Consider the following 144,179-nt stretch of genomic DNA (forward strand, 5'->3'; position numbering starts at 1 on the left):
TGATAGGTACTGTCAGCTCAGCCATGGAGCTTACTACTCATCGGGAAGCTTGGAATGGCAATGAGGAAGAAATCGGAAGAGGGGCTAGTGAGTACAGAAGGGCTGCCCAAAAGAAAGATTCTAAGTTAACAAGCAATTGTCAAGCAGGAGGAACATATCAAGTCTGTGCAAATATTCCATGATGCCAAGGCCAGACAGCCATAGATCCGTCATAAATTCCAAACCGTATGTAGCAATGTCCAATTACAATGTCCTGTTGTCTGAGTGGATTGACACATTTACAGTGCCAAGATATATGCATGTTCTCTTCAAGAATGCATAGAAACATCGTTTTTGACAGCAGGTAAAAACGTCTAGTCTTCTCGTTTTTCCTGATGTAAGAACTCAAACCTTAAACAGTCCTTTGTCTCATCTTCGATTCAGAAGCCATATGTCTATCCCATAAATGTTTAAATTCCCTCACTGTATCAGGCTCCATCAGTAAGGCTGTTATCTGCCGGTTATCTACCATCCATCACAGGTAATACTGGGTTTTGTGTCCAGCGTGTGCAAATAATGTTTTGGTTGCAGCCAAACAAATACAAGTGGGACATGAAAGATTGTGATTGGAGAAATAGCAGATTTTTAATTATTTTTTAGGCAGAATGTTCTTTCTTAGAAGGTGAGTCCAGCTTCAACTTTTAAAAAATATATATTTTTTTTAATACAGGCCCCTGTTTACCTATAGACTCAAAGATCACAATAAAACATGGCTCCTATGAGCCTGTTAGGCAGCCCCATTTAATAGGGGTCTAAAAACATTGTTCTTGGGTGTAAGCATACCTCTTGGCTTTGCATGCATGCACACACGCTCAAAACACACTTCCAATGCTGGGGCCAATCAAGGTCCTGCCTCCCTGCTACAGTAACCTGCATAGTGAAGCTACTGCTGTAGTTGATGGTGGCGCACTGGCAGATTAGTAATGAGTGCACTGGGGCCCCCAGTGCTTTGGGGCTTCTAGGAACATGCCTAGTGTGTCTAATGCACAATCCACCACAGTTTACTACCACTCTTAATGCCATCTGGTTTCTGCTTCCCAAACCTCTTTCCATGGCCAACTGGCTCACTGTTTGCATAGCTTGTCACACTCCAACTGTGTCTTCAGGGTATCCTTCCTATTGTGTCTGCTTCCTCTCCATTTCTCATCGCAATCTACAAAGTTTTGTACTTCCTCTCTTGGCAAAAAAAAAAACACATTATATGGCTCCCTCTAACACAAACCCTCCTCTTGACAATTCCATTCTGATATTATGGTCACTTTTATTTTCAGTTGTATATGTATTATGCGACTCAATGTCATTTTTTGAGGTACAATAGGGGCACCACTGGTCTTGTGCTGCACGACCAGCCAACTTGTCCATCTTTAATGACTTGTATGTTAATGATAATTATCTTGAATGCTAAGAATACTAAGTACAAAAGATATATATATATATATATATATATATATATATATACCCACATAATTTAGCATTGAGTCCTGGATCCATAGCGTTTACAATCTGAAGTTTGTCTTCAAATTGCATAATGGCGATGACATTCTGGTTAAAGTGGTTAACCAACCATTGGCACAGACACCGCTTGGCACCGCTTTTCTATTATATTGGCATCGCCATAACTGGTGTGCTTCCCAAAACCCCGAGATTCCATATTTGCAAAACACATCTGTCTCCAATAGTTTTGCCGTCTTTCCCCTGGACCTGGCACATTTTGGATTCCAGTTCCTTTCACGAAATGTTGACGCAGATGTGGAGGCTGCAGAGTTTTTGCCCTTCCCTTTTCATAAACAGATTGCTGATTTAGTGGAAGAAGCATTAATTTCTGGGACAGCGCCACCATTTCTTTGCGTTACTCAGGCTAATTTAATTCAGGAGATTATGACACTGATGTGAGAGGTTTATGCCATTTCCTGTTCAGCACTGACTCACAAAAATATCATTAATTCTGTACAAGGAGCAGGAAGCCGCTGTTACAATGCTTTAATTCTCCTTTATATGGTATAATGAACAGCCATACATACGGTGAACGCGTACCGTGCTGACATTCTAGATCCGTACAGAACACAAGGACACTGAACGCGTTTTTTATTGTGCTTGCTACGCTATGAGTCTGGATCTTCTTGTACCAGAGGTTTAGGATTTCTGGCACAACATTATAGGAATGAAGATCCTCTGGAAACTTGTGTGCTCAGTCAGCACATACTTTATGCAAATGACGGAAAGAACTTAACTTGTAAAGTTCTAATACCCCTCTGTTTATTTTATCATTGAACTTTCCCATGCACGCCCTAATTGCACCAAATTATGGCAGATGTATTAAAATGTCATATAGCATTTAGTGACTGCCTCTCCTTAAAGCACCAATGCCCAGTGGAAATATTTATTCCAAAACATTCGCTTGTTTTACCCAAAACATTCCTGAAGTCAACATAGAGATCTTTTTTTTTTGTTTTTTTTTTTTTTAAATTAATTGCAAGGTTCACCTGCGCTGCATCGGTGACATAATATTATTATTATCGTTATGATTATTATTGCTATTATTATTTGTTTTTATATAGCGCCAACAGGTTCCACAGTCTTGTATATTGCAAACAGAAACAGGGGGTTATGCTCCGGAGGACCCCCAGAGTTTGAAAAAATATATATGTGAGACATATTAGCTTTGTCACCCCAAAAAAAGCTTAATCCAAAGAAGTTGTCCTGAATATGTAGATCTTCTTCTCTGTAGGCCCTGAGAAAGTGTAACCATCACTATTCGGCTAAAACAGGCCGGTAACGTTCACTCTGAAAATTTCCATTACAATAAATTTGGACCAGTGATGTGTTTATGGCCGGCAGCGTCCTAAGCCTGACGCATGGCAATGTCCCCAGCACCTACCACTGCAGTGCCGTCCTATGATATGGTATCCATACTTGGGAACTCCCAAGCTCCAGCTCCTCACAGCCCTCCTTCTTCTGGTAGCCCGATGATGTCTTTGGCCAGGGCTGATATCATTGGTGGGTGGGGCTGACTTCAATGGTGGCCGGGGCAGATGATGTCCGTGGGGGGGGGGGCATTGATGGCTAGCCCAACATCTTTATTTTTCTATAGCCTTATTTCTATCTAGGTGGAAGGTGGGAAACAACCATTGGCAGGGAGCGGGGTTTATGTCTAATTGCTGCTCCCGCGGACCAGAGACTTAAGGCTGTGACCTGGAGAAGAGGAAGACAGAGAGTATGATGATGATGATGTCCTGTGCTCTTCGACAAGGACATGTGGTTCTGGGTACGTCATGTTACAGAGGCTGTGCCGTCATAATGTAAAAGGGAAAACTGGGGAGATCAGAGATCTCCTTTGTAACCAACCCATTGATCAGTTCTGCACCAAGGGAGCTGCTGCCCCCATTATCGCTGGAACCTTCTAGCTAGGCCTAGGTCAGAACACATCACTGGGCTGATCTAGCAAAAGCAGATTAAGATATTTATAACTAAACTATTATCTTCTGCTTGTTAGGACAACATGGTCACTTGAAACGTTTTAGTTTTCTCACCTTAAAACCCAAATGTACCTGCTGGTTGGAAAGCTCCCTTGGTTACCAGGGTGATAAGCCACATATTTACATTTTTAGACATAACACCAGATGTAATAATGACATTTTACCCCATACAAGGTGCCACTGTGATATTTTGATGACAGAATTTCAGTTATAAATTAGCTGTGGTTTGGGAATTCTCCTATTAGTGCCGCTACAGCCAGCGTATACAACATGTTTCTTGTTAAGTTATTAGAAATAATTTCCAGTATCGCTGTTTTAACATCAGAACATGAAGTATGACACACTTTCGCCAGATCTCCATAAATATATTTAATGATATAAAGCGGGGTTTTGCTATAATGTCAGTTTCTCCGCAAGTGCTGTCCTCCAAGGAGACATATATCATATAACTAGCTTTATTGACACACTGTTATTTTTTTTATTTTCTTTTAGCCTGGTATTTTCCATTTCCTAATGACCAAATGTCCATATGACATATACTTGCCTTGTTTGAGTCTAGAATTTTCCATGTCCGTAATCAGTGTCCTGTCATCAGATCTCTGGCTGTCCTTGCGTTCCATACACTGACTCTGCCTTTAGAACTTATATAGTGTCTTCTACATAGAACATTAGAAGACTACCAGAAACCTCTCAAGCTTCCATTAAGTTAATACTTCCGTAGTATAGAAGAGTACCTGAGAAAACTGTAAATTAAAGACCCTTTAAAATGTTTACTGTAGTTCGCTAGGGTCCCAAAGCCTTAGAAATGGCTTTGTAACTCTTTCTAGGCTGATAGATGTCAATGACCTCTCATCTGTTCTTGAATATCTTTAGATTGTGGCTTCATTTGCTGCTTTTTGAGACCTTTTTTTAGCCTACTTTGTAAGACAGGTTCCATTTAATTGAGGTTTAGATTCTACCGGGCTAACAGTAATCATGCCTGGGTGTGTCTAGTTAAGTTGAACCCAATTATCAATTACATTTGGTTAATTGGTTGAGTTAGTAACTAAGGGGGGGCAATTGCTTTTCCACATATGGCCACATAGGGTTGGATAGCTTTTTCCTTCAATACATCATCATGGATCATGATTTAAAAATTGCATTTTGTGTTTACGCTGGTTATTTTTGATGATCTAAAACATTTAAGTGTGGCAAATATGCAAAAATAGAAGAAATTAGGAACGAAGCAAATACATTTTTTCGGTATTTGTCTTCCTTATAGTTTATTTGTTTAATCAGAGAAAACACACTAACATTTTCCTCCAAGTATTGGTACAAGTAGGGGGTACAAGATATTGAACAGCCGCCCAGCAGGTTAATACATCAGGCAGGCCCGGACTGGCCATCGGGCACACCGGGCATTTGCCCGGTGGGCCGGGCCACGGCAGGGCCGCATTGATTTAGGGGCTGATGGAGCTGCAGCTCCAGGCCCCTACCCTACCTACCGGGTCCGCCACTCTAAGGGGCCGGGAAGTCCCCACCAAGGCCGGCCTTACGGGTCTGCGGCCGCACAGGGTATAAATTAAAACATCGGGGTTTTTTTTTACTTTATTTAACATCCTCCATGTTAAATAAAGTTTTTTTTAACTTTATTTAACATGGAGGATGTTAAATAAAGTTGAAAAAAAACCCGATGTTTTAATTTAAACCCTGTGCGGCCGCAGACCCCTAAGGCCGGCCCTGGTGGGGGCTTCCCGGCCCCTTAGAGCAGGACCGGCCTTTGGGGTGTGCGACCGCACAGGGCGCCACACTCCAGGGGTCGGGGGGCGGTCCGCACCGGGTGCCGCTCATCAGGGGGTGCCAACTTGCGGCACCCGGCACCCCTCCAGAGACGGACAGTAATGTCCGCCGCTGGAGGAGCAGGATCGCAAGGGAGCGGTATCGGAGGTCTTTAACAGACCTCCGGTTCCCTTGAGTGATTTTAAGCCGGGTTCAACCCGGCTTAAAATCACTCAAGGGAGCCGGAGGTCTGTTAAAGACCTCCGATACCGTTCCCTTGTGATCTGCACGGCAACAGCTGCTGTGTGCCGGGATCTGACAACAAACCCCGGCGCACAGCAGCTGTTGCCCTCTGAACCGGAAGAAGACAGAAGAACTGAAGAAGAGGAGCGAAGAGGAGGAAAAGGAGCTGTAAGGAGAAAAGAGGAAAGGTAGGAAAATATTCAGTGAGTGAATTAGTATATATGTGTGGATTGGTATATATGTGTGGATTGGTGTATGTATGGATTGGTATATATGTGTGGATTGGTATATATGTGTGGATTGGTATACGTGTGGATTGGCATACGTGTGGATTGGTATATATGTGTGGATTGGTGTATGTGTGGATTGGTATATATGTGTGAATTGGTATACGTGTGGATTGGTATACGTGTGGATTGGTATGTGTGTGGATTGGTATGTGTGTGGATTGGTATATATGTGTGGATTGGTGTATGTGTGGATTGGTATACGTGTGGATTGGTGTATGTGTGGATTGGTATACGTGTGGATTGGTATACGTGTGGATTGGCATACGTGTGGATTGGCATACGTGTGGATTGGTATACGTGTGGATTGGTATATGTGTGTGGATTGGTATACGTGTGGATTGGTATATATGTGTGGATTGGTATAGGTGTGGATTGGTATATATGTGTGGATTGGTATATGTGTGTGGATTGGTATACGTGTGGATTGGTATATATGTGTGGATTGGTATATATGTGTGGATTGGTAAGTGTGTGAGAGTGATGGGTGTTATGCTGTACCATTTCCAATGTCTTTTTCATGATCTAATTATGCTCTAAAAGTACATCATAACTCCCATCACTCTATACTGTTCCATACAGTGGCAGAGCTGGGAGGCAGAGGCCTTGCACCCCCACCGCAGGACTCCTGAAAGGTAAGTGAACTTCAAAGAGGGAGAGGGTAGATAGTTAGGAGGGGGTAGATAGGCAAAAGGGCGTGAGACGGGGGAAAGAGGATAGATAGGGAGAAGGGAGTGAGAAGGGGTAGATAGGGGAGAAGGGAATGAGAAGGGGTAGATGGGGCAGAAGGGAGTGAGAAGGGGTAGATAGGGCAATCATACTCCTATCATGCCAAGTCTGCGAGTACATCCTGGAATCTGGGTATGCCTGGGCATGATAGGAATGTGATTGCTGTTAACAATCATATATATATACATATAATATTGTTTTTTAATAGTTTTGTCCTATTTTGGTGTGTTACTTACTTTAAATAAAAGTGTTAGATTTTTTTATGGTGTGGGGAGGTCATATTCGGTTTCGGACAGGTAAATGCTGCATTTTCGGTTTCAGTCCAGAATTCGTTTCGGTGCATCCCTACTACTAAGCCAGACAATGAAGTGGTAGGCCTACACCACATCAATGTTTGGCGTAGTATATAGTGATTGGTGTTATGCTGCACTATTGTCAATGTCTGGCTCAATGTATAGTGATAGGGATTACGCTGTACCACTGTCAATGTGTGCCTCAGTATATAGTGATAGGTGTTATGCTGTACCATAGTGAAAAGGGGGAACATAGTGAGAAGGGGCAGATAAGATGATGAGAGGGGGTAGTGTGAATGCGTATGAGAATGAATGAATAAATGTGTGGATGAATTGTGTGAATGCGTATGACAATTAATGAATTCATGTGTGGATGAATTGCTTGAATGATTTGTGAGACTGCATTAATGAATGTGTTAATGATTTGTGTGAATGATTAAATGCAAAGATGGTACATGAAGGGTGGGCTTTAACAATAAATAAATAAATAAATAAATATGGGCTGCTCAGGCTTAAATGCCCGGGCCTATTTTTTGTCCCAGTCCGGGCCTGACATCAGGGGGGTTATGCATTACGGGATAGGCATACGGTTATCCTGAATCTAAGACGAGGCCAAGGATTGATTAAGGTTTCCATCTTTATGGCAAGAAGATTGGTCGAATTGGTTCTTATCATTTGTCAAAATCCATGTTTCCATGTGAAAGTTACTGCTTTGAAAGTATTTAATGTATCTGTATCTTAATGGTTCAGGCCCATTGGCAAACTAAAATTTTTAAAACTGTGATTATATGGTCTCTGGTTTCAAGCTGATCTAAACAACCTTTTGCACTCAATTATTCATTCACTTATACTGACAAGATCATTCAAATATACTGTGCTAAAGGCAAATAGGAATGTCCACTAAAGGACTAATTTCTATAACCTTATCCCTAATTACTAATTTAATATATAACCATTCAACCTAGGAGACCTTATTTTTTCCCAAATACCTTAATATCCATAATTACTATACATTTTATTTATAGAGCACTAGCATATTTCACTGCGCTACTGCAATAGGGGGGAGTAAAAATTAACTTAACTGACATTAGAAATATAACACACGTTATGGTAGAGAACGAGAAGAGAAGCATGCTCTTGCCATCTCGCAATCTATTAGGAGTTTGGGGTGAAAAGAGACAATAGGAGAGGGACTGCTTGGATGAGGATGATTGTCGTGGATAGGGGTAGGCTTGGGTAAAGAACTGAAAACAGCTGAAGAAAGACAGAAAGTCGTGAGCAGATAGAAGACGGTGGTTTAGGAGGGTATTTGGTGATAAGTAATGCCAGATTAAGGAGCTTGGAATAAAATGGAATAAAACATGAATAAAACATAATGTAAACAAAAAAAATAATAAAAAAACAGTTTATAGCAGGTTCCTCATGAAATCACACAGGTTATAAGAATGCATATGTAGGGGGTGCAGTGTTGGTAAGGGCTCTGTTGGTAAGGGTCCGGAGTTTTATTTTGGAGGGTATGATGAGGAGCCGGTGGAAGGATTGTCACAGTGGGGCGGCTGATGAAGAGACAGAGGAGAAGAGGATGGATGTATACTAGAGATTTCAACCAGTCAAGTAGTGCACCTCACAGCAATCCCAACGCACCTCCCCTATCAGATCTTATTGGCGATCTTACTCAATATGTATCAAGTGTTCATCTTACCTGTGAGTTGCAGTTAGGAAGAGTAACAACATAATTCTTCTCCAAGTTATCTATGTTCTGCATCCCCTCTGCACAGAAGCTATGGGATATGTAGGCATTCTAGTACAGGAGCCCACCGGCCATAAGTATATCATGTGCATGGAGATGTCTTTGGCCGAACGTGTCTCTTCCATTGAAAATAGCTAGGGTTTGGGGAAAGGGGCAACTGCATTTAGGGGATTTTACAGAATCGTTTCCTGGAACTGCAAAGAGAAACAAATCTGGAATATGTTAAGTAAATCAAAATTAATCTGCCACGGTAAGGCAAGAAATGGTAGTTAGTTTTGAACACGGCTCCTTCGGTTTTACGCACTTTGACCACTAAACTACTCCTCACATTTCCCATAACCGTGAACAGAAGCAAGTTTGTATCATTCATCCTTGGATTGCAACAAATGTTTCTGTGATTCTTTTGGAGTTTGAAAGGCTGGAGGACAGAGATTTCATCTCTTTTTTTCGTTTATTCTTCCTTTCGTATCCTTTCCACGTCTAAAAATAACTTAGCCTTAAGTCTCTGTCGCAAGCAGGATCATTTCCAGTCATGTCGGCGTGGGCAAGTCTTATAAAAACCAAACATCTACTGATCTGGTTCCCGTACAATCGTCACAAAGATCTGGAACGCATATGGGTGTCGTAGACGTAGCTGACACACAAAGACGCAGCTGAAGGCTAATTAACTACTTGGCTACCATTAATATCGGAAGTATTTTAAAGTTTTTTTTGGAGGGGGGCAGATAGATCCAGGAAACACATTAACCAATACCCGTCCCAGTACACCACAACAGAGTAATTTACATATATATACTTACAATATACACATATATATATATATATACTTAATTCTGAGGCTATGAATTAAAAGTGATGCAGTCACCATAGCAACCGACTAAATGTTCCTGCAGAAAATGCTTACCACGTATGCACTAGGATTGATCTTTACTCATCACTATCCATGATAAACTCGACCAGATCATTCTAATAAAGGATAACCGCATCCAGAGCAATTGTGACAAATGGACAAAGCTGCAATCAACAGCGTCGCCATAGTGTCGGGTTTAGCGGTTTATACGCAGTAAAAAAAAAATGTCATTTTTCTAAAACGGTTCCACCCAATAAAAGTCGGAGCAACAGTTTCCCCATCAAAGCTGAGTCACACCATGTGAGAATGCCGTCGTTGTTTGCATGGATGGCGTCTCTAATCGCTCCAGGAGACATAACATTTCTGTGGTTCCAGCGATGGCAAAACTTCAGCAAAAGAGTCATTTTCTTGTGTGCTTCAGATTGTTTATCGTTGATAAGCGTGTGTCCCATCTAAATCATCAGGGTTACAGACAGCAATGAAAAGGTGTTGCAACATACAAGAAATGGGTATGGGCCGTATGATGCTACTTCGCCTCCATACGATTTGCGTATATATATATTTAAGGTTTAGAAGCTTATGATCCTGAGCTTTGTCTGATCAAGGGATTCAAATAAATGTCACATATGAAAACTGTCTCAAAGTTGGACCAACTTTACCCAAATTTCTTTCTTCAAAAAAGGCCCTAGTGTGACCCTTGACAGCGAATGGGCCATGGTGGGGGACCAGAGCTATGTGGGTTCATTTAACACAACATTATGTGCCCCCACAACAGTCGTGTGGTAAATTGCGCCATGTGCAAGGAGAACGGCGGCCAGTTAAGTGAGGATGTGTGTATCTGATGGAGTGAGGAGTTTATATAGCGGGGGGGGGGGGCAAGGGACAACTTGGCTGTAAGTGCTCCCTGGGCCAAACGGTGCCAGTCATCCCTAGCACACGGTACAGGACAGCACTTCACAGGTGCTAGCCAGCAAATGTCTGTCCTGGGAAAAAAATGGCCCATGTGATAAATCTGCTATACGGGGTTTAGCAGCTTGGATTTATGCTTTCAATCAAGACAGTTCTAGTAACAATTCTAATAGTCCTGCTCTTGGAGATTTTCTGGATTCTGGTTACATTGCTCCAGCTAGGCCTTTTCACGCTCTAACTAGTGTCTCTCTGAGAGCTTCCTGGTCTTATCAACCACAGCTGACTCATATCACATGCTAGAGACTGAAGGTGTTCTCAGGAAACAGTCAACTGTAGAAAAACTGCTGATCTCCAGCTGCCAAAGAGAGTGGGTGGGACGGCTCGGTGCCCGGTGTCTGATAACATATTGGAATACACATAAACTAGAAAAAATTCCTTGACTCCGGATGACTTGATAAGTGGATGAACATTTTCATCACTTTTCTCTTATTGTTAACCCCTTTCCTGATGGCTTGGTGAATAACTTTGTAATGTTAAATGTCCCAATTTATTATTATCTTTCATTTCTATAGCGCCAACAATTTACGCAGCGCTTTTTACAGTCCGTACATTCAAGGGGCCTGGCAAATTACAATTGACGGACGAAGACGAACCTGTACATTAGGTAAAGAGGGGCCGGCTTGCAAGCTTACAATCTAGAGGATCATATTATATATGAAAACAAAAATACTGCAATAAATGCAATACATTCTATCTTTTCAAATATTGTTTTTTTTCCCATGACTATACGGTATATCTTTCTCCTGGTTTAATTGAATCATTTTGTGCAGATACTCAAATTATTATGTTAGTGTATTATCTCTTGTATATATTTTTTTCTTTTTGGTAGTTGCTGTGTTCTGTTTTTTTTCATACTTCAATCATGGCACACCATGGGGTATTTAAAACCATTGGTGCCCTGTGGTATGCATTTTTTTAAAGATTTTATTCAAGATTCTAAGTAAACAGGAAAACCATTCCCTATGGAATTCCATAATTCAAACATACAACATTCATACAACATTCATACAACATTCATAAGCATTTTTGTATCCCTGGTGGGGAACTGCTTTTCCATTCACTCTGTTAAATAACTTTTAGAACTATGTGCAGGCTTAAAAACACCGAATACTCCTCAAAAATATTTGTCTAAACATATCTAACTTTATGTCATTCATATTTTTCAGGGAAAGCTTAATTGTCATGTGACACAAGCAGATACTTCTAGGCTGTATATAACTGAAAAAAAAGCTTTTTCACGTGCTTAAATCTTCAGAGTAAACAATAGCTTGACGGATGTACGGCGGCGTATTTGCTTAACATATTAACAGCACCTTAAAAGTGGTCGTCGCCACTACCCTATGGGCTTATTGTCCAAGATCACTTAGAATATATACTCAGAGTTGGCTTCCACCATATTGATGTGTCGGGAATATAATGTCATAAACAATCATTTATATATAATAAATATAATAATATAGTGACACAAAAGTAGGCACCGATAAGTTGCTGCCATATAAAAAAAGCTTCATAAGTTGCTGTGTATATTTATGCGATTAAACCATAAAAGAAAAAACAAAAACTCTCATTTTCCTCTTAACACAGAGTCGAATTAAGTGTTGTTTTTTTTCTAGTGGAACAGCACCTTTAAACTACTTGTTTTTAACCCTTTGGGCAAACCTGCCTGTACTCTTATTTTATTGGTTGTTTCCCGCTGGCAGCAGGGTGCCACCGAAGCACTCCTGTTCCTTGTCTATATTGCCTGACCTGTCTCTGGCACACAAGACGTTAAGAGGGAGACATAAGTGCGTTCTGCGCACGTTCCTTTCTTTAGATATGTATGCAGACCCTGACAGACGTATCCTGTTTAGTAGCAGAGGAAACTGGAAGCCGTCCACGGTTTTAAGTTGCTTAAATTCTCGAAAGAAAAGACAGTTAAGCCCCATAATATCCAGATGTGGCTTATAAAGAGCATCTGTGTGCACAGCGCCGAGCCACATCTGCGTGGAAGATCTCATTTACAGTCATACAAAGTGCTGGCGCTAGCTGCGAGCAATATCTAGCGATGCTCCATTTCAAGGTAGACAAGGTTGATCTTGAATGTTTCTTCGCTGTTCTGCAATCCTTTACAATCTGAAACCCAAATATCCAAATAAAGTCTCAGTGAAAATAACCAGTTTTGGTAAAACTCACTTTTTTTTTTAAATTTCTTAAACAAGCCTATTCCTATATGAAAGATATCGCCTTTCTCCAACACCTGTTTCGGCTCAGACTGAAGCGCACACCAAAAAAAATAACACAAATCCTTATCACTGATTTCCAACATGCCTGTGAGGCCCAAACTTGTTTCGGATGCTCTTCATCCACTAAATAGCACTCTGTGTGAGCCGAGCGTTACAATTTCAGGCGTTTGCTACATTATAGTTTTTGATGAATGTTTCAAATTTTTCGAAACCCAAACTTTCACATAAAGAACACAATCTATTAATCACCGTTAACACAACCCGTTGCATCTAGGTACGGATAGAATTGAAAGTAGTACTTGAAATCCATTAGTACGTGTTTTATGTATTTTAATGCAATAAAATAAATAATAATAATAATAATAAAAAATAAATTATCTTCAAAGAGCGGAGGGTAATAAAATACGTGCCAAGCGGCAGTTATATACAGTATATATACGCTAAATTGTAAGCTTGCAAGACAGGCCTTCTTTACCTAATGTATCCATTTGTCATAGTGTGCCAGTTCTAGTTTTGTACTGTAGGAAGCGGCGCATACTTTTTTGGCTCTACATAAATTAAAGATAATAATATATATATAAATAAATATATATATATATATATATATTATACAGAGAGGCTGGTAAGTATTTTTAGACACCGGTTCACCCTTCCAACCATTAAGCATTAGAAGTATCAGTGCCGAGTTGTAATGGTTTTACCATAATGTCATATAGTATAACACCATGCGGCTATCAGGGTATTCACTACACTAATAGAGACTTGCTGACAGCCCTGTCATTGAGTTTGCATCATTACATCTCGTTCCAGACTCTGCAGCTGCCGACACGGAGCTATTTGACGTCTCTGCACTGGCAGATGCCCTCAAGATGTATCTCCAAGAACTACCTAGCCCCATTATTCCCCCTGTAGTGTATAGTGAACTGATCTACTCTGAAGGTAAGTGCGGTGCGCGCACGTCATTTATTACTTTTATTGGTTCAGCTACTAGAGTTGAGCAGCTGGATTGCAACTCCCATCACGGTTAGTTCACCTTTGTCTGCTGTAGAATGTTTTCAGTAAATGCTTCTGTTCTGTAAATACACTCTTCTGTCTTGTGGGTTTTTGCCGATTTATTAGTAAAGTTGAATTATTATTTATTTGGTTCCATTCCATGAAACATACGGCCGCTGAAAGACATCTTGACAATTTGAAATTGACTGACACCATCCTTCAGACGTCACCGGGGTTGGGTGGATTCATTGGTTTTCCGTAACTGTCTTATTATACAGTGGAAGGTTGAGAAACATCCTGTAAAGTTAACTGGGCACCATGTAAAAAATAAAATAGATGAGAGTGGAACTTTAGGGCTTCGCAGCTGTGTTGTCGCTTTTGCCCACTGCCACAATTAAGCTGCCCTTTAACAATTTTACACACAACCTGCTGTGAAGGTGTCAAAGAGAAGGACAGGGTGTCCCCAACCTTACTCCACAAATCCAGCTGCACGTTTTTGTATTTTGCGTTCCTTAACACAGGTGTCAGCAGTCCCAAAGGAGTTCGGACAGTCCCAGCTCCTGATCAGTCTCCTGTTCTTCAGGAAAATGGGTGGTGGGTACGAACCCAATGGTCCACCAACAAATGTTTGCCCAGTTCTACATTAGTATGAAAGCCCTAAACACATGCTCAAAGTTCTGCATGTTGTATAGAGGCATTTGTGGCTCATTTGCTGCGATGTTACCATCCCAGGAAGGTATTTGTATCACATACACAATATACTCAATGATAACCATCACACTTGAAGCTTCTCAGAGTAGGCTACTTAGAGCTCTCCCTCTTCCAGACGAACAGATTTGTGAAGGGGAGCAGCTAAAACGTGCTTCACCCCAGTGTTGGTTTTCAAAAATCACCAGGTCACCTAATTTTGACAAATCCCTCTGTGTCCTCATTCTCATCCTCCTGGTCTCTCTGTTTTCCCACTGATGCCCTAACACATTCTGAGGCATGACGACACAATACATAATTATTACTTATTGTTTTATATAGAGCCATCATATTCTATAGCGCTGTACAACGGGTAGACCGGACCTAACAAGTAGTATATAACATAACAATTTGACTTTCAGAAACAACACAAGAAGAGTCCTGCTCAAAGGAGCTTACAATCTAGATCTATGCATGAGCTTCTAGTCAGGCTTGCAGAGAAAGGTGTCCTTCAACTCTTACCAAGTTGTGCCTAAAAGAAACCTGGTTTTGGGCCATAAACAGTAAAGCACTTTTCTCCTGCGGAATTAAACTTTGCTAAAGCCGTTCTAAGAAGTTCAAGTCCCTGAACACTTTGTATTGTGACAAGCGCATAGTTCACTTTAAGTTCTGCCTTTGTACTGCTCCAGAACATCTTCCTCTCCAGGGTTCCAATGAAAATGAAGCGAAAAGTATGTACGTCTCTGCACTTATTAGCTTCAAAGACATCGCACTGTGTCCCGCTGCATTTTACAGCCTCGTGTTCCCTCTCAGCAAAACTTTCCACAGCTGTCTTGCTAATGAGGCCCGAGCTCGCTCACGTGGTACCGCGTTAGTCAGCCCGGAGAAGCAGGCAGACTGGGAGCTGTCATCCATCGGGAAATGGGCTGCAATCTGTGTTTATATTAGAGGTGTGTGCCGAGAATTGTCACATTCGGCTTGGACCTGTAATTACTGTATCTTTCCTTTCAGTGATGTAAAAAAAAGACATGAAAGTAAAAAAAAAAAATGAAAAAAAAAATGAAGCGTCTTTCAGTATACTAATCAAGGGTTGTTAAAAGAACTCCTCATATATTTTAAATAGCTGTATTTATCTTATACGTATACAGCCAAGGAGACGTGTATTTGAGAATGTGTGTTGGCATATAGCCACGAAAAAAAACCTTCCTTTAGCACAGAAGAGCATAATGTGAGGTTTATAGGTAATTCTGCGAATGACATGCATGCGGCATCCAGCTCCAGCTTAAGGGCCGCAAATAAAGTACGTTTTCAGGATTATGCTTATTATTGTTTTGGAGAAATCCTAAAGAGATGGTAATGCTAAATACGAAGCTACGTACATATATCAACTGAGCTGATAGGAATTACGTTTGGTTTGACATTTATGGAAAATCTTTGGCTGGAGTCGAAGAGGAGCCAATCTTGAATTTAGCCGCCATGAGCGTGGCTACAGAACTGAGCAAAGTACCGGTCCAAGAGGCAACCAGATGACCTGAGAAGGTTAGTCTGGCCAAGTGTGGATGAAATCTAAATACTGAAATTCAAAGACTTGGATCGAGGGCATGAGTAGGTCTGCTTTGGGCGTCAAGTAATGCTTGGCCCATCTAGACTTTTGGTGCGTAGACCACAAGAATGTTCAAATTTAAAAAAAAATAATAATACTCTTTTGTTGTCTTGATGATACCCCAATCCCAATTTTTTTCCTATAAATATATGATTGTCCAATATGATTTTTTATCTTTTTTTAAAATCTAAAATAATGTTGAAAACACTCATTTACCAAGTCATGCTGATAGGCTGACTCACTCTGAGCAATTTTCATGGCAATTTGGAGAGCTGTTTCAGATTGCATTGCTTGAAGCATCTGTCTCCACTTAAAATAGCTATATTTTGTTTTGCTGAAAAAGATTCACTTTTAATGAGTTAGAGATTCTTTTTTCCTTCCAATCAGTGAATTAATCTTTTATCTGACCTCGGTGCCTTTATTCTCAACATGTACCTGCTACAGACTGAATCTGAATCTTTACCGGGTCTGTCACCTAGTATAACGTTACTTTAATTAACAGAGTCTAAAACTGCCAATAAACGATATGCAATGTATTTTTCTTTTTAATCTAGTTCTGAATGGGTTAAAGTAATGTTAATAGCTGGGAACCAAATGCTAGTCCTACTGGAGTTCGCTTGCTCTTTATAAGAGGGAGTTAGGGGTGTGGCTACTTTAAGGGGCGGGGCTAGTCCTAGTATTAACCATGGAAATATAACGACTTTCTTTGCCTTGATATCATGGTAGATCGATAACCCCTTTAGTTAATGGTGATGTGCATGTGGTTTAATATATCACTTTTAATGAAGTTACGGTTTGTAGGAAGATCGGTTAGATATATTTTTACGCAAGACCAAAATTAGGATATACATTAAGGTAACAAAAACTTTAACTCTGGCAAAATCACAAGTGGGGAATTTTTGCCAAAAGCATCCAGTTGGGTTCTAGGCCTTCTTGGCTGACTCTTGAAGAGCACTTTGTAGAGGCTCGATCTCTAGGGATATAACATAGTTCTTGGATCATAACCCATAAAACAACCCTGTTACCCGACATTCTGAACTCCTAATTGGGAGAAACGTCTAAAGTGCTATACCAATGAGGGACTGGAACATATAATTTAGGGTAGAGGGCCTGCTATCATCAGATCTTCAAGAAAGTGAGCAGTATACGTTAGATGCGTTCGACTGGTCTGTCTTGTAGGGTCATTCTGATCATTTGTTGAGACGGAAAGGAGGTAACCCTGGAGATGCACCTTAAAGGTCTGAGCGTAGAACGTAACCCCCCCTTTCACTGCTGAATTCAAGTATTATATCAAGGTTAAGGAATTGATTGCCGCTGAGACAGCCTGCCATAAACTTGCCCTTTCTCTAATCCATCATTAGACATTTTTATGAATGGATCTCAGTGTGACCTTTCAAACCCTGCTGCCCCGGGTTCAACTGCAATATTTTTGCCGGTGCTAAGGGTCATCACAGAACTTTAAAGCGGCTTGTGTGGGATGATGGAAAAACAATGGGGTCTGTGTGAAACAAGGACTGGAGAACAAAAGGGCCCGAAGGGTAAACAAGTATTTATTCTACTACTTTCTTCCATGAGCGCTCACATTTTAATATCGAGCCAGATCGAATGTTTGAGACAGTCCTCAATACCTTTTTTTATTTAAAGTATTACAGTTTAGCTGCTGCGGAGCTCCTTATTAACCAGGTATTTTGAGCAGAGCCGCCATCAACAACCCTGGGGTTGACCTGAGAATCAAAAAAGCAAGTTCTAGGTATCCAAAATGCAATTACATGGTTTAGGGATGGGTACTAAGCAAAAATCTGACCTCCATGGATCCGCCAGATCGCTAGAGAGATCTTATGGCTGCCCAATTAAAATAGTTGGCAAATAACGCAGACAAAATTGAAGGCGATGAACCAGAACTCAATATTTTCTAGTGCTCAAAAGGATACAAAGGTAATATAATATCTCTATACAAAGCAATAAATATTAATCCTGTAAGGATGAGTCTGATATGGTATAATTTAAGATATAAGGTAAAACATAGATGTAATGTAAGGGAGTTTTACTGGGAGGGTGGTAGATAAGTGGAACAGCCCCCCTTCAGAAGTGGTAGCGGTTATCACAGTAAGGGAATTTAAACATGCATTGGGTAGGCATAAATATAACCTAAATGAAAGAGAAGACCAAGGCCTGATAAAGGGTTGAGTCTCCACATCAGGATAAATGAGCAGACTGGATGGGGCCGAATCTGCCGTCAAAGTCTATGTTTTTATGAGTGTGAATCATTGAGTAAAATGGGGATTGCTTGTGTAAGGAAGATTTATATATTAAATTGTCTTACGTTGTTACATAAATATTTCAGCTAAATAATTGGTGTTTACATTTTGATTTCCTCCCCAAAAAAAGTGATTTAGAAGCATTTGTCATTTTTCAGTAATCTGTCTGAAATTGTAAAATTTATGGTGGCGTTAAAATTCGGTATTCTTCAGCAAAGAACTCACTTGTGTCATTTCTCTCTTAATTGAACCGGGTCTTTGAATTGATTTGAGGCTTGCAGTTGAAGATATATATATATATATACAGTTGAATATACAGAAAATATATAGTTCAAGAGTTTGAACTATATATTTTTCGCAGCCGTGTAAAAACATTAATTTCTGTCATATTAAGTTGCTTTCTCGGCTAGTGTATGACAACATGTATCACATACTGGATACAAATCTCTTGCGCATGGTCTAGTGCGGAGTTGCACAACTCTTGTCCTCAAGGGCTGCAAACAGGCCAGGAGTTGTGTGTACCCTTGGCTGAAAACATGTTTAATGAATTTTTTATTAAGATGTCTGTGCTCAAGGTGGGAAATCCAAAAAATGCAGCCTGTGTGTGCCCCCGGGGGTCTCTCATTAACTGGGCTGTAGAAATGTATGCAACATTTGAGCCAGACAGAAGTCTTTTGGAGACAGCTGGATTAAAAAATAAATAAATAAAAAGATAAATTGTGATGTGGTCCATGAGGTTTATATTAAAGAGCAGAAAAACGTTGGTGTCAGCAGAAGATTATTAGGAGCCCGTGACTAGTTGTCTCCCAAGGAATTGTCACCCCTGGTCATTAACCCTGTCATTGAACAGCGTAGCATATGACATCATTAAAAGCCAAGCAGCCGGCTGCAGGGCCAATGGGCCCCCAAGTAGAGAGGGCCTGTTTTTTGAATAGTATTGCTGGGTATGCGTCAACTTCTTGCATTGTTTTGTGTACTTAGCGGTCATAATTATTCTAACAGCAACCCTGGAATCTGAATGTGTATGCCTTTTATGCTTTTTAGGTAGTGCACCCCCTAGTTCAAGAGATCATGGAAGGGAGGTTGGGATATAATGGATATACATTATAGAGATTTAATGTGAAATAATCACATGCCATCATAACTGGGGACTTTAACCCCTTAAGGACAATGGGCGGTCCCAAAACCCATTGAAAACAATGCATTTTGTACATGTACAGGATTTGTCATCAAGGGGTTAAGGGCTTCACTGCAAGCTCGATTCAACGCAACTTCAACTCACTTACTCAGAGTGCATGCATTGTCCTAGAAAGTGCGCCATGGAACGAGGACAATTTAAGGGATGTGCCCGGTCAGGGTCTACCTAACCCCCTCTTCAAATCCCAATCCTAGTTGGAGGAAGAGTATTGATGAATAACGCAGAGTCACCGTGTCTCCTGTATACTGGGAATTATAAAATAGAGTTAAGTTTATTATGAGGCTTAGGAAATGAGATAATGTGAACGGTGCTCGCTGGTTATCTCGTTAAATAGGTCAACAGGTCTTTGGTCTGAAGTTAATAAATCAATACATTAGATGATTATCTTGGGATTATTTACTATCACTGTGTTGTGAAATCTTCTTTGTGAAGGTGATTATGCCTTTGGAACATCCTGGCCTGGTCTTAGAAACAGAACGGTCTGATATGGGTTTGTACCGGTACCCTCTGGAAGGAACTCTCTGCAGTCGTACAAAGGTTGTTTAGCAAATATAGCCCTTGTCTCTTTAGTGTCACCAAACCGATATCCCGAGCTTCAGCAGCTGCTTGACTGAGCAGAAGCGCAGATGGTTTGACGTGCAGGCCATTGATGCGTTATGGTAAATAAAGGGTTAAGGAAATACAATCTGTAATATAGTTTGATCATAGGTGTCCATCGTAGCACACAGGATAAACTTGTCATTTGTTGTTTGTCGTTCGGTGTATTTTTTTTTGAGGTATTAAGATTATAAATGACAAGTCAAGAGAATTGAGATTGTTGGCAGCCTGTGGCAGGGCCAGCTTTAGCTAATCAATTCTCTGCCCTGAGGTTATTAACCTTCCTCTGATCCTTGCAAATGCTGCCAATAACTTAAGAATGGGGGGCTATGAGGGGCACTATGATTTTGTGTTTTTTAATGCACATTGCAGTGTGTTTTTCCGTGTGCTTCAGGGTATTTTACCACGCTGATCGAAGACTGAGGCACAGAAATCTAGAATTTGATGGCAGATCAGCCTATCCAATACATGTTTAAGTTCCCCTAACTGTATTAACCTCTACCCCTTCTGCTGAAAGGCTGTTCCATTTATCTACCACCCTTTCCATAAAGTAAAACTTCCATATATTATGATCTAAGCCTCTGACCCTCTAGTTTTAGATTATGACTTCTTGCTCTAACATTTCTCCTGTTTTAAAATAAACTCCCTGAACTTTATTTAATCCCTTTATATATTTAAATGTCTCTATCACATCCCTTCTCTCTCTCAGTCTGATTCTCCTGCACAGTCAAGTTGGCCCTGCATTATGTATAGTTTAATCTAAACAAATCCCACACTATTTATGGTGCATTATGCGTTACCTGCATTGCTTTTATTGCGTGTATTCCGGCAAAGTTGTGTAATTTGTGTTTATGCAAAAGTTTTAACAACAATTTTTTTTGTATTATAAAGAAAATGTATAAGTTTAAGAGGGTAAAAAGGACAACACCTTTAAACCTTTCGGAGCCAGTGGGTTCTGCATTGAGCAGGTGACGCCTGTGGCGCTGGAACGGTTGATACACGCCTGAAGTGTCCTTCCGCATGCTTAGTCAATTAGAAGTAACAAGATTAGCAACAATTAAAACAAATGAGAATATCCCTGCCATGGTAACATGTCTGTGGTGTCAGGGAAAGCTCCACTGTGTGTAATTAATGGTTTTACAACCCCCACCTCTCCACTATGTTATCTCGGCGGCACACTCACATCTTTCCTTTGTCTGATGAGTTTTGAGGCAGTCGTTTTTCTTCCATGTTTAATAATTATGTGGGCATTGAAGGGGTTAATGCCATCATTATAAAAGAAGCAGCAGCTTTTTAATTAACCTGCCCCAATGGACTCCTGTATAAATCGTATAAAGTCTATAACCAGGGCTGGTCTTTTGTCACCCCGCCATGTCCTTTTTTTACATTTAGAAGGCCAATGTAGATATAGACCTCTTGGCTTTCCCATTGCACCCCCCGCAGGCGGCAGGAGAGCTTCTACACATTGGGGACTTTCACTGGGTGACTGCCTTTCCCCCAACATGGTCCAGGTGCCACATGCAGCAGTCCGTGTTACATAACCTCATATGATCCTTAGGATATCACGAAGGTAGTGACATAACCTGGCCACCAAATCCTCTCACAAAGTTACGATCACCGGGTCTTTTACGAAATCTAATCCTTCATAAATGATCTCAAGAATCTCCCGCGGCACAGATTAAGACCGAGCAATTGAATACTTGCAGTCCGAGCTTTTTCAAGTCTGGAATATACAGGCCCCCACCGAGTAAAGTGCGAGTAAACGAGGCGCATCTCCCTTCCGTTACAGCTGACCCCACTCAAATGTGTGAGTTTAGAGACTCATTGCGGTCAAAGTTCAAGAGCACTGGCTCCATGAACGATCTCTGTGCTTACATGCACAATACAAACAAAACAGGCTCCCTACTTCAATAAGAATTTTAACAATAACATCTCAAACCCCATAACATTTTTGGGAAATAATAAGTAACATCGAACTGATCTGCCCAACGTCTGCCAAACCTCAGCCGTACTCATGTATGCAGACGACACCATAATGTATACAAGTCTACCACCGCCTGAGGCTGTACTCCAAGACCGGTTCACAGAGGTAGTAAGCCGATCACAAATAACAAAATTTTCCTAAACACTGACAGAACCGTCTCAATGCTCGTTGGAACCTAAATAATGTAAACTGCAACATTCTCATGCATCACAACCAAATCAAATAGTAAACTTACTACGGTCGGTTCTTACAGATATCTAGGTATGGCCGAAAAACTCAAATCAAAATGTTATCCCAAAGTAGGTGCCCTGTACAGGGATAAACCCCCCGGACCTCAATACAGAATGGACCTGGAAGCATGGTTGACTTGTTTTCTTACCTGTTTGAGTTCTATGTTAAATCTGTATATATGTATTTTATTATTTTTTTGTACTATTTTTTTAATATTATATCGTATCGTATACAGGTATATAGTACATCGCTGCGGAATCTTATGGCGCTATATAAAATAATAAATAATAATAATGTATATGAAAGTGTATTGTTGCTTCCTTTTATTCTGATTGTTACATTTCACACAGGTGAATACTATTGACAACCTTTTCTTTTTAGAAAATTGTTGCACCATGGTAGAAATATTATTTATATATATATATATATATATATATATATATATATAGCACCATCATATTCTGCAGCGCCGTACAATGGGTAAATAGGACATGAAGGGTAGTGCATCATATATAATTTAGCTTTACAGAAACAGAAGGTAAGGAGGGCCCTGTTCAAAGAAGCTTACAATCTAGAGGACACTATTAACTTTGTTTTTAAATAAGGTTTATCAATAGCCCCTGACTGGTAACGTTGTCTCAGCACGAATAGTATTGACCTTTCATCTGAGATATGATGTTAGGTCCTACCTGCCTGATTAAATCAAACTTGATTCCATAGCTATTTTTTATTTTGTCCACAAATGGCTAAAGGCAGACCATGTTCAAGACAGTAGCTCTCCAAATTATACTGGTCTGAGCTGGAGCAGATTAAGTAAAGCTTGTTGGGGAGCTCTAGTTGGCAAGAAGCCCACAATGATTCTAATCAGAACATTGTTCCTTGTTCTAGATAATACTTCTGGAGATCCACGTTTGATTAGGGAGAGGTGAGACCTGATTCACACCTTCCTCGGTGATTGAGAGCAATAATCCAAGGCTCTTTCTATTGTTTAAGTACTTTAGAACACTCTTATCAGCGGGTTAACAACAAAATATAATAAAGTAGGAATATTATATTACATCCTCAAAAAGATGAACTTGCCATGATTAGTGGATGAAATATCCAAATTGTGTATCCAAAAGAAGGCTATTTCACCCACTTTCACAGTAACTCCTCTTTTATTGTTACGGAAACTGCTGATCAGCCAGCACATTAACAGTTAACCCATGGTTTTCCTTTTTTTTAACACAAGTCTACTGTTACAGTTTAGCATTGACTGGTTTTATTTCTTTTTGCTCCAATAAACTCCCTTTATCTGCAGACCTGGAGGCCGCCATTGATGTCCATCATGTGATATTTGGGGTGACTTTAGCTGCTCGGACACCACGCTGAGCTGATCCTTCGTGACAATGCCCTTTCCTTTATAGGCTTTCATTAGTCAGAGTGTAAGACTGAGTGATTTTATTGTTTACCTAAAAGAAGTATAATCAGGAGTCATCGTGTGGTTCTGGAAGATTGGGCTAATGTAACACGGCTAGAACACATACAGATGGCTACATTATATAATGCAAAACTTAGAACTGTTTTAAAACAAAAGGCAAGATTTTTTGAAAATTTATTTTAAATCTAATACTAGTAATAAAAAAGGCGTGACTTCCCTTTAACATTAAAGTGGAACAGCACCTTTAACATTATACACAAGGAACATAAAACAACTTGGCCTTTATTCAATAGACACAGGGTAGGTAACGTGGCTAGACAGAGTTCATTCTATAAAGCCTGTGCTTTGTTGATTGACAGTAGGGGTTTTTGTTTGAAGCCCATGAAATACATAATACTTTCAAAGTTTAAATGAGTGGGATGGGGTTTTTTTTCTATTTAAAGAAGCAAAAAGAGGAGGAACCAAAAATTAAAAATAGCCCACAGCCAGTGACTGAGCGTCGTCGATGTGCCGGCTTTGCTTTCCTCTGTAGTAATTTTACACGTCAGCAGGTGTAGGTTTGGCACGAGATTAAAGTCCTGTCGAGGCAGGACCTGTGTAAATATTGCATGAAGAATCCCTGCAGGAAGAAGGATGGGCAGATTAAAATATCTCATCTGAGCATTAGCTTCCTTTGAGCACAGAGGTCTCCTTTTATCAGCCATAGACAACACTGACCCAAACTCGTCACCACAGACCTTACAGACAGTAGGATCACAGAGGACCTCGTTCATTGTGCATGTAATGGAGATTCTTTCTTATCAGTGCATCTCGAGCAAATGTACATTGTTGAGATCTCCTTACCATTCAGAATCATCGGTGTTCTGGGGGACATTGTTAATTGATAAGGGAAGTTTAGGATTTTTCAGGCAGACTATGGTTCATAAGCCTGAAAACCTTTTGAGGTCACCTCTGAGTTCCCTTTTCAAAAATAATAATTTGTAAGCCGTTCAGGTACATGAGAAGTTCTCACCATAATGCTATGTACCTTGATGGCATTGATTAATTAAATAATTGTTATAATTCCGATCACTATAGATTTAAAGAATGTGCCCACTAGTATCATAATAGTTGTTTTTTGGTTCTGATCTGTAATCCACGCACTAAGTAAACTGAGTTCTCAAACTACGGTTATATATCCGGTGGTTGCTGTCAGATTATAAACCAGGGTCCTTACTAAATATACTTGTATCAAAATGACGGAAAGTCCCATGCTGAAGGGAACTGGTCGTCTGCCATACTGAGGTCATTCTTCATATTTTTACATGAAAAACTGTTCATTTTAAATGTTTGACTTCCGTAACTTCAGGGACTTTCAACTAATCTTAGGTTGGGTTCTGACCAAAATTGAAACTATTCCATTTGGCTTGAGTCAATGCTGAAATTATTGTGAGGTTTACGAGGAATCAGATACAATGTCAAACTGTATCATATGCATAAATAAGCATTGGGTATCATTCATATATTTTATAATAAAGCAGAGCAACCAGGTAACTCTGTTCATGTTTATCAAGCAGTGTAGATCCTTGCTCCCAAATGCCAGACCTCACATCGGTCTAAGAGATAGACTATAATAAAGGGGAGAAGTTTCTACATTTGGAGAAACTAGAATAGTCCCTCAAGATTGTAAGCTTGCGAGCTGGGATCTCTCCACCTAATGTATCGGTTTGTCTTAGCCTGTCAATTCTCGTCTTGTCAGACCCCCTTAAATATATGTATTGTATTAAGTGCTGCATAGATTGTTGGTGCTATATAAATAAAAGATAATAATAATAATAATAGATGTTTGCAATACAATGTTTGGACAGTAAAAAGAATAAAAATGGTGTTTAGTATTTATTAAATTATATACCATCCTCATATTCTGCAACACGGAAACAAAAGGTCAGCTGCTCAGAAGGATCTTCCGTAACAGGAACAAACATTGCTTAGCGGTTAGAAAAGTAGAATAAGACAAATAATGTTAAAGGAACAGTCTAGTTAACCCCAAAATTGTATTTTTATCTTAATGCATGTTAGAGCCCCTTTTTTGTATGAACTCCAATGCATTTTACTTCTTGCAAATGGGGGCAGGCATTGTTTAGTTACTGGAATTAGAAAATGAGACCTCTGTCCCATTCAGGTCCTCCTCTGGACGCCTCTATCGAAACCAGAAAGCGTTAGTATGTAGAATTCTTACACATGATCAGTAGCGCTTCCACTGGAGTTACTGAAGCAGCGGTAGCCAAGAGGAGTAAGATAAACAGTGAACCTTGGCTAAAAGGAGCAGTTGGGTGTAGGATAGAAGATGGCAATGCTCAGCTTCAGTGAACATGTGGAATCCACACTAAAACATTCTGCCAAAACCTTTCCTTGGGTTCCTGACTGGAACTGTACTTATCACCTGTGGGTTAGCCCAGTCCGTGTATTCTGTGTGAATGAAGGCCAAGGGAATACGAATGAAGCGGCCAATTAGAATGAAATTAGTGATTTGTGTATCGCTGTCTATGGAAGGATGTAGTCATGTTGTAGTTGGTATTAAATATAGGATAGTACAAGGAGAAACATCTCATTAGAAAATCCATTCAACATTTTTATCCTTCAGCATATACCCCGAGATCAAATTTCCGCTATAAGACGATATGCCATGTAAATAGTCAGCAGCTAGGGAGTCATAACATGGAAACAAACACTTGCTGTGTGTCCGTAATCTAATTGTATTTTAAATTTTAAATAATTCCACCGTAGCCAATTGCAATGATTTACAGTGGAACTGTAGCCTTACCAGATTCACCATCATTCCAGATCTTATCACGCCTGTGCGATGCTTCCAAAAGAACACAACTGATTTCGTTTCAAGGGACCCAAGGGAAAAGCAATGACCTAAAAGTTTCCCTCTCGGACACCCACCTTCTTCTTGTAGTTGTTCCAGGAGAACGACAGATATAAAAGTTCTAAAAGCCTCGGCAGATTAGATAATGTGCTAAACGTTCATGATAGGCATTTCCTTGATAAGAACTTCAGTTACGCAAAGTTCAGTTACTGACATCATTTAAAGTAGTGGTGTAGTAAGTGGCTTCCAATATTTGTTTTATTATTTACATCAGTCTATATATTCCCTTATTTACCCCAACAATCAGAATTAAAAAAAATCGGCAGAATCAGCCAAATGCATTGACTGTATGATTAAAGTAATCTGTGCCTTTAATCATACAGCCGGACACTCTGACTAATGAAAGTTTGTGGAAGAACCGACTTCATTAGCATTGCCATAAAGTATCAGCTCAGTGTGGTGTTTGAGCAGGAAAGTCGCCCAAAATATCACATGACTGACAACAATGGCGGCCTCCAGATGTGCAGATAAAGGGAGTTTATGAGAAAACCAGTTTTTTGTCAATGTCGACCTATATTACTGTATACCGCAGAGGATCTTATTCTTAAGGGGATTATTTTTACTTTGGAACATTTTTATTGAGTTTTCAAAGAGAAAAACAAAAATAAGAAAACCAGGGTAGAACATAATAAGAAACAAATAGCATAGAAAAATGACACAGTACCCCAGTAACGTCCAAGGGGAATATTTTTACCACGGGAGATCTCCTTTAACGATAGTGTTTCAAGTAGAAGCGGTGGAGAAAAAGCCCACTCAGGGGCAGATAATTTGGTAGTACTTTGCCTCATCAGCATGTGCAAACAATATAGCTGCGCATGTCACGGATACTAGAAAAAAGTATTAATCATACTAAACTTTCTGCATCAGCAAAGAGAGGAAAGCCCGCTATCTCTATAGTTAATGTACATCCGTGTACAGTGATCAAGCACATACTCCAGGGATTTTAGCTATTCTCATGCTGATTCTACACTAAGGTGATCCTCCGTTTCTTTTAGTCCAGGCGCAAAGCCTCGTATCTTCACCAATTATTTTATTTTAATCCTACCCTTTAAGATGAGCACTGTGTGTGTCAGTTAAAGTAGATGATGTTGTTGTCTGCTCTGTAAATACTAAGTTTAGGTGTAACACTTTGGTGTTGTGTATTAAAAGGAAATTTGGTGCACAGTACTGAAATCACCATGGCAACCAATGTTCCACTTTCACCATTTCACTCCCTGTTTTAAAGACAGCCACACCTTAGAACTAGCCAGGGTTGTTCCAGAGACCCCGGGTGAAATACTGCTTCCCCGGGACTCCTGTAAAGTGTCGTCAGTCTCTGGGTACAAAAACAGTGTTTGATCAAGCCTATTCCCCACCCACTACTGCCTACTCCCCACCCACTACTGCCTACTCCCCACCCACTACTGCCTATTCCCCTCCCACTACTGCCTACTCCCCACCCACTACTGCCTATTCCCCTCCCACTACTGCCTACTCCCCACCCACCACCGCTTACTCCCCACTCACTACTGCCTATTCCCCACCCACCACTGCTTACTCCCCACCACTAAGGTCTAACTGGGGCTAACCCTGCCCCCGAATGAAGCCAGAACCCCAGATGAGCGGACACTCTAGGGAGTCTGTTTAACCAGGAACTTTCTGGGTTTCAGCCTGAAGCACCGTCTCCCTGATTCTTCAGGACACACCCACTCCCCACCCAATCTTCCTCCTACCCTAACCCATTTAAAGTTATCTGGGACTAGCCCAATCCTTGTGAGGAGCTGGCCTCACCCACTGGAACAATTACCCTCATGTGGCTAGTCCTGACCCCCCCCCAAAGCCACACCATCAGTAGAGGGAGAGCTCCGGGTAGCCTGCCCTGGGAAGTTCCAGGGTATAAACACAACCTTCTGGGTTCTCTGTTGGGATAATGTTGGATAATTTATACATACATGGGAACTTTCTAAGTGAGATGACCCTGATACTCCTAAAATAACCCCGTCAAATGCTCATTGTGAAGATTCTATGTAGTGGCGCGCCAAAAGTGTTAACCAAACGTTTCTCATACTGTTCCCCATGGGGACTTTGACTTGAAGCAGGGCTATCAACCATAACATAATAACATAACATAATAATAATGGTAGCAAAAGCACCAACGGGGAGTCTTATATATGATCACAGACTGTGTAACCCTGAGAATGTGCCCCTGGACCCTGACACCCTAGGATTGGGGCAAAAAGCCTGAGACTCAGTATCAAACCCGAGATATGTTCGTACCATATGGCCAGCAGAGTAAATCAGTAAGTTTGTCAGTTTTATATATTTTTTATATAAAGGGCCCTCAGTCTGGCACTTACGGGGTTCATTTCATAAACATGGCAGTCCCCAGGGAACATAGGCACTTTTCATTCGGACCCCTGGCACAGCTGGGCTTCCATACATTTACTGGAAACTCTGGGGCTTTCATTCTTTCCTTCCTTCCTGAGTGTAGCCAGTGAAACCTGGCTGCCTTTTCGGGGCCTGCACTCTGTGACCCGTGTATTCATTACTCAGAATTTTGGAGGAACGTTGCCAAAACCGTAAAAGGGCAGGGTCGAGGGAAAAGCAAAAAACACACGCACGAACCTCTGACAAACATGGAGTCTTCAGGGAAATCACGACTTTATTTTGTCTTTTGCTGAGCACAGAATTTTATTTAACACTTTTATGCACAAGGGGGAGACCGGCATTGTTTTAAATCGACAACAGCAATGTTGTTTACCGCCGACGTATTAATTCTATTGACTGTTAACCTTTTCGGCGTCCAGAAACGGTGAACAAAACTACAAGACTCGTTTTTATACGCCTTTTCCAGAGTTTTTTTTGGAAGATTGGTTATGGGGGGTGGGAGTCAGAAATTCAGTGCCGATTCAGCATTTTCAGTTAATGCTGAACAATGAACATATCTCTAAATCTAAAGTTACAAATCTACATAAATACAGAATAAAATGTCATAAATAACCTCCAAATTATACCTTTCCGAGTCATCTGAATAGAATGCCCCAGGTCTCCTTTGGATAACCTGTAATCTAAAATATCATAAAAGGTTCCATTTAATTGGACATCTGCTGCCAAGTCACTAATTGGTTAACTGATCTCTCGGTTCCTTTAAGCATATGATTATTATATATTTTGTGTGTAAGCTATTCATTATAGTGTCTGCCGTAATGGCACCGCTCCACCCTACAGTATGCTTCAAAAGTAGAAACTCCAAATTAACTTTGAAATCTTCGGTTGGCTGTTCCCAATAGGAAACGGGAACGTTCTACGGATTCCCCCCCAGGACTGAACTCTTCCTCTAAAACACAGTCCTCTGCTCCCCAGGTACAACGTCTTGTTCTTGTAAAGCCAGAGCCAGAGGTCTCCTTGGATACTGTTAGTCTGTTGGAACCTGGAGACACGGCTTTGTGGTCTCTAAGAGTAATACGAGACCAAAGAACTTTGCAGCTGAATTTTTTTGGGGAGGGTACCGAGGCCTAAGGGGAAGCAAGCCGCTATTGTCAGGCTGTATAATAAATGTGACACCATAATTATAAACCTTTCTGGAGACATCGAGAAATGGCCTGGTGTATACACGGCTGTAGCTGTGTGTGGGGGTGCATTTATGTATACATATATATACAGATCCTTGTATAAATCTGTCCTCACAGATGTGTTATACATACCATCAATTATATCTACTTCCGTACACAGTAGAAACAAAAAAAGAGCTTGCATTAATGTAAGAAGTAAAAAAAAATAGTGTTTCTTTTTTTCACATTTTTCTTTACAAAAAAAGTTTGCATTAATGTAAGAAGCAAAAAAAGTGTTTCTTTTTTTTCACATTTTTGTTGGGAATTCCGGGCAGAATCTCCAGCCCTATAGGGATGCTTATAGTTTTTCGCTGTATTGTGGGTAGCGAGGCACAAGCTTAGAACACAACAAAGCAAGTCACTCAAATAACCATGCACCTTAGAGTTACATACTATATACAAATAAATTAATGCGTAGCACAGAACATCTCAAAAAAGTAAAAAATATAAACGGTGTCTTAAATCTGAATTTTAAAGCTAGTGATGGAAATATTAAAAAAAGACGTCAGGGTTGGTCATGTGCTCCAACAAGTGGTCCTGAGATTACCTCTAGAGAGGTAAGTGGTTCCCATATGTATCACCTTGGAACATGAGTATGATTCTAGGCAAGTGCTACACCTGGAAAGATGAAAGCTAATTGTGAAGACAAAGGTCTTGTGGGTGAGACATACAAGGGACCAGGGTAGGGTCCTGATTCCCTAAAACAGACTTTAGCAATTCACCTTGGTCTGAGGTTTACTCTGAATCATGTTGACCTCTGTTCCCTACTTTGCTTTCTTATGCAACACGGTCAGTTTGATGTCACATTACTCCTATAAGCCTTCCTTATCAACCGGTGTGACCATGCTGAAAATTACTTTGGCAGCGCATGCTTGGAGAACACTTACTTTGTCCACAAAGGTACATCTAACAATATAGCTTCCTTAGCGAGTGGTGAGGGTGCCGTATGGAAAACCCAACTCTCTGCATGGGCTCAAACGAAGATGAAGCCACTAAACAGAGTCGGTTTAATTAAATAGGTTTTTCTGAGCTGTGTTGGTAAAATCATCAAAGCTTATCTCAGAAGATACACAACAAAGAGAGTTCTTATCTTTTGGGAGAGCACGGATGACCTATTCAAGGCCAAAGCCCCAACTACAAGGTCAGCCCTTCTGTGGGACTGAGTCATGGATGATATTAAAGCCACAATGTTTGGCAAGCTAGTATCAAACTTAAAAACAAAGGGTTACTGTATACATTCCTTCTAAAAATAAAATGGCAAGGCCATGCATGAAGAAGGCACGGAATGGGGCAGATGGAAGCTTTTTGTGTCAAAACTGAAGCAATTCCATATTTATAGCTACAAAATAGTGTGCTTTTTTTATTTGCAAACAATATGCGTTTTCATTCAGTGCGCTACTACATTGCTCTGTGGGACTAATTAACCCAACTCTGGAACTCATCAGGCTTTGTCTTACTTTTCTTTAAATCCCCCTTAAAGATGAAATACATTTTATATGCCTGAAAAAAAAATGGGAAATGAATGTACTGTATAGATCACAAAGATGGTAATGAATGTACTTGCATTTTTAGTGTGTGTGTGAAGATATCGCACCCCCCCCCCCGTTATACAGATTGGAAAACTAAGTCTCATTGACTCCCTGTTGACATTTTGAATTTTATGCAATTGCAAACCGATAACTGTTGGATAATACCCCTGATTGGATAATAATTACCATTGTTTTAGTTAAATAAAAAAAATTATATTCGCAAAATCACCCATGGGATGCAAGATTAGGAGCGGAAACCAAAACACATGCAGATAAATTGGGGATAGGTTGGTTTAAGGGCAAAAACAGCCTTAAAACTTTGCATGAATTTAGCAAAACCCTAATCCTCAAGATAAAATCTGCACTTTATGTCGGTAGAAATGTTCTTGTTTCTTCCTCTGGAGTAATCAGGGGGAAGTTTGGTTCACCGTACCGTCCTGGCTCCCAAATGTATCACTTTTTGAGAAGTTTGCAAACTGTGAAACCTCACATAGCTTTGGATCTGTCTGTCATTTTTTAGAACCCCCCCCACACGTCTTTTTTCAAGCTGCAGAATGCGTTAAAGCTTAATAAGTAAATGAAAATAATAAGTCTATCTGGGACCTCTTTCTTTTCTGGGCAGCAGTCCAACTCGCCTCTTTCCTTCTCTGGCTATTCACTAATGGGCATCCTACCAGGTCTCTCCTTTTCTCCTTTGATTAGATATGCACTGGTACCTCCTGACTCCATCCAGGATCCTGTAGACTTGTTAGAACTTAAGCCTTCACTCTCACCAGTGGCTTTTTCTTCAATACACTCAGTGAAAATATGTCAGTCCACTCAGAAAAAGAAATCTCAGCGGGCAGCTATGCTAAACCATAATCATTGTATGCATTCATATTAATAAATAATGCATTTTATATCAATGTCAAACACATCTTTAATTAAAGAACAAGCAATATTTACTTGGTTGCTGTTGGATGATTTTAAAGAAATCCATATAGAACTTTTGTATCCTGGTATTCAGTAAAAAATATCTACTTTATTAAAGAAGGTCATGCTGAGGTTCAAGACTGGAATTCAGCAAAATGGGACAAAGAGCCACTCAGGTGGCCTTCAGATTAGAATAGATCCACCTTGAGTTCAGCAGGTCAGAAAAGCAGGGCAAAGAAAAGTGACAGGCAAGGGGTAAGCAAGCAAGCAACCACCTTGTACGTTAAGTATACCACAATCAACAAGCAGGAAGGAACAAACACTGAGATGGAAAGATTGGGATTCAAAGCCAAGAGGGCACAACAGATTCTAGATCAGTGGTGATCTAGATAAAGGCCTAAAACAAAAGGCAAAGACTATATGCATGACTAGTTGGATCGATCAGCCTGTCTGTCAACAAGTCTTCTGCAGTCTGGATAGTTAGCGTGGAAGTCAGGCTGTGATCACGAACACTCCCGGCCCGACTTCCCATGGAATACAGCCAACTTTCCACACCGTATTGATTGAGTGTGCGTAAAACCATATGAGCAAGGTGCAAGTTTTTTTTCCGGGGCCACATTTCAGTTTTTATAGTAAAAATAAGAAGGGCATCCACTGATGTTACTGCAGAATCGCTAAATTATTTAACCTGCTGAAAAAAACATCACAAAAAAATGCAAATAAAATAATAATGCTAGGATTGCTTGGATCATATACATTTGCAGTTCAAAGCAATTTATTTCATAGTAAGTGGCTATGCGCATAATAGTGCAGAGCAGCTTCTGCTAATTGACAAAATCTGTCAATTATTGTGTTTTTAACATCAGAAAGGGAACGAGATTTGGGGCTTGGCGCCAAAACCAATAGATTTTGTTTTCAATAAGTATCCTTTTACTTTTTAAACTTGGGTTTTTAAGATAGGCTTTTCACTGTATATTTTTAAAGTAAGTACATGAAGTTGATAATGGGTTGGCCAAAGTTTGTCATTTCAGTAGGTTTGTAATTATCCATTTTTAGCCATTATGTTGTTTTTTTAATAAATTGCCCAGAACAATATGTGTAATTATATTTGGCCACTGTGTGGTTTATAATGGTTTGGCTACTTATATCTTTTGAAACGGTTTGGTTAGCCTGTGTGATTGATAGTAAGTTGACACTGTATGTTTTTTTCGGGCAAATGCCCGTTTTGCCAGTTTGCCAGTCCATGCCTGCTATCTGCAATGGCTTCCAAGCCCATATAGCTGACACATCTTAAATTTACATGCCAGCAGTGGCATGAAGGCAGATTGCTAATTTGTGATATAACCAGGCTGATGGCCAGGTTAATAAATAAAGTGAATTTTTTTATGCATACACCAATGGAAAAATGGGCCCAATGGCACTTATCTATGTTTCTATTTTTATGCAGAGAGGATAAAATGACGTAAAGTTGTATTGATGGGGTGGCTTTGGGAGGTAAAAATGATGTGCCGGTGCAACACGTCCAACAATGAATAATATCTTTGATACTATGTTATGAAATAACCTAGATAACTATCATACTGACACCGGGGAGAATTGCTAGACTTCTGACACCTCCCGGGGACCTTTGACATCAGTCGGGCAGTTTCTGCATCACACTGTTACTGATGACTGATCTAAGGCATGGGCTTTACTGATCTAATCTGTTTCATTGCCTGTGTGTAAATGTATTAAAGACACCCTCCAGCTTTCATTTTGTAACATGCCTAAAGAAGAAAACACACAGTGTATCAAAACCTTTTCACATTAAATGAATAAGGGTGTTTTAATTAATAATCTGAGTTTGCTTCTCTCCATTTAAAATGGCGACTTCCCTGGGCATTCCGTTGGAGGATGATCTGTGGGGCAAGGACCTCCTTTTCTAGTGTATTCATAACTATTGTGCCTTCAGAGGCCGCTCATTGCGTTTTTATGCTCATGCAGCATATGGCCGTGCTTATGTAGCCAGTGGCCGCACGCTACAGCTCAGGATCTACCACTCCAGCAGCAGATCGAGTGAGTATGGAGCAATGCCGACCAGCAGCCCGCTGGGCATTTACCCAATGTGACAGATAGCCAGTCCGGGTCTGTATACATACGTATATTATGAAGGGGACTCCCAGCAAGCTCCTCCAGGGGTTGTGTTGTGACAACTTTGTGCTTTAGTGAACAACAGGTTACCAGGATGATACACAACAATTTGCTCAGTGACGCTGAATTGTTTCATACACATTGATTAAAAATATTGTAAAAATTTTAAGGTGAATTTGTCGCCTAAAAGATGGCCTTGGCTAATTCTGATGTCTTTGTAGACAAGCCCTCTTCTGTTGTCAGAAAAATGTATCAAAATATTCAGCATTGAGGTTAAAAAAAAGTACTGTGTATATTGTACTAATAGTATTGTTTCTATTATTTGAGGTCCAGCCAGTCTTTCTGTATTGAGGACCACCTATAAGAGCGACCACAATGTTTGGTATTTATTTCACAACCTTTAAACTTTTTTCTTCAGCCCTAACCCAACACACCACTGCTATTTGATAGCTCCTTTGGAAGAAAAGCCTCTGGAGTCTTTTTCTGCCAACTGAGACACCTTCTTGGCTCTGTGCATGCGTGGGATTGTTCTTGGCTGCTCGATTGTCCTGATTAATCGAGAACAGCAGGGTATCTTTTAATATCCAATGAGAATCTGAAAGAACGCTCAATGTTACCACTTCACTTCTCAGCCAGACTGACTCCCCTTTTTTAACATTTCAATGTCGCTGAAACGCTTTATCACTCATTCCTCCTGCCAAGCCTAGCCAATATGCTTCTTATCTCTTTCTTCCGAAGAGATGATGGATTGGTAATACAGAAGAATGAGAGCCGTTCACTCCAGCTACAGACCTGGCAGAGCTAAGTCAAAACTGAATGATGGAAACTGATATCCAGAGTCTTGTTGGCTCTTAAAGTCTTTCCAAATATAACATGTTTATCTTTTGCTTCCCAAAGCTGGGAAATGTGAACGACGAAACATACAAGAGCTAGGAACACTTCTGTACACTATCTCTTAATGGCTATGTGCAAAATGCAATAGCAGGTATCCAAAATCTTGGCTGAGGAATCGTTGGCAGGTCTTGTGCAACATCTTTGTTTGCACTCCGAACACAAGACAAAAACACCATTCTCATGTTAAGTTAAAGAGATTTGGTTTTGTTTGCCTCCTTTTTGGGTGAATGAAAGGGGAATCTGGGAATTGCTGAACTAGAAGGATTTATGCCTTTTGCAACTGTACATTTGCTGCATTACTTATTTTAATTAGATGGGTTCTGCCTTTTGGTTAAATATACAGCCGTTTCCCAATGGTGACGGATCCGTGAAGTTTTGTATGGATAACCCTATAATTCAGATGTTTGGAAACGTATGCAAATCTTTTATCAGTCCAGAAAACTGCTCAGATGAGTATGTTCTGTGAATGTATGTCCAGCCGCTGGGACCTTGTGTCTACCACAACACCATAATCTCTACTAAATAATGAGTGAGTGTCAACATGTAAAGAATTAAAAGCAAGATGTATGAAAAGTCAACAAATCTTACTGTACCTCAACCTTTACTCTGTGTTAGATATTTCTTTCTTTTCTGGATTAAATAAATGATGTGGGTTTTTTTTTATTTATTGAGTTATATAACACCATTATAATTCTCAGCACTGCATGATGAGCAAACAGGAGATAACAAGCAATGCATTACATAACAAATGGCAAAGGACACCCTACTCAAAAGAGTTTACAATCTAGAAATATATATCTTTTTACCATACCACCTATTTATATTTTTATATATAACACCTAATGTTTGTTGGTGCTACCTGAGCAGAACTAACGTTGGATAAGAGCCTCTCAAAATAATTGTTATTAACTGTGTATATATATATATATATATATGTATATATATATATATATATATATATATATATATATACTGGTATATAGTTATATTTACTAATATGTAAAGGAAAGTACAATGCCAAATTTAGTTTGAAGGCATTCTAAAAATACAATAACAATGTAATAATTGTAAGCCCTGCAGACTTGTGAGGAAATAATATCAGGATTCCTGAAACCCCGGAATTTCCCTAGGTTTGCTTAGTTGCATGTTTGCCTATTAAACATATAAAAGTTTAAGTATTGAGGTGTGGAAACACACGTCTCGTCTACTTGGCTATTTCACCAGGAGGTAAATTGGGATTTGACTGATTTGTTACCCCGGTCATCCGGTGACAGTGAAAAGCATTCTCAGCGCACCAAAATAATCTCGCCACTATCAAATTCGAAGCTAACACAAGAAACCATTAAAGGAAATATTATAACTCCATCCTACAACAGATGGCTTTCGTGCATGGCTTCGCCGAGTGCTTTGACTGTAGCTGGCAGATAGCTGTGACTTCAGGAACTCCAGTTCTTCTGGATAGAAGTCACATGAGATGGACTGGAGAAAGTCCAATGGTGTGTCATTATTTAGAAAAGGATTAATAATCAAGCTGAGTAATACAGACCAGTTAGCTTGACATTTTTCATGGATTATGAAGCATTGTTCTTGCCAAATTGTCCTCTTGGTTTTCTAAGAAAGGTGCAATAACTTAAAAGGGACGTTTATGAAGAATTTTCAAATTAAATGTTGTGCCATGGACAAACCTAATCTCCACATTAAGAGAAGTTGCCCTCTGTAACAGGATCAATTAGAAGCTCGATAGATAATATGGGAACATATAAATGCATCTTTCCCACAGACTTCAATTTAGCAAATACTTGACTTCATTGAGATTGGAATTTAATCTCAGCACAATTTGTGGTTTAGTGAATAGACTCATTTGGGTCATTCGTTTAATAAAGGAACGTATATCTTTCCGCACAGAGCAGAGCATTGAAATGGATAACGCCCGTGTAAAGTTAGCAATCTGTGGTTGTCCAGCTGCTGTGTATATCTAAATAACCAAAGGATATCTAATGATGAAATGGAAGAATATAAAAGGTTTTTAGTGCGTTGTGTGGGTTTTATTTGTAACTGATTTTCTGTTTGAAAATGAAAGCTTCTGTCTTGTTTCAGATGCCAAAAACTTGGAAGATTGTGGGCTTCAGGTTAAACGGGTTTTGGAATCTCCCATCATTATGCAGCAGCACAGCCTTCTTCTCCAGAATCTGACCAGGCATTTCTGCAGACTCTGCCAAAAAAGCAGCAGGAACAGACTGACTCCGAGGATTCTGGGAGAAGCGTTTGGAGAGGTTCTTTTTCATAGCTTGGTATCAAGGTGAGCTCTGCAAAAATGGGTGCTGAAGTAACATATGTTTATTCGGAAAAAGACGGTCCTTAGACTTTCTGTGCATTGTTCTCTATTGTTATTGCAATACTAGTATGTGCAGTGATGCTAAAGAACGTCACAGCCGTTATTATATTGATATGACTGATCAGTCTCTTGTTATGAAACATATTTAAACATTATTGAAGCACCGTGTGTGTATTCTGATGTCATTGATATAAGTACATAGGGTGCCCCTCATTTGTCTGGCTATAGGCTCTATCTTGGGATAGGTGTGTTCAACAACCCAGTAATTTGCAAGACATGTGTCAATGCTTTCATATAACTATGCATTATGAAGGGCCAACCTCAGGGTGATTGTTCTGCAAGAAGGGTTGTGCTGGCCTTGCATAATGCATAATGAAATCAGTGAATGGTCGAATGGTGAGTCATGTTAAGGACTAACTCAACCAACCACACTCAGCTGGGGTCCTATGGTCTTTCGTGTTGACACTCACAAAACAACTTAAAAATGTATGAGTGTTTTGAAAGTGCCGGCAACTTTAAATTTTGAGAGTTTCAATGAAGACTTGCATGTCCTCCTCTGAAACTTGTAAAATTACTCTCCGTCCTATACAATTTATAATAAAAAAAATAATTAAACAGAGCCCACCATTAGCCAAGGGGGGGGGGTCTGAGTATATTTTTACAAAATAGTAAAAAGGGAAATTATTATTTTCTTTAGGCTTTGAGTGCCAAGGTGATGAAGAGTGATTTTCACAAAGGGAAGGTATGGAGGAGGACATGTGGGATGGGGTCCATGCCTTCCATAGGGTATTTTTTAGTATATTCAACCCCTTTCCCAATAAGCAGGGCATGGTTTAACTTATTACCCTCTACTCCCCTACAAAAGTAGTTGTGGAAAAGGGGTGCAATTATTGTCCTTCCTTGGATGATAGGGAGTCCTGAATTTCACAAAAACATGCTCATGTCCCTTGGTCTTTTCCTGCAGAGCCAGGGTGAATCCAGAACATCACGTTAGGATTATTGAAGCTTTGATTGTGGCCGGAGGAGTTTTGGAAATCCAAGCTGCACCAGGTAGGAAGCGCATACCTTACCTCCGTCGGGGTGGACAGTCCCTATTTATTTGTAGCCCACCCTCATATGATGCATTAAACGTGAAACATTTAACAAGATCCCCCTGCGGCGGTGCATGCCGTGCTGGTCATTGTTTTAAGATTTCTGAAATATTGCATATTTATTGTGTTGTGCTTTTATGTAATACTTCAAATGCCTGTTGTAGAGAACACAAGCACAATTATTTACATATTGTGCATTAATATGTAATGTAATTAATATGTGATGTAATTGTCCAGTGATGATGGTGTAAATATCATTTTTCTTTAAAGAACTGTCACCTGGAAAAGATTGTGTGTTTATCTTTAGAGCATAATAACTGTATTTGTACTTTGTTACCATTTTTGTAAATGGATCAGCAGTTTTTAAGGATATGTCAGCAGGGTGTGTAATATACTGTAGGGCTAATGCTTTATTGTGGCATAAAGTCGTAATAAAACAAGCAATATACTGACAGTCTTGCTTAAGACACAATGTTTCCAGCATGTTATGTGTTCTAGTTGGGAACGCTTCCCATTCTTTTTTCTGAACTTGTATATATATACTGGATTCTAGATGCCCATTAGATCCAGAACCCTAACGCACTTTCCTCTAGGATTTACTATGGGTCTTGCCTCTGTCCTGTACATCCAATGTCACAACTGTCTAATCGATGCCCCATTCACAATTGGAACATAGGTATCTATAGCAATTAAATCTCAAGGTTTTAACGGGTGCCATTTGGGAAGAAAGTTCTACATTTAGCAACGTTTTCTGAAACATTCATATAGGGCACAGAGATTTCTTTTGGTACTCAAATCAGCATCCATTTCCATTGTCAATAATTGCTACACCAGGAGTCTCCAAACACTTTTGTTTATGTATAATGAATAGTTTTGAGATCTATTATGAAAATGTTTTTAAAGATATGGATTAAGTTTATAGACTTAACATTTTATTCATTGGTTGTTTTATGCCTTGCTTTTGCTTTTTTATTGTATTTGATTCTGAAGGTTAGTTGTTCTAGAATATATCCACATACGGTCTCTCTTCCCTCCAGACGTGTAGTGTGCCTGTCACTCAGTAGGAAGTCAGTAGTATCGAGAGAGATACCAGTAGTTCGTGATCTACCTGTTGGGGGACGCGGTGTGTAAAATACAGCCAAAAGCAATCAGCGTCATGTTAATTACATTAATTCACATTAATATTATATTCATTATCAGTTCAGAAAATGTAGCAAGCCATTCCATCTTTGGCAACATGAAGGTTAACACTTATGGGGTTTAAGCGGTCCCTTCTTCAAAAACCAAATCTGAGAAGGTAATTAAGTAAAGGATGACACAATAACAAATTATTCTTTCTCTGCAGCGCATGTTAATTAGAGTTTCATTAGGAAATTGGTTCTGCTTCAACTATCACTATATGTTTGCCTTATTTATTTATTTTTTAATTGCTTTTCTCTACAAGAGCCTCAACGTTACTGGAATCGTAGAGTTTACAGTTAGAGTTTACCTTGGGAGGGCTCCAGGAAGGGTTCGGGTTCAAAGTGGGGTTCTTGGAGCTGTGTTTGTGTGCTATATTTTGCATAATACTCCTGTGTTTATTTGCTAATAGTGTAGAGATCCTGGTAACGCAGTTTAGATTTATAAACAGTCAGGTAAGAGATACTTAAACTCCTTTGCAAACAAAGTTTTGTAGGTTTCATGTTCCGTCCCTTAAAGGGACACTTCAGCCATCATCTGCACCTTAATGCATGGGATAGCTGAGTGATCCCTTTAACTTTACTGACGTCCCCCTTGTAAATGCAGAAATACCCCAACATGCATTTGCCCCTTTCCCAGCCGCCCAATAGCTTGCAGGCAGGAGATGTTCAGCCGAAAGTATTTCCTGCTACATAGTATCGTTACCGGCAATCATCTCAAGTGCCAGTTTGGCGAACCTTGTCGGGATCTAATAAGACCCCTGTGCATAAGCATAAGTATACCTGCCCATGTGAGTGAGTGCTCTGGATAGTCGGAGCCATGACGTTCCCAGTGGGTGTGCTTTCTGTCCACTGATTGGCTGCTTCAAGCTCTGGAGCTGCAGCTTCTATTGAAAGGTAAGTATTTGTTCAGGTTTAAAGAATACATTTTAAAATACATACATAATTTAATATGCGTTGTCTAAAGTAGGATTTATCAATCACTTTGACAAATCCTACTTAATCAATTTTACCTTTTTTGACACTTTTCTGTGATAATAACCTAATATTGTTATGACATTTAGGGACACATTTTTTAAAGGCTTTCTTTTTAAAGTAAAATTTCAATGCCTGGTAGACGGGATTAGCAAGTGTACAATAAGGTTTACCCCGTTATTTCTTGTCTCAATGTTAAACATCTCTACACCTCGTAACATTTGGCTTTCCGAGGAACCAACTATATTTGTTTTAGACTAAACAGCCAGAAAAACAAAAGTATTTCTAAACAGAATTTGTACAAAAATCGTATGTAAACCAAGCAAATTGTCATTGAATGCTATACTAATCTATCATGTAAAAGGTGGCGTTAAATAATTTTCCAATGTTTTGACATAATGTGCAAACAATCTGATCTAGCTCTGTGAAAATGTATAAAATACATTCATTTTATATGTGAATTATCATTTAAATCCTAAATTCATGTTTTTTTTGGGATATATGTCTAAAAGTTCCGGTATTCAACACAAATTGTCTTGATATCCGTTATCTGTAGGAAGATATGCCTGAAAAGTAACCTAAATGCAGTCAGCCAGCCTGTGCCACGTTAAGACTGTCTGACCCATATTAACTTTGATTTTTTAGTTTTGCTGACCTCCACATCTCTGCCAATCCCTCCTGCTTATCCTGATTTATCTCTGAGATTATAATCTTAAACCCTTCACATATCTATCTTTACAGTGCTCTCCTGACCTGCACTGGCCTCTTGCAGTTCTGACGAGGCATGCTGTTTGCTCAGTCATGTCTGGAACCATATTTCGGCTTTGTGTGGTCACGCAGACGGGATGTAGGTCTCCTCCGTCATTTGCAAGCAGATTATTTGTTGTATAAGGGCAAGGGTTATGTGTATATATAAAAAGTACAATTTTATTTTATTGGCTGATATATTGATTTTTATAAATAACTCTCAAGTGGAGTAGCGGGGTATTTTGTCCTGGGTGACCTAGGGCCAGGGGTGAGCCAAGGGTAAAGGGTATCTCCAACCTCACCCGGTCCTCTTTTTTATTGCTTTGCGGATCGCTGTGCAAGCTGTAGCATGAAACTTGTATCATCGGTGTTGTAATTTCCTTTTACTCCTGGACTAATACAGTTACACCCAAACTAAACTGTATACACGTGTGTTACTTTTCTAAAATGAAAAATATTTGCATAATTGATATTCATAGCATTTTTATTTTGTGGTATTATATCAAAGCGAGTTGCTTAGTTACTAAGTGCTTGGATTGTACTTCCATGTAAAAACACCTACTGCATCTTTTTGCTGCTTGTCAGATATAAAGAGCGGTTTACGCATCTGCCCAGCAGGGGTAAAATATCCAAGAATCATTACCATCCTAAACGGGCGCCGGATTCTCCCAAAACCCAAGCCAGCCAGAGACTGACAGTTACTTGGTTTCCAGTCTGCTCTCTTTTGGCCGTAGCTTTATTCCCTTTAAGGAGAGATCCTCTGGAGGATGTTTAAGAAATGTGTCCTTTCTGGTAAGTCCAGAACCCGTTCCTATAAGTCTTCTGCGCTCCCCCGCACTCCTACCGGTGCTCATACGTATTTTCAGTAAGTTTAATTTATGTGCATATTAAAACAAGTTGGGAAAACCTGTATAAAAAAAAAACTCAGGAGCAATGTTACTGTATCAAGATCAGAATAGCTTAAAAAGTCCTGATCGAAAGGTGTTTATAATGTTTGTGTGTATATATTAATTTATTAAGCGCTAACAGGTTTACTTAGCGCTGTACAGTTTACAGTGTAATACAAGGAGAAGGTATGTAATACGCACAGCAGTCTACAGACATTCTGATTGGCATAGAATAGGTATGAATACAGTAGGGAAGGGGGTCACCACCCATAGAGCATATAGTCTAAGTAGTAGTAGGTAATGAGCGGACATACAGATGATGGACAGGAGGTATGTGCAATTGGGAGTTTAAGTGAAGTCAAAGTTTTTAAGTTACAGTAGTGCTACAATTAAAAGGAGTTCTTTTAGTTTGCTTTGAAGTTGAAGGTTGATGAATGTCCAGTTGGGGAGTTCCATTGTATGGACAGCGAGGAAGAAGGTCTTTAGATGGGATGGAGCAGTAGCTGTTAAAGGAAGATGGATGGGGCGTAGAGGATGTGTAGGCAGGGCCGGCCCTATAATGGGGCAGACTGGGGCAATTGCCCCAGGCGGCACTTTAGAAGGGGCGGCACTTTGCCGCCCCAAGCGCTTTTTTTTTGTTTTTTTTTTGAAGCGGAGGAGAGAGGGGCACCGAGTGGTTTTCGCTTACCCGCTCGGCGCCCCTCTCTCTCTCTCCTCTGCGGCGAGTCTCCCTGTTCGGTCCCGGTGCCGGCTTGTAATGCAGAGCGCCGGAAGTGACGTCAATTTCCGGCGCTCAGCATTACAAGCCGGCACCGTGGCAGAGCAGGGAGGCTCGCCGCAGGACTGTTTAAAGGTAAGTACCGGGGGGGATCGTAGATTATGGCATCGGCGAAGTTTAAAATGCCGCCCCCCCCCCCCCGGCGTCGGCGGGGGGGGGCGGCGTTTTAAACTTCGCCCCCAGGCGGCGTTAAGTCTTCGGCCGGCCCTGTGTGTAGGTATATGGAGGGATACCAGATATAGGATGGGGGTGAGTGCTTGAACATAAGAAGGATGATTTTGTAGGGGATGCGCTGGATGAAGCCAAGGCATCAATGTTTTGGTGAGTGGTGTTTTCGAAGATTCTGGAGGCTCAATTGAGAAAATTATGCAGAAGAGATATATGAAGCAGCAAGTCATTTGCCTCCATAATAATACTTGTGTATATGTTATAAGCATCCTGTAAACACAATTCTATTTCTCATGTAAAAGTGTTGCAGTTCTACAGGAATGCTGAATTTGCAGAAGTCTGGATAGAAACCAAAGATTTTTTTCTGCCGACTTTGCCAAAGTTTTACCAATGGAGCATTCTGGTTTCTACCACACTCTGCATAGCACCTTAAAAAATGAGCGCTCTTTAATGAACAGTGTGTTTGATCTATACATTGTGCTAACCTATAATTCTATTGATGTAAGTCCCACTGTGGTTTGCACAGTGTATAGACAAGACATGCTTTTGTGAATGCCGTGTCACCTTGGAAAAGAAAATAGTATCCTGTCACCTGTTTATTTGTAAGAAACTTTATAGATGCTTTGGTTTTCTGTAATTATATATTTTTTTACATATGTTTCTATAGTAAAGGCAACAGGTGCGCATAGTGCATTACCGGTGCCACTAAAAATGCAATGTGGATATCAGCCCCTGGAAAAGAAGTTGGTGGTGATGCTCATCCCCACTTTATTCCCCAAAGAACAGTCCATTAGCAGCAATATGGAACCTTCTGCTCTAAGCCCATTGATTTCTCCCCATCGCTGATAAGAATTGATTTAAATACCATGTTATGTAAATGGGGTGACATCACCCTTTCACTGCTTCCTATTTATAGTGGCATTCATTGACTCTTCTCACTATTATCTGTCCTTTTGTCCCAATGTAGTTAGCATGTGAATTGATAGCCGGCTGCCAGCCATAAAATTTGGCATGATGCTCTTTTTCTGGGACACCAGGGGCCCCCTGTTCCTGCCAAGTAAGGGAGGGGGTGAGAAGGGTTTTTGTACAGCTGCTTCAGGCAGGGGCAGGCAGAATAATCCACTGAATTTGGGACAGGCTGGTGCTGGCTTCTGCAGCTTTCCAGCAGGAGGGAGGGCTGCGTGGGTGCTGCCTCTAGCAAAGTATACCATTGTGGGGGATAAAAGACGTTGCTTCAGAAGATAACATGCATGCATAATAGGGAAAGATATCCAGCAACTGGCGAGTACAGAAATCGAACCGGCTGCCTTTTGTCTCTTAATCCAAAGATCTAAAACCGCAAACCTTTCCATCTGGGCTCAGTGGGGATCTCAGGACTTGGTGACCTCAATTCCAACTCTCTGGCCCGTCCACTCGGTGGAGTGAGAGACTTTGAAATTCAGTCATTGACTCGTGAATTTCACGGTTAACGCGTGACACCACAATCACCCGGCAAATGAAAACTAGTGTCGGGAAGGGCGAATGTGCCACGGCCTGGTAGAGACTGCAGTAATACAGACCTGTGTGAAGGTCACCATACTGAGATCCTTACATTACCGTAAGAACTCAGCGGGAACAGACATGACAATTGCTTTTCTGCTGTATGGCAGCATCATGCTTACATTAAATAAGCTTTTTTTTCTGAGTAAAAGAAAACAGACAATAGAATTAATGGAGGGCTGGTAAGATTCTACCCAGCTGGGAGGGGGCAAGTTCAACCAAGTGGCTAATAATACAGCCGTCAGAAAACAAACATGCTCAATGTACAATATCCAGTCTTATCTAAAACGTATTTTTACGTTAAACATAATTTAACATACCTATACAGACATAGAATGAACAGAAAGCCTGTAAAGGGAACATGTAAATGATCCAGTCAAAGTGTACATGTTGCCCAAAGTCCTTGTTAGTCTAGCTAATTACATATTGAGTTGCAAGTAAAACATGAGAAAGCTTTAGGCAGTGGCCCAACATATTTAAACCAGAGCAGGACGCAGAGCAGGACGGGACTATTGCCCCTGTTCCTAGCCCTCCTCTAAATAGAATTAGCCCTGCCAGAGGGCTGCAGGCTGCCCCTTCAGACTGTATAGTTAAAAAGTCAGTTGGAATCTTTCAAATCATCAAAACTCACCTGAAACCTAAAATAACTAAATCCTCCTGAAAGTTAAGGAAAACAGAAACGTATAATAAATATTTATTAGTCAGTTTCTTAGTGATATATAACAATTGGATAATTATTTTTACAGTCTGCCTCTATAGGATACGTCGCCCGCCCTGTAATCTAATCAATGCAGCATTAATGCAATATCTCCATAGAAAAATGCAAAATCTCCAAAGAAAAAGATATAAAAAGATATTTTAGAAGGGAGCTTGGGATATGTTCCATCTGTATCTTCCCAGCACAGAAGAGTATGTCAGAAATCAGGCATTTCCTACCCTGGACAGTCTCCCAGCACTCCTAGAGGAGAAAGAATACTTAACTTGGAGCTACTTAAAAGCACAACAATTACTGGAACGCTGGACTTTCTAGTTTAACTACTTAGTTTGTACTGCGCAGGGAAAATGATGACTGCAGTGAATGCATACTATTTTATAGCTTATCCGTGCCAAGTCTGGAGAATGTCTACCAGCTAGCTGTGTTGGGCTTCCATAGCACTTCCCCCTTCTGCATACCACGTGGTGGGTAGAGCCTGGATGTAGGTGTTTGGCCAATGCATGGGCCAAGGCTAAATGGCCTTTCCCGGAGCTGAAAAGATCTCGGCTACCACATCAAAGAGGTCTTATCAACCATATCCATAGGTTCACATCCTCACATACTCACCACCTGCAAATAAGTGGCAGCCAACAAACCAGCAAGACAAATCTTTAATGTGATCTTTCTAAAAGCAACACCAATCATTAGACGTGGCTGTGCTCAAGCCTAATAATTCCTGCAATATAACCAATTTATTGGACAAGAAGACAGATTTAGTCAAATGTTCTAGAACACTTTGGCTTCCATGCCAAACTTAATCAACAAATCAAACAATTTTTTATACTATTTACAATGTTTTGTGTCTTTCTTAAAAAAGTTCCATGTAAAGCAATGTAAGGATCATATTAAATAATGATAATACTAAGTTGTTAAAGGTAAACACAACAGAAGCAGCCTCTTGTTTCTCTCAAGAATAATAACGATTCATTTTAAAAGGCCAGTTTCTCTATTTGTACCAAAGCCAACAAAACAAGACGTCAGCAAGGAGAGTATAACATCAACTGTTCTGGTATGCACCAGTATGATACTCAGAGCATTATGGAAACCGGTAGCCCACAGGGGGATAAGGTGGCAGCCTGTCGCCGACCTCAGTCTTGATTTTCCATGGATTTTTACAGCTGGCCCGTGAAGACACTTCCACGGAATATGTATTTTCCACTGCCTTTAAGTAGAGCGTAAAGAAGGCTCGGGCTGTTGGCACAACCGCAAATGACACTCCCTAGAGCTGGCAGGGACGACGGAAGTTCTCAGCAGGAATCACAGTCCCCGGGTGATGTTCAAACACTGGGCATAGGGAGAAAAACAGGAGCCGTGGAAGAAGGCCTGAAGCCAAAACACCAATATATTCCATCAATTCGGAACATGAATCATGTATCGCCCTCTGGAACATCATAAGGAGGACACCTGTCTCTGTTTATAGATCGGTGCCACCCAGTTCTTTGTGGTATCATGCGAGGAGCAATTGTAATTTCTTTGGGTCACAAAAAAGTAATATTATGTGGACCTTGTGGCACATCCCATCAATGATCAAGAGGACAGTCCCTTTTTAGGACCCAGACCCCTCATTAAAGGGACTCCAGCCATCATATGTCCTTTAATGCATAAGACACTTCAGTGTCAACATAAACTTAATGTCAGTTTTCCAATTCAAATGCATAGAAGAACTAATACGAATCTCCTCTATGGCTTTGTTTTGTTCCCTATTCTCCCACTTCGTTGGTTTGCATGAAACGCCGAATAATCTCCTGCTGACCAGCGCGCATGCCCATTATACTCATGGCAAGCCAGCTCCAGCATTGGCTCTCGTGACATTCTAACTATATTTTCAATAATAGTTTTTTGTTACATGGTTGTGAGTCGCCAAATACTTTATGTAAAGGTGAATCTATTTTTCTATGTACTTTCCAGCTACAATTTTTTTGTTCTTTCCTGCTTGCTTGTGTTGGTATTGCCTGTGTTTTTAAGTCTTTCTAAGACAATAGTGTAATTAGCCCCAGCAGATAGCCTTGAAGAGGTAAGCAAATATTCAGAGTGAGAACACAAGGTTGGGTAAAAAGCCATATTCCTAAGGATTCAACGATTCCCGAGCTAAGCTGAAGGACAAATCCATTTCAATTCTATGTTTATTTTGTTCATACAAAACTTTTAGAAATATATTATTCAATAGGATTAACCAAGGGGGTTCATTTTGAAAGAAGGAAGGTCAAAAACAAAATGTAGTCTTTTGTCCATAAATACAGACAAGGTAACTAGAAGAAGCAATCCTTAATATCTTGTTCCTGGGGAAGGAGTCCACTTGGCCGGGTTTACATTCGGGTTTTTCTTAGGCACATAATCCATTGGTCTCGGATAGCCTTAAGTAGAGGTCGTAGAGGTAGTAGGTGCGGAGTGGGTGTTACTGAATGCCGCGGCTCTGCCTGGAGAAGGAGGAAGCTGACTTGGAGCCCCAGTGAAGCAGCGCTTCACCAAGAGACTCTGGTTCAAATCAGGAGACATCCCAGGTGTGCTGTAACTAGCCCCGTAACTAGCACATATACATTCATATCTATGCACAAAGAGCATGTGTAAAGGTAAAACTTTTTATATTGTGCTTTGTGCAAACTGTGTTGGTCTGTGTATGACCCAGGGGGCTGTATAAAGACGCATTCTGGTGGAAAGTAGCAAAAGTGCCGTAATTAATGTGAACAATCCATATGTTTCTATGGTGATTGCACTATTTTTACACCACAGTTTCTCATTATACATAACCCACTGCCCTCCTACGATAAGAGCATGGAAACATGATACATGCCTTCTGAGGTGTATAGCCCTCTTTAATTTCTTACTTAACCCCCCATCTGCTAAACAGAAGTGTTTTTCTTACTGGGTCACAAGGATTTGGTTTTATTTTATTATTTATAGAATGACACAAAATTACACACCTAGGAAATTGAAAGTCAATTTTGAATTTAATAGTTCTATTTTGTAATGCAAATCAGCCTAAAGCAGACCTTTCACCTAAGAGAACTTTGGTTTATCAATATAATCAATTATACAATCAATAAAACACAAATCAACTAATGTGACCTCTTATATTATTATATACACTAGTAAGGAATTCAAGAATAAATCTTTGCTGGCTCACATGATGTGAGTTTAATTGAAAGTCGATTAATTAATGTGTATTAACAATGTTAACAGATGTCAACGGTATGTTTTTTAGGTATTATTACAATATATTTACAATTAATTTAGGACCTATATTTTGCCTGAAAAAGGTCAGCCATTGTGTACTTGAAAATTTGACACTGCTGCTTATTTGTGAATTATTGACATGTGCGCTATTCTTATCGTAGCGATATATCCCTTTAATTAAGAACACGCTGTGACCTGCCATTTGATGGACACGTTTAACACGTATATATACTGTATGTGTATGCATGACTACACAGACACACGCACACACACACATGCTCTACAATGCTTAGCATCAGTCAGCAAAATATCCAGTTGAGTCAGGCCGGCTGTGAGAACTGGACTCGAGCCAAGACAATCCAACAGAGTGTCTGCTTTGTTAAAGGGAAGATTATTCTTTCCCCGCTGCAGACAATAATGCGGAGGGAGACTGAATTCACTGGCACTATATCTCAAACACTCCTCAGCCACAAAAAGGTTTTCTTCTAGGGGTCCAGGCCAGTACTTAAACAGTTACCTCCTCATAAAAATCCAAACTGAAGAATTGCCTTAAGTACTGATTACATCATATAACATCTAAAATGGGGAGGGTGTTTTATAGTTTTTTTTTGTGTTATTATTTTTATTAATCATTCAATTTAAAACAAGTTAAATCCCAACAAGACTTCTGAGTAACCATGGACCTGGGAGCTCTCTAAGCCTGACCCAAAGGCTCCAGGTATCACAACTGATAACCGGGCCTAGTCTGAGACAATGTATCACTTCCGTGGTATGGCAGGTGGTATTTAGTGTATTCTATTGCCTGGATGGTCTTGCTTACTCGCCAACACATTTTTAGCCACAACCCCTGGCCAGTTTTGGCCTCGCCTGGCACCCCTGTGGACCCTCAGATGACCAGGACCTACAAATTACAGTGGGTTTTGCAAGAGATATTAGCATGTTTTATGTCTGGAGGACAGCGGAGGATTATATTCTAATGTATCCAAATCTCAAACAAAAATTAAAAATCTAAAGATAAAATAATACATTAATTTAAATGCTTGGAATATATCTCTCATGTGAAATAATATATAAGAAGACAGATTTTCTCTTATATTTCTTTAGTTTGCTAGGTGAAGAGAGTAATCCACACGTAATCCTTAAAAGATAAATTATTTTTCCTCTATTAACAGTTCCCCTAATATCTCTTACAGATAAGGCAATGTATGGAGGAGTCAACTTTTACTGAGACCGGATAGGAGCAGCTGACTGAAGAGTGATATAAATTACCTTCTTAAAACTGGGCTTTTAAATCTCCTGCCACATGTAGGCTGTGAACTATGATTAGTTGGTTTGATGTTGTGTGGGATGGACGGTATATGTCTGAGTTATATGTGGAACCCATGACTAGCTGTAGGTAACTCTAAGCAGAGATCTTCCTGTATCAGTAGTTATCTATGTATAATGGTAAAGAAAATGTCTATATTTTTTCTACCATAAAACGTAATCATTTTTTTTCCTGTAAATCCCTTTCAACAAAACACACAGCATTTCTCTGTAAAATAATATTGAGCACCATAGAGATTTTGCACTGTGGGCCAAGGAAGAACGTAACCATTTTCAGTGGAGTTGTTTGACCCAGAAAACCTTTTCGCTTGGAGGTTGAACATTTCATCCCCCTGGTATCATTATACATTATCAGGACCCAACGCCAGGGAGCTTCTTATGCTTAGCCTGCATCATGCACAGTTAAAGACCACAATGACTTTTAACAAATCCTCTCCTTAACTAAACATTATGCAGGGTGAAATCAATGTGGGATGTTCAATTTACCTTTCAGGCTCAAGGTTTAGTGGACAAGTCAGTCCAGAAACTTTCACTCACCCTTGTCCATCAATGTGTACATGGGATCTGTTTTCTTAAGTTTTAAGTTAACTGTACGATGCATTTGGCTGAATGAGCCGCCATTCCCTTATGTTTAACCAACACCATGACTGATGCCTAAGGACCATCTCCATTTGGGCCAGACCATTGTACAGTGCTGCAGAATATGATGGTGCTGTGTAACCAACCTACTATATATTAAAGGACTAACACAATGTTTCCCAAATCCACATCACCCTACCTCATGTTCCAGAGCTTTAACCCATTAAGTGATGGTGATCAATTAAAAACAAATTGGTATAATTCATGTCAGCCCATAACTACCTCTCTCAGTAGGTAAACCCATTGTAACTGATGATATGTTCTTGGAAATATATTGCGTCTAACTGAAAGTAATCATTCTTATGTTACTCATCACAATATTTCATTTATTAAAAAAAGGATTTCAAGAGGGACGATTTAATGGATTGAATGCTGTTCCTTTAATCCAAAACCAGACGTACACCCTAGGAGCCACTAGCTGGAAATACCAATAAATAAATAAATGAAGAAACATTTGGTAATTCCCATTGTAAGCTATATCATTCTTAGATGAATATTTTAGTGTCTATAATTTCAGACAATGGGCACCATGATCCTTTGCCTTCGGTATACTTGCCTAATAAAAGTTGTCTCTTTATTGCTTTCCAAGGGCAGCACTCAGAAATGTTTATAACGCCTTATAAGTCGCATTCTAATGGCTAATTGTTATTTAGCTTGCTTATTGTCCCAATGAGATGAATGCAACAGTGAGGGGTGGGGATGTTAATTAGTGATGGTTTGTTTGCATTAGATGCTGTGAATGCCCTTTGTGAATGTGTCACCGAGCCAACCACGTCAATGCAACGCAATAAATACGCTTCTAATGCCTGTCTGGCATTTTGTATTGTATATTAATGGTCATTAAATCAAAGCAATGCCTTTCTAGATGTCCCTAAGGTGTCTTTGCTATGTGGTCCCAAGAGTCTGTGTATGAACCTGTAGTCTTTTTCGCTTCCTCCCATCACGGGATAGCTTATTCCCAGTTAGCAGCCTGTGACATGTCAGTTGCTATAAAGTAAAACTCCCATCATGCTCAGCAAACAATATAGTGCTTTGGCCCCTATAGAGCCTGTATCAACACTACTGGATGAGTGAGGTGCTGAGTCCTTAGAGGGCAGTGAACCGCTGCAGGCCATTACACGGTATCACATATGTGTGCGGCACTGAAATGGTTAACCCCTCCCCCTTTAGCTCCATAATGTGCTCCTAAAGAAGAGTGACCTAGGAGAAGGCAGGATACACCCCAGGAGCCAAGTAGCCACAGATCTTAAAATTTTACTGCTGGCGCCTAACTTTTTTGGACATCTGGTTCAAATCACAATGATACCCGCATTTCTTACGCCTAAATTATGCGTACATCTGTGCAACCCTGACCAAAGCACCTGACTGCCCCGGCTGATGGAGACTCTTACCTTTGAACCAGAGAATCTCAAGGCTGGATTCTTATCTGATAACATAATACACGAGAGGTTGTTACCAAAATTTGTATGTAAAGTTGAGCCACATGTTAGCTAAACTGATCAAGTACATAAATAATTATTCTTAAACTACATACCTGTTCATAAACGATGTGACCATCAATGATTTAGGAACACCTAAGCCAGAGTGTTGTGTCTCTTCCCCTTGGCAATATGGATGTGCCTCATTACTGCCCCATTTCTTCTTGTGTCTTTCCAGTGTTTACTGTCATTGTTCAAATAGGATCCTACTTAAGGTGGGGGAAGAAAAGAGTAGCTACTAGACTGACCATGTGTCCTGGGACCTGGGCATCATCATTCCAGGACAATGTGAGTCTCCCTACCTTCTCTGTCAGCCCCTTCCACATCATGTCTTCTTTTGCAACTGCTCCACTTCTTTTCTTGCTGCTTCTTCTTCTGTCTTCTCCAATCTTCTTCCGATTGGTGGAACGGGGGAGATGCTGATATCTGGGAGAAGCAGATGAAGAAAGAAGACAGAAGGAGGACCAGAAGGAACAAAGGAGAATATCTGGCTCAGTATATAGTGATGGGAGTTATGGTGTACCACTGTCAATATCTGGCTAAGTATATAGTGGTAGGAATTATGCTCTACCATGGTAAATTTTTGTCTCAGTATATAGTGATGGGGGTTATGCTGTACCACCGTCTGTGTCTGACTTGCTATGTAATGATAGAAGTTATACTGTCACAACCTTCAGTGTCTGGATCACTTTATAACGATTGGAGTCAAGCTGTACATGTGGTCACCATAGTAGCTAGTCCATTTTACTAACCTCCTAACCTTTCCCTACATTTGTTTTGCCTAAGGAGCTGGTAGACCACATAGCGGGCCTTCACTACCTCCTGTTTTGCAGCCATCCAGGCCTGGGGGGCAATGAACCTTACTCTTTTCAGAACTACCCGGAGAAAATAATGGTGAATTGATTTAAAAAAAAAAAAAAAAAAATGTGTTCTTCAAGTCAAATCCCTCTGATTTTCCTGCCAAACTTCCAAGATAAGGGCTTTCTTGTGCTAGCCAAAATTGCCGTGACCTGTGTATTAAATTTCACTTTTTTAAATCCTTGAGCTGCAGTGTGTTTTGTGTGTTCGTGTTTGTATATCTCACTTGAACTCAGAGCTCAATGTCAAACACCAAATAAATTATTTCTGCATCCCTTTATTGCAAACAAAGACTTTCACAGTGCGGGAATGGTTGGGGGAGAGTCTAATAGACAAGGGGGGTGGCTTAATTCCTGGAAAATGTATGAAAAAGCTATATACTCCACCTAGATCAGGATTTTATTACACTTTGAATACTCAAGGCTAAGACAAACAGCCTTTTTTATATGGGTCTTTGGGGCTTGTAACTTTTACCAAAGCTAATTCCATCCTGTTGGGGGAGAAGGGAGTTTGTATAATGGTAAACATTTTATGCTGCACAGTTAACAATTATCAGTTTGCTTTAACATGCTTACTGCAAGTGTATTTTGAAAAGAGATGCACTCCTGTACAGCAATGAGATGGTTAAACCCTTGCAAATCAGTTAACCATTTCAGTGTTTAGGGATATATAACATTTTAAACACAGATTTCATTGTGAAATATGATAATGAGCAGACTAGATGGCCTCAGTGGTCCTTATCTGCCGTCAAATGTTTCTTATATACAGAGTTCTATAATTTTTAAAACGCGAATTAAATATTTCCAAATTCTGGATGAGGATGTATAAAATACTCTGTTTTATCCCCAGTAAAATCTGGCAGTATGTGGGACATTCTAGAACTCTGCGCTGTGAGAACTACCTTGTTTTTTTCCCTGTGGTTAAATCACTGATCCCCCATTAAAAACCAAACCACCGAAATTCCAAGATACCATCAAGTCATAAGACGAAACATTGTTTCAACTCTGTTATTCACCTCCAGTAAGTTGGTTAGAAAGCCAGATGGCCGGACCCAGACCATCGGGACATGCAAATGCCTGGTGGGCCATTGAATATAAAAGAGTAATGTGCAGCTTTGTGTATCCAGTATGTGATTTATTGACTGCTGGCCTTAAAGTGCCAGAGCTCATCCCCAGTGCATTCCTGAAGACAGTTGCTTGTTGCTTACATGTTTTGGAAATATGGAAGTATTGTAGGAAGACTGCAAGTATGTATATGAAAAAACTAGATGGTGCCAGAAACCAATAAAGTGGCTGTAATTTCCATCTAAACTTGGAGGGACCAAGCAGCTCTTCAGAACAATGTATGTAGGGGCAGAGGATTCCATCCATCAACAAATGGACTTAAGTACGACAGAGAGCGTCTCGTATGTTGGACTTAAGTTGCAAGCTCAAAATCTTTAGATTTTAGAAAAGAGATATTCTGTTCTGAACACAGTATTTTTACTTCGAAAATTTGGTTTATGCTCCAATATTGTCTTTTTTGTAAGTAAAACAGAATGATAAGAAATAGCTATGCCGTTTAGTGAATGTGAGGCTATAATCTCTTTAAGACATTGTCCCTGATAACCATGGTGTGTCTTGGGCCAGTTCTAGTGATTCAAGCATTGATGACAACTTGCCCCCCACATCCCCCGCCACAATTTTGTTGCCAACGAGGAACATTAGTTTGTCTCCATAATAATTAAAATCCATTAAACTATTCTTTTACAGAAACCTTTTTATATATCGACCACTGACAAGCTTACTTGAGAAATTAGTCATGACTATTATTATAAGATGAATAAGCTGTTTTTATTTATTGATGACGCATTCCGTGAGATAAAAGAACCATCTCAGCACATAATAATTTAATCAAGGAATAACAACTTGCTTGTTTATAAAGGTCTCTTTTCTTATGGACTTCTACAATTAACTACCACTCTATGCTCGGCCACATTAGCTTATCATGGATTTCTAAGCATAAATTGGGGTTGATTCACAGTGGTGTAAATTTACAGAGGTTTTCCAGTTTCAACTGGCAAATTACATTACATTATGTATTATGACGGACCAACCCTTGGCAAAAGGGGCCGAAATGGACCAGCATAATATCTTACAAAGTGTGCGTGGCACCTTAAAAATATAGAGAATGTCATAATATGACATCATATCCTCAGCTCCACTCCAATATGTTGTCAAGTGGCAGCATGAAAGCCATTTCTATTATTAAATCATTATTCTTCCCCAGTCCTATCATCTTTATTGTATATCCCTAACATGTCCAATATTATTCCACGTACTCCATGCTATAAACATAAACTTGGCTCCATTATCTCACAAACATTCTCATTTGACACACTCATTGCCATAACTTTAACATACTCCCTACATCATAACCATTTTCATAAAAGTATATCCTGAACACCCTGTGTGATACTGAATACCCATAACAGTGAACATGTACCTATTGTGACCACATGAGCCATCTCAGGCATTATGTTCAGTACCCCATTAACATGCTGTCATGGGCCAGTTTCCACGAGACTAAGCAGGTTCTAGATCTGTGTAATTTGGGTCAGACATGTACTGTTGAGATGTAGTCATTACTTAGCTAAATGCGCATTCCACCTGAATTAGTAACTAACCCTTTAACTAGATTGCCCGGATAATCCCTGTTGGGCTCAGATCATGATGTTTAAGGATAGTGAGATGAAAGAAGAAGTGAAGATTAGGGTAAATTAGGGACAACTATGTAAATTTAGATATAGATAGATAGATAGATAGATAGATAGATAGATAGATAGATAGATAGATAGATAGATAGATAGATAGATAGATAGATAGATAGATAATTGTTTGTCATTTGAATTGAAGAGATATACTAATATTTCTGATGCAATGTGAGATGTTTAATTGGCATGTTAAAGTTTTACAAATGACTCCCAAAACTGATTGAATGCCAGTTCTAGGACGGTTCTGTGAAATCAGCCACACATTAAAACTTGAGGAATGGGCTTTGTTGAGACCATATCCTCAAACCTGAGTGTCTATGCAGGAACAATAAGTCCCATTCTTCTTTTTAGTAGTGGTAGTATTAATCACGTCCCCAAGGATCTTGGTCCCTATAATACAAAGTTGCCGACGAAGACAGAGCGGACCTTGCACTTTAAGGTCAGCAGCCAAATGATGACATAAGTGCAGCCAGTGGCTGGATATGCCCGGCCGCATGATACATCTTTATGCTCACATAACATATGGCCATGACAAGGGGGTGAGGCTAGCCCCACTTAGGCTACAAAGAGGTAGTAAGTGGGCATGGAGTAGGTAGAATATGGCCAGAGACCTGCTTTTGTGTAGCATTTACACTTTACATTGGAAAGGGTTTGGGGAATTATGTTTCTAATGCTCTATTTAGTTTGAAATGTATTCAAGACAGAAGAGTAGGTATAACAGCAACTTAAAATACTGACTATATTTTGTTCTTCTGAGCCTCCATACTCCTAGAGAAGAACATGATTCCTCTATAACCCAGCTCTGGTTACTGGGTGTGTGTTGGTTCCCATATGAGTCACTTTTCCTCTCTGTTTCTTTCTATGTAGTGTGTGTTCAGATATTATTGAACTTAGTGGCCGGCTCTGCTTGTTTTAAACACCCACTGAAGCGTTAGAGGACCTAACCACACAACCTCCACTCTTTTAACCACAAACAGGAGGCTTAGTTAATCCATTCATGGACCTAATTTTAGAAAGTGGGCCCTGGAGAGGTTTTCATGGACTTTCCAAGTCATCTGATTCTGGTGTGATTTTATATATATATTATTTTTTTTTAAGTTATTTTTAGCTACCACTTTGAACATATTTATGTAACATCCACGATGATAATTGGGTAAGATACTTATGTACTATAAATAGTGAACCTTTTCACTAACAGGGACACTTTGGTAATGTTTACTACTCAAGGGTCTGCTAGAATATTGCAAAGGAATAATAAATTCCTCTGCCAATTAAAATGTACACCAATATTCCATTGTAGGACATATCCAAACCTTTGTTAAATAGTTTAAATGCATAGAAATGCCCAGGTATTTTATATACAAACAGTATAAAAAATGTTCATACCCAGCAAGCATTATGTGCTCCTAAAAAAGCTTTACACTTGGTAGGTATGGGAAGCACATGCAGGGGCGTACCTAGAGTATTTGGCACCCGGGGCGGATCCTGTAAGTGGCACCCCCCCCCAAATGTAAAGACATCTACAAAATTATGTTGGCAAGAATATTTATTGCACCAATTTGTAACCAATTTGTAAAATCTGAAAAAATAAATTAATAACTTATAAGTAAAATAAATACATTTAAATAACATTTACTGAACATATAATAGTGCTTTCTTTAATAACCCTCCAAAAAAAACAGCGTCCACATTGCCCACATAGAACCTGACCAGCATCCAAATTACACACACATAGGACGTGCCATCTTTGCCCCAAACAGCCCAGCATGAGTCAGCATTGTTCCCAAACAGCCGAGTGTACGCCATCTTTGTCCCATGAACACGCTACCTGTGCCATCTTTGTCCCATAAACACGCTACCTGTGCCATCTTTGTCCCATAAACACCCTGCTTATACCATCTTTGCCTTTTTGACAAATCAACTATACACCTATGATTAACACAAACACTTTTACAGTCACTCACTAACTCACTTTCATTCACACAATAATTTATTCTTTCACACAAATTATTTACACATATTCATTGATGCATTCTCACAAATTCATTAATTCTCTCACTCATTCACACAATTCATCCACACATTAATCGATTCATTTTCGCTCTCTCATTCTGACTCTTTCTTTCAATATTCTTGCTACCCTCCTTTATCCCTATCTACCCCTTCTCACTCCCTTCTCCCTATCTACCCCCTATCCCCCCGTCTCACTCCCTTCTCCCTATCTACCCCCTCCTAACTATCTACCCTCTCCCCCCTTTGAAGTTCACTTACCTTTTAGGAGTCCTGCGGTGGGGGTGCAAGGCCCCTGCCTCCCAGCTCTGCCACTGTATGGAACAGTATAGAGTGATGGGAGTTATGATGTACTTTAGAGCATAATTATATAATAAAAAATACATTGGAAATGGTACAGCATAACACCCATCACTCTCACACACTTACCAATCCACACGTATACCAATCCAGATTCCACACATACCAATCCACAGATTCCACACATACCAATCCACATTTACTAATCCACACATACCAATCCACAGATTCCACACATACCAATCCACACATACCACACATACCAGTCCACAGATTCCACACATACCAATCCACAGATTCCACACATACCAGTCCCGATTCCACACATACCAATCCACAGATTCCACACATACCAATCCACATTTACCAATCCACAGATTCCACACATACCAATCCACACATACCAATCCACACATACCAGTCCAGATTCCACACATACCAATTCACAGATTCCACACATACCAATCCACATTTACCAATCCATTTACCAATCCACAGATTCCACACATACCAATCCACAGATTCCACACATACCAATCCACATTTACCAATCCACACATACCAATCCACAGATTCCACACATACCAATCCACACATACCACACATACCAGTCCACAGATTCCACACATACCAATCCACATTTACCAATCCACAGATTCCACACTTACCAATCCACACATACCAATCCACATTTACCAATCCACACATACCAGTCCACAGATTCCACACATACCAATCCACAGATTCCACACATACCAATCCACATTTACCAATCCACACATACCAATCCACACATACCAATCCACACATACCAGTCCACAGATTCCACACATACCAATCCACAGATTCCACACATACCAATCCACACTTACCAATCCACACACATCAATCCAGATTCCACACATACCAATCCACGCATACCAATCCACATTTACCAATCCACACATACCAATCCACACATACCAATCCACACATACCAATCCACTCTCACTGTCACTGAATGATTTCCTACCTTTCCTCTTTTCTTCTTGCAGCAGTCAGCTCCTTTTCTTCCTCTTCGCTCCTCTTCTTCTGTCTTCTTCCGGTTCAGAGGGCACGGACGGCGGTGGGCGCGGCTTCAGTGTTGCTTCAGCAGCAGTTGCCGCGCGGATCGCGAGGGAGCGGTATCGGAGGTCTTTAACAGACCTCCGGCTCCCTTGAGTGATTTTAAGCCGGTTCAAGGGAACCGGCTTAAAATCACTCAAGGGAGCCGGAGGTCTGTTAAAGACCTCCGATACCGCTCCCTTGCGAGCCTTTTCCTCCAGCGGCGGACATTACTGTCCGTCTCTGGAGGGGTGCCGGGTGCCCGCAAGTTGGCACCCCCCTGATGAGCGGCACCCGGTGCGGACCGCCCCCCTCGCCCCCCGCTAGGTACGCTACTGAGCACATGCATATGTTTGCTGAGAGTTACCTTATTTTTTATATAAGTTACATATTTTTTATCCAAATACATAGAGAAATTAATCAGAATCCCTTCTATATGTTTTGCCACCCTAGCTCTATTAGCTTAAAGATGGTGGGTTTGTTTAGAGGATATACACAAGGTATTCACCTTTAGCTAGCTCCACCACTAGCTTGCATGGGGGGGGTCCAACAAGGCCCCCATGAACACATGCGGATCTGTCACTCCCATTGTAATCAATGGCTGCTTTTAGTGATTTTTATTACATTACTTACCTACCCAGTACTTTTGTATGCATTCGTATATAGGGTGAGACTGGGGATGCAGACTGCCTCTTTAAGGAGCATTCTTGGCAAGTCCGTAGGTGAGAAAAGACATAGCTAATTAATTCCTTCCCCTTTGTCTAACAAAATAAGATAGTGAAAGCTTATATCATTTAGTCCTCATATAAAAATAATAATGTTGGCCGCATTTCTATTTAAAACATATGCAAATGTTCAGAGGTGCAAATCCTTTCTGCTATAATGGGACTATTGTTCTTAATACTCTCAGCCAATTTATTCAAGAGCTTCCCCCCCAACAGCAGCTACACTGCCTCAGTTTGCCACTTCTGTCTTAAACAGAGGTAGAGCAGCTAGTGGAAATATACACGGTTCTGTTTTCTCTCTAAATTTACACTCTGACCTCTCCTTTATAATTGCTGAGTTATTGGAAATATCTTTTTTTTTTTTTTTTTTTTAGACATTCTAAAATAGCCGCTATAAATAAAAACGCATTATTATTTTTGGAGAGACAAGATCTCGAGTGTGTGAGTGTGCAGAAACGACAAACAGCCTATTCTGTGTGTCTCCTGCCAGGTGGTAATGAAGGCAGGTTATGTCACCTATTAAAAATGACAAAATAGGTCACTTCATACAACTTGGTCTATGACACAAATTTATTTCCAGAATGAAAAAGTTGTTTCAAAAAATGAGTAATGAGTGTTTTACATCCACAAACAGCTACCTAAATTTGGTTAAAGATTCTGTTCCATTTTAAAACATCAAACCTATTGATTCTGGAGGCTAAAAACCCTATCTGGTAATAATTCTTCAATCAAATCCCATTCACAGGGTTTTAACAAAGTACGAGTATGTTTCAAAGGAGGAGAAATGTTAAGACAAGAACTAGAACTGGAAGTTTTACATCTCTGAGGCTATCCTGCATATCCAACGAGGCCAAAGCATGAATAATGGTTGATGTCTATACAGGAGGCAAAAATGGCCAGACAAGATGGGCCAAATGGTTCTTATCTGGTGTCAAATTCTATATTTCTATGTCTGATAGATGAATACTGTCTGTGGTCATGTGATACAAGACTTTGTTGCTGTAGCAGCAGAAACATTCCCATTTCAAATGTATTTTTGAATGTTTCTGCACTGTTTTCCCCATTATTAAACTTATGACGGAAATATGAGAAAGACTGCTTGTCTTAACTTAAAATGTCTGAGATCTTAGGCGGAACGGCAACGTATAGCAGAAAGAGATAAACACCCCCCCCCCATTCAGTATATTATTCTAAGCTGCCTAGTTAAGGCACACCGTGCTTGAAGAATGAATGGATGGGTGTATAATGATGTTTCTTGGCTGCTATGGCATCGGGGCTGTGACGATTTGGGGTTAAATGTGAGCAATCAGATTTAGGTCCATGTGAAGTTACTGTGGACTAGTCATCTGGCTATAAAATGGCACTTTCATGCAAAGTCCACAAAGCTCTGAGCGTGACAGGGGGGAAAAAAACATCTTTAAATATTCCATACGGGAAGTCAGCCAGTCATTTACAAGGCAAAGTGACAGCCCTGGAATACCATGCCCTGGAAAGAATTTAATTTAGAACACTCATCGACCCTGGGCAGAGGATTATTGCATTCTTCTTCCGACATGCCTACGGATTATTGGGAGAGTTTAGGGGCTGCTCAAGGCTGCTGCGGGTAATAGAAGCAAACTTTCTGAGGGTCACCCTCGAGCTGATAATAGGATCTGAGGGTGTTAGCCCTCCGTTATTACCAAACCCATCTCCGTTAGCACAGGTAGGGTTGTAATATTGTCAATTGTGTGGAGAACACATATATATTTCACATGTTACTACGTATTTGGGCTCTGTGGCAGAGTAACCAGTTCCATTCTTTTTGATGTTATACACATAACTTGTGTATTAGTAACTTGTAACTTTCAGTATTTATTAAAATATAAAAAAATTAAAAAAGTACCACCTAATCCATCAATCATTTTTAGATCAAATTAAACTTATTTCGTGGCCTTAAATGAACTGTCTAGTCACCAAAATTATATTTTTTAGTTTTTAACGCATGTTGAGCTCCATTTAGTTGCAAACAAATTGGAGCATGAAGTGTTTAGTCACAGGAGTCGGAAAATAAGACTTCTGCCCAGAAACTGGGGATTAAAGTCCGCCCTGGAGCTTTCAGGTCAGAGGCCGCTAAAAAATGTGTGGATCCTCCTGCTGAACACGGGGCCACGCATTACACGCATTATATGTCTGCAGCGTGCAGTCGCATGTATCGCTCAGGCAGCCGCACACTAGGATGCGATCTGTTACAAAAGCACCAATAAAGGTATGTGAGAGCCGCCATGACGCGCTGGTCCACCTGGTGGACCCAATAGCCCGTCTGAGCCTACTTCTATCTCATAGTCCTTTTTCCCTGGCCACCTTCACTGAAACCAGCAACCATTAGAATGTACAAATCGTGCACACGCCCAGTGGCAGTCAAATTGAAGTCACTAAAGCAGCAGCCAATCACGTGTATGCTAGCAAAATGTCAAATAGCATCAAATAGCAAGCATATGATTGGCTGCTGTTACTCAAATTGATTTAGATGGGAGCTCAGCACTTCCTAGCACATTTAGTGGTTCAGCAATAACTTGCTGTGCAATTAACCATCGCACCCTCTGACATTGAAGCACTTGATTCCACTTATTAAATAAAGGTATTAGCACTTTTAAAATAGAACTGGATCTTATGCACTATTAACCAAAATAACTACAGCTGCTTTGCGCATAGCAACACTAAGCAGAAAAATGCTGCTACCAAGAAGGCTGTGAAAGAAACCGTAGATGGGAAAGTCCGCGCTGCTCCGTCTTCTAACTCAGCGTCACCATACGTGGTCTGAAACTCCACAAGAACTGCACACAACATCTGCTGAGGACTGCCACTTCCACGGTGGCTGAATATTATTTGTTGTTTTATATATCGCCATGATATTCCGTGGCTCTGTATTATGGGAACGTGTGTCATCTGACACGGATAAATTATGGAGAGTTAGAAAAAGATTATTTTCAAGCGTAGTGTGAATGTGTATTTTTGGTAAGCATATGGTACTTTAATTTTTAGAAATTCTCTTTACATCTGAATATCACAAGGTAACATCTGAAACAAAAGAATTGTACCGATATGGATTCCAGTCAAAATGTAGGACCCAGGTATCTCTGTAGTGGTGCTGTTTTGTGAATGTTGCATGAATCTAGGAGTCTGGTTGAGTTGAGTAAACGGCCTACATGATGCTTCCGTAATGAAATGCAAAAACTAGAGATAGTGTTCTAGAGATATCATTTCAATTGACCCAAAATAGGCTACCTAGAAACGAAGCTTAAACTTTTTGAAAAACGCTTCATTATAATGAAACCCCACCTTACCCCTGCTGGCCAGACTCATCCAAAACAGCCTTCGGTAATTTGGGTTTCCCAATGAACACCATGATCTCTGTACTCCGAACAAAAGTTCTAGAGCGAGGTCAATAATTTTTCCATGTTAGCTCCTATTCCTTCCCTTTGATGTTATGTATTTCTAATAATTGCCCCATTCACCTTCACCTAGATTCCCATGCTCCCTCCTCTGCGAGCCTTGTCTTGTTTTTTTTAATGCCTCTCAACATTCATTCAACCAAGCAATGCGACTTTCTATATTCGGCTTGTGCCCAGAGTAATGTGATCTTATCCATTCGGACATTTAAATAGAAAGAATGAGATCCAGAAAACATTCAATTAAAAAAAGTGAGAAATGCAATATATTATTTAAAAAAAAGATAAAAAACATTTTCCTGTAATTTTTCACACTGAAAAATATGAAAAAATAGCAGCAGGTTGGATGATTCATTTTCCAAACATATTGCTGAGATATTGTTTCTCTGCCAGTGAAAGTAAGGTCATGTATAAAATGTAAAATGTAGGAGTTATTAACACACCTTATTATATGGGGCAACTTTTCCTTTCAGTTTGTAAAGAGCAAGCAATAATCGTGAATGTACTAATCTTCTTAATGTCAGTATTTTAATGATGAGAAGAGGGCTGAATCTGAACTGACAAAAAAGTGCGTGGTCACCATAGTAATCAAAAAATAGCCCAAAGCAGATGCGCGAACACCACCTTTTGACGGTCACCCCATGATTCAGGTAATATATTAATGTAATGTATTAATAAACACTAATCTACAGACACCAGACAAGCCAGAAATCTCATGGTGTTGCCACAACCACAAGGGATTCTGGGTAGGCACATGCAAATAAGGTTAACAATAATCACCTTTGCCTCTATATCCACTTTATACATGGATCCCTTGAAAGTAATTGCCCTGCTGTACAAGCCTTTAGACAAAACTCGGGAAGAGGAGCAATAGCCAGATCACCACTCATGGACAGCTGTTTCGTCCTTCATGGGACTCGTCAGCATGAGGTTGTGATAAGGGCCAAAACACTCCTAACACCAAAACACCCCTAGGACATATCACCTCCTACCCATTTAAAGGTCTCAACCACTGCTAGGTGTCTGTACTTGGACCAGCCTTTGTTGTAGGATATAAGCACTCGCATCTCTGTCTTAACCCTCCTTTGTCGGTTCTCGTCGCTGTGTGTTCATCTCTGTGATTGATAATGTATGCGTAAAGTTACAGTGTTCACTTCACTGCAAGTGCTTTAATCCAAGCACCCTTCAGCCTGGCACACAGTCATTGGACACACATGCTTAATTCAATATGTGTGTTTTGTAAGTGTGCCCAGCGACGTGGGTTAATAGGAGTGTTTGCGTGGCAATCTGAAGAGGGCTCAGATTAAAGCATAATATGAAAATATGTTTGCGTGACTGGAGACGGAGTTTAACTTGCCGTCTTCCATGAAACGCACAGGCACTCTGTGCTATTAAATGGAATCATTGCCAGCTCTCAGTATAAAAACATTAATTAAAGCGACGTATAGTTTGTGCTTTTTATTTGATAATCAGTGTAATCGTTTTAAAGATGTTTAGTTTAAAAGTTCACCTCATGAAAGGTGAGATCAGCAGCAGCCTGTGGCGGAGCCAGCATTTTCTGATCAATTTCCTGAAGTTCTCTCCTTTCCTCAACCTGCCTCAACAACAATAGACAATTTAACAAAAAAATACCAGAGAAATAATCATGTAAATCCTAAGAACGGGATGTTAGGTGGATATTTAACATATATTTATTTTAATCAGCGAACGTCATTTTACGGGCTTATTTAGTGCACAGAAATGTAAAATGTACAGTTCCGCTTAATTGTTTCCCAGAAATATTATTTTTGTAACATCTTTAATAGGCTTAGTAAGGGAAGGGAACAAAAGCAGCATTCAATGGCCCTGTCCCATCACTATTAGCGCAGGAAACACAGTGCGCCATTGAAAAAACTTTATTATTCCATAAACAAGATCAATTACAGGGGGAAATAGTAGGAACCCAAAGATACCTGAAACATTTTATGCCAGAAAGTGTTTCATCTAGCCCCGAGGATTTGATATTGGGATATTTTTTAATTCCTTTTTTATTGCTGTTTTTTTATTCAATTTTTTTTAACAAAACGCTTGAAACGTATAAGCTCTCTATACAAGAAATTATTTCAAATAACTGTATGATAGGTACAGGAGAAAGGCAAGCTACATGGGAAGATAATAAGGATATTATGAAGGAGACGGTGGGAAGGAAGACATTTGGGCAAAGTGAAAAGAGGGGAACTAAATATAAAGCATCCGGTTCCTACAGTGAAATGAGACGGGGAGTCGGAGCAATGGATGTCAACTCATTAATTATGGGACTGTAATGAACATGGAATTTAGGTAGAAGATTGCGATTTGTAACTGGGGGAGAACGTGTGTAGATCAGCTACAATGTATGTACGGGAACTTGTGGGTTGTCACTTGCCATGGACTGTGACTCCCAGATTGCTTAGCCAGCCAAGCCTTTTGGCTAGCTGCTCATCTTGGGAATTGTACCTTCAGGCAGCTGTCTACCTTGGGTAATTACATTTTAAGTGTATAGTTATTTAAATGTATGTCAGTATGTCATTTATTGTGTTTTTGGATTGTCTTTTAATGAACGTTTGCATGTCCAGTGGCATCACTTATTGTATATATATATATATACTGTCCGTTGTGTGTATACACAAGTTATTGTGAGTACCGGTTATCGTTTGCTCTGTGAATGTATCAGTCCCTGTATTATTGTCCTTATCTGGTTGTCGGTTGTATTAATGAACTCTGATGGCAGTAGGGTCCTTAGAACTGACAGACGGTGGCCTTAACCTCTTTTGTGCCACGAAGCAGCCTTCCGCCGCACGTGCTCATTCTACTTGTTGGGCAGATACTGTAATTATTCATTACAAAAGCAATTTACTCCAATTTACAGCAGATTGAGTTCATTTCAATCAAACACAGCGCACCTACTTTATTAGGGCACACTGACAACTGCCCTTAAGGATCTCAGTGCCTAAGATCAGAGCACATGAGAGGATGGCATTCTTCTGGAAGCCGCATCTTAACATCTGATATGGCTCAGAGACATGAGGGATGACAGCTGTGAAGACCTGCCAGACAGTCCATTAAAGCTGGGGGAAAGATTAAAAAGATACACGATTAATAATCCAATCATGGGGGCTGCGCAGCATTGGAGGTAATGAGCGAGTAACCTGCCAGGCGGCAGGGGAGGCTGGTCCAATGATATCACCCTGATGCACTTTCAGGAGTACTAATCCGCGTGCCCATTGGCTACACAGAGATTCTGACTTCTTTCTGCTTCATTGCACCTCTAGATTCCTTATGCCAAATAGGATTTCTGCGTCGGGGTCACTGGAGCGGAATAAAACGGGACATGTCAGACAGGATTTGGAAGACTTAATGGTCTATTTTTCATCTTTTGTTCCAATCTATGTTTATAGAGGGATATCTTCTCTCTTTGTCTTCCTTATGTACACAATGTAACTGTATATCTCCATGTGTGCAAGCAATGTGTGTTGTAAACAAAGTATTGTGTGCAAATAACCAAGGTTTGCTTAGGCTGTAAATAAAGTGTATTGCATGCTTAAATTTGCACCATAATGAGTGCTTTTCCATATACAGTATATAATAATGCTAGTCATTCCTCACTTAATGGCTATTAACTTTCTTCTGGGTACAATTATTATTATATACAACTATACTAGTAATATAGGTGAATGCACTCATTTTATCTAGTGAAAAAACAGTCACACCCAATACACAAAAAGCCAGTTAAAGGATACTCTAGAACTTCTTCCAAACTCCTTGAAAATGATCCCTACTAGGTATTCCTCCAGAATAGGGTTAAATCGGTTGGACAGAGACAGGCTCCCTGTTTGCGGTTTCTAAGTGAGTGACATTCACTAAGCTTGAAGAAACCTTGCAGATAACTTGAAAACCATTTGCAAATGATACAAGATCAGGGTTAAAATTTTGACGAACCCATAAGCTCTGTGGACATGTATAGAGCATTGTATTCATATTGAAAGCCATATCCCTGTCCCTCTTTTCAGCTCGTTTCAAAAGCTCAGAATGTTTGCTGGGTATGAGCGTATCCCATTGTTCTACAGCTATAAAAGTCACAGTGCTTGATAAAACAACAAGGCAAAGTAGAAATTAAATTGTGTTAAGACACAATAATTGTGGGTAAACACATCATCTACAATCTAAAAAAAATATGGAGATTGGGCACCAAAGAAATGTATAGAACTTGGTATGGTCCAAAATGCTAGCGGATCTGAATGGTGAGCCGTCATATCCAATTGATCTATAATCTAGAGTACATGTTGAAAAATGTTTTATCATTAACACATTTAGCTATAGAGGAAGTATGATGAGGAAGTATGAGTATAGAACCAGAGTGATGGTCTAGAGTTGGAGAAGCCAGAAGGGTCATGTTATGGACAGGTATGTGCTTCGTCTACCAAACCTTGAAGGTCTTAAGAGACCCCAGACATACATCAAGTCCCATGCAAACTGAAAGCGGTTGAGGGCCCACAAATACAGGTGACGTGACAGATAACCTCTAAAACCAAGATTATTAAAGAGACAATGGTGAATTCTAAACTATATTAACTCCAGCTAGTGGTATGTATAGTATATTTTGTAATATACAAAAAATGACCTCCACTTTTATCACTACACTACTAGGTGGGTCTAGATATACTCATATTGCTTATTAACTGGTGTATAAGAATCTAGCCATTCTGTCCTATTCAGTGTTCCTTTAAACCAGACTGTCAATTACCAGACCTTGTAATGTGTATTGATTGTAGGATACCCAGGAGGGCAATCCTTCTCCGAGGCTTTTCTCTAGTCTGTGTTATATAATACTCCTGGAGGATCAATTTTCCCATTTAAAGCACTAGACCTTAAATATGAACCATGGAATTGAATTACCGGTTTTCTGCCATTGATACATTTTTTCAAGTGCCACACCTCTCCTATGACTAAACAGTTTTCCAGTTAAAATCGACACCATAGCGAGTGATTACTTTTCTCTTTTTACCAGTCAGCTATAGGAAAAGATGGCTTTAAATAATGCAGCAGAGATAAGATTGCGTGATCTGAAGATTATTTTGGCAATTAAAAAATGCAAACTTGAAGAATAGATATTGGGATGATATCAGTTCCCTCCTAAATGAGACTGAAAGTACTCATTGTCCTATGCTACCATCTAACCCTTGGACTGCTTTACTAGGGGCATATCTCCCTATTGGAACCCATATCCCTGTCCCTCTTTCCAGCCTCTCATGTGCCTCCTTTCGAAAAAAATTAAGAAAGCTCACTGAGTTTATTCCAGTTTTTCACAGCTATAAAAGTCACAGTAATAGATAAAACAACACGCAAAGCAGAAAATATTTGGAAAGTTTAGAAATTTAGAAGCAAAAAGTATTCTTGCATGGGGTGCCATTTAGTCCAATACGGTTTGTTTTCACATTATATAAGGAAAAAAATGAAAAATCAGAAGGATTATTTAATATTACTGAAAATAATGTTGCATTTAGTGTTAAACCTAGGAAAATAGGTGGAACAGCATCTTTAATAAAAACTTTAAGGTCTTGGAAGGCTTCGGTAGAGCAAGCATTCAATACCTTACTGCATGCGCAACTGGTTAATTTGCCACTTTTCCTGCAAGGTTCTAGTGTGCAAGTAATGCACACAATTAATTGTACGATCTGTCATTTGTGAAATAAATCGTGATGTCTGTAAATCTTATTCACTCCTCTGGGTTTTTCCATATTGGCTTCCATGAAAAGTATAGCTGATTTATGGCTGTATTTATTAAGCTTTGCACACATTTATACTGGCATTAAATTGAAGCTAATGAAGTAATTTACAGAGCCCTTTGGCGTCAGTGAATCAAGGTGCAGGTATTAGTAAATGCTTTCTGAAGATGTGTTAGGGAGAGAGATGACCTCTTTAGAACTGATGTAGGAAAAGTGTTCTGTGCTCAGTAATCTTAATATCTGCATGTGCAGTGTTAGGTTGAAACTAAAATGCCTACATGAGGTATGTGACTGCTGATTTTTTAGCAAGGTTATCCCACATTGGAGCCAATGCAGAATGCTAGTCCATCGCGGTGAAGCCAGGGGTCCAATCAAGACTGTGAAGTTTGATTACATCGGACATGTTTTCCAGGACAAGTATAATTTTTTCACATTGATTGATTTTTCACAGGTAAAGTGCTGCCCTGCAGTATGTGAGATGAATAAACTCATGGAAGTGAACCAATTAGTCAGTTTAACGCCCTCCATACTAGAGGGCAGCACTTTGTCTCGACTGGTCAGCAATATGTAAAACGCGACTGATGTGGTCACCCTATCTGTGATGGCGTTAATGCGGGAGCCAATCAGCCAATGGCTGCAGAAACCAGGGCCTTTAAGCATATATCATTTAAAGGGAGAAGCCCCTCCATCCGGGTTTGCAAATAAGGGACAAAATGTGCCAAAGGGGAGACCATTATATGAAACCGGCGCATACTCGATTTCCTGTCCTGATGTTCTCTCCCTTCTCCTCAAAGGGATGCTCCAGCCATCATATTCATTTAAATGCATATAATAGCTAAATGGTCTATTTAAATTTGTGTGTTAAAGCTTTGAATGTTCTATAAATACAGATGTGATGGGCCATTTGGTACTTTTCTGCAGTTACAATCAATGTTTCTATGTTATGATGACATTCAAAACAGATACACGTCTTTACTATCCTGAAAAAGGTAGAGTTTACTTGGATTTTCAATGGCATCTTACAAGGGCTTTTTCAAGGGTAGCTTTTGGTGCCCCTGGTGCAAATGGATTTCAGAATGTCATCAACCTGTACTCAGATACGCCACAGTTCTGCGCAGGCATTATTATTCATAACCACCTGAATTCACCAAAACCATGCAGAGCTGAGATGCTGGCAGCTGAAAGTCAAATCCATCGCCAGGTTTCAAACTGTTCGTAACTGCAGTCATGTGGAGAGAGAGCAAATCTAAATTAGCAGACAGAATCTGCTTGTTAATGGGATTGTTAGTTCATCCGATGAAGCAAGGCAAAGTTTTGCAAAGCTCTACTAACTGTTGTGACATCACTGTTATCCAGTTGGGAGTGTGTCCTGGCAGAAGCAGGTGGTGTTTTATAGAACAGTCCGAATGAGGAACAAACCTTTCTAGGACAAACACTTTCAAGATATACCATGGGTAGCAGGTTCACTTTTAAACAGCAAAAGATTTGTAACCAAAAAGAAATTGAGAACTGTGAGCTGTAGCAGCATCGTGAATTTATGGAATAATTATAACAGATACTAATGTCGCAATCATATGTTGCCACAGTGCTCTATGAGGCCAGATGTAGTCCAAGGATGCTTAAAGAATATATGTTCTTCAACCTATAGAAGAAAAAACAACTTACTTTTAGGAGAAGCTTATGGGCAACACACAAAATTAAAGGAACCACTCAACTCATATAATGATGATCATGCCCCAGTGTAATTTATAACAACACTTACAAAGGCTGCCTTAACTCAAATTATTAAACAGATTTTAACTGGTACAGCCTTGTTTATCTGTGTAGACAATGTATGGACAACAGTAGCCCCCCCCACACACACACTTATATAAGAGTCTAAAGGCTGTCTTGGACAGCGGGCAATTACGTTCAAGGGATCCATGTATAAAGTGGATATAGAGGCAAAAGGTGATAATTGTTGACCTTATTTGCATGTGCCTACCCATTGTGGTTGTGGCAGCACCATGAGATTTCTGAGGGAAAAACAAGCCTTCTGGCTTGTCTGGTGTTTGTAGATGCATGTTTAATAATACTTCTACTACCCCCTTAATTTTAATTGGAGGGGTTTTCCATCACCTTTACCCACCATAACTTATGTAATGGTATTTCTCGTGCTACCCCAAGCCTCACATATTAAGTCAGTGTCATGACCTCATGCTGATGAGTCCCATTAAGGGCCAAACAGCTGTCCATGAGTGGTAATCTGGCTGCTGTACTTCTTGCCTGAGTTTTGTCTAAAGGCTGTCTTATATGGCAGGCAATTACTTTCAAGGGGTCCCTGTACAAAGTGGATATAGACGTAAAAGGTGATAATTGTTAGCCTCATTTGCATGTGCCTACCCAGAATCCCTTGTGCTTGTGGCAGCGCCATAAGATTTCTGAGGGAAAAACAAGGTGTCTGTAGATGAGTGTTTAATAAGTTAAGTTAGTGTACCGAACTCTAAAATATACAATTGGGGAAGCATATGCTTTAAACCAGATACACTTTTTGGAGCACATACTGCTTTTTATTAGCGTGTCCAATGTTATATCGGTGGCACTGTGCAAGACCCTACCCTCCACATATTATGGATATTTATTTCTGACTATAAATCAGAAACAAGCCTGGGTTTTAGGAAGTAGATAGTGACTGAGTTGTCATTCTCTGTTTATAAAATGAGGAACTGCTGTGTTTTATTAAAACTTATCTGGCCAAAAACACGTTCCCTTAAACCACAAAATATATCCCAATGATTCAGCTATATGCAATTACCAGTTGTAATGCCCCAAAATAACTATGATTTAGGTTTAAATTAAGGCCTCGAAAGGTTAAGAATACCCTTGAAGGTTTCAGACCGGGTACTCTAGCTGTTATTAGATCTCTCTTTTGGAATTAGAACTCTACTGGTTTCCATGGCAACTGTGCAACGATCATATGCAGTATCTAGGTTGCCTAGCAACAGCACAGAAACATGTCTAAAATTACTTCTGATAAAGTTATATTAACATAAATATGGATTTTAAACATTTATTTTTATATATGCAGCTTTGACATCAACTACTCGTATCATTTCCAAGCTGAGATGTTTTTAAAACACTGAATCCTTTTTAAGTCTTTTAAGTTAAAGATAGAGATATTTCTTTATTTTGTTTCCAAGCTGGTTAGTTTTCATACACAAACACATTAAGATTAGGACAATGTTTCTAATTTAGATATGGTCCGAGTGTTTGTATAACATCATGTTCCACATCTGTCTCATATCTGCCTTATCACATCCAGAGGTCGAGGCTGTGAATTTCCCAAGACCTAATAAATGGTTGAAGATAATTTATTATTTATGATTTAAAAGGGCATCCACAGTCAGGGGTGTGGGAGCCCCTTCCTTTTTTTCCCTGCAACTGCTGAAGCAATCAGGGGCAGTTGGACAGTTTAGAGGGGTCTGTAAAAGACATCACGAGGATGCAATTATATAAAGGAGAGTTTGTAATTAAATAATAAAAATAACAAAAATAAGGAGCAGGAAACTGGAAATATTTTGGAAGGGTTAATGAATATACAACAGCAAATATCATAGTTGGTAAGTGCCACTATCCTTCCCCAGAGAAAGCCAAGCAATCAGCTGTATCACCTGGGCAAAAATGGGGCCATCCATAATTATAGAAGGGCTTGGGGCAAGTTGCCCTCATTGGGTCCACCTAATCTTTCTGTACCTGCTCCAGAGCCCCCTTCATCCCTTGTGTGTCAATGGAATGGAGGTGCTTGCATGGACTATGAATTTCTCCTTTGTGTTCTTTGTGCCGTCTGATGCTGTGTTCTGGGGTATCATGTCATATCCCACCACTTGGCCACAGCAGATGCTACGTAGACCATAAGGGGGGGGTGCTAGTTGTGAGGACTGTGCTGGTCCCTGTACAGACATCCTTGCAGACCCCCACCTTTAGACCCTTCCATCTGCCGTAGGTTCCCAACTCAGTCCTTAAGGTAGACTAAGTAACTGGGTAGGGTTTAGCAATTACCACACTCTATTCCAATAGAAAATCCTCTGGTGTGGCTCGAGACCCACAGCCCTAATTAAATCAAGGGCCCAGGACAGCTGCCCTTTTTCCCTGTGCTAATGTCCCTTTGTGGAGAGATCACATTGTTAACCATACTGACTTTACTGCTTTACTGTATTATTGGAAACAGTTACATTTGTGAAAACCAAATTGGTTGTTTCATGATTGTACTATTCCATAAATTAAAATTTTAGTGGAAGGGTTTTCCATCACCTTTACCCACCATAACTTATGTAATGGTATTTCTTGGTTACCCCAAGCCTCAACAATTAAGACAGTATCACAATCTCATGCTGATGAGTCCCATTAAGGACAAGACAGCTGTCTATGAGCGGTGATCTGGCTGCTGCATCTCTTACCTGAGTTTTGTCTAAAGGCTGTCCTGTACAGTGGGCAATTACTTTCAAGGGATCCATGTATAAAGTGGATATAGAGGCAAAAGGTGATAATTGTTAACCTTATTTGCATGCGCCTACCCAGAATCCCTTGTGGTTGTGGCAGCACCATGAGATTTCTGAGGGAGCAACAAGCCTTCTGGCTTGTCTGGTGTCTGTAGATGAGTGTTTAATAATGCTTCTACATACCTCTAAATTTTAGTGGAAGGGTTTTCCATCACCTTTACCCACCATAACTTATGTAAAAAAAAAAATACTACAAAGATTTCAAGTCTCCTCAATGTTGGTACTGGGCATGGTTCCATGATCAATATTTGGGACAGTAAGTACTGAAATTCATGTTGTTGTGGTGCCTTTTCAAGCTGTTGTATACAAAGCAAGCATTTTTTTCTGGGTAAATGCAGATCTTTGTACACCTCATCCACAGAATGTTTTATCTAGCAATGTCATCCTCTTTACAAAACAGGCTGTAACTTTTTTTTTCTTCCATGCATCTTAACAAGTACTTCTGTCCAACTTTATCTTCCATGTTTAAGACTGAGAACATTTTTCCTTCTAGTTAAATTATAAATGCCCACAGCCGAAAAATAGCACTCTGCCTTTTGTATGTTTTAGGGGCATCATTAGAGCTAATTAGCTCTGTCTGTCACTCATCTTATCCAGTCTGCGCTGAGCCAGTAGCTAAGGGAATAACTTTGCAAGTGAAATAAACACTTTTTGGATGCTTCTGAGATACAAAAATTGTAATTACTCCAATGTTCTCATCAATAAGGCAAACTTCTTGGAGGGATTATTTTCTTGTATTGCATGAACATAACTTTAACTCTTTCAGGAGAAAAGTGTGGGACAATTTGCATCACAAGGTGTTGTACACTCTTAAAAAGGGCTGTACATTCTCCACATGAAGATCCACCTCAGGGAACTCTATGAGTTCCAAAGTCAAAGTGTTTATTGTTCATAGATGATAAGAAACCTAATGTACAAAGTGGCACAGATGAGCTTCCACAGGTAGTGTCTGCATGGTCTAAAAGTCATGGGAGATTAGGGTGAAGAAGATTAATGCCATTTGGAAGCTGGAGGAGGCAGGGGTAATAAGGCTTAGTAAGGTGGAGTATAGAGTGGGCGATGCTGGAATCGAGGTTAGAGCTCCATAGCCAAACAGAGAACTGCCCCTGTGGCCTGGTGATCACCTGCCAGTCCCAAGGCTCCAGAGCTAGTATGAGTGCTGGACAGCTGAGAAAGAGGTCTTCTAGGCATAAGAGAAAAGAGGCAATATGGGAGAGGAATAGTTGTAGGTCTAGGGGAGGGAGAATTTATTTTATAAGTTAATACTGAATCATTCAAGGAGTTACATTTTCTAATACTAAGTTACACTTTCTAAAATTATCATCTTTTGGTTTCCATTTAAGTTATTACTATCACACCTGATACGCTCACCTTAAAAATGTGAGCACTATGCTCCCATCACAGCGCTTATTTAGCATGAAGATGATTAAGCGAGATCTTGCCTACATTGCATTTACTTCAATATATGATTAACAATAGAAGTTATTTGATAAAATCCATGGTTCCACATTGGAACATCTCACTCACCATGACCCACCCCTGGGTAATTAGAAGCAATTAACATCTCGGTAGAGATGTTCCATATGTCAAGAAACAGGTAAGTATTTATGCAAAGAAAAAGATAAGGATGGACAATTTACATAAATTTCTAGTCTTACTGATTGCGGTAGCAGGTTGGGCCATGTATTGTCTCTCTGGTGCCTTGTTAGTGGATCATCTAGGAGACCCACAAGTCATCTGCAACCACATTATTGAAATGTTACTGGAAGTGTGGAAGGCTAAGCATCTGATTGACACTCTGGACCTGCTTCACAGGACAAAAGGGGCAGCTACCCAGAGTAGGGTCACTGTCGGTGGTCCAGTCACTCCATCATCACCTTTTCTATGCAGCACAGAATGGATTAATTTTTCTTCAGCGTTTTCTTTGTTGAAGGGCTATGTGCAGCATTCCAGCCATTGGACATTATAATTCCATTACTACATATTCTCTGTTTCTCATATTTGTGGTTGTGTCAAGCTAAGATTTGTGTGAATCTTATTGTGGCGGCCCTTGGAAGGGTGCAATGGGGAGAAGGGGAAGGACATGTGACAAGATATTGTGCTAGTTTTGCCACTTATCACATCTTTATTTTAAACCAGATTCTTCTGAGACTATTACACTGATTGACAAACAAATAGCTGAAGAGATAGTTTTTATAAGTCCACATAATGATTCTAAAAGCTGTCTTTGTTCTTCTTTAAACACAGGACCTCAAACCGTGCATGGTGGTAATGTGATATCCAAAGGCTGGACAAAAATCTCTTACAGCTGTAGATGATGTTTTATATAGCATTTAATGTGCCCTTGTTGGCTACTCTGACATTGTTCTGTGAGAATTTGTTGCCATTCGTGGCTTTTATGACCGGGTGCAATGCGGGCACGTTGAATAGTCTTCATGCTAAAAAACAGTATCTACAAGAGCTTTGGGAAACATCGTCCTGCTTGCATTTCTGCTGGGGCATTTTATTATTTTCCCCATGTTACATATTTACGCATTATATTACAATCTACCTCAATCCATTCTATCTCTTCCTTCAGATTCACAGCTCAATAGTCTCCCAGAGTATTAAATAAAGTACAAGTCTCCATTAATGCCCGGCGCAGCATTACAGTACATCATTCATAGTGCATGGTAGCACTGATTTCATTGTATATCATTACACAATGTAAAGAATCAATCTTCCATTCTGTTCAACATTAAAGTTTGCACAGGATCTAATAACGTCTTGAAAAGTTCTTCCATAGGTTTGTAATGCGGCGGGTTGCGTGGCAGAAATATCACGTGGAAACATCTGCAGTGCAGCTCCTCGTTGAGCATTGCCTTCATGGGAGATTAACCCAACAAGTTCCAGACGTTCCTGCGTCAACGTGAATGGTGTATTTGTGGTACAGAGCTAACAGGGATGGATTTCCATGCCAGTCACTTGCCTAGCACGTTAATGAAGGGGTGTGGGAAGCCCCCATAACCGACTTAAAAGTCCAAAAGCTATAGGTAAAGTACCAAATTAAGCCCCCATTCTTGAACCTTAACATTGGTTTCATGATATGATGAAGTAAATATGGCAGCACTGTCAACCCAGTAGTGCATACTCATCAACATTTCCTTCCTGGATCCTGAGACAAAGGGGGCGGGGCTTAAACAGGCGGAGTCTAAAGGGGGCAGGGTCTCACACTCTGCATGACCCTGCAGCATTGAGCTCTAGGCTACCCAGTACAGATACTGGGTAGTTTGGAGCTTATTTACAAGCGTTAAAACACAATGCTGCCAGTACATAGTGCATTTTTATGTCGGGGCAGACCCGAATTTCATAGTACAGGACCCCAAAAAATGGGGACTGTTGGCAGATGGTCCAGGGCACAGCATTTCACTTTGTTGTGGGCTCTAGGAAGTAGCCTAGGACGGTTAACCTGTAGTTTTGAAGTACAATAAGTATGTATAAGTATCCTGCAAGCAAAGGAAGCCAAAGTTATTTTTCAGCTGTAGACAGGAGATTTGTATTAGTCAAACCTTTGGCCTAAGAAATTCCTGCCACAGTATTTTATTTTCTGGCATTCTGTGTCTGCATTTCATTGGAAGTAGGAACATTGCTTCTGTCCACTGGGAGCTAAACAAAGCTTAACCTGTATTAAAGTAGGAGCTTCTAGAATCAGATGACCAAATCAGATGACTTATTCTTATTAACGCTGTGAGCTGCCAATGATACTGAGCATAGATTGTGCCTCCCAAAACATATGTTATATTCACCGGTAATTAAACATGATATAGGAATGTTATAAGAACTGACCCAGACTGCTTTCTTTTTTGAAGCATGTCTATTCTTGATCACAGGTGGGTTAATAATTGAGGCCAGTACCTCTTCGACTTGAGTTATTCTGAAGTGGACTTGGATCAGTGGATGCCCAGGGTTATATCAACAATGAAATGGAATTTGATTCGCCAGTGCCTTTGCTTGGGAAATGATCCGTCAAATAAAAATTCCACATTCAGGTTAATTATAAGCATTCCGGAGTCTGCATTGGTCCAAGACTACTTGAGAAGACAGATCGCATGGTGAAAAAGCTCATCTATTGTATTGTTGTTCATGCAGGATCTCTAGTAGTATTTGTATTCTTTTATTTATATAGCACCAGCAGTTTACACAGCACTTCTTACGGTCCATACATTCAAATTGTCGGACAGAATTAGAGCTGACAGACTAAAGCAAATCGATACATTGGGTAAATAGGGCCCTGGTCACAAGCTTAAAATCTAGAGGAATTTTCCAGCAAAGTGCATCGGGCTCCTTTGGGAAATTCTGCTTATTAGATTACTATTAAATTGTTTGGTATGCAAGATATTTTTATAGGGTGAGTGTCTGTTTCTTTTGTCTAATATTATCTGCCAAACCATCCCCGTACTGTCACGTTTCCAGGAATTTTAAATCTGGCACCGAAGCATTTGAATGCTTTTATAGTTAGCCGAACTGGTCAGGGGAAAGTAAACTTTATGAAGCCATTAACTCATCATTGTCTTCTTATCTGTAGTTTTACTGGACAGATCACATGAATGTGCATTTTAATTCAAACTATGATTCAAGATTCCATTGTGGTAAATAAGGTAATATCTTACAAAAGCAGGATCTGGCAAATCCTAGGAAACCTTTGGTTAATAAAACACTTTCACTACCATGGCCATTCAGGGACACTTTTGTTTTAGGGGTCTTGGTCTCTAAACCTCTAGTGTGACTTTGTGACCTATTGATAGCTATGTAATTGAGTAAGGCAGTAAGACTTTTTTGGGCCAGTAGAACCCAGTAGAACCCAGTAGAACCCAGCAGAACCCAGCAGAACCCAGCAAACGTTCTGCGCTCCTAGAAAAGAGTGACATCAGAGGAGGAGCTGGTCCTTGTTAGCGTGAGGACATGGGTGACAGGTGAATATGCCCCCTGCTGGCTCCTAAACCGAGCTGACTAAAGTCTGCATAGCTTTGACTAGGCATGAGTAAGGACTAATATTCTGATTTCCAAGAAACTAACAAGCTCACTACAGAAAGAAACAAATCTACTTTCAAAAATGTTAACCTACATCTACATAGAACTTGCACGTCAATTAAAGCTGCCAGACAGTTAAATTTTTACACCTATTCTTATTTATTCCCCATGTCTTAGGAAATAAACAACACGGCTTCCTTTTTAAATATATTACAAAAACTGGTGCAGGAATTAGAAAATCGGAAAGGTGCTATCTGCATGGGTTGATATAGCATCTAAAAAACACGCATTCACACTCATATGTTCTCTCTAACGAGGTAAATGAGGCTCTCAGAAAATGAAAGTTTAGACTAATCATATGATCGTTTCAAACTACTCAGGGGCTGTTTGGCCTGATTTCAGATTTGATTTCTCTGTTTGCCTTGGGATAGACACTTATCTATTAGATAGATGCCAGGCATTTGGTACTACCCACACCAAATGCAGGCGAACCTTATTTAAATGTAAATGGAATCTATGCAAATCCAGCTCATACATATGCATTAAGGCAGAGCAGGGAGACACTAGCTTTTTTGTGGACCATTGGTGGTCAGAAGAGCGTCCGTATGAATTGCTGCATGAGGGGCAGAGGTCAGGTGCCCGGCTTTCTCCATTACGGCACTTTACTAACTCCCCTCCACCCACCCCCCTGTTGCTCCCTAAACATTGTTGGGGAAGGATGCTGCTTGATGACATTGGCAACAGTAGCGCCTGGGTGTGAGCGAAACTGCCTTACCAGATGGCTACTCTACCCGGCGAACTGTCATTAACCCTTTGGAGGCAGTCATCACCAATAATGTTCGATCTTGTGCCAAAAGCAGGGTTTGATAACCTAATGTGTTCTGACTATTCCCATCACCCACATCCAGCCTGAATCAATGTCTGCATACTCAGGTTTAGTAATCCAAAATTAGAGTACATTTCAAGTTGCCTTTAATAACGTTCACAGAACTTGTACCACAAATGCTGCAGGAGGAGTTAAATTATAGTTGGACTACCAGATGATGCCAAACCCAGATGCATTAAATGTAAATCCTTTACCTCCATAGGCAGACCCTGCTGCCTGGAGATGATGGGAAGTACAGTTTTATCACAGTCAGTAGATTTGACAGCAGAACCATTCGGTCCATCTAGCCTGCCCATTTTTCCTGATATAAAGACTCAAACCTTAATCAATCATTAGCATAGCCTTAGATTTGTGATAGACTTATGCTTGGCCCATGGATTTTAAAATTCACCACTGTATTAGCCATTACCCCATCTACTGGTAGACTGTTCCTATTATCTACCACCCTCTCTATTATCAACCACAGTTCCTATAAAAGAGGGGCATCAGGTGAGGAAAGTGGGACAGGGATCTTTAGATTCAGGGAATGGCACTTTTAAAAATACCAGTGTTCCATATTTTTGGATGTAGTTAATATATGTGTATTATTATTATTATTATTATCATTATTATTATGTTAAAAATTGTAATTAAGTATAATTAATATGGGATTATGGTGATTGGTTATTTTTCTGTTATTAGTACATTTGAGTTTAGTATTTGTTTTGGAAGGTTTAACACGCAGACACGCGTACTTATTATAATACAGAGCTACAGTGGGGTTATACATAAAGTGAGATATTTAAACAGAGACGGTACAGCAAGGAGAGCCTTAGGGCTCACGGTCTAAAGCAATGAGCTGGAATTTGCCGGTGTCACACTCCTTGGCATGGATTGATTATTATTACATTCACAGAGTGTATTACAGTTGGAAATTGTGGCAGCAGCGATACAGAGACATTAGTCCCAATAATTTAAGCATTCCTCAGTAGCATGCAGACAGACACTACTATTCCCATTAGCCGACAATGTTAGCAGGTAAAGCAGAACTTTGACCCCATAAGAAATATATTGTGGTAACTTTTTAGAAATTAATTTACATGCAAAATGTGGGCATTTAAAACAGAAGGTTCCAGAAACCTAGGGGCTCTTTATACTAAGTTCCACGGTTTTCTTGTTGAGTTAGGATGATAAAAATTACAAGACCTGCATAGTCAAGCAGAACTCGTCTGTGAGTACTCAGCAAACTCATTATACACTGCCAAGCCCATGCTAAACTGCCGGGTACAGCTGTCAATAGACTATCTATTCAACAAGAAATACCTAAGGCCAGGGAATTTACATTATATACGCCCGAGGTAAAAAGGATATCGGAAAGTGGGCGAGGAATGGAGAGAATAAAAGAGTGGTCCAAATCACATCATCACTAGCCTTTTAAGAACCTTTTAAATTTAGTCTGTCTATATATATATATATATATATATATATATATGTAGGTAGATACATGTATTCACATGCATTCATATATATATATGCATGATATTCACTAACTAGTGGCATTTCTTACTCATGGGTGATGTGTGGACTTTGGCCCAAGCTAGCTCTTGCAAGATCCAAGTGGCAGACCTAACAAGGCAAGGTATAGGAGGTGTTGCAGCGGCTGCACAAAGGCATCACGGGCAGAGATAACATTCTCATGTGATTCGTCAGATCTTCAGAAAATGAAGCTATTCAGAGATTGTAATGAGCAGTAAATTCAGAGCTGTATCCATGGGCTCTGACAAAAGAGACAATCCACAGTGTCCAATGTGAGAGCATCACATGCAGACCTCTCATCATAATTCAGTGCACAGAAGAGATAGTGTTGTCAGAGGCAGCCATCCGTTCTATGTGGCATTGTAAGTCTTCAGCTCCCAGTAGCCTCTTTTCCATGACACTGCTACGTAGGGGTAATATATGTGGTGTAAGCTCTAAAATAACACCACCAGGGAATGTCTAGAAAGAAGTACAGTTTTATTTCATACATAAACATACATATTCATTAAAAAAAATACATGATAAATACAGATATGTTGATGAGTGTTAGCACACTTGCATTGTTGTAGAAGCCCAGACGTGTTTTGATACCTTGTGGTGTAAGAATAGGGTCATATGGGCAGACAGTGGTATCCTATCCTTGATATCATAAAAGCCCTTCATGCCATAGCCCAAACCTTGATGCTTTAGTAGCAGAAGCACAAATGTCCATCTCTCTCATAGCATCTCCTAGCACCTTTCTCTGCGCAATATCCTAACATTTACCAGCCATCCATAGGATACAGATTAATGGTGGTGACTAGCAGTGAGATATGGGGTAAATGTGTAATTTAAAATATTGAATGCATTGGTCACAACTCAAGTAATTAAAGTGTTATTAACGATAATATCTTGTGATTTCAAGTATGGGCTGTTTTATTTAAATACCAGTCCTTTTATTCAAATTTGATGATATATTTGGCTTCATTTAAAAACACTTGCCTAAAAATATCACATGGTAGTCTTTCTTTAATTAAATGTAAGCTTTGGGAATTGTAACAGCTGCTTTCTGTTGCTTTTTTAAATATATCACAGGCTTTTTGTGTTAAAAGGTACTGATTAAAATGTTTTTCAATTTCTTAATTTAAATTAAAAAAAATAGATATCAAACACCCGCCTTGACTTCTGGTTCTCACAATATTGATTGTGATTGTTGCTCCCCATTAAGTTATCTCTCCCTTTTTGTTAAGCTGCTGATTGCTGTTGATTGGTTCATCTTTTGCGACAGAAACACAGATTCTTTAAGGTAAAATAATACCTTACACATCCGTTTATTATTCATTTATGGTAATGATAAAACCAGTGAAGGCGACATTTACATAATAAACCTGTGTCAAAGAATGTCCGAGTGCTTTAAACAGTAAGGAATTTGTACTTCTGTGGCTAATAGTAACAAAACCTGCCTGCCTTTGGCCAAGAACTTATTATCATTGTTCTGCTTCCAGTAACTGACAGGCTGTTTTGTTCTTGACTCCAGACCCAGGCCACCTGAAACCAGTTTAACCAGTGGGACAACTGGCCAAAGCATAGTGCCTGACTCCCAGTATTAAAAATTCCCAGAAATACGAGCAGATCTGGCTGGAGTCAGCTCATTGTACTCTATGCAAGTTCCCACTTCCTGATCTCCGACCACTGCGTTGTTTACAGCGTGCCTGCGCTGCCATTTCTACTGCTAATTCTAGGACATTTGAGCTTGTCTGGTATAAAACTTAACCTATAAGCTGCCCAGTAAATTACATCGAATCCTCACTCCAAGCGAGACCACATTCTTCCAGTATGAATAGACCCAAGAGACAATACAAATTATCTATATAAAGGGAAAGTGTTTTACCATAAAACACTTTCAGAGGAGTGATAAGGCAGGCGCAAGTATAAACATTTGATCCATACATATTGCATCACAAAGTAGAGCAGCTGCTGTGTGTATAAAATATTTCAGATCCACTTATAAAGGCTCCTCTTCAAGCTATTATTATTCCCAACACAAAATCCAGATGCTCTGATATAATCTGTTCATTGCTGGCTGCCTGCTAGTATTATGATGGGCAATGAGGAATTAATGATCATCTCTGCACATGATGGCAGGGGAGGGCTGGCATGGGGCTGAGGGGCAATAGCCCCCTGGGCTGCTCTGTTTGGGCCACTGCCTGAAGCTTGATTGCTTTATTGTTATTTAAAATGATGCATATAGCCACCATGGTGGCTACAGTAAAAAGCACTCTATGAAGAATTTACTCATTGACTGGATCCCTTCTGTGTTTCCTTTATGTGTATTTATACTTCCCTCTTCTGTTAATGGTGTCACAGGCCAATCGGGGGTCTGTCCAGTTTGCAGAGAGGTACACGGTAAACCAGTAGAGAGACAAAGATAGTAAGTCATACCTGCGTGTTTAGGCCTGGTCTGATGATACAGGTGCGTAGGCAGATCCAGGTGGTAAGTGGCAAACAGAAGTAAAGAACAGCGATTTTATGGACATACCTGGTAAAGTTCCCAGGTATGTCCATAAAATGTAAGCTTGCCACCACTTAATGGTATTTTATATCAGGCAACTCCTATCACCAGACCTAAACTAAAAAAAAAAACATGTAAGCCAACCCAGGAGAAATATAACCAAGGTGCTTACTTGTAGCAGGTAAAACAGGGGAACAGAGAACCTCAAAATACGGCACAAACATACTACTGCAGCAGCACACAATACACAGAACCTGGCATTTGGCCACGACTCAGTAGTACCCATAGGCCATGTTGTCTTCCAAATATGCTTTCCACAGCATTATTACTGGATCACCTTTCTGGAATTGCCCCCCAGGCTTAACGATACGAAAACATTACCCGTTCAAAACACATAAACCTGTCTAAATAGACACAATGGCTTTGTGGATCTGGTTCTCGCATTAACTCAGTTCAAATTCATGGCTGAATCAAAGCCACCATCCTAACATTTTAAATGGGCAAAGAAGGATACTTTAGTTTTAGGGTGTGCGGTTAGAGGAATGGCTGTGTGCAAGAGTTTTACCTACACTTACTTTGTGAAATAACCTGTTCATAGCAGCTCCTGATAGAATTATTATATCTGTGAAGAGTATAATATTTAACAGCACGAGGAACGTTTTTTGTAATGCTGCATTTAGTTTAACAGTGCAGGTGGCACTGGCATCAGATAATCTACATAGTGATGAGGATTAGGAACCTACAATAGCTTCTTCTGGTGTCGTACGTAACTGAGCTATAGACCTGTGCTATCAATGTGTTCCCTGGTTCATGACCGAATACAGAACGCTGACATAAGGAGATACAAGTCTGCATGTAGCTGCCAGTCCAAACCTATCAGTATTTTTGTGTCTCTCTGTAGTTGCTTCAAGCACAGCTTTCTACCATAGTATACTCCAGAACAAGCAGGCGTTGTGACTTTTACACTCATATTTATGTTTCTCTCGGTTTGCTGTTTATTGTTATGCGCCGCAGCCCCTTTAAAACAAAAGCTGGAAGGATCCATGTTGATACTGACCGTGCCAGACATTCAGGAGTCGTCCCGTATGTTCTGTTACGGTAAATCTTGGCTGGTTTGTGTCAATGGGGACTGGCCTTGAACACTTGAACTTTAGAAGACACTTGGTTATGACCAGATTTTGAATTATTATGGGGCTGGCAATCAAATGAAAATATTTTTATCACCAACAAAATATTTCACAAAGTCAGAAGGAACTTATCACCAAACGTGACAACGGGGAACAGTATTGAAAATGATATATTTACGCAGATATCGTACAAGCAATGTGAAAATGTTTAAATATAGTTATAGTTCAACATGTATTTTACTTACTTAAATAGGCTCCCCAGGCATGTTGTGTGTTGTCATTGACCTAAATATAGAACCATATTAGACACAAAGTACTTCCACGTGATGCTGAACTATCACTCCTATCATGAAAGGTTTGTTAAGAATCACGGAAGCTGTAACTCACAAACAGTATAAGATCTGTCTATTGGCAAACTAAATTAAAATGAGATGTATTCTGTGTACCATTCTCTTGGAGATCAGACCTTGTAAAGTTCACTGCAAACTGTGACAGTACACGCATGTCAAGATGTAGCCATGGATTGGCATACGTGGGAACCTCTCAGGGCTGGCTACCTGGAGCTCTCCCCCTTTTGGAGCAGTGGCTCCGCTGGGGCAGGGCTAGCTGGGAGGCGGGGCTAGCAACACATAGCATTGAGAAGGTGGAAAATGGGTGTGGAGTAGGCACGGCTAAACATGGGGTGAGACAATGTACTTCCCTGACTTCACTATGCATTACAATCCTCCGTAAACCTTTGCTGCGAGAAAAGGCAGTTTGGTAATTATTTATCTCGGCAGGAAGAAATATAAGTTGCACGTTTATTAATTCATATTACAGGAAGAAATAGTCCAGCTTGGCCTTTATAATACATACTATAATAATACCAGGCCCAGGCTAGCTGTCAGGTACACTGGGCAAATGCAGCTTCTAGCTAGAGGTAAACTTATTAGGATGGAGTTGTACGTCCTTAAGTCTCCTGGATACTCACACAGGCTATAAAAGTGTGACCTATGGCCACATTTATACAGCAGATGGCTGCTCCCCTGTGATTTTTGGGCCACAAGCCTTTAAGTGCCAAGGCTCAATTTTGAATTCCAGTTCTGTACTGCTTACATCTTTTTTAAATTGTAAGTCATCTCACTGATTTCAAGTTGCTGTTCCACTTTTCATTTTATTCTTTCCTCAGAATATATATATATATATATATATATATATATATATATATATATATATATATATATATTATATATAGATATATATTTTAGTACCAGCAATTTAGGCAACACTTCTTCCCCAAAGGGTATGACAAAACTAAAATTGACAGACTAAGACAAATCGAATATTTTGTAGTTAAATGTATGGGGAGCGGTATCGTGGAGGGCTTTATATGTCATTATAAGGACTCTAAATTTAATTCTTAACTTGAGGTAATAGGGAGCCAGTAGAGGGATTCACAGAGTGGAGAAGCAGAAGAAGAACGTTGTGTAAGGAAGCTAAGCCTACCAGTGCAATTTTGGATAGATCGCAGAATAGAGAGTCGAGAGAGAGGAAACCTACCAGAAGAGTGTTACAATAGTCGATTATTATTTATAGGTGGTGGTCAGCTACATGTAAAAATTTGATTTGTCTTGGAAATAAAGGACGCTTTCAATCCTAATGCAGCTGGAAGGGGGCAACTACCCCAAACAGCACAATAGAAAATTACAGATATGTGCAAATGAAAAGGATAATACAAAAACAGAACATGATATAGAATCATCAACTGGCCAGTATTTCTTGCTCTCAGCTTCTGTCTGAAATTGTTTTACATCTCAAGTTGTGAACTGAAAGCTAAGGGACTTTGGGAATGTAAAATATGTGTCCTGGATTGAAACATCTTGAACTCTCAAGAGTGCAGAACCACATGCAGAAATTACCGCTAATATAACCTTTATGGGCAGTGACCTCTGTTGATAGTTTGAAGATATTTGAGCGTTCTGCTGGGACCATCAGGGAAAAATGAATATACATGAAGACGTAGCAGCATAACATGTTTCTGCTCTGTGCCCCCAAGAGACAGTTTGGTGGAAGGACTAGCTCATGGAAACTAAAAGGATGCTTCAGCACCTCTCACAGGACGCACCTTCCTATCCATCCACACCTAATGAGATGTGCCATGGATGAGCTGCTTCTTAAGTAGACTTTGTCAGTTAAACAATGTTTAGAGTGAATCTGAGAAGAGAAACTCCCAACTAATTTAGAGACCAAGAGAAATAGATATAACTATAATTAGTCTGAATGTAGAACCATATGGTGATGTGATGCCAGCACATTAAAAATCTTTTTTCTCTCCTAATTTGTTTGCGATTAAGGTCACATTTTAATCTGAATCCCTTTTAATTCGTGCAATAGCATGGCACGCTAATGGAAGGTGGTTTTGGAAAGTTTTAGGAACTAGTGTTTGCTGTCAACAAGAGATTCCACTCTGTAATTATAACTTTAATATGACTGATCGCTACATGCATTGTGTGAATTCAGCGTGCCAATCAGGTGCATGACACCTTTGGATTGTTTATTGTTAGTTTCCTGGAATTGTATTAAGATATTACATCTTTATAATCACAAGCCGCTTTGGAGAAATAACCAGAAGCCAAGTAGCCATGGTTCATCATTTTACATTGATCTGCATGGATTTAGCCTTTTCTATATATTACCTATTGGACTGATGATTGTCTGACACCCTTTGTCATGGTAATAGTGTCATCCACTATTTGAGGAGATCACAGTTGCATAGCTTTATGTGTATTCTTGGGGATACAGTGTACACATACATTATTTCATAATGTATATTATTTTCTGTTTCCACTGGAAACAGGACGGCCCGTTGGCAGTAGCCTGTAGTTTCACCGATACCTGGGATCTCCCCACTGCCCAAACACCTTCTGCCTTCTCCCTACCCACTTTCCCATACTCCCTGTCCACTTCCCCCACTAAAGACTGTTTGAGGCTATCCTCACCCCTATGTGAAGCCTACACTGGGAAGTTCCCGGCTATGGTTTATTCAGTTTAAGCAGCTGTTTCAAATAATTGTTCACTAATAAAATATTCTTTTAACACAACTAAAAAAGCCTTCAAAATTCAGTGTTCTGTTTTACATTGGGTTCAAATCTGGCCTGTTTTGTCTTCTGGTATTTATGGGGTTTTGTGTTTGTGCCTTTCCAGCCGATCTGCCCCTGGTATACTACAAATCACAGCGGGGCGATTTCTATCATAGCGAGTCTGGATAAATATACTCACATGAACAAAGGGGGACTGAAATAACACTGGGGTGTGTCTGATACAGGGACCCCGCAGAGACCGTGAAAAATACAGGTGAATGTCTTATCTGTTATTTCCTCTGCAGTTATCATCCAGCTGACACAACAGTTGGGGATATGACCATAATTTGTGAGTGTGCTGAGCACTCGGCGTGGACTTAACCCTTTTGGCGGTAGAGGGTCTTTAGGCAAAGAATAACCGTGACCCCAAAGATACTCTTTGGATCTTTCCAACACATTGTATTGAAAAAAAACCTATTGAATCAATGTTACTATGCATCTGGAGAAGTTTGTGGTGTGGATCTATGCAAGTTCCCACTAAAATTAAAACTTCCTTGTTAGCCAATAATTTTAACCTTTCCCATTATACAGCGCTACAGAATTTGATAGCTCTATATAAAAAAATTTATGATAATTTATTCACCGATGAATAAAATTGCTCCTTAAAAGAACAGTTGTTAACTGCTACACAAATCTTTTGGGCTACCAAAAAGATATTTGCCCACTGTTATTGCTAAAAACGATTACTACAGTTTTTTTCATTGGAATAACATTTTGTTTTTAGGACAAACTGTTTCGAGTATCAACTTTTATAGAGTCCAAAGCAATACTAAACAGCAGCATTCAAAGCCAGGCATTTGTTACAGGTCATGGTAATCTAAGGTGGCCATAAATTCATTGAGTCAGTGTGAGAAGAATGAGAGGGGCAAGGAAAGGACAGGGAATAAATGGCATAGTTGGTGGGGGATGCTTGTTTATAACGGTGATCTAGAATTAAATGTATTGGATCTTATGTAAAGTTTTGGTAACGTGACTGGAATCCTATGTCCATATTTAGACCAGTTTGGTGAGGAAATGGTTAATCATCTTTATTCCAAATGTCTTTTTCTCATAGGTTTGAGTAGTTAAATTTCATGGTTCTGGGTGGAAGGGTTTTTCTGCGTGAAGTGATGGCGAGCAGGGATGCAGTAAGTTTGTACCTCGTGTTGACAATTGAGGATCTACGTACGTTCATCCTTAGGTTCCATTTTTGGCTGGTTCCGTCGATTACTTATTGATCGATCGATACAGTGCTATCATATTCTGCAGCGATGTACAGTGAGTAAACGGAACGTAACAAGTCTTGCATCACATAACAATTTGAACTTCCACAAACAAAAGATAAAGAAGGTGCACGATTATGATTCATTGATATTGTATAACCTTTCCTTTCAGAAGAAAGACTGTGAAGACAAAAAAAACTTGGTGGCCCACCAAGTATGACACAGGACCAAGAATAAGAAAGAAAAGCTGTATGCACAAGTGGTAGGAATATAGAAAGAGGGTGCACAGTGGGGTAGGAATAAAAAAGTGACACATACTTTGTGTCCTTCACTGCACGTCTCTGCACGGTATTCTTATTATCATTATCTTTTATTTATATAGCGCCAACAATTTACACAGCGCTGCCGCGGGCGTAGTGTCGGGCAACTCATGTTTGGCATCAGAGAAGGAGACGAGAAGTGGCGTTGAAGAGACATTGAAGTTCTGATTGCGTAAAGGAGCTGGAGAGAGAAAGGGAGAGAACGAACAAAAGAAATAATTTATTTCCCAAAACAATAAATCCCTCAGAAATGCATCCAAAACGAAAGGGCAGGAAACAAAATTTGTTGTCCGAAAACGAATGAACCAAAAGCGAAGTAGGAACTCGCCCGGCGGTATTTGGTCCGTGTCTGGTGCATTGACACATTTATACTTTATTTTCTGACATCAGCGCTCGTATCCGCATGATATTTATTTTGCTCTCTGTACTGCGAGGGGCTTTTGTCGGTGTTTTGCTCATCATCAGCTTTCTGAAGCAATGTGTCATCTTTTAAAACCAGATGTCTCCAATCAGCTTTTGATGATTGCTCCTGAGTAAGATTTGTTTTGATATGCAGAATATTAGCCCTAATTGGCTAATTGTATAGTAATTATCTAAAAGCACAGACAAGACAGTACGGGCTAGACCGGTGAGGTCTTGGTGAAAGTTTTGTGGGTTTCCCTTGGTTTTTAGGACCCCTATGCTAGGGATACACTTGCTGGATAAACGTGACACACACTGCAAAAGTATAACAGTAGCATGTAGTGTGTACCCGGGAGGCCGTCGTCTGCATGTCATTAACTGGCTACTGGCCTTAAAGTGCCAGGGCCTATTTTAACCCACACTCCATCTCTGCCCCAAGTTATACTTTTTAACAGCAACTTATTTACCTTCCGCACTATCCTAGGACAGAACTAGCGCAGTGCCCCAGCCGCCCTTTCCTCATCCTCCCAAGTGGGCGATCTGCCACCCCCTGGCACTGCCGCTCTAGGCCTAGTCAGCCTAGGCCAGGATACGTCACTGCCTTTTAAGATAATTACCTTCATTAATTAAAACTACATGCAGTCTGTGCTTTTGGTTTTTAAAGGAGTGTAATTGTTTTGAAGATATTTTTACCTCAGAAAAGCAGAAATAAGTGAGGAAACACAGTCAAACTAGGATAGCTAATGGGTTTCCTGAAGTTCCCTCCTTTTTACTTACCCCATCCCATAGGGTACCAGAACAACAATCGACATGCGGGTTTCTAATACAAAAAAGTTGCTTATCAGAATCTATTAAAATTATTAATATTAATATTATTACATGACTTTGTTTGGGGTGCTGAGCGTTCTGGTTTAAGAAACTCTACATTGCCAACAGCTGAAGAACCACGCCTTTTTAGATTCTGAATTACAGGGTATGCCTGAGGATGATAAGAGTTGACAACTGAGTAATTTTTTTTTTTTGCAGCAGGTGTCACTCTGACATATGGCAGATAAAAAGATCCTTTAGCTGTCATTGCAGCACAGAGTCTGTCTGAAGGTGATAGGAGTTAGCATGCCCCAGGTTATAGTGAATGCTTACATACACCCAGCACTGCAAATCCACCCCCGCTGCCCTTGTGCCAGTCTCCAAGGCTGTTACCGGGTCCTTGAAGAGCATAGTAACTAAGTGCATCCCTCAGGAACAATTAAACGGGATCCAAGTAATTACAAAGTCGTTGTGTAATATCATTACATCCCTCTTGCAAAGGCGGTTGGCAGAGTTTCCAAGTTACATAATCACTTATCTTGCCCTATGATATCATGACAGCTCAGTTTGCAAACCAAACCTGCCTGCGCTCGGAAGATATGGCTTTTAAACCTTAGAAACGTACGTAGCTTCTAGTTCGGCTAGAAGGGTGACCTGGGTGGTGGCAGAACCCTTTCTGTCCATATTGCTTTAATTTGAATGATGTGGCCTGCGCTAATAAACTATCCGTCACCAGGACCTGCGTTACGATGTTTCGCAGCTGCAGAACCTCTTGGGACATAGGGATGTCGGTCACTCCTCATAGGGAAGCTGGCGAGCATCAGCTCTGCTACCTGGACAGGAAAGCGACATTTGTCTGCGTGTTTTGGACTAGAAGACTTTCTGCGTTATTTTTCTTTATAAATGAATAAATAACATGTTCCACAGGGCTGCACAATTTAAATATGGCGTGGGTAACATATACATAACCAAGACACACTTACAAAAATGCAACAGGAGTGAGCTTCGACCCAGCCTTTTGGTCCTTTCATACCCAGCTCCTGGCGTGAATGGTGGGCTTCTGATAGCCCTGCTCATGAGCTTACATTGTAAAAGGCGTTATATGGGTAATTGAGACAAAATGAGTAACGTACACATACCTTGGCAGCCTGGGGGCTAGCACTGCCCTACACAGGTGGGGCAGTAAGATGAATTTTACCCTCCCATTTATATACCCACCAGCCTGCTCCTTCATACTGAGAGCAGAAGGTTCTGGTAGCACTTGGGTGACTGATGAAAGGCATTTCCTTGGAATATTTGCATTCTATTTAAAGAAATATGACATACCTTTACCTTTCCATTTATTATATTAACATACCTCCCAACTTCTACGCTCACAGAATCGGGATGCCGGTTTGAGTGTCACTTCTGTGCATGCGCAGTCTCAAACCTGAGCTTTGCTTACTAGCTTCCTGATACAGCATCGCGTTGGAAAATATACATTTTAAAACCGTAATGCATGACTTTATACACCATTATAATTACTGTGGATGCTTGCAATACCCCTTAACCCTTAGCTTGCCAGAACGATTTTGAAAGTATTGGGTTGTTTTTGGTTAGCCTTAATCCTCTGAGAGCCATGAACTACACCCATGAAGCATTCAGTTAACGCATCCAGTCATTCCTGGTAAATCTCCGGCATACAGAGGGTTAAGCAGACAGTGAGGATGACCTCATACCGCGGTGCAAACTGATCCTTGCCGTCTCCACTGGTTGATCTTAAGATCAATAAAGTAGACTGTATACCAGAGGGCCGCAGTGGAATTAAGGGAATTAAAGTTTAAATCAAGCCGTGAAAATAATACAGGCATGCTGCAGGGACATATCCTTTGTCCAAGACATCAAGGTTTGATCAGGCAAGAGATACTTCGACTCTGCGCATGTTCCTTGGTCTTGCTTAGTAATGAGTGGTTATGCAACCTGTTACTGGCAAGAATTTTAAGTCTCACCCATAAAGATCTTACCATAAAGGGATTAGAGGGGGTCATATAGAGTGCTGGGTCTTGAACTGCCGACCTTCTGACTCCACATTCCACCTTAATATGATGTGACACTCTTAATTCTTCAGCCTGCACTCTAAGGTCTCGCATCATAAATATGGGCTCTTTCTCCACTAGGGATGAATAAGTTGGTAAACAAAGATACAACAGGTCAAATGAACCAACCCAATAATGAAATAACAATACAGACCTAATCTCTGGAGGTTTATACAGAGGGCATGTAGAACATACCGCATACGTACCATTCAGAGTCATTGATTTTCTACTTCTCTTTCCATTCTTTATCCTTGATTAGTCATTATCCTCTTTTGAGGCCATTGCATTTTACTTTCCCACTGTAAACTTGCTTAACCCACTTTGGTTGTCTAGCTTTCCCCCTAGAGCAATGATACACAGGACTGTCAGGAACATCTGCAAGAAGATATAATACGAGTGTGAAAGAGAGGGCATGTTCATTGAATAAAATATATCTATGTGAGGTCGAAAGTGGCATCGGCAAGGTTTTGTGTTTTTTTTTTTTTTAACTGGAACCATAGGCTTTGTATGACATTACATTATTATTACTTTTTATCTTATAATATTCTTATTAAAGTCTTCTTGGTACCTGTAATGTAGTCGCCTTTTGTATCATGATTCCAAGGAGGTACTGCTAAGTTCTTAAATGAGTTTGGACAAGGGTGACAAAATACACCAGGCACCCATTTTCTGACTTTTAGTTACTAAGTTTAATGGAAGAAAACTTTTGACGTGTATCATCATTTCCATCCTTTGATGAATGTGACTACGATTTCCAAATTGGCTACAATGAAACAGTGAAAACATAACTAACATCATCGTTTGCGATGAAAATGGTCCGATAAAATGTTGAAATCAAATAACTTCCTATGAGTGTAACATTCTGAATTCCAAGTAACTTACCAGATTGTTTTGTGTAGAACAACTGCAATCTTCTAGATCAGACCTGGGCAAAGCACGGCCCGCGGGCCACATCCGGCCCGCTGAATAGCTCGGACCGGCCCGCAAAGAGTGTCCTGGTGACTCACCAATGAGTCCGGTGTCCCCCCCCGCCCCAGTCACTTACCTTAAACTCCTGTGTTGGAAGCGTTTGTCTCGGGTGCCGGCGCTTTACGCTGGGCGCCGGCATATGACGTCAGACGCCGGCGATCAGCAGTGAAGCGCCGGCACCCGAGACAAACGCCTCACGCTTCCAACACAGGAGTTTAAGGTAAGTGACCGGGGCGGGGGGGGAGATCCTGAGAAGGGGGGGTTAGGGAGTTAGAGGGGAAATACTGAGAAGGGGGGGTTAGGGAGTTAGAGGGGAGATACTGAGAAGGGGGGTTAGGGAGGGAGGTCTTACTGTGTGTGTGTGTCTTACTGTGTTTGTGTGTGTGTGTCTTACTGTGTGTGTGTGTATCTTACTGTGTCTGTGTGTGTCTCACTGTGTCTGTGTGTGTCTTACTGTGTCTGTGTGTGTCTTACTGTGTCTGTGTGTGTCTCACTGTGTCTGTGTGTGTCTTACTGTGTCTGTGTGTGTCTTACTGTGTCTGTGTGTGTCTCACTGTGTCTGTGTGTGTCTTACTGTGTCTGTGTGTGTCTCACTGTGTCTGTGTGTATCTTACTGTGTCTGTGTGTGTCTCACTGTGTCTGTGTGTGTCTTACTGTGTCTGTGTGTGTCTTACTGTGTCTGTGTGTGTCTCACTGTGTCTGTGTGTGTCTTACTGTGTCTGTGTGTGTCTTACTGCGTGTGTCTTACTGTGTTCATAGCTTATTCAGTTATTGTAATAAATATTTTAGCCCATTTTTTAGCTCAAAATATTTTTTACTTTTTTTTCTCCTCTAAAATCTAGGTGCGTCTTATCAGCAGGTGCGTCTTATCAGCAGGTGCGTCTTATAGAGCGAAAAATACGGTATGCACTCCGAAGCCTTGTTCATTTTGTTCACTTCTGTGCTGTGCTAATAGTTATTCAGGCCTTACTTATTCAAGCACCTCTACCAATGACGTAGGCTTGAATAACTTTATTAAACAGCACATAAGTTAACAAAATGGACAAGGCTTCGGAGTTTGTAGTTTGTAGAGGTCTGGCCCTCTAAAACCATTCCAATTTCTCATGTGGCCCCATGGGAAAATTAATTGCCCACCCCTGTTCTAGATAGTAAGCGTCTGAGCACAGTCCTCCTTACCAAGTCCAAATTGTTATGTGATGCTCTACTTGTTTTGTCCTGTTTGCCAGGTGTACAGCGCCGCAGAATATGATGGCGATATATATAAATCAATAAATAAGAATGTTGTACAGTATCTCAAAGGGCTACTTAATTACTAGGTGTGAAAACCCCCAAGAGGTTCAAATGGAGCAGCTTACCCATGGTATAGATTAAATTAATTTGTGACATGACCATATGAGCGAATCACATTAATTTGGGAACCTATGCAGTTCCAGGCAAAACCATTATTTTCACCATAGTGTCATTGTGTGCTTCGGTGTGCAAATAAATGCTCTAGGACACAATTCACAAACATCACTGCCCTGCAGATTTGCCACGCATCACACTTTCTCCTTTATGAAGCCTCTTTAAACATCACGTCCTTGCAGATTCATGTCGTGGCATGCTGAAGCACTTCCTTTTGTTAACCACCACAATGTGTCGATTGTTAACTTGGAAATGTGGTCAGACAGCTCCTGATAAAGGGAAACTATGTCCAAAGATTAGATTAGTCATGATTGTCCTCAGACAATTTTTGCGTTTGGTTAAAACATTCTGAAATTCCCATTTGACAACTATGGTTAGAGTTTGTACTGGCAGACATATTGCTTTGGCTATCTAAAGATGGGTAATGTTATCATGAACTACATATAAACCAGAATTTATATTGTGTGGTTTGGATGCTGGCTAAGCATCATAGGAGCTGGAGCCCCACAACAGTTGGCGAATTTCCTGATGGCTCCCCTTGTCATACAGTATTATAAATCGTGTTACACGCTAAATGGCTTAGGGCAGTGGAACAAAAGGTTTAAGTCACAGTGATATGACTTAAAGGGACAATCTACTTCTTAAACAGCCTCACCAAACATGATATAGATATTTGTTTTCTTCTATTACTTTAAAAACATTCACATAAGCACGTACAGCATTTTTACCGAGACCCGCAGGTATACCGTCTCAACTTCTTACGTCAGTTGGGCAGCAAATCGCTGTGCAGGAAAGTGCTTCTTTTAAAATCATTGGGAGCAGCATATAACCATACACGTAAGTACCTTGCTTGACCCCTATGGAAATCTTGAGTCAGCAAATCATGATCACATATGTGATCTAGAGATGGGTGCAAAAAGTAAGCAGGAAAAAAATCCTTTGGAATGCCCTATTCTGACTTATAAGACTCCCCCTTGTATCCAGGTGAGTGGAGTGTTCACCACAAGCATTTCACAGTTTTACCCATTGTACAGCGCTGCAGAATATGTTGGTGCTATCACATACAATGCTTCTTATTCTAATAATGCTTCTTATTCTACTAAATGATGTCTGGTCCAGAGCTTAAATCAGGGTCTGCAAACAGTTTACCTGGAAGGCTAATTACGACTTGCCCTTGTGATGGTGGACAAGTGGCTGGTGCCTCCCTGACTAATCAAACAGCTGTTTTTCTCTAATTTCTTAATTAACCCAATATTAACCTGTTTTCTTACCTTGGCATGAGTGTTAGGGGCTCACTGGTAGATGGGGGTGGGATCCAACTTCCAGACATAAAAATGAATCCATCTCAGTATAGTTTGGTTATTTGATAGCACAGTGAGGAAGACACACAGTATATTGTATTAATGACTCAATTAATGACTCAGTCTCTCATCAAGAAGGGCCTACGCCCTTTTGGAGGACTGAGTCAGAAATCCAAAATGTTCATCTTACCATTAAAAACCTTGCAAGTATTCAAATTAGCATGTCCTTTTTTCAACTTTCTGTTTTATATTCCCCCAGTAAAGCTGCAAGAGTTCTGGTCGGTCATCATCATAACCTTTGGTCACCACATGGCCAAATCTCTATAATAGGACAAACTTGGGTAACTAAGTGGGTAACGCAGTATGTCATTGCATTGTTCACAAACAGACTTTTTTAAGGAGTTTCTCATTTTGGTGCCTAGGAGCCCCATGTGATGCCAACCTTGATCTGGTTTAACAGTCTGATAGTCCAGTTGTGACTGGTATTTATAATAAGGTGGTCAGGAGATGGGTAGGAATTAGATACAGTATAGTTGTGGTCTATGAATGATCAGAATTAGAAGTCTCTTGTGGGTAGGATCTCCCACTTGCCAATACATACTATCTAGTTGCAGCTCTCCCACACTTTGTTTTTTACTTTTCTTGTCATCCCTTTTGCCATACTGTGCTATAAGCAGCAAAACATGAAATCATTTCCCCTTTTTCTATGGCAGAGCTTCAAGAACACAATTACTAATGGCAATAGACCCATTGGGACTCGATGCTAGCTTTTGCACAATATAATTTTACATTATAACGGTTAATAAAAAAAAAATATCCTGGACAGCAGTTCCCCAAAAAAGTGAATACCACATTTGCACATGAGTCATAACTAACATTTTGAAAACTTTTACAAATGTGCTTTTAATGTGAGTGAATGGTTGAGATTGGTGAAATAGCCAAAGGTTGTGCTTATTTGTATTGTTTGGTATTTGAGCAAGATTACTAAAATATTGAATCAGAACGTAAAATGAAAAAAAGGGGAATAACATTCATGAGTCAGAGGAATACACAGACGGGGAAAGTTTGATGGCACATACTGCGGTTGCATGCTTCTCCATGGACTGAGGGCAACATGCGAATTACTGTGAGATGGTAACCACGGGTGGACCAGTGGCAAAATATGGCTGCCTGCTCTGACATACTTTGAACGTGACGATGGCACAATTCTAGTGCACAGATCATGTAATGGGTAAACATTTAAAACTGCTCTTCTAAGTGATTTGTGTGTCTTGAACATCTCAGTGGAATTAGTGTGTGTGACAGTATGATGGGTTTGTGTGTGTCAGTGTCACTGGATTGTGTGCAACTGTCATTATGAGTTTGTGTGTAAGCGTGAGTATGAATATCATTCTGATCAGTGTGTATCTGCCGCGTTTTTGTGTATGCATCAGTGTTATTACATATGTGCCAGTGTAATAGTATGTGTGTGTGAATGTCATTGTGCTGAGTTTGTATGTGTAAAGTTCATATGTGTTAGTATGATGTGTTGTTTGTGTCCATTGTATAGGAGGAAGAAACACACATTTCTAAAAGAACAGGAGAGATTAGGGGTACCGGTCCTCACTCACAGACGTGTATTCTTTTGACACTCATATAGTCAAAACAGAGCACAAAGACATGCGCAAAGACAGCGCTGTTAACTGCCATCAAGAGTGAAGGTGAACAGGAGAGATATGTAATAACAGAGCTTTATCCAGCATTGATCACATATCTGCACAGAGCAGAACCATTCACATATAATACAGGACGCAGGGCATTTATCAAGCGCCGCGTGAAACGAGCGGAGATTAAAAAATATAATAGATTTCATTCCGTTATCTGATGTAAGGGTCGGTCTGCAGTTGGTAATTTTGTTAGCAAATGATGCCATAGTGCACAAAAAAGATTCTTCTTAGAAGCTCACTGAAACAAAACGATATTGCTGTAACAGGCTAATGTTGCGTGCATCAAAGTCAGAGCGCTTGGAAGGAATGCTCTCCCTCCAGCCACCTGGGTAATAGGCTGGTTAGTGATCAGGCATTTGTGCTTTGGATAAATCAGGAGAGAAGGCTTATAGAAGCATGCATTCTTATGTCAAGAACTTGTGCAAAGTAACCGTGTGCATTCCATGCCCCTTTTATCTATTCCTAACCCCTTTGCATCAATTCTTAGACATTTCTTTACATCCATTTAAAGGGACGCTCCAGCCATCATATGCAATTTACATTCTATCCCCCTTGCTTATGCATGGGGGGATTCTGCAGAACTGGCTGAGGAATTCATAGCTCCCAACTTCTACCCCCCCCCCCCGGCGAATCGATATCTGGAGGTGGTGGAGCTTGGAGGCAGAGCGTCACTCAAACTGGAAGCGCTACTGTGCATACGCACGATTCTCAGCATGCGCAATATGATGTTTCCAGTGTCCCAGGCAAGCGGGACAGAAGTAAAGCTCATTGGGACAGCGGGATAGAGTGGCAAAATCAGGACTGTCCCACACAAAGTACATCGGAGCTAGTTCTAAATGTACTTCACTTCTTTTTACAATGAAACATTGTATTTACTTTGAGATACATTCTATAGTTTGTCTGTGTCAATATTTATAAAACTGCTAAATTTAGAGTTATCCCCTTATTTAGTTTACATATACCTAAATTGGCCGTGTTTATAAACATGGTTTTTACTTTCATATACATTGTTTGCTTAGGAAGCTCTCTGGGACACTGGAGTGTCCCTTTAAGGTGATATTCTGTATTTTCTAGATTATGAGACCAGGTTTTTTCAGGAAAAAAATCTGAACAAAAAGAACTCATCTTATAATTGACGACGTCTTTAATTCAGACCTTAGATCTGAACAGCAGACTAAGCCTAGGGCTTACCTCACCCTCACTCGCGCTCTCTCACACTCTCTCATTCACTCTCCTACACTCTCATTCACGCTCTCTAACAATCTCTCCCTGACTTCTCTGCCGACCACTTTCGTGTCCCTGTCTACTTTTCCTCTGCTCTGCTTCTTCTCTTGCCCTTTCTTGTTCTGTCTTGATTCTTCATCCGCTTCACCCTGGTTTTTTAGCTCGGTTATTCCGGTACTTCCATAAAAGATGGAGCCTCCATGCATAACCTCTCCCCAGATTAGAGGAGCAGGGGAGCGGCTGTCCCTGTGGTGTGCACTGTGGCTTTCGCAGATGTACTCCAAGAGACCAGAATATTGTAGATTAATTGATAAAGATAGGTGCAGAAACGCTGTTTGTGGAAATACCTGGATAGCAGAGCTGATACCGGGAAGATGAATTACAACAGAAGAACAAAAAAATGCAATAGATGTGGAGCTGTGGAAAAGCGGACAGTCAAGTGTTTTGATTTTTATTCAAATAGGGTTATCCTATATTCAGGCCTTTTCTTTTTTTCCTTTCATTAAAGTACAAAGTTTGAGGGATTCGTCTTATAATCAGGGTCGTCTTATAGTCTAAAAATTAGGATAATCACCATAAAGATTAGGAAATAGTAGCACAATAGTGGCTTTTTAAACGTTACATGTGAATTTCAGTGTGGTGGGGAATCCTAGCGAAACAAAGAGATGTAAAATTGTTTACGTATAATCTCCAGCAGAATTCTGAGACAGAGCTGTGTCTGAATACTATTTTTGTATCATAGATAGCTGTTTAGTGCTTCTGCTCATTCACCAAGCCAGTGCAAGTATATTGCAACATCACAGAACAGCCTCATAATTGTAAAAGTGTATTCTGTTAAAATGAATGAGGTAACTGTCTGGTTATACAATAGGTGATTGTATATTTAGGATTTCGTATATATATGTACAGTATACGTATGTATGTCCAGACAACTAATCCCGTAACAATATATCAAAGCATCGGTACCTACCTATCCATTGTTAAAGGGAAAGTACCAGCAATTTCTACGTATTGTGTAATATCTGTTTTGAAGGCAAGTATGTCACATGAAACAAGATCATAAGTACTAAAGTACTCCTGTACTTTGTGATTAGATCAAGATGGAATTTGTAGGGCATGGCCCAGAGAAAGCTGTCAGGAGGATGCAGACAATGTGGGTTGGTTTAGGGAATAGAACCCTGTAGATTCCCTGATTCATTGCAATTATGCGTTCATAGCTCACCTCAGTATTGTTGTGAGGAACGCTGTTGGGCACCCGGGCAGCCATTGTGGACCATGCCATCCACACAACTGTGATGTCTACCTTGCGGCCTGTGAACAGATGCATCTACATCAGTTTGAGAGACACCATCAAGCACACAGCTTTTACCAACATTAAAATACTGTTATGGTAATTATTAACCCCTATATTATTAAGGGTATATTGTTCCCTAAAACCTGAAGCTTTTCTGGCATTTTTACCATATGCTTTTCCTGTACATAAGGGCTTATATATATATATATATATATATATATATATATATATATATATATATATATATACACATATATATATAGGAATCATTTTCTTTCCAATATGTCACCATAAATTCCAAACAAAATAATAAAAACAGAAACTACAGAAACTAGATTGCATATTTTTAACGAGCCCACCTTGACTCCTCTTAGTATATAATCATATGTATGTAGTTGCTCAGACATGTAGATTGCACACACAGCCAATGTAGGCAACATATGGCACATATGTAGGCATACATAAGATATAGTTTCATAAAATAAACATAATAAAAGAACACATATCACCTATAAACACCCTTATCAGTGTGGATTATGTAGCCCATCTGCTCAGTTTTTAAACAAATAAATCTAACTATAGAAATATATGTGTGTTTTGGTTTTTTTTAATTACCAGATTATTCATTTTATTTATTTAAGGTATACAGGTAGAGGGGCTCATGTGATGGCACATTAAATCAAATTATATTTTTTTCACTATTTTCTGACAGTATGTATACAGAACGCTGGGAAACACAGGTTGAAATACTTTTTATTTACCGGTTTATTTACTTGCCCTATTAAGGGTTAATGGTTTTATTTATAAAGGGAAAAAAACTTCTCAACAGATAATCTAATAATTATAACAATGCAAATGTTTAAAAATGTTTTCATCATTGCATAGCTTTGTGATGTTGCTGCTAAGGAAAGGCTGAAGGAAATACCAGAAAAGTTCTAGATAGCAGAGAAAAATAATCAAATGAGCAGATTTCATTAGTGAAGGTTTTTGGGAATGTTTCGTCAGCACTTTTGGAATGTCCGAACTGGAAAAGAAGTTGTTTTTAACTGCTAATAAATTATGAATGCTTCAAATATTTTTTTAAAAAAAATCTTTTGAAGTCAATGGAACTAAAAAATGAGACTGGCACCGTGGTTTAGGTCAACTTAACCATTATATTATTATTATTTATTGTTTTATATAGTGCCATCAGATTCCGCAGTGCTGTACAAAGGGTAAACGGTGCATAAACATTAGTATATAATATAACAAGAAGACCTACAGAAATAACCTGTTGATTAGAGCGCTGCTCAAATAAGCTTACAATCTAAAAGGAGTCAGGGTCTATTTTAGAAGAGGTAAAAGTGCCATATACATATATACATCTCTAAAGTTATATGACATCATGAATCACTCTTGTGATTGACAACTTCAAGAGGATCTCCATTTGCTCTGGAATTTACATTTCCATAAGTCAAGAATGGAGGAAACCTGTGCACTTCAGGAGGGCATCTATACAATACTATGTTTATTCCAGAATATCCTGTGGATTTTCTACGTGTCCTATATTATCTCTGGAGTGATGAACAGAAAGCTCTATAGGGGGCTTTTTTTAAAGTTTAGGACTGCTTCATTAAAGTCATTCTCACTTATGTTTATAATGCATGGTCTTCAGTAGGGTAAGCCATGTGCCAGCATTCAGCTATGAACTAAAGGGCTTAAGCACAAAAGATGTGACCTAGAAACGGACATAGGCCATGTTAACCATCTTCTAGTGGAGTGGCTGCTCTTTGGGGCTCTTGTGATGCTTATTCAGCCAAGACGTTGGCTGAGACATTGTCCACAACTGCTGAGGGTTTCTTATGCCTGGCTAGCCTACTTCTGGTACTTATTAGAGCTGTATAATGCCTCCTGTGTCTTTTCCCTTGTCTGTATGCGGCATGCAGATATGAACAGAGCTGAGTAGGCTATAAATCTCCACGGCCTCCTTGAGGCTTGGCTGTCAGACACTCCGGAGCCCACCTGGACTTATTAAGTTGGAGCTGCCTGGAGGGCACATAGCTTCACCTTTCATATGTCTGGCCTCCACCTCCCCACAACTCACAGAAAGTTTAGCTCTCTGAAGCGTATTTTAATTAAAATGATTTCATCGAGAAAGGCCCTTGTGAGATATTTCATTGCATTTGATATGGGTGTCCTTGGGGCAGGAAGCCAGCTTGTCCCGCCATCTACTCATCATGGAAATGGACTCCCTCAATATGACAAAATTACTGTCACTTCTAGAGGATCATTTATTTAACCTGCTTGAAATAAAATCTGGGATAAGAGAGGGAAAAAAGAACTAATCGCACAGAGAAGTGAAAATAATGTAAATTTCAGTACATACGCAGTATTTTTGTACAATGTACCATAAATGGTTTTGTGTAGCAGGCTAAGAAAATTTAGGTGGGTAGAACCGTAAACACATAATAGACACGACTCCTAAAATTCTTCTGCGGAATGATGTGTATAACCAGCCTCTATACATATTCCTGTTGGATGTGATACTGTCACTTAAGATGTGAAAGTTACTTTTACAGTTATACAACAAATGTGTCTCTTTTATATGGCGTTATTGTGCCGCTTTTACATTTTCTGATTTAATTTTTGGTCTGACTGCTCCATTATATAAGATTCTTTTGTATAACTGCCTCTACATTGATGCTGTGGGCAGCTTTATAGATCATACTGATTGTATTTCTATTGCCTGCACCCACGTGGTATGCGCACTGCCAACCACCTCCAGTAATTTATTATTATTATACGGTAGTTATTATTTATTTTTTTATATAGCACCATCAGATTCTGCAGCGCTGTACAAAGGGTAGACATGACAAAACAGTTAGTATATAACATAACAAAAATGACAAACAGAAACAAGATTTCAATAGGAACACTTTCCTGACACTTTAAGCAACCAATTAGTGGAGTGAAAATGGAACCACACAAGCAGGAGCTGCAGCTTCTCCTTAAGGTCATTACTTTTATTTATTTTTAACAATGTGAACAATGTATTTACAAAGTCTTTGTTGGTGAAGCTGCTTGAGACTCTAGTCTGTCCATTTAATTGGGTGGTCGTGGCAAGAATTTATTCTCAAAGAGTTTGCTTTACTGATCACTCTCATTCACTTACCATATGGGTACACCTATTTCATTCTCTACTGGCAGCTGGGGTGAGTGAATGAAAAGTGCCACAAAACTCTTTTTCTTAACTCTTAAGAAAATAATTAAGTAAACCTTACTTATATTAAAAGTAGGGTTTGCAGAATTATTCCCCTAAGAGTTTAGATGAAAAAGGAAAAGAAAAAAAGCCTTTCTCTCTGCTCTTTTCTGCAAAAGCCGGTACAGGCGCTTGCCGCGTCCTTAATGCTTACCTTTAATGTTATACAATAGTCCGGCAGAGGTCTATAGACGCGAAAGTCACCTGTACTGTCGATGGCCAACGTCTGCAGATACCTTTGCTTATTTATCTTATTCAGAATAAAAAAATAAGAGTTTAGTGGCACTTTAACTATACAGAATTTCATGAATATTAAATGTACTTTTATATTTGCAGATTGGGAGTGCATTCCTGTGACTTTTAAGCAATCAATCAGTGGCAAAAAATGGGACCACTGAGGAGTTGTGCTTTAATTTATTTTTTTTACATGTTCTTACAAAGTACTTTAATATGCATTCTTTGTTGGTGAGGGTGCATAGGACATTAGGCTGTCCCTTTAAATAAGCCAGACTATGAAGAACAATGCAAGATTGTGCGATGCCTCTCCAATTTCAGCACAGCAAACATGTCCTGAAAAGACATATCTATATTTTATTACCTACTTTTTATAACTAATCTATGTATGCTCTACTGAATAGATATGGTCTACAAGGTATGTATAAAAGATTTTCCATTTTTGGTTACTTTCAAATATTTAAATTGCCCATTGTACAGTGCCATATAAATCGATAATAATTATTCTTTATTTGTATAATTTTTTTCCGGAACAAAGTTCAGCCACTGACAATAATACTGTGAGAGTAACAGCTGATAATACAGAGATCTTACAAAGTAACAGCCATAGAAAGTATGAAGGAATAGTCAACCATCTGGCCCACTACAACCAGCAGAATCCATGTTTATTTACTGAACATAAGTCAAAAGAAAGAAAGAAGAGTAAACTTAACCTGTTGAAAAATAAGAACAAATAATAATAATAATAATAATAATAATAATTAGCTAAAAAAATGCATGTTTATTCTTGTATACCATTTTTTTTATTACACTATGACACACTGGGAAAACTCACAAACAAAGGACGTCATGTGATAACATTGAGTTTGGGTTTGTAGCCATGGAGTCTAAGTCCTATAAAAATATTGGGGAGCATCATGGCCTAGAGCCATAAGTTTATCCATGATCGTTAATCAGGTGACTGAGAAGAAGGTGGGCAAAAATTTGCTCAGTAAAGCCTTTTGGTGCCCCCCCCATTACAAAAAAGATAGCAGTCGTAAGGAATGTAGCATAACCTGATGTGATTGTGCAAATCTCGACCTCTGCATGTACTGCAACACATCAGAAGGTTTAATGCGAAATGACGAGGAAGGCAGTGGAAAAAGGGACACATAAAACCATTCGAATGAATATCTTTATAACAGAAGATGCCCACATCACCTAAACTGGAGAAGGGAGTAAACTTCATGCCCGGGGTGAAAGTCCTGACAGATCTGCTGAGGTTTATTTGCTTAACATACAAGAGAATAAAGTTAAAGTTTTTTCTCTAAGTGGGACAGCACCTTTAACCAAATCCCCTCTTATGGAAGGACTAAGTTCATAGTACTAAGGAAAACAGAATCCTAAAACAAATGTATACCTGCTTTAAATTCTGCTCGGGAAGGAAAGGTTCTGCCTAACGTTTTGTAGCATGTTACATTGAACATGTATGTGGATATAGCCCTGCCCAGCTCCAGAACTTTTCTGATGAAATTCTAATTGACCTTAGGGTTTCCATAACATGCGCGAGTCATCGCCCCTGTGGAACTACCCCTGAGATACGTGTGCAGGAATGTTCGAGTTACATGAAATCGTACTGAAATATCCTGCAAGCTGCGCAAACACTCCTCCTGGTATATAGGCACCGGTGAGTCATGCGGAGAGCTTCTGAGGACACTGGTGACACTGTTCCTATTTCTGTCACATGGCAGGCCTGTCTCAAACGTCATGAGGCATCTGTGAATATGCCAAGACGGCAGGAGCTGATAACATTCAAGCGTGAATTTAAGCAGAAAATTGAGAACATACTAAACGCTAATCCTAAAAAAAACACAAACGGGGTAATGAGCAACCTTATTGTTATTATATATTTTTATTGATTTATATAGCGCCATCCGTGCAGTGATAAGCAAACATTTTAATAAATTATACAACAAGAACGAGCGGGCTGGGAATTTTGGGGGGAGATTCCCAGGGTCAAATAGTCTGGAGTTGACTCCTTCCTATTGTACACCTCTTGTGTTAACACTGCCAATTAGTGCCTTTGCTACCAGTATTTTATAGTTAATATCCCTGCTTGAATGCAGGTGACCCAATGAAGTGTATTTTTAAATAATGACAAGTGAAGTTTTTTTTGAGGACGGGTATTATGGTGATTTGACGAGTAACTACATAGAATCTTCACAAGCGGCTATCAAAAGGTTAACATTTCAGGAGTCTGCTCATTTAGAAAGTTCTCAGGTATGGACAGGGATGTTAATAGGGACTCCTGGCGGTGTTGTGGACTACAACTCCCATCATGGTACGCCATCAAAAGGTTGATACACATCCTCCTTTCTCTATTTTTGCTGGACTACAATTCCTATCTTGTTAAACCTGCCATAAATAACTCTTGTGGCATTTCTGTTCCTGTATACGGCAACTCCCATGATGTTCATACGTCCAAAGTAATAACAAAGGACTCAAGAGAATGTGTAAGCTAACTGTAAGTCCAGCAGCCTTGGACTGCAACTCTCATTATGCTCAAAAAAGAAGATGAGAGAGGATACTAGAGGCACTCCAGCCACATCAGTCTACAACTCCTAGCATGACTCTTGTTGGGAGTTGTATTCCTGAGCATACAATGTTCCAGTGTGTGTCTATGTATACCAAGTATAAGATTACTGACAGAAATATTAAGAAATTAACATTTCTCTATATTAAGGAAAACACTTAGAAAAAATATCTATAATGCTTATTTTCTGCTTCAATACTTTGTTCTATTAGCTATTTAATTATATTGCAAGAAACGTTCCTCATTGAACAGTTTGTTAAAAGGAATGAACATTTCTACTCAGCTGAATTAATCAGGTCACATTCTGCAGCTCCAGATATTTCGTAGCCCACTCTCAAGCTACTCTCGACCTGCATGAATACTAAAATTTGGTCTTCGAAGGCAACAACCCTGCCAGAATTGGAGGATTCATCTTAATTAACGCATATCCGAACAATTAACATGTTTAATTTCATGTCAATGTTCTTAGCATTTATAATGAAATCCTAGTGTGTCCGTGACCCTCAAGGAACCGAGTTTGGCACATACCTCCCCAATGTCACTGTTTAGAAAGGACAGTCCCTCTTTGGGACCTATGCCCTTCTGTCTCTCATTCCTCCCGATGTCTCTCTTGTTCAGGAGCGCAGAATATTTGGTGGGTATGGGTGTATTGTTGTACAGATGAGGATAGTGTTTAATATATATATATATACATACACACAATTATTTATTAGCATTTACATAGCACCATCATTGTTTAAGAATAATCCATGTGATCTTTAACCTAGAAAATATTACCATATATGACAATACTTCTGGACAACCCTCTGGGTGAAAAGCCACTGGAGTAAAAACAAAACAAAAAAGTAATGTTTTGAATAGATGGGTCAAAGCCAACATTTTGGAAAAACAAAGACCCTAAACAGCACACAGCTGTGGTTCTTTCACCTTCCTCTATTGACCATTGTTTATTCTTATCGGTATCGGCAGATCTAGCAAGGAGGTTCATAAAAAGTCACAATCGCAAGAACGACATACAGGAAACTGGAGAAGACGTCACTCTGCACCCATTGGAGTCTCATACGTATGAAAAACGGAACATTCAGAACGACTGAGAGCGGAGACGCATTCCTTTTAAAAGTTGTAACAACATCAAGCAAATACCGTTGAATTTCTGAGTATCATCTTGAATTGAAATAAGATGTTCTGCAATAACATTACAGAAGATGTGGAAACAAAATGTCTAAAGTTACTAATAAGGAAGAGTTGTGGAAAGGGTCCAGGGATCTATCATTTCAGGCAAGGATTTGTGTCATTCTAATCCTTCAGAAGAAATTGCTCTGGTTGGGCCAGCACCTAATGCAGTGAACAAAGAGGGGTCCATCCATGGAGAACACATGGACATAAATACCAGTGGCCCAATCCACCATTTCTCATGCCCCCCCAACATGTTACTAGTCCGAAAAAAGGCCATTTAGATTTAGGGTGATCCGATGATCTCTTGATAGCTACCAAATTAAGCCATTCATATGCAAATAATCCAATTAATTACTAAAGCTGAATTATAAACATACTTATTACAGTTTATAGTGAGTTCTGTGGTTACAGAATATTTGATGCACACTACAAATGACAAGCTCTAAGAAAAGCAGGGTGCCAGGATCGATCGAGACAGGATGAGGGTCAAACAGATATGGCTCTTGAAGAGGGACACTTGGTAGGTAAGCCCTAATTCTTTCAAAGCCAGGCATAAGCATGGGGCAGACAGATGCCATTTTGGTATATATGTGTTTACTGGAACCTGGTATTGAGTTGGCAGAACTACTCTCCCACCACAGGTTAAGCTCTTTTACTACTGAGGTAACCCCAAAAAGGTGATATGCAGTTCCCTAAAGCAGTTCTGGACAACCCTCCTTTAAAGTAGAGAGTTGCACCTTGTTAGCCATGGAAATACAGACAGCAGTCAGAGCCAGGGTGATGCCATTATTGGCTACGTAGAATGCTTTTGATTAGTCACTAGCAACAGTGTGATGTGCAAACTACCCAACTGATGTCAAAAGGCTTGACAGGTGTCAAAAGTCTTTCACACTTCTGGCAGGAGTCAGGGTTTCTGTTTGCTGGTTATCCAAGTTATTTCATAATGTGATGGCGTGACAGAATTAGTTTTTTTTTTATCACAGAGTTAAAATAATGTACTGATAAGACAAATAGATGTAGTCATATTAGCCTAAGAGAAAATTAAGTCTTTAGTCAAACTTGATACACTTTATCGGGCCAGTAAAAAATTACATACGTTTACATAAGCTTTTGAGACCATTAAAGTCTCTTCTTTAGATGGAAGTGCCTTCACTATCATTATCTTGCTATCTCATTATGAAATAACCTAGATAACCATCATACTGACATCCTGACACCTAGGAGAATTGCTAGAGACTTCTGACACCTCCCAGGGACCTTTGACATCAGTTGGGCAGTTTGTGCATCACAATGTTACTGATGACTGATCAAAAACCTTAGAGATCTTATCTGTCTCCAGCCCTAACAAAGTTTGTGTAATGTATTTAAAGGGGAACTCTCACCAAAATATCAATGATTGACAACAATGGCAACCTCCAGGTCTACAGATAAAGGAAGTCTATTGGACCAAATATCAAATAATGCCAAGTTTTTTTTCAATGCTAAATTATATGAATAATATATAATTATATTAGTGTTTCATGGGATGTTCCCTTTAAGAGACATGGCAAATATGTCCTCAAGTGTCCATGTTCTTTTTACCCCAAGAAATTCCTTGAATCATACTACTTTCCACTCTCATCTTACCCAAAGAAACACACAGACAGTATTTATATTTTTGGATAAGAACAGCCAGTGTTTATTTAACTATTTTACAAGAATGAATATAAATGTTTATCATACAATGAAATTCAGTAACCCTTCCAAACTTTACAGTGTACAAGCATGTATTCTAAACTTGTCTTTAGGTACCCTTCCATTTTAAGACAGATACTTTTATTTTTATTTATATTTTAAGACACCCCCAATTACTACCAGCCATTATTTACCAGCACAGTATCACCTCCAACTAATACCTTGCCCACCACTATGTATCTGAAAACTGTTGTGGAGAGACCACACTGTCTTCAATTACCTCCAAATTCTGCAAATGGACCACTACCAAATCTTGTATTTGGGATTACCACTCTGACATCACATTTCGGTAATTTCTGAGTGTCCTCCTCTTTGACCAGGGTCTGAATAAATATTAAACCTAAATCCCTCGTAGTTTCTAATCACCATACCTGGGAGCTTTATATCTCCGGCTACCTGGAGCCTCCAATGCGGGATGTGGGCAGGAAGTGCTGCTGACGTCGGGAGATACCACTGTTTAAGGGGAATATTAGCTGAGATGGTTACGTGTCATAACGCCGCTCCCGTTTTCCAGTGGAGAAAACCGGGAAAGTTCCAAAGTATGCTAATCACACCCTGACATTCAGGTAAATGAAAGACAATCCAAGAGTTTAGGGGGGCTCTGGATCGGCCCCTGAGGACATCTGGGTCCCTCTTTCCCTCTCTTCCTTCCAGGCACACAGCCTGTATATGAATGTGTTTAACAGCCCTAAACTTCTCAGTCTATAAAAAAGTGCTTGTAAATGAAATTGCACAAATAAATTATAATATTTTAGAATGCAGCATTGTCACCTAAACGCCACAAAACCACAAAGCATTTCAGTAAAGTCTGCAATCCTAGCCCCTAAAATAAAAGTGTCCGCCTTTGTCCATCTGAAATAGTTAACAATAAGTTACTTTACTGTTAACACAAATGTTAAGGTAAAAAACGTCAGCCAGTTAAACCTGTTTAAAGCGATAGGCTTCAGCGCTAGAGAGATAAACAATGCTTTGCTTCCCCCTTAAATCTGAAGACTAATGGCATGTTTGGGAGGATCTACGCGGCAATCATAAGTTAAGAAATTCAGGGACATTTTTCAAATAGAAGGAAGATTTACGGCAGGCTGTGTAGGAGCCATAATGCATTTTGGGGCCTATCAATGACAGGTTGACCAGCCTCTCATCAGACTAGCACAGCTTCGGCATTCCTGAATATTAACCTTTCCAAGATGACTTGACACTAACCTGACCTCCACTCTTGCCGAAGCCAATTGGGACCAGCTGTGGAGTTGGGCATAAAGAGGTAACTCAAAATAAATACTGTCTGCCAAGTTCTAGAGGTTTAACCTTTGGACCCCAAGTCCTTTTTATTGTAAGCTCTCGATAACTGAGGTCAGAAAAAAATGTCTTTCAGTGTTCATTCTATTTGCATTGAAACAAATAGCAGATAATTAATCAGTGATATAATGCAAACGAATCTACGGGTTTTCATCAGAAAGACAGAGATATTCCACACAGCAATTGGGACTCTGGAACAACACAGTTACAAGGGGCCCTTTCAGTTGTTCTAGTCTATATCTGCTCTCTAGAATAACAAGTGGACGCTGTTATATATAAATTGCTTTTTTATTCTCATTGATGTAGTTTTGGGCCTTTTCCACCAACTTCAAGGTGCATTACGAAGGACCTACCTAAGTTATGAAAAAAAGGCCAAGATAGACAACAAATAATGCATTGTTAGTTTTTGAATGAGATACACTCAACCCATTCTAATCAGAGTAACCATGGGGCTGCTGGATACACACTGGCTACAGGCAAGCCAGTAAAAACTTAGATTTAATAACCACCTTATGGAAGCAATAATATGGTCAGTATTATTTTTTCTAGAACAGATGGCAACCTTATTTGTAATGATTACCAAAGCTATGAGATGAAATGTTTCATCCCTTTTGAACTGAAGTTTTAGTGAATAAAGGATTTCGGGGAGCTTAAAGGTGCCCTTGATATCTATAGGGTATTAACAGCAGAAGCATCTGCAGAGAACTTGTGATTGTTCCTCGGCTGGAATTAATGTAGATACACAAGGGTGAACAGAAAAAAAACCTCCATTCATTTTGCATGACATAATTTACTAATAATAGATGCATTATAATATAAGTGAGTTAGTAAAACTAAAGTAAGCAGCCCGTGACTGAATTAAAACCCACAACTTTGTCGTTAGTGGCCAGGTCTACCTTTTTCGATGAGCGTCAATGTCCGGACAGCTGGAGGGTTAAGCCAACTGAAAAAAAAAAAGACGAAATCACAGTGAAACCCAATAGATGAAATGCAATCGAGGGTAGAAGAGTTTGGGGAGGAACCTCAGCTTCTGTATTGAAAACCTACGTTCTGTAACTCATATTATCAAAAAGAAAGCCCAAACCGCCTTAGTTCTGTAATAATTCCCTATGCTTCAGAAGCACGACCTAAGGGGTGGGGGGGGGTGATTACACGTAAATTGTGCACTGCAAAATCCCTCCCGGCACGGCTTTTGCATGGAAAGAATAAAAAAAAAACAAATGGCTTAAAAGATGCATTTACACAGCATGCAGTTTGCTTTGCTTCGGCATCAATGCCAGGGATTGGAAATAGCTCATTAATGGACTTTAGCAAAGGCCGGGAGGGGAGGTCGCATTGCAGCTAAGGATGACATCATCTGGCTGCCAGAGGACCAGAATAGCTCTTTCTGCCATCACATTGATGCTGCTATGTTGATATTCCCCACAGTGTCTCAGAGCTAATGGAGCAAGTGCATTACAATGTAACCTATTCCTCCGAAGATTGTGCTCTATAATCCTCACCCGTAATCATTTGTTTTTCATTCTTACAAAAGTATCCTGGAGAAATCTTATAACGACGTGCCTTTTATTGGAAGGAAGTTTCGTTCAGGATTTGAGTTCAGTGAGATATTAGGAGAAGGAGGAGAGAAATATATTCAAGGTTACACAGAGGTGGAAATATCCAAAGGGAGAACAGGGTTGGATGAGATTTTGTCTCAGAGAAATAGCAGTCTAACAGAAGTGGTACAAGCCTATTGGGACGACTAACAGAGCATTTATTACAAGTTCTAACCTTTACCCGCTCATTAGGTGGCTGGTGTTGGCAGGGCTTTAGTTTTTTTTTTATTCTGGAAAGTTTCCTACATATTCTAGATCTAATTCCACAATGTCAAAATAACAAGGCTTAGCTTCAATGTATATAATGCATTTAAATAGTATTTTGATACATTGTCATTCTCTTATCCCAAGACATGAAAAACAATTATTTCTGCATTTTCCCCAAAAAAAATCAAGGATTTCCCTCACTAATAATTCCTACAATTATTCCCTCCCAGTATGTATGTCTGGATTTGTCTCTTCAGCCTAAATGTAGGTTAAAGGTATTTATCAGTTTATTTATGTGCCTTTACCATTCCTTGAGATATTTCTTCTTAGTCATCTTAAATACAGTGTACAATTGTCTGCCCCTTGTTAATATTATATATTAAAAGTTATTTTATTTAATGCTGGGGTCTGGTGGGTATTTTGGTATTCAACGAACAGATAAATCAAGTAAAACTAATACAATTAACCCACATTTCAAGAAAGAGGGTGCGTTTTCCAATGCTGTTATACGCAGAGTAAGATGCCCCTCCAAAACGTTCATCTGCGTGGCATTCTTGGGTACGCCACATTAACCATGATAAAGGATGCCTTTCACTGCACTTGGCAGCCGTAGGTTTCTCTTTGTGAAAAAAAAGATGTGGCTGCAGGCTTTGTGTTTTAAAACAGAGCCTCATTTAAGGAGTAAAATGTGCGTGTTTTCTCCTTGCGAAGCTCAACACGGAACGTGAAATGGCGGCGATGATGATACAATAATAGAATTTATACTTTAGCTTTAGTGAAGTTATTTAATCAACTCATCAACCACTGTTTTCCAAAAGAAGCAAGATCTCTTTAGACTGATAATTAAAGGGTGTTCTGTTGCAACCCAGTGCGGTTCTCTACCTCTTGAAAAAGGAGCAAGGGCTCTGCCTGCTAATGACATTGTGTTTTGGTAGCTCAGTGGCTGCATTAATATCCCGTGCTACATAGAATGCTGTCAACCAAACCGCTAACTTCACTGGCAACTAAATGCTCTACATGAACGTAGAAGGTCAAAATGCCAACTCAGCTCTTCCAGAGTACATGAGTTACCAGAAGCGTTAAGAAAAACCTTCTTAATTAATCATAGAAATATAGAATTTGAAGGCAGATAAGATCCACTGGGCCCATCTAGTCTGACCATTTTTCTTGATGCAAATACTCAAACCTTAATAAGTCATTAGTCTCATTCTTAGCTTTATGCCTATCCCATGCATGTTAAGTCAATGGGGACCCGACTTTGCTCCTCAACTCGATGGACATATTGAGGGAACCATCTGGGGCGAAATGATAATTGGGTTCAACTTCACTAGACACATCCAGAAATGATTACTGTCAGCCCTGTTGAATGTAGGCTAAAAGGTTTCAAAAAGCAGCATGTGATTCAGCACACAATCGCAACATGCGATGTAAAGAAATTCAAGAACTGATGGGAAACAAAGTCACTGAAATCTATCGGTCTTCAAAAGGTGTTACAAAGCCATTTCTAAGACTCTGGGACTCAAGGGAACCCCAGTGAGAGCCGTTATCTACAAATGGAGAACAGTGGTGAACCTTCCTCCGAGAGCGCATCAACAACTCATCCGGGAGGTCACAGCAGAACCCAGACTGACAGGCAAAGAACTGCAGACCTCAATTACCTTAGTTAGAGTCAGTGTTCATTACTCAATAATAAGAAAGACAAAAATGGCACCCATGGGAGAGTTGCAAGAAGAAACCCACTGATGACCAAAAAGAACAGAAAGGCTCATTTCACATTTGCCAAAAACATCTTCATGACCCCAAGACTTCTGTGATAATATTCTGTGGACTGATGAGTCAAAAGTGACACTTTTTGGAATACATTACATCTGGCATAACACAGCATTCTACAATAAGAACCAACAGTCACACAGGGTGGTTGTAGTGTGATGGTCTGGGGCTTGCCTTGCTGCTTCAGACTCACTGCTGGTTATCACAAACGTTCGATTGCAGATGTTGCCTTCAAGGGTGGCACAACCAGTTATAAGAATTAGGGAGAAATAACTTTTCAAATGGGTAATACAGATTTTGAGTAACTCTTTATCTTCAACAACAAAAAGCTGCATTTTGTGTTTACTCACATTGCCTTTGTCTTATATTAAAATTAGTTGGATGATGTGAAACATTTAAACATGACAAATAAGCAATAATATAGAAGAAATCAGGAAGTCGGCAAATACTTTTTTCACAGCGCTGTACACAATGATGTGTGATAGAAGCATGGAGCTCCTACCAAAACCCATAAGGGGATCACCTAGCAGCAATGTGATTGGAATCCCCTTTAGTACAGGATGCTTTTAATACCGTCCCAGACATTTGTAATACCTAATATATCATTTTCAATGTCCTGATGGTTATAAGAAACAAGTCCAGACCCTGTTTGTTATGCATGATCCTAATTTCTGAATTATGTTACGGTATTAGCCACCGTCACCACAGCGCACGGCCCATTTCTCTGGGGCTTCTGCAGCGAGATTTCTTTCGTTAACAGGTAATTAAACAATTAGCTCTGTTATCTGTATCACTAAGCAAAATGTTTTTGCAGTCCGTGGCTTATTAGCAAGTTACCAACCCCAATCAATCCATCTATACGCCACCCTTTAAATAAAGCGCAGAGCTTGCCCTGCCGTTTAACCTTATCTTAATTCAGCCACTATTAGCTACGAACGGTCACTTTTCAAATCGGGTCTAAAATATTTCTCCGCCTCCTCAATGCCAGCCAAACCCCCAACTAACATTTCCTCCTAGACCCCATCCGCGCCTGGCTCTCACATGGAGCAATTTCCAGGGTACGGGCAAAATTCCAAGGCTAAATAATATTAATTTTGAAAGGTTTAACCCCTTAAGGACAATGGACGGTCCCTAAACTTATTGAAAACAATGCATTTTGAGCCCGTACATGTACGGGCCTTGTCATTAAGGGGTTAACCTCTAGATTGTAAGCAGGACCCTCTCTACCTAATGTATCGGGTTGTCTTAGTCTGCCAATTCTAGTCTTGTCATATCCCTTGAATATATGTATTCCAAGAAGAGCTGTGTAAATTGTTGGCGCTACATAAATAAATGATAATAATAATAATAATCTCTAGTGCTAGAAACTTATGCACAGTCTTTTACATGGGCTGACATGTACTCCTTAGTGAAGGATCATGGGAGATAAAGAGAGATTTGCACGTAACACCTTGGCTAGATATGATGTTTAAGCTGCAAAATATAAATCTAACTAGCTGTTTTGCTTTATGTCATGAAATACTTAAAAATTTAAATTTTGGGCTTGGTGCAGTAACAATGATTTGATTTGAAGTCACAATGTGTGTAGATGCAAGAACAATAGCACAGGCTGACATTCACAATGACTGATTTAAGGCAAACAATGCATTTTAAAGTAAGGTGAGGATCCAAGACACATCTGGAAATCAGTTTTGTATATAATTATAATTTTATGGTGTGCTGAATTCAGTAGTTAGTGGAAAACAAGAATCTTAATTTTAATCTTTCAAATCTTTCTGATTTATAGCATAGGACATCCCAGAGAATTACTGAGTAATTAGAAGAAAAGTAAAAATAGGGTTATTTTGCTTCATCTATAAATGCTTTCTTATATGGGGTCTTTTTTATATATAGCTGTTCTTCCTGCAAGATAAGCGAGAAGCATTTGTTAAAAGGACACTCCAGCCATCACATGCAGGGCCGGACTGGGAATGAAAAGCAGCCCTGGAACTATTTGGACACTAGTCCCGTATATTTTTATCAGGGGCGTAACTAGAAACCAGAGGCTTCCCAAGTAGCATGTCCCACAGTACCACCTTTCCCCCAAAACAGCTTGTCTGTGCCATCTGTTCCCCCAAACATGTATGTGTCATCTTTTCCCCCAAGTGGCTTGTCAGTGCTCCCAAGCAGCTTCTCTGTAAACCCAAAGAGCCTGTCTGTGCCATCTCTGCGCCCTAAACAGCCTGCTGGTGTATTCTCTGCCCCCCATCATCTCTACCCCTTAAACAGCCTCCTTGTGCCACCTCTTCCCCCTAAATAGCCTGCCTGTACCACATCATAAATAGCCTACCTGCACCATCTCTGCCCCTAAACAGCCTGTCTTTGCCACCTCTCCCCCCAAACAGCCTGTCTGTGCCACCTCTGCCCCATAACAGCCTGCCTGTGCCATTTCTGCTCCCCCAAAAAAACAACTTTTACATTCATTCACTCATTTACTCGCTCATTCATTCATTCACCCATTCTTCCTCCTGCACCCCTTTACCTCTCCTGCAGATTTCTCTGGTCTAGGGGCCTATTGTTCTCCAGTGACTTGTTGACATTAAGGGCAGTCCCATTAACAACAGTGGTTCGTCCGACTCACTTTGCGGGATACACGTCACTGTTGATGGGGAAGTGGGAGCAGAGTGGTGCATGTCCCGCCACTCCGCTCCCACAACCGGCACTTATACTGCTCCTCTTTTGGAACAGAAAATTATGCAAGTGTTAAAGACTGTAAAGGGAAAACATCCATAACATTTTATTTTTAAAGATCCACACAACTATATTAAAGTCAGTTGTCTTTGAAGGCTCATTGATTTCTGATCAGATGCTTCAAGTAGTATTACTCGTTGACCCAAGTGGAAAAATGTCACATTAAAATACTGTACAACATGACTTTCTGGAGTCCTCTGCCTGCTGGTATTCCAAGATTTATGCAATTAGTGCTTAATCTATCAATAAAGTTAATCAGTTAGGTCAATAGTACATGTACACGAGCACTGGATAGTGTTTTTGTATAGAATATTAAAATTTTACTACATTTCTACATCACTGGAACCAGGGTGTCAGCTCTGAATTGCTCGGAGTCAATGGTAAATGTCTGTTGGCACATGGATGTGCCCAAGGGGGTGCTGATTACCAGACCTGGTGAGCAGTGTTCTGATAGTAAAAGTAGGAAAGGGGTGATATGCCCTTTTCTACCTATTGGGTTCTAGTTCTGCCAAACAACACTTAAAATAGAAATTGTAATCCCTTTGCAACCAATGCCGTACTGGAGCAGTAAACCAACAGCATATGCCTTGCATGTCTGTGCATGCGATCTCTGCTACAGCCAATCATATGCATGGATACAAAGACAGCGATTGTAAGCAGATACAAATGGCTAATATACATGGAAAATCCATTTAGTATTAGGTAAGTATTTTGTTATTGTTAAAAATATTTATTTCACTGAAGCTGTTTCACTGAAGAGGATCTATCATATTGCCATTTGCTCAGAAGGTATAATCACATACAAACAACACAGAAGCATTATTGTGTTTCTGTGGCAACAACCATCAGTGCCTGTTTCTGTGTCACGTGACTATTAAGTGTTCCCAGTAAAAATATTGAACAAGGCAAATTTAAAGAGACAGTTAAAGAGTCTTTTCCGCAAGTGTGAGATCAACAGAGTAAGTGGAACACCACTATAAAATATATAATACATATATATTGAGTTGTGACTTGTGTTTTCTTTGGCAACTTGAGTAGAAAGGTGTTTATTTTTTTTATGTGATCTCAGTTGTAAATGAAAGCTGTAATGTCATTGGTTGATAGTACCATAAAGGTCACATCAAAGGAGCAGAATCACTACAACCCATACCTCTCCCTCAAAATGTCTTTGACCTTACTTGATTAAGAGGGAAAAAAAGGGAGAACTGAACCAAAGACCAGGGGGAAGCCGATCTTTACCCAGAGCTCCTAGGTATGCCCAGGTTATAAAGGCCTTCTGCCACCTTTCCATCCTCCCAAAATCTAACCGGGTCTAGAACCACCTCAATATGTTAACTAGCCCTGCCCCTAATCAGATCCATATCCCCTGGAGAAGGAAAGCACCAGTTAATCAACCCCGGAAAGTCCCTAGGTAAGACAAAGTACAACCCTCCAAGATGTTGATAATAACATAAAAACATTGAAAGGTCAGTTCACTGACCCCTGTGTTCTGTTACCCGGAAAGGGTAAAAGTTAAAAAAAAAAAACAGCCAGTGCGCAATATGAGAAATTTAGTTAAAAACTTTGAAAACCTAACCAGCAGAAGTTGATCAAGTGGGTGGCAGAGCTATTGGATGATCAGGTTTAGTCCTGGTTTGCCCACTGCTTCATGGGCCAGTTGGAGGAGCTGCGCCAGACCTAGCGCAGCAACCACTTTAAATACACCACTGATATGACATTCTATGCAGAGGTTTCCCAAGAAATCAGCGGGCAGTTAGTTGAACTCTGAAAATGGTACTCTGTCTTTCTTTATTGACACAGTTCCTTGTAACAATGTAAATAAAGTATTTTTTTTCTAGCTGACTTTCATTCAAACCTATTGCCCAGGGCCAAGATATCAAACTGGCGTGCTTTCTTATAGTCAACTTACAAATCAATAGGACAAGCGCTTCTTTTTTTTTTTTTACTTATTCTATCTAGTTTAACAACTGATACGTCTCTGTGAATGATTTATATTGATGCCTTTAAAAAAAAAAGGAATAATCTCAGCATTTTTAATTTTAGCACGGAATTCAATTGAGACAATATTGACTTGAAAGATCTACATATTCCCTTCTGTTGACAAGACCACACGCAGGCAAATCATTTCCACAGTCGAACAATCAGAGCCATCAAATTACACCCGCGTGGAGATCCTTTTATAAGAAATATTGTTTTCTTAACTGTGGACTATACAAGTGGTCTTAAAAAAAACAATGAACTGCAAATTAAAAGCTTTTGCGATGAAGAAATACAGTAGCTATACGACCTAACATATCCTTATGATTCAATCATTTACAATCAGGCGATCCTTTTGTCCTCTTTCAGTGAGTAGATGGCTTTTGCAATGGCATTTCTCAAGGCTTTTGTGGAATACAAAGTAATATTGTATGGGGTAGATACCATTTGAATCCTGATGTATGAGTAATGCATACCTTACTTTCAAGGAGAGACAATCTCATAGTATTTACAGTGCACCTTAGATAATAGAATGTGCAAAAAAGAGAAAAAAATAGTCGAGCTGGCCTTAAAAGATCTTACTACTGTAATGTAACAGATTCTTCCAGGAAAATGTATCCATAGACAACAACAATAGCAACGCTGAAGAGTCTTAATTGTGTAGTAGGTTCCCATAAGGTAGACTGGGCTCTTCTGTATGGCTTCACATTTCCCTTAAGGGAAAGTCCCATGGAAAAGAATATTTTTCTTTGAGCATTAATGCAGCGTTGTGCAAAGTAATGCCGTTTGTAGAAATGTGGGCTTTATTTCATTTTGTTTCAAAACAATATTGTTATCTGCAGACCTGTGGGTCACGATTTCAGGTAAATGTGTGATATTTTGACTTTCCCTGCTAAAACACCACACTGGACAAGTGCTTTATGGTTGTTCTAATAAAGTCCTGTTTATCTAATGAATACCTTTCCCCTATCAAGTGTCATAAGTCAGAGTCCCATGGAAAAGGAAGTAGGCCAACTAGGACTAGTTTCTATCTCAGATTAGGTTGGCATGGCTACGAGATGACATCTTCTTAAAAAGATAACCAAATTATTACAATGTAGCTGATGACCTGGAACATTCCTTTTCAGCGTGACCTTCTAAATGCTCAGTTATCAAATGTAGTCCTCTTTGGAGATCTCCTTTCTCTTTTTGCTCAAGCCAACTCACAGATGTTATATTTTGACCTTCCATAACTTCAAGCATGGCGTTCCTTTGACAGACTCGAGTGTCAGAACCGTGCTAGCGGTAATGTCATTTTCATTTCATTCCATCCTACACTCCCCTAAAAATGCCTTCATCTCCTTCTCAATCTCTTTTTCCATTCTTTGAAAACCAGCTAAGAGCTCTCTGATTTTGTGCCAGTATTTATAAAAGAAGCAATTTACCAAATCCCAATTAATGAGAAAATGTAAAATACTTTGTTCTTTAGCTGGTGCCTCCAGGGGTTGGAGGGGGGGGGGCTGGTCAGGGAACATGGAAATACAAGCAGCTTCTGCCATTTCTGTACTGAGTCTCATAACCATACACAAGCTGCAGGCAAGGAGCCAACATGAATCAAACAACCGGTGCTGCTGAGATTGGACAGGAATTTTTATGTTAATCGCAGGAAGAGAAATGTCACAGCTACAGTTTACTGTAAGTCTTTGGAAGACTTTCATAGCTATTTTAATCCACTTGCCTTAGTGTGTTGCAACATACTTCTAGTAATAATAGAATCAGTAACCTTCAAATCTCAGTAAAGCTTGTATGATTCCAGGCCTGAAAGTTCTCATATATCAGTGGGATGCTGATTGTTAACACTCGTTTGTTCGCCGGCCTTTTATTTCGAAATACAATCAGAGCTGACTTGCCGTCTGTGGCGGGTCATCAAATACGGCGTATGTCCTGCAGAGGTGTTGCTATGATATAAGCAGTTTAAGCTGTTGCAAATTTGAATGGGGTCGAGCAGATATACCCCATAATATTATTTTTAAACAGGTTATACTTATTATTCATAATGTTTAGCATGTGGTGTGGCATGTTATCCAAAACATGACCAAAGCCTAAGTCCTCAAGAAAACTAGACTGGCTGCTATCAAATACCATGTATGATGATGCCATCACTGATATGTAATAATTCTTTAAATGACTTGTATTTGAGATGGGACCCCCAGATTATTTTTGCTTTGGACCCCAAAGAAAGAGCCAACCCCCGATATCCTACCCAATGACCACAAAAATGCCAACCATGGCTTGTGTCAAAAAGGCAATTCGGTTAATGCCAGTCCTAGAGGGGGTCAGTTTATTCATTCCAGAGGATTTTCCGGGAAAAATAAAAATTGAAAAAACTCCAATGTGATAAATATTTGTGAATTTAATGACTATTATTATATTTTATTTATATAGCACCGCCAATTTACACAGCGCTTTATGCAATACATATATTCAAGGGGTACGATAAAACTAGAACTGACATACAAACCGATACATTAGGTAAAGAGGGCCCTGCTCACAAGCTTACAATATAAAATAGAGAAAGGCAGAGATAGTGCTGTACATGGATGTGGAACAGAGAGAAACATGGGGGCCAGGATAAAAAGAGATGTCCACAAAAGTTATGAGTTGTGGGAAGATGAAGGAACATGATTCAGCCTTTAAGAGGGATGTAGGAAAGAGTTAAATATACTGTGGACAGGGGCAGTAAGAGGGCAGATAGGAGATAAGGGGTTAGTGGAGCAGAAAAAGAGAAAATAAAACAGACCCAAGGGAAGACAGGCAAGACATAAATGTTGCCATAAAAAATGAATAAGAGAATGCCACATAGATGAGGAATGCCCAGACTGGATACACACGGCAAAGAGTTAACTTAGCGAAGAAAGACGAATATAATAATACCCAAAACAGTTATAGGTGAATATGCCCCAGTCTGTATACCTTTTTGCAGTGGTGTAGCGGTTTGCTGGGGATTTAGTTGCTGGGTTGTTGGGGGTGATTAAAAAAAATGGATTAGATTTTAAAATTGGAAACAAATATATGTTATTATATATAAGTTAAGTTATTATATGTATACGGTATTTTGTAAATAAAAATGACAGCTAGATCGTCGCATAGGGAGGTTTTATAGATCGCGATGTACCTCGATAGAGATGTTTCTGATCACTCAGACATTTCTTTATTCTCAGCCTCGAAGTCAAATTATTATTATTTGTGCAGTAAACAAAGGGTAAACTGTACATAAGTAGAGCCCCATGTAACAATTTGGACATACAGAAACATAAGGCGGGGAAGGCCTTGTTCAAAGATGTTACAATCTCGAAGATAAGGTTTGATCAGCTTTTCAGGAGGAAGAAGTTGATAAAGAGGTGAAAGCACCATCAATGTGTAAAGACGACTTACAGAATGTATACATTTATTAAATTCATTAAATTGATTTAAACAACATTTAAGTACACTTTACAATATTTTTACGATTTAAATTATTATTTTTAGTTTACAGACGCTGCCCCTTTAAAAAAAGAAAACAGCACAGAAAGGCTGAGTCGGTGCATAACAGTGCCAGCTTTATGCTGTATCATGGGATCTCCGCAGCTAGTGGTGGCTCCAGACAGACAGAGAGGGAGAGGGCTTGTTGTATGCTAATGTACCTGGTTTATTTATTTATCAGAAAAAAAAAAGCAGAAACCGCACCAAAATGACTGCTGTATCCGCAGACCCTCCTCATCTTTGTATTCCAATTAAAGTTCCCTATTGTAATCATCTTATTGTTTGCTGGCCTGGAATCAAGAATCCCAGTTCGAGATCAGAGACATGAAGCTGCATCTCTTTCGTAATCCTTCCCCATGGATTAAATTTGCTGAGTGCTTTACAGTCCCCTTGTAGCGTATGCTTTATCCTCTGAGCACCTGGATTTTTTTTTCTAACATGATCCCTACTCATTTTTTTTTTGCTGTCCTCCCTTCTTTGATTTAAAAGCCATTTTATATTCTATAAATATATATATATTAAGAATTCTGCTTATGTAAGCAAAACAAATTTAACTAATTGCCTGCGCGAGGTCATTTGGTGAAAAAGCCAAGAGGCCTGTTGATTGAAGTTAAAACTAATCCAGATGTGCTATGTCACTCAGCAGGGTGAGGTGGCGGGATAAACTAATGGGTTAGTATCCCCCAGAGCCTATTTTATGGAGATAAATATTATTCTATTCATATATAGTGTTACACATATATCCACAGACAAATACACACTCAGAAACGTGTGTACATATAAGCGGGCCACAGGTTAGCAGCTCAGTTAAAAAAACAAAAACACTTATTTGGAATGTATAGTTTTAATTTTTGGTGTCGGGGCACAATATTTATATATATAGTGAATTTGTATTTTGCTGGATATGATTGATTTTATATTATTTCAAGCAAAATACATATATATATATATATATATATATATATATATATATATATATATATATATATATATATATACACACACACATACATAATATAAATTCCATTTGCTTTTAACCATTACTTTTGCATCTGGTGTTCCATATTATTTTTATAAATAGAATATATATATTTTTTTTTATATTTTTTTTGAGGGGGGGGTTTAGTTAACAAAACTTCACTTCATTTAAGTATAGAAATAATAGATTGATAGAATAGACATTTCTTCCACAATTAAGAGATGATAATATTTTTTTTTGAAATGTATTATCCACATAAGTGATATTATCCTGTTTATGAAAAATAAACCTACAATATTGTCTTTGAAGCATTTCCCAGGCCATGTTTAGGTTTCTTGGGGGAAAGCATTTAACCCCAAGGACAACGATCAGTCCTGACTGCGTATTACTTTACATGCGTCTACCTAAACAGTATGCTAGTAGCTTTCTGCAGCTTTTCCAAAACGTGTTTTGTCTTAATTCTCATTGTATTTGATTCCTGATATGCATGAGTTATCGTATACCAGAACTTATTCTAGAACCATAATAAGTATTCCAGAACGTATTTAGAAATAAGAAAACTGGTGTCTCCCCCTTATATGTCTGCAGGGGGTAGAGTTATCTCTGTAAACATCTTATTATTTAGTAATGTTAAAGAGCCATCATATTCTGCGGCGCTGTACAATGCCATTGCTACTTTTGTATCTTTACTGAGACATTTATGGGACTTTGTGTGACCGACTGATAGCTATTTATGCAACAGAGTAAGCTATTTGAAAATAGAGAGAATTTAATTCATAAAACTTTATTATAAATGCTGCTGTTTGTGACTTTTAGGGCTGTAGAACGCCGTGACACACTCATACCCAGCAAAAGTTCTGAGCTCCTAGAAAAGGGGGACATCAGGGGAGGAAAAAGGGACTGTCCCTCCCATCTCTTTTACAAATACATAAAAACATGTTGACACAGTAGATGTTTTTTTTTATTCTCCCTTGATGAACGGATTTTTTTAGAGGACTGAGCCGCTCTGAGCATAGCAACACACTCTAAAACGAAATTACATCAAACGATATCATCAGAGAGGTCACACAACCTAAACATTTGTGAGGAAATTAAAGCTGCCTGGAAACAAGGCAGAGAAAATGCTCCAATCTGAACACATTGATACAGCCATATGCTACGTACGATATATATTACATCACAGGAGTATGAATTAGAAATCCGTGCAGCCAATAGGAGCCCGGCAAGATAGAAAGGACGTTTCTTATTGGTTGAACACAAGTCTGCCCCACTGCCTAACAGCAGAGTCTGTGGATCCTGTAAGAAAAGTTCTCAGTCTATCACGCGCATGCGCAACGCGAAACACACTCAGAGACAGCTTACATTCACTACATACCCCAAAATATATTTCTGTGAGATACAGGCAGCATATGCTTTACAGTAGATTTATATATATATATATATATATATATATATATATATATATATATATATATATATATTTAGTTACATAATAAATTCTTTACAATTTAAAATGTTTATTCTTTTCCTTTAGAAACAGAATTTGACTGCAGATCAGACCCATTTGGCCGTCTAGTCTGCCTGTTTTTTTCCTCCTTTAAAGACTTCAAACCTCGTCTTAGATTAAGGAGTCGTATGTCCATCCCATGCATGTGAAATTTCCTTACTGTGTTAATCTCTACCACTTCTGCTGGGGGGCTACTCCACTTATCTACCACCCTCTCAGTAAAGTAAAACTTGCTTACATTTCATCTAAACCTCTTACCCTCTAGTTTTAGATGATGGACTCTTGTTTTAACATTTTTCCTCCTCTCCTATATTTTGTTTAATCATGTGTTTTGCTATTTCTCCTATTTCTGCTATTTCTCCTCTCCTACCGTGACAAAATATATACAGGAAAGAAAACCTTTTTGCAAACTATTATTTCTTTAATTATTCTTTCCCTTTTTGTTAGTTTTTCTCTCTCTAAAGGACATGGCCGCAGCTAATAAAAACACATGATTTTACTTATGAATTGTTTATTTGCAGGGGCGGGGGGGGCAGTGAATATTTGGAGGTCTTGCCCTTTAAAAGCAAGAATTGCCAAGAATCCAATTTTCAGCACTTATTCTTACATAAAGCTTGACTTTTGGCCGAACCCCAGTCTGCTAAATACTGGATGTGGAAGGGATGGGGGAAACGGCTGGGAGTAGCTGACACACACAGAATAATGTGACTTTTGTAGCCCTGTCTCATTTCAAACATACTTTTCTTCTGGCTGGCTCTGTTGTTAGTATGGACAGGGACAGAATATCTGGCCACGCGCACTACAGAGCGGTAACAGGGCACTGGGATATGACGCGAGAAGCACACATAGGCAGGAGAGAGGTATGCGCCGGAGGAAACACACACCTGACTGTTCACTGAACCCTGTGCGTCGGTTCGGGGAGATCATGTTATCTTTCCGACTAATACATTTTCAGATGCGTAAAAAGGATGGAGTATTGTTAAGATGCCAACGCGTTCCGCATAGCGGTACAATGAAAGATTAGAGCAGATCCTGCAATCTCCCCCGACGCTTACATTGTATTTTGGAACATTGCTTGATTCGAATTTTAACTCATTCACCTAACCTGTAAGACCTCGAGGACTGGCAGCCCTCTAGATCTGCCTCTTTTTGCCGTGTAAACAATCGATCTGAGTTACGTTTCTACTTTTCATGATTTGCGTTATCTTGCATTTTTCAGCTTGGAGGCGAGGGATTTTAAAGCAAATCGCCAACCGGCAGCCACTCAATAGCTTTAGGACAGGACTCCGGATGTGCTGGTGTTCAGTCAAAGTATATTGTAGAGGTAATCACTGGTAACAACGCATTACAAAAGGATAAAGCGTGAGGAAAACAGAGAGAGATGGGGCACGCCGATAGAAAAAGAGACAAAATGAAAATACCTCGTAACAATCTCTACAGCCGGAATACAGCGGCTACTTTGTATCAATGAGATGTTGGGTAGCTGCCCAAGGAACTTGGTTTGATTGAAAGGCATTAAAAACTCACATTAGGGACCGAATAGTTAAAGTAACTCAAATTTGTTTTCTTAAAATGACCCGCCCCCTTAGTAAATGTAGCCAATAGATATGGCTGTACTTACACGTAGATTACAAAAGCTAGAGACAAAATACAGGTAAAAGGTACACAAGCCAACATTTTTGCATCTCTGGTTCCCCTGCTTTTCAGGCCTACAACTCATCAGTATGGCTAAGGGTGATACGAGTTGCAGCGCTCAAAACCTCATTGGTCTCATTGATAAGAAATCAGTGTGTTTGTCCAGTAGACGGGACCAGAAAACACAGCTAAACAGATACAAAATACCAGTATAAAGCCGATACAAGCATTTTGTTAAATTCTTTATTGAAACTGAAAACGACCCTTTAAATGGTGGTTGATTTTGCAGGCGTTGGTCACTATTAGGGACATAGTAGGACCATTCGTCGCAGGGGTTATTGGCACTTTTGCCATTCCTTGGGGTTAAATCCTCAATTTCCATTCAGAATAAGGTAATAAAAAAATATTTTGAAGAATACTTGAAACTTACAGCCATTTCCCCTACGGGATGAATACCTGCATAACATCGTAATTGTTGCCCAGGGATTATAAGTCATCAGGGCCGTGCTTGCCTCTCCTGGACGATGTAGGTTTTTGCAGGAAGTTAAGCTGTTTGAAGATCTTCTTCCTGCAAAAGGCGACATTTATTATACATATCACGTGGCTCTTTCTCAATTACACAGTTCCTTGATCTGATATTGTGGTTGCAGAACGTAGGCTGTTTTGTACGATTAATTTGCCTTTTAGTGCTGAATCCAGAAACAATAACGATTAACCTTAGATCCTGATCCTCTTTCAAAAGCCAGCATGAATATCCTTCGTAGATCTTGTGCATTCCATTAACTCATTAACAACCATGAGGCTGAAAAACTGCCTACAAACCTCTATCGATTTTACAGCCGCCTGGGCCGGTCAGGGGAGATCAAAGGATCTCTCTAACCAGCCCGTGATCCCCCCCTGGGGCAGCTTGGTGGGACCAAAGGACAGTGCCCGCAAATTGGCACAGTGCCCGCAAATTGGGACTGTGCCCCAGGAAACGAGACCTTTGGTTGCTATGCGGTAAAGTCCTAGCTGTAGAAAAATGTATATACTATAAGATCAAATGTACAAATCATGAGAAAACTGTCTCCATATGCTGCGCAGACTTTGTGAAAGCTGGCACAGACTAATTTTCGTGATGATTACATCACTATAGTGAATTAACCCCTTACGGACAATGGGATGGGATGGTTACCAGCACACTCTCCAAAACACACGGGTCCTCCCCGAGAGACTCAGCACCTAATATCCGAGTCTCTGGAATAAACCTGCAGAACTCCTAGGCATGAACATTTCCAGTTTTTGTACGTTTTGCTAAATTACCAAGTGAGACTATTACAAATTAATTGTAACGGAGTTTCATTCATTCAATAACAAGGCAATATGGAGGGGGGTAGATGCAACAGAATTAAATACCTATTTTTTGATCTCTGGACAAGCCCATTTCTTTGAACGTCATTAGTTTTTGTGATATTTGCAAAACCTCTTCTATCTTTAGCACTGGAAAACTTTTTTTTCCCGTTATATATGAAGTAGTTAGAATTTTCTCCCACACTTGACTTTTTTTTCTCCAAAATATACATCTATTACATAACATAATACTTAAAGGTCATATCTAGCTGCCTGCGGCATTCTGATTGCATCTGACTGTGGAACAAATTACTCTTAAGTACTCGTCATATCATTCCTTTGTATCCACAATCAGTTCTAGAAACCCCACCAGCCCGGAATTACTTTGTTAAACAGACTTCAGCTGCTGCAGAACATGACGGGGCAGAGCTGTCAATCTATAGACTGATTTCTGTCGACCGTAGTCTGTTATACCGCCTATCGAACCATCGTATTCATAAAACTAAATTTAGACTCACAAAAGCTTTAAAGCTCCCGTCTCCACACGTAAACTCATACACTAATAGATTGTAAGCTTATGAGCAGGGCACTCTTTACCAAATGTATCGGCTGCTCTTTTTTTGTCACTATATATATAAGGATAATTGTACCAAACGGTTACATGACGCATCTATAACCAATTCTCTCCTAAACTGAAATCAGCAAGTGGGGTATACATATGCAGAGGATGGCATTTTCTGCCCAATCTCCTGGAAACCAGGCAGTTATATTCAAAATAAGATTTATATATATATATATATATATATATATATATATATATATATATATATATAGGTATGTGTGTGTATATGTATGTATGTGTGTGTATGTATGTATGTGTGTGTGTGTATATATGTGTGTGTATCTATGTGTGTGTGTGTGAATGCATGTATGTATGTGTGTGTGTATGTATGGATGTATGTGTGTGTGTATGGATGTATGTGTGTGTGTGTGTGCGCAAAATAATATGCACAAAGTAAGTTTCACATCCTGGCACTTGCTTTGTGACTGTGCTGCTAACCAGATAGAAAAAAGAGGAGAGGCATCAGCATCTTTCCAGCAATGACATCATCCCTGTTTGGAGACGGCGAGCAGAGGAATACCGCCGGGGAAATGTTACCAAGCAGTAATGCCACAGGGTAATTGAGTGATTTTTTTTAATGCATGCAGCTTAATTTTGCATTGGCAAGATGTACGATAATCTGTGTATGAAGACAGCCGTTATGCTATACATTAGTACTGTGCTTGATTGCCTTTTTTTTTCTTTGCTTCCTGTAGGAATTGTTATAAGAAATGGCATAAACTGTAGTTTTCGGTATTTAATTTCACGTTTCGCTCCAAAGTGATTTTAGCAAATGAAAATATTGCATCGCGTTTATTGCCTCAAACAATCTAAATGACAAGAACGGGGGAGAGCGCATGATTCCCGTCCATTACTATGCCGATTATCATTAATATAGTTGGTGTTTTAATGGAGTGCTCTCCGGGGTTTATTTATATACTGCACAATGCTATCTCTATGGCTTTTCTGGCCAGCTGTTGCATATCATTCCGTATGCTTATATATCTTTAACCCCTCACTTTCCTAAAAGGTTAACTCGACAATTACCAGCCAGCTTTCTATATCGTAACTGCGATATGAATCATGCCAACACCTATTTGCATCCCTCTATATCTGTATAACAACACAAAAGGAGGTAAATACCTTTGTCTGGAGTGAATAAGCACAAGTGTTTAACCCTTGTGTCACCTTTCTGTGTAGCAGAGAATTCTTTAGGTAAACATGTCTCTTTGATAGAAATGCCCTTTTCACAAGCAAATTATGCCTCCGAGTTTGGCTTCCCCCACTGCACTTAACCAGATCTGCACGCCTGAAACGGAACCAAAAAGATGGGCGAAAAAGATTAAAGAAGAAAAAGAAAAAAAAAGAGAGATTTGAAAGGTTTTTTGATACTCCCACTTGGCTGTTGGCTAAGTCTTTGTTACTTTGTATTCATGAAATTAGGTCCAAATGTGTGCCAAGCACCAGCACATGATACATGAGAGGATATGCATTAGTTTCCCAGATTGGTACAATGATGTCACCTTATTTCTTTGGCCTGCCCTCTTCAGGATCAATGGACCTGAAATATTCCATGTACAGTGAAAGATGTCTTTGCGAAGTATTGAATTAACACACGCGAGCGCCGGTTTCGTGTTCAATCATTTCGCAAGGTCATGACGAGCCGTTCTGCAGCCATCGAGCTCGGGATCTATCACGACATGGAGAAGTTGTGAAAAATGCTCGTTTTGTGGCCGCTGTGGATATGGAAAGGAATTAAAGGGGATGTGATGTGCGGTATTGTTAACGCAGGTGGGAGAAATCCAATATAACAATGAAACATATCTAAGTTCAGTAACAGCTAAATCTTGGGATTATAATGGGATGGATACAAAGTACAGGACTTTAGTAAAGCGTGGGTTAATATGCCAATACAAACATATAATGAATAAATGTAGCAGATCTATGTACTGACGGCAGCTCACAGGCACTCTTATTGTGTCTGTATGTGTTAATGTATATTTGTTACGTGTGTTAATCTTCCTATTTAGTTTGGACAGCGCTGCACAATTTTTTGGGCGCTTAATAAATAAAAGGTAATAATAAGAAGAATCACCAGAAACATCTCTCTTGGGATGCAGGTAATTTACTTCCCTTTACACTGTTAAAGGGGCAGTCCTACCTAAAATAAACCAAAGAAGCGAAGCCCTTAAATGGGTTAATTTCAGTCTCCAACTTGTGCTGTCCGGAGGGACGATGCTGACTGCTAATTTTCAGGTTACCTGTGAGGTACAAAACCTGTTGGGACATCATTCACACAATCTCTATTATAGTATGACTGTCTTAATCAGGATTGTAACTAAACACTTACATGGTCACAGAATGGTTAATCCGTCTCGGATGTTTAGCAAACTGTCAGCCTCAGATAAAACAGGTAAGATTCCCATCTTGTATCAGTGGATCTGATTTATGTTCAATTTTTTGTCACTATTCTTATAGCATTTGTGGCCTAGCAATTCTACTCTCCATCAACAACATAATCAGTTTATTTTCACTGAGAGGGTGGAAAATATGTGACACCCAGCAGAAGCGGTAGAGGTTAATTCAGTAAGGGAACAACCACGGGGCAGGTATAAGGCTATCCTGAACATAAGACAAGACCAAGGTCTCATGGATCTTATATGGATCCGAATAGATCTTATATGTTCTCAAATTCTATGTTTGAACTGCTGCTATTATGTAATCATATACAAAACCCACACAAGCACCTCTAATAGTTCCAAAATAAGACAAATACACAAATTTCACTAGTGAGATATAATATATTATCATCAGTGGTATAATAGTTATGAATGATTTTATATATATATATATATATATATCTTACTGCTGCCTGTGAGAATGAATATATATATTAGTGAGATTTGTTTATTGATCTTATCATCAGTGGTATAATAGTTACAAATGATTATATATATATATATATATATATATATATATATATATATATATTATTATACTGCTGCCGGTGAGAATAAATATATATATAATATTAGATTTGTTTATTGGTCTTATCATCAGTGGTATAATAGTTATTAATGATTATATATATATATATATATATATAATATATATTTATTTATTTATATATATAATTATACTGTTGCCGGTGAGAATAAATATATATATATATATATATATATATATATATATTTATTCATTTTCACCGGCAACAGTTTGATACTTTCATACATAGTTCCTTGTGCTCATTGAAGTTCAGGGTTGTCTAATTATTTAGTTAAAATATTTGTAGTGCGTTTAAAGGTCCACATCAGAAAGTGGAATTGTGCGGAGTCTACAACATGAAAAGCAATCCTTAGCCCAAGGAGCAAAGATTTTGCTGGCGTGAGTCCTTGTGATCTGATTTTTCTTCTGGGTGGTTCTAAGGCAGCCCCTAATTATTCTGACTTCTGGACGATCTGCACGTTCAGTTCAGTTGGAAGTTACTGTAAGCATAAAATGGCACAATGCTACATTTAAGTAAATATTTTTTCCTATTAATAGTAGAAGAATTAAGATTCTTTGCTGAAGATGAAAGTCCACAAACAATATTTATGAACACTGTTTCCTGCCATGAAAACAAAATGTTTTATGACTGGCTTTTGCACGTGTTTTAATATGTGGTATTTGTTGTCATTTAAAGAACATTTCACATCATTGTATCATTTTACTGTAGTCAAAAAAAGAAATATTTCCATTCCAAGGAGATTTCCGGGCCTTGCATGATGTGAGTCACTGTCAATCCAATTATTTCATGAAATACCAGCAGGAAACCAGACCTTAATAACCAGGAGCCTGTCCGCCATTACTTTTTACTCTATTTATAACTTTGGGACATTAGTGACATCTTATACACATCAATATCCTCTCTGTTGTTTATTATTATTATTATTGTGTTACTTACTTTATTATTATTGTTTTTTATTATTATTATTTATTATTGTATTACTTGCTTTATTATTATTTTATTATTATTACTTTGTTAATTATTATTGTTTTTATTATTATTATATTATTATTACTTACTTTATTATTACTTTTTTTTCTATAATACTGTTCAGTCCTTGCAATTGCCAGGCCAATAATACTTGCTCCTAAAATGCATCCAGGTTTTTATAAGGAGAGAGAAAAAAAGGGCCTGTCTCTAAACAAGTAGTACATTTAATCATACAGATGGCCAAATGCTTTTCTTTATAGTTATTTAACATTGTGCTCAAACTTTGGACATATTTAGATTTTCCCCTATATATATATATATATATATATATATATATATATATATATATATATATATATATATATATATATATATATAGCGCCATCATGTTCCTCAGCACTGTAAATAGGTAAACAGGACATTACAAGCAGCTTAGTTTGGACTTGCAGCCGTAAAAGTAAAGAGGGTCCTGTTCAAAGGAGCTTGCAATCTAGGACCATTTAATGGGGACCGATATACCGTATTTGCTCGATTATAAGACGACCCCGATTATAAGACGACCCCCCAAAATCAAAATATTAATTTAGGAAAAAAACAAAAAGCCTGAATATAAGACGACCCTATAGGAAAAAAGTTTTACCAGTAAATATTAATTCATGTAAATTATTTTTTCATGTTTAATAAAAGCTATGATTGAGAAAAATATATTTTTTAAATTTCCTTTTATTTGCCAACCTGCCCCCCCCAGTTATGCCACTCTGCCCCCAGAAATGCTTTATACCCCCCTATTTGCCACTCTGCCCCATGATATGCCTTATACCCCTATATGCCACTCTGGCATATAGGGGGTTAAAAGGCATATCATGGGGCTGAGTGGCATATAGGGGGTTAAAATGCATTTCTGGAGGTATATAGGCATATCATGGGGCTGAGTGGCATATAGGGGGTTAAAATGCATTTCTGGAGGTCCAGAAATGCATTTTAACCCCCTATATGCCACTCAGCCCCATGATATGCCTTTTAACCCAGCATGTACTGGCTGCCTTGGCTTGATAGGAGTGTGATTGCTGTTAGCAGTTTGATATAGATATATATCAAACTGCTAACAGCAATCACACTCCTATCAAGCCAAGGCAGCCAGTACATGCTGGAACCTGGGGATGATAGTAGTGGGATTACAGCCTCCCTATGCCATGCTACAACCCCCACCCCCCTTACACATCCATGCTATCACACACAAACACATTTAAATACTCATTCATTCCATTAATCACACATACTTCACACATTAAACACACATTAATCACACATACTTACCCAAAAACCCTCCCCCACCCCCTTACCTGAACTGCAGATCTCTCACTCGAAGACTTCTGCAGGGGACCGGCTGTAGAGCAACTTCTCTGGCCCCGCCCCCAGAGGAGGGAGGGGGAGATAGAGCTCTGTGAGGACGCTGCAAGCTTCCTGTCCTCCTGCTTCTAACAGAAGAGACGCTGCACGCGACCGGTAAGCAGCATGGCGCCAGCAGACATTTTTTGGGGGGTCTGAGAAGACGACCCCGATTATAAGACGAGGGGTATTTTTCAGAGCATTTGCTCTGGAAAAAACCTCGTCTTATAATCGAGCAAATACGGTACTTACAAAATATATTAACAAAACATATTATCTCAGTGACTACTTAAATGGTACCGATGTTGTAAACTTTGTCCGTACAATTAATCTGCGGAACGATTGGTTACATTATATGGGCACAGAATTTTGGAACAGGCTTTATAAAACATTAAGTCGGCCCCTTTGACTCCAAGGGAACAAGGTGGCCCTAGACACACACGTCTTTCTTTTCTATCTGCCGCAATAGACAGAATAATACAGCGGAATATACACTTAACCTGAATGATCACAGACATTTTCATGTGTAATTCAATATGGGCAGCCGGGAATAAAGAGGTTCTGTATACAAATCAAACAGACAGGTGTCAAAGGGCGCAGACAAGAACCGACTAGTTCAGGTATGATTCCGGATTGCAGTAACCCTTGCTGAATCTGTATGCTTGTCCCGCACATTCTTTAATTTGCCAGTCACCTCTGCTGGAAGGCTGTTCCATGTCAAACAACTCTTATGTGCTCATATATTTTAGACATCCCCTTTTGGGGTGTGGGTAATGGTAACGGGTATATTTACCATAAAGCTGAGAAAACTGCAAAGACCATTAGTACAAAGGGCCGCTCTTTATCATACTTATCAGCAATATGAAGCTATTGGCTAGAACCCCTGCCAATCTATCTTTGCTCCTCCCATAGCATACTGGCTCTATAAGTGCCCACCCTTCTCGTTCTGCGCACGCACGGCTGAAACATATTTAAAGTTGTTAAAATAGCACCCATATTTGAAAGGGATTTATTAATCATCCTAGGCCATGAATATAAATATTAATACTGACTACAAAATGCACACATACAGTTTTAACTGGTTTTAATGACCGCCAGTAAGTTTACTGGTTATTAGCAACTCTGCTGCGCATGCACTTTTATTATTAATATGTTTTATTTATTTGGCGCCAACAGTTTACGCAACACTTCTTACAGTCCATACATTCAAAGGGTCTGACAGGACTAGAACCGACAGACTAAGAAGACTCGATACATTAAGTGGAGAGGGCTTGGCTAGAGTATATATATATATATATACACGTGTATATACGTATATATATATATATATATATATATACACGTGTATATACGTATATATATATACGTGTATATACGTATATATATACGTGTATATACCTATATATATAAATATACGTGTATATCCCTATATATATATCTATCTATATATATATATACGAGGGTAAAATGTTTGCAGGTTCCTGGCATTGACAGGACTAGACTTCCAAAATAACGGGGGTGTTTATTAGTATTGTATCATTTATACATATTATATATGCACATTGGGGGTATGGAAGAAGAAAAAAAGATGGCTAAGAAATAGTTAACCCTTAAGGTTAATAAGAAAGTTCTGGAAGTGGGGATTTTTCTGTCGGTGAGCTGTGCTGCTGTATAAACATAAAAAACTAATAAACTACCAAAGGTAATGGGAAATACCTAAATATTAGAAGCGCTTTCGATTTCATGCGGATTTTCCCCAATGTAATGGCAGAAGCCGTCACTTAAAATCTTTTTTTTTTATTCTTTATCTCTCTTCAAATGTCTCTTTCTCTTTCCTTTTCCCTTTGTCCCTCTTAGTAACTGCGTCAGCCAATCAGCGACCTGCCAGCCGGTACCCCTGTGTTTTCATTGGTTAGTCAGTGACAAGGAATGAGCGCTGCTCTCATGTCTGTGAAGCTCTAGAGCTCTCCAGGCAGACAAAGACTGCAAGCGGGGCTAGAGACTCCACCCACTAGCTCCTTCTCAGCCAATCCCCTCCCCCACACTCTTTTCCTCACGCGCCACCCTGTAGCCAATCCCCTTTTGGCGCCGGCGTTCACTTAATGCCCTCCTTCTTACCTCCTCCTCCTCTCGTTAACGGCTTTGGCTCGCTGCCACATTTTGGAACGTACCACCCTGTCACATCTACCTGACTGTTGGAGGGGTGCAACGTTCGGACATAGTGAACCCGGTGACTAGAGCTTGCCTAGCGAGTGGAGCCAGCGTGACGCCTATTAGCACCTTTCATGGTACAGACCTCGCAAATGGATAGAAGCGCTCTCACTGTCTGGATAACGTCATCTTTCTCTTGCGCTGCCTCCTCCTGTCACCCCCGTGGTTCCCTGAAATGGTGCATTCCGGCAGTTTGCCGGTTGGCCCACGCTGCTCTTAAAATGAAATGTAATCGGCAGAGAGCCGGAGATGGGATTGGGGAGTAGAGCTGGTATCTACCCTCACGGCTTCTTTTATAAGAGATATTGGGCACTCAGAGCATCGCTTTCCTTCATAAGGGACCGAGCCTTTGTATACACACACTGAGTGCTGTTTTTTCCAGTCACCCTATAAGCTCCTGTCGCATATTCTCTTTATACAGTAGTGTATGCAGTTTGCACAGTTCTTTGGAGCAGAGCTGTAGGACTGTTCTGAAGTTGCACAAGCTGCCCCAGTTTAGGGGGTATATGTGTAGGGGAAAGCTGTGTGAGGGCGCACTGTGTCAGGTGGAGGACAGGGTTCGGACGATGTACAACACGGTGTGGAATATGGATCAGGATGACGCAGACTGGAGGGAAGTTATGATGCCCTATTCCACCGAGCTGATCTTTTATATTGAGATGGACCCTCCAGGTACTGAACCCTCCGCTGCTGCCGTTGTCGCTCTCTTTTCTCTCTCTCTCTTTTTTTTTATGCGTGTAATGAACTGATGTCACTTTGTGCCTCTTTTCTCTTTTGTATCCTCCATGCACAGGCTGGCATCCCGGGGGGGGGGGGGTACAGATGCCAGCCTGCCCTCTTCTGCTCATCAGCCATTCATTCCCTGACTGCTGAAAAGTCCACTTTAAAGCCAGATCATCCTGGGCTTATAGAGGAGCCCAGCTGCTGCAGCATCTCTTTGACTTTTTGGGGGAGATGGTCTGTGTGCCTCTCACTTGATTGCATCTGTAAACCGAGACCCTTTTTGAGCCCACTGGGGCTCCGTAGCACTTTTTTTTTTTTTTAAGCAGGTTTTTGCCCTGGCCTGTGCTGGACCTGGCATGATGATGATGACCCAAAACCCCAGCAGCTGGGCTCCAGGCTCTTGGTGATCTGGCTGCTACTTTGCACTCAGTAATAGCCTTTCTCTCCTATTCGTTTCAAGCAGCAGCCTTTCTCCTTTGCAAAAAGGGGTGTGGACTTGCCAGGCAGATTCCCTAACACTGGGGTTTTATTACCTTTTGTGCTCTCTTTGGATTGCAAAGTGTAAAATTCTCTTAATTTGCTGTTGCCTTCTGCAGATGGGGCAGAATTAAATGCCTTTATCCTTTGCTGTCTACAATTCTTGCTTTAGATGACCCTGTAGTTACCCCTGTGAAGGTGCTTTACCTGTGCATTGTCACTCATTCATCCACAGATTGGACTTCAGTAGATTGCCAGTGATAATATATTCTGCTGGGAGGATTAACCGTGCATTACATAATGCTTCATGTACACTTATGCTATATGTATAATATTAACCCAAGGCAGTGAATGTGTAGCTTTATATATCGTTTTGTTGCGGATTCTATGAAGATCCTTTAGGCCTTTTTTGCAGAATTCTCTTGCTTCTCTTAATGTTGGCATTTGATGTAAGTTCTGACATTGCACGCTGCCTTGTTGTATATAGCGGATAATACAATAGCTGCTTCTGGGGTGTTCTATGCAAGCTGTAAAGAATTAGGGTTAGATTCTTGCAAAGTTTAAATAATACTTTTTTGGTACCCATTGTATATCTATATATACATAAAATCACAAACCAAAGTCCTGTGAATTCTGAAAGTAGCTGTGTAATCTATTGTGTATTCTGCAAGGATTGCTGTAATACACTTAATTTCTATTCTTACACCCGAGCCTGGCAGGGCATCGCACAAACGGTTAACATGCTGGCACGGTGTGCTGTAATTTCTTCACTCCACCTACTTTTTTTTTTTTTTACTTAACCCTTCCAGGTACTGCAATAGCATTCATCAATGTGCTGAACACTGTTAAATGGTTAAAGTGCAGACTGTCGCTTACAGCCGGGTACAGATCAGCGATGCCCCTGCTCGCGGTGGCATTCAGGGGGTAATAGTGCACAGGCCTTGTTGGATTTGGCACGGAGCGCAGCGGAACTGAACGCCGCTCTCTGGAGACAAAGTGAGGTTAGCGTTTCTGACTTCTGCTCCAAATGGTCATTTACCTCCACCCTCATCCCGAGGAAATGGCTTTAGCTCCATCCGCCAACATATTTCGACTAAAAAGTGATTCCTCTAGAGAACAGTAATATTTCACGACTTTTTTTTTTAAAATACAGGATTTTTTTTTTTTTTTTCTCCCCTTCCTTACTTTTGGTTATTTGCACGTTACGGTGATGTCCGTCTGCCAGTGAAATAATACTCGCAAATAATGGTATAGAGAAACATTTCTATACCATTAAGTTAAGGTGTTACTAGGAACACGTTCATTACCACTTCTTTTGTTCGTTGACCGTGTTGTGAAAGCGTCAATTTAACCCTTCAGCTTCCTGGAGAGTGATGTTAAACTAAGTGAACGTAGTGGCGAGGGTGTTAAGATATGGTTTTATGGTGTCCCGAGACCCCTTGACTAGAAGGGTATGGAGGGTTTTTCCTCCCCAGTCGCCAGATCTGCTTGCACTCTTGTCGCTGCGTTATCCTATTGTGCTTGGTTTGAAGACTTGTAATGTAGATGTATAGGTTTCTTGTAAATAATTGATACGTCCTTCTTGAGGACTTGAAACATCTTGCAGTGGAATTGCTAGGGGCAGCAGTGTTGGTAGAGGGGGCTATTTCTAGGAACCCTTATCTACTGTGAAACTCACAAAGGCTTTAAAATTCTAGGGGGGAACAAAGCTCTACTGTTGGCGGCGCTTCCAGGGTTAATTGCGGCGCTTGCGTCGTCTGTCACTTAACGGGCTAAACTGACCATGGAAAGCATTTTGGGTCCTGCATATGAATGATTAACGGCTAATAAAATGATTTTGGCGGCTGACATTGAAATTCCCCTACGGATTTCTCTAACAGAATGCAAAGTGCATTGAATTTGAAGTTTTTACGAGTTAATGTGAACCCGCGTAAAAGAATTATCGGTAGGATATATGTTTATATTAATATGTATAGTGTATTGAAGTGTGCATTTTTGTCATCCAAAGTTCATTGCAAAGTAACTTATTTTTTTTTTTTTTTTTTTTTTTTTCTATTTGGCAAATATGCATAAGTGCTAAATATTTCCCAAAGGGGCACTCTGCCCATCTTGGATCTTCTTATATAATGTATGGATACACTCGTGCACGCACTTACACTAACACTTTTCGGTAGCTCCGTTGGTGCAAGCCTGTTGTAGAGAGAGGTTTGCAGACATAACCGTTCAGTCTGTCTTTCCCAAAAGGTTCTAAGAATTACGGGTTTATTGCAATATTTTTAAACATGGGAAAGAACCATTCACGCTCATCTTGCCTGTTAGTTATGCTTTAAACACCTTTCTCATGAATCTGAGATGAGATTTTGTCTGCATGTTTAAACTCCCTTACTGTATTCACTTTTACCAGTTCTGCTGGGTGGCTGTTCCACTTATCCAACACCTTTTCAGTAAAGCTTTTTCTCAGGAAAGAGTGTGTTAAAAAATGTCCATATGATGTTGGCCTTAAAATAACTCGTATAAAACCCTATTATCTTCTGTGTTTTTAATGACGGGCAGTTTTCACTCTTGTTTAAAGTTACCCCTTCTGTTGACTTCAGTGACTTTGTTACCTGGAGAAAGTGTTAGTTTCTCTGTCTGCACCTGTACCCTGCAAAAGGCGTTCTGCGGTTATAGCATTACTTATGAAGCCCCCCCCCCCCCCCCGGCGAGGACGGCTCGGTTAGTACTCGGCAAGGGCTGCAGCCCGTTTGGCAGAGCAGAGGCGCTTTGCTGAAACTACCTGCTGCTCCCCCGCACGTCCACTTTCTGCAGCTGAGCGTCAGGAACATACGATGCCTTTGCTGCGCTCTGATTGGCCGAAGCCTTGTCTCCATTCAGAGATTAGTTTTTGCCAACAGCGTCTGATTTGGGATTTAGAACAGAAATCAGGTTGGATGGAGAGCGCGGTGGAGGAGAAGGGGGGTGGGGGGGATTAGGGTTACTAGCGAGCAAGCCATAGAAGATCCACTTCAGTGCAAACATGGTGCTTGACCATACATAGCTGCCGTCCCTGCGTGATTTCTGCATTGTACGCCAAACCGCCTGAAAAAAGGAATTTTGAACCGAAAGCCTGTCTTTGGCCATATCTGTTTTTCATTAACTTTTTACATATAACTTTTGTAAGTATGACTCATAGCTTTTCTAGAGTTTCCATCAGCAGCTTAAGATAGAAGTGGTGTATACTTGATTTTTTTTGGCTTAGTTTGGTAAAATGGATTTCTTGGAAATATTCACTATTGTTCTAGGTAATATATTACGTGTAGCTTCACCAGGTTGGTTTTCATGGTTAAAACTTTGGGTTGCGTGTCTGAAACGTCCGAGCTGTTTGTGGAAAAGACAGTGTTGGTGATAGTGAGGTGTTACTGCTCTCAACTTAGTTTGAAACGCTTCACACATAATATATATTTTCTGATCCACTTTTTTTTTTTTTTTTTTTTTTTTTTTTTTAACTTAACCAGTTTCCTAGTAGACTGGTAAAATGCAATAAATAAAAAAAAAAATAAAAAATTATACTTTTTTTTTTTTTTTTTTTTTTTTTGTCCCCATTACCTACACTAGGTCTGTTCATGGTAACGAAATATCAACTGATCAGAAAATATATATATTTTTTTTCTGAATTCACTTTATTACAAATGAAAACTTTTTTTTTTTTTTTTTGTGTTGCTACACAGTACTTTTTACCACCCTTTGGAAGCTTGGCCTTACAAGCTGTGTGCTCCAGGTGCAGACGGGTGTACCGGCTTCACTCACAGCAGTAAGCCACAGACCATCAGTGTTGTCTACGTGACCTGCTAGTGGACATCGTGTCTTAATTACTTCTATAAGCACCCGCCGGTTCTCCTGTTAAGACATTTACGAGCCTCTCATTTAATTGAGTGGAGTTTCATTGCTTGGCTGTGTTTCTCTGGTGTGTAAAGCGTAGCTTCATCACTACACGAGGTTCCTTCTGCAAGGTTTATTAAGATATTTTTAAGTAGAAGGCTGGCTCATGTCTGTAATTGCAGGTAACTGAGCTATTAATAAAATGGGACTGACCAGAATTTCAATCTTTTTCAGCACTTCCTCCCAAACCACCAAAATCAATGACTCCAGTGTTTACAAGCGGAAGCAAGGAGAACTCGTCGGCTCTCCAGGATGCAGAGTGGTACTGGGGGGACATCTCAAGGTAATAACTTGTACCGGCTAATGTAGCCCTGCTCTAATACGCAGCTTGTTTTATTACTGCTTCCTGTATGCGGATACTTAATATCCATTTTCTTGCCCTCCACCATTCATTCATTCGCTTGGCGGGTCTCTAGGGCGCTCTTGGTCATATCCAAGTGTAGCATTACAGCGTTGTCACTTGTTGAGGAATTTAAACCACTTTTGCCAGCGTGGCACAGGCCGGAATGTTTGCCGTTAGGCTCCATGGGATGTGAGCTGTAGTCCAGCAGCCCAAGACATAGACTAGATGTGTGGGCAACAACTTTCCTTTTATTACAAAATAAATTTGAATCTGTAAAACGTCATCTCTCAACTCACGTCTTGCATTTACAAAGTGTTGTTTTTAAATCTTCCTCTTGTGTTTTATTTTAGGGAAGAGGTAAATGATAAGCTACGTGATATGCCGGATGGCACTTTCCTGGTTCGGGATGCATCCACTAAGATGCAAGGAGACTATACGCTGACGCTGAGGTGAGTTTTTCTCTCGTGTTAAAACACCTTTTCCACTATAGTATAGGTTGCCCTACTGGCTTTGGCCATCACAGGATGGAAAACAATATATATTTGTATCTTAATTTTTTTTTTTTTTTTTTTTTTTTTTTTTTTTTAATTTATACTGGTCTAAGGCTTTAAAAGGGAAACAATACTATTTATGTAACCAAAGCCGCCGACAAGACATCTGCTGTCTGGCGTCTGTGCACACTACCTGAAGGTGGTCTCTGTTTTCTTTTTCTTTCAGGAAGGGAGGCAATAATAAACTTATAAAGATTTACCATCAAGATGGCAAATATGGCTTCTCTGATCCGTTAACATTTAACTCTGTCGTGGAGTTGATTAACCATTACAGGCATGAGTCCCTTGCCCAGTATAATCCTAAACTTGATGTAAAGTTGCTGTACCCAGTATCAAGGTATCAACAGGTAAGATCTCGTGTAAATCTTCTCATTGATTCCCATTCATTGTCCTGTGTACATTATGTTAAAAAAAACAATCTTCTATGCTCATAGGACCAGCTGGTTAAGGAAAATAACATTGATGCTGTGGGAAAGAAGCTCCAAGAATATCACGGCCAATATCAGGATAAAAGCAAAGAGTATGACCGACTCTATGAAGAGTATACAAAAACCTCCCAGGTAGGTGAGACGCACTCGTTGGTTTATAGAGCAAAGTGAAAACGTGATGTCCCTATAAAGAATATGGGCGGCCAGCTGCTACTCGCATGAATTCAAAGTTGGAGTGGGTTTAAAAAGTTACTCTTCAGGAAGTTACTTTATAATGATGAAGCACAAGAAATGGCGCTCTTACTTGTCGTATCACAACTGTTAAACTCGTTGTCAGTCCTTCTATTTGACTTATTATAAAAATGAGTTGCCTGTGTTCTGCGTCCCGGTGACCTGACTCAGTGCTGTGTTCTTCTTGCCATCTTATCTCGCCATGAGCAGAGTAGAGGTTTATTCACAAAGTAAAAGTTCAGCTCCCAACTTTATACATTAAGGGCTTCCATCAGTCTCATTCTCCTTCCACAAGGTCTGAGCTAGCCCTCTACAATATGACATCATGAAGATGCAATTTTTGAAGTTGATTTATTGATAGACCCTTTTTAAAATGTGTAAAGGCAATGAGCTCGATCTCCAAAACTCGTCTTGGTGAATAAACCCCATCCGGTGAAAAAATGTGTGATCTGGCATGAACTGCTACACTTATAACATGGATTTTGTTATCTTCCAGGAAATTCAAATGAAAAGAACTGCAATTGAAGCATTTAACGAAACCATTAAAATATTTGAGGAGCAGTGCCATACGCAAGAACGATACAGCAAGGAATACTTGGAGCGATTTCGCAATGAAGGAAACGAGAAAGAAGTTGAAAAGTAAACTTTCTTTTTATTTTTCTTTTTTCCATTTATTTATATGCCTTAGGTACTGATTTACAGGGTGTCCCCTGTTGTGGGTATTTTTATCCAGATGCAGCAGCAGAAGGTACGCGGCAGTCTCCGGTGTATGTCCCCAGACTGCTGGAATACTGTAGGGTGTTTGCACCTGCGCCTGTAGGGGAATGCACAGCGCCAGCCAAGCATGCTGGGGAAATGCAGTGGCGCCTAAATGTTGAATAGAGTATTGGCTGAATTGAATGTGGATGAAAACTGGTTCTTGATGGGATTTTATTT

The 144,179-nt window shown here is 39.8% G+C and overlaps 2 protein-coding genes across 2 annotated transcripts in view; both read left to right on the top strand.

The window, feature by feature from the left end:
- The first annotated feature begins 37,676 nt into the window (after positions 1–37,676).
- Positions 37,677–89,846, top strand: LOC128500688 (phosphatidylinositol 3-kinase regulatory subunit alpha-like). The gene is made up of 3 exons (XM_053469935.1): positions 37,677–37,852; positions 38,853–38,938; positions 89,793–89,846. The coding sequence occupies exons 1-3, from the start codon at positions 37,713–37,715 to the stop codon at positions 89,825–89,827; spliced, it is 261 nt and encodes an 86-aa protein (XP_053325910.1). The 5' UTR covers positions 37,677–37,712; the 3' UTR covers positions 89,828–89,846.
- Positions 89,847–136,904: 47,058 nt separating this feature from the next.
- PIK3R3 (phosphoinositide-3-kinase regulatory subunit 3) overlaps positions 136,905–144,179 on the top strand; it is a 9,908-nt gene continuing 2,633 nt past the window's right edge. The window contains exons 1-6 of the mRNA XM_053469934.1: positions 136,905–137,244; positions 141,865–141,973; positions 142,384–142,482; positions 142,751–142,931; positions 143,019–143,144; positions 143,740–143,882. Coding sequence (XP_053325909.1) covers positions 137,079–137,244; positions 141,865–141,973; positions 142,384–142,482; positions 142,751–142,931; positions 143,019–143,144; positions 143,740–143,882 — 824 coding nt within the window. The 5' untranslated portion in view covers positions 136,905–137,078. The remainder of the gene's footprint in view (positions 137,245–141,864; positions 141,974–142,383; positions 142,483–142,750; positions 142,932–143,018; positions 143,145–143,739; positions 143,883–144,179) is intronic.

This window comes from Spea bombifrons, chromosome 6 (assembly GCF_027358695.1).
Source record: "Spea bombifrons isolate aSpeBom1 chromosome 6, aSpeBom1.2.pri, whole genome shotgun sequence".
NCBI classification, from domain to species: domain Eukaryota; kingdom Metazoa; phylum Chordata; class Amphibia; order Anura; family Pelobatidae; genus Spea; species Spea bombifrons.

Coding starts and splice junctions, on each gene's coding strand:
- LOC128500688 (XM_053469935.1), top strand. CDS start 37,713: ATGCAGCAGCACAGCCTTCTTCTCCAGAATCTGACCAGGCATTTCTGC. Junction 37,853..38,852: donor TTTCATAGCTTGGTATCAAG/GTGAGCTCTGCA, acceptor CTTTTCCTGCAG/AGCCAGGGTGAATCCAGAAC. Junction 38,939..89,792: donor GGAAATCCAAGCTGCACCAG/GTAGGAAGCGCA, acceptor TTATTTATATAG/CGCCAACAATTTACACAGCG.